The sequence below is a fragment of the Leopardus geoffroyi genome, chromosome C3 (assembly GCF_018350155.1).
Source record: "Leopardus geoffroyi isolate Oge1 chromosome C3, O.geoffroyi_Oge1_pat1.0, whole genome shotgun sequence".
Classification (NCBI taxonomy): domain Eukaryota; kingdom Metazoa; phylum Chordata; class Mammalia; order Carnivora; family Felidae; genus Leopardus; species Leopardus geoffroyi.
Window position 1 is genome coordinate 33,167,856 of NC_059338.1, and position 120,795 is coordinate 33,288,650.

The 120,795-nt window shown below is 35.7% G+C and overlaps 2 protein-coding genes across 5 annotated transcripts; both read left to right on the plus strand.

The window, feature by feature from the left end:
• The first annotated feature begins 2,655 nt into the window (after positions 1–2,655).
• ZBTB41 (zinc finger and BTB domain containing 41) lies at positions 2,656–51,610 on the plus strand. The gene is made up of 11 exons (XM_045456673.1): positions 2,656–2,823; positions 3,463–4,729; positions 12,994–13,201; positions 13,927–13,996; positions 16,062–16,209; positions 19,714–19,843; positions 23,775–23,870; positions 25,468–25,574; positions 27,255–27,360; positions 33,311–33,399; positions 45,306–51,610. The coding sequence occupies exons 2-11, from the start codon at positions 3,607–3,609 to the stop codon at positions 45,959–45,961; spliced, it is 2,733 nt and encodes a 910-aa protein (XP_045312629.1). The 5' UTR covers positions 2,656–2,823; positions 3,463–3,606; the 3' UTR covers positions 45,962–51,610.
• Positions 51,611–54,255: 2,645 nt separating this feature from the next.
• ASPM (assembly factor for spindle microtubules) lies at positions 54,256–107,042 on the plus strand. 4 transcript variants are annotated; one of them, XM_045456674.1, is made up of 28 exons: positions 54,256–54,870; positions 56,639–56,782; positions 56,959–58,441; positions 65,183–65,287; positions 65,941–66,087; positions 67,436–67,681; positions 67,956–68,023; positions 70,513–70,654; positions 71,242–71,372; positions 72,353–72,528; positions 75,009–75,154; positions 75,243–75,328; positions 75,755–75,976; positions 77,284–77,491; positions 77,585–77,730; positions 77,840–77,968; positions 83,208–83,402; positions 85,744–90,498; positions 93,224–93,390; positions 94,649–94,745; positions 95,881–96,090; positions 97,096–97,245; positions 98,110–98,301; positions 98,767–98,959; positions 99,109–99,263; positions 100,752–100,928; positions 102,131–102,300; positions 106,877–107,042. In XM_045456674.1, exons 1-28 carry the CDS (start codon positions 54,577–54,579, stop codon positions 106,977–106,979), a joined length of 10,437 nt encoding a protein of 3,478 aa, XP_045312630.1. In that variant the 5' UTR covers positions 54,256–54,576; the 3' UTR covers positions 106,980–107,042. The 4 variants fall into 4 exon arrangements, with proteins under 4 accessions (XP_045312630.1, XP_045312631.1, XP_045312632.1 ...); XM_045456675.1 differs by having other exon boundaries at positions 77,588–77,730; XM_045456676.1 differs by having other exon boundaries at positions 54,258–54,870; positions 85,744–88,119.
• Positions 107,043–120,795: the final 13,753 nt, after the last annotated feature.

A 120,795-nucleotide genomic window follows, 5' to 3' on the forward strand; every position in this document is an offset into this window, starting at 1 on the left:
CTTTCTTTATACCTTATGTTATTTGTTCCTTCCTTTGTTGTTTATATTCTTGCTGGTGACATATCAATTTCATTTCTGTTAAAATAATTAAGTTTTGGTTTTTGAGTAGTTTGTCCATTTTATATTATTGGATTTATTGGAATAAGATTATCCTATCAACTTTTAACAATTGTAGAATGTGTAATGTCTTCCTTCTTTTTGATATAGGTCTATATTTTTTCTTAGTCATTTTTGCTACAGGCTTATCAATGTTGTTTTTTCCCTGAAAGAGCCAACATTTGGTTTTGCTGATCTGTAAATATGCTTCTTTTCTATTTCATTAATTCCTATCTTACCCTTTTTCTTGCTTTTCTTTATTTTCAATTTACTCTTCTAACTTCTTGAGAACTTAGATGCTCATTCATTTTTAGCTTTTTTTTTTTTGGTATCATGTGAACTTAAAGATATAAACTACCCTTAATACATGTCTTTAGATATATATATCTCACCATTTTGCTATGCTGGATTTTTAATATCATTCAGTTCAAATTATGTGGTAATTTCCATTGTGATTCCTTCTTTGAACCATAGGTTACTTGGAATTTATATTAGTTTCCACCATATGGAAAATTTTAAATTATTATTATTGTTGCTATTCACCGATAGTCTTGTTACATTTCTTTGAAATACGTTGATATTGCTTTATGGTATAATATCTGATCAACTTTTTTAACCTGATCAATTTTTTTTTAACCTGATCAATTTTTATAAGTGCTCCATATGTATACTGTAGCTGTTAGATGCACTATTTCATGTGGGTCATTTATGTCAATTTTTAAAGAAATGGTATACTTCTGAGTAACTATCTTCTGATCTAATCAGCTACTGTAAGTTACTATGTGACTCTAGATTTGTCTTTCTCATTTCAGTTTTGTCAATTTTTAAAGTGCAGGTTTGTATTATTTTGTTAGAAGATTATATCCATCCTTTTAATCACTACAGCATTCAGTTATATTCTCTACATTTCTAAGATTTGACAGTCCATCAGACAGATTTACTTACCGCTCATTCAATTAAGCATGCAGGGAAGACTAGCAAATTCCATTAGAACAACTAAACTGTTTTGTGTATACAGACATTATTAATGGAAATTTTTAAGGTAAATTCTAAAGAACTCATCTGAATGTCACTCTGTTAACAGTAACAGCATATGCATTCAACAGGATTTAGAAAACTTAAGAAAATAAACTCTTGGGTTTATATTTGCATTTTCTCTTTTTCTTGCCAGAAATTTCTCAACTTTTTAAGTTTTCTAATATACAGATTTTTGCTCTATTGTTTCTCTTACATTTCACTTTTCTTTTTCCATTTCTTTGGATATATTCATTTTCTATCTTGTTTTAACCTTTCTTCTGTTTTAATAAAAGAATTCATATCTATACATTTCAATCTATATTCAGGGTACTAAGTACTAATATAATGATAACTTTCATCTCTAAATTACTAATCTGCTTGGGTATTTTTAATAATTTCTTGTTTTTTCATTTTCCTTTCAATTCTTTCATTTAAAAAGTATTTTTAATATATTTATTTTATTTTCTGCTTTTGGGGAATCCCGTATCTTCAGGCTTCGTGCATCCAAAGCCTACAGATACTGTTTTTATAGTTCTTTTACTCTTTTATAGTTTATTCTTTATAGTTCTTTTACTCATTTTAGATGACTGGTTTTTGTGGGATGAGTCACCCGGGTGATAGGAATCCTTATCCATAATTCATGTGTGTTTTTGCTAGGAATTTTCATAAAAAGTTTTGACTATTTTCAAATCACAAGACAATTTGAGTCGGTCGGTTTCCTCACAGTTTCTGTCTTTTCGTAGGAGAAACTCCCCTCCACTTCCCTCAGTTCTTCCACTGACAGCGGTGGCCCTTCTAGGTTCCAGCTACGCTTTGTGGTGGGGTGATAGGTAGAGTGGGGTCACCAATCTGGTTATCCCACTTAGCCTCAGCCTCTGCCTTATTTTCCTTGCGTCTGTAAAATCACATGATCTAGGACTTTGCTACTAAAAATGTGGCCCTCCGACCACAAATATCAGCATCACTCTGTTAGAAATGCAAAATCTTAGGTACTGGTTTCAAAAAGTTAAGTATTTTTCTATCTTGGCTTCGTTGCCTGCCCTAACAGTGTACACTTATATGTACATTTTTCAATGCTTTCTGTGTTCATTAAGAAGTTGCATAATAATTTTAGGATCAACAGCGTTAGCTGTTTAAAGCAGAAAAAAAAAAAAAAAACCCACGAAATCGCAACGTCTGTTCTTTAGTGTGTTTGCTAAGACTAGCTTCTGACCGTTGCTGCGTGAGTGATCGCACACTATTAAAGCTATTAGCGAAGATTTGTGCTATGGTGCCTCTGCCAATTTCTACTAAACTCATCAGTGTCCCCCCACACCCCCTACTCCCCAGCGAGGCTTCCCGCAAAGCTTCGACTGGTTCAATCACAGTAGGCCACCAAACCACCGCGAAAACCCGGAGTAACGGATTTGGGGCGTAGCTAGGGTCCTCCGGCGAGCAAGGAGAATTTACGGAGCCTGCGCAAAGACTGGAGCGCGCACATGCGCAGTGGTCGGTGCTGGGCCGCGCGCCGGTCGCTCCGGGAGGCTTGGAGGCTGCGCGCGCGGTTGACGTGTTCCGTGGCTGCGGAGGCGGCGAGGCTCTGGGAGGGGAAGGAGCGGAGGGAGGGAGGGTGAGGTGGGGGCTGAACCCGGAAGTGGGTAGGCGCTGGAGCGAGCGCGCCGAGAGTGGAGCTCAGCGGCTGGGAGCCAGCGGGGGAGCCCTGGGTTCCCGGTAATGGATCTGTGGGGATTTTGCCCAGGGAAACTGGGGTGGGAAGGGTAGCGGGTTCGCCGTCGGCGAGCGCAGTCCCCTCCTGGGCAGGGCCTGGGAAGGCTCTTCTGTTTCCTTTAGTCGTCCCTCTGGTTGACCCTACTCCTGCTCTGCGCCCCTCCTGGGGCCGTCTCCTGCCGGGTGATTTTGGCCGCGGGACGCTGTCTGTCCCCGAGGAGGTGTGCCTTGCCCGCCCTGGGAAAAGGCATGTTAATGGAGAGATCTGGATTTCGCGGCCGCGACGGCCTTATTGTCACCAACCCAGCGTCCCTAAAACCATGAATGTAGCGCGCCTCAACCTGCACCCTCAGTGTTCTTGGAAGGATCGTTCCCTTTTCGCCCTCCTTGTCTCCACCCTGTTCGTGAATTTAGGCACGAAAGGTGTGCTCTGGCTTCCTCTAAAATTATTCTTTTGTTGGCTGTCTTTTATAACCCGGCCCTCCTTGTTCTCCACCCTAACACCTTAGCCACGAATGAGTGGAAGCTGTGACTTTATCATAATTTAGTTCTGATTTGGAAACGATTAGTAGACGAATGCCTTGAATGATTTGGGATTGCTTTGCCATAGAGTTATTTTACGTGGTTCTTACTCTTTTGCAGACCATGAAACCCTCGGGCACGCCCCTCCAGAAGCTGTTAACCAAGACAATCTAGTTGGTTTTTTTTTTTTGTTTTTTTTTTGTTTTTTTAATAAATCCCTTAAGACACTTATGAAGTTTCTTGTTCTGAAATTGTTGTACTGCAATGAAGAAAAGGAGAAAGGTTACTTCAAATCTTGACGAGAAGATCCACCTAGGCTACCATAAAGATTCTTCAGAAGGAGATGTTGCAGTGGAGTGTGACGAAGTAACCTACACTCATTCCACAGAAAGACCGACTCCTGAAGCTCTTCACTGTTACCAGGAACTTCCTCCCTCGCCAGATCAGAGAAAACTTCTGAGTTCTTTGCAGTATAACAAGAATTTGCTGAAGTATTTAAATGATGACAGGCAGAAGCAACCATCTTTCTGTGACTTACTTATCATAGTAGAAGGAAAAGAATTTAGTGCACATAAAGTTGTTGTTGCTGTTGGCAGTAGTTACTTTCATGCGTGTTTGAGCAAAAATCCAAGCACTGATGTTGTCACCCTGGATCACGTAACACACTCAGTTTTTCAGCATTTGCTTGAATTTCTTTACACATCAGAATTTTTTGTGTACAAATACGAAATACCTCTTGTTTTAGAGGCAGCAAAATTTCTGGACATTATAGATGCAGTTAAATTGCTAAATAATGAAAATGTTGCCACTTTTCAGTCTGAGCTGTCTGAAAAGTCCTCACCAGAAGAAACACTAAGTGAATTAACTGGAAGACTATCAAATAATCATCAGTGTAAATTCTGTAGTAGACATTTTTGTTACAAAAAGTCTTTAGAGAATCATTTGGCTAAAACCCATAGGTCCCTTTTATTAGGGAAAAAACATGGGTTAAAAATGCTGGAGAGAAGTTTTTCCACGAGAAGATCAAAAAGGAATCGGAAGTGTCCTGTTAAGTTTGATGACACCAGTGATGATGAACAAGAAAGTGGCGATGGGTCAGACAATTTGAATCCAGAACATTTTGATAAGGAAAAGTCCGATAGAAATGATTCTGAGGACCCTGGAAGTGAATATAATGCTGAAGAAGATGAGCTAGAGGAGGAAATGTCAGATGAATACTCTGACATTGAAGAACACAGTGAAAAAGATCAGAATGATGCAGAAGAGGAACCTGAGGCTGGTGATTCTGTAGGAAATATTCATGAGGGGTTAACTCCTGTAGTCATTCAGAACAGTAACAAAAAAATACTGCAGTGTCCTAAATGTGATAAGACATTTGACCGCATAGGTAAGAAAACTTTTTTCTGTCTCTAATAACTTACTTTTCTGGATATTTTAAAGGTGATAGTTCAAAATAAACTTTGAAGGTAACTTTTAAAAGGAATGTTTAATGAAGATGGGTATTTGATAGGCATTACATATTTTATCCTGTTTTAAATTTCTTTCGATTCAGGAATTTAAGGTTTTGGGGGTTTTTGTGGGTTTTTTTGAAGGAATTTAAGTCTTTTTAGCCTTTATTTTCTCTTCCTCGTGCCCCACTAAAAGGTGACAGATCATTAGTTCAAGTATTTGGTATGGAAAAACTCCACAGAGTATTAATAATTATGAATGTGGTGCTTTGATTTATATGTTAATTTCATAGCTAAGTGCTGTTTTCAAGTCATAGAAAATTGAATTAGATTATATTAGATTAAATTTAGTAGTTTGTATACTATTTCCCCTTGAACATGGCAATATCTGAATTAGAAATGTAGTCCCTTCTCAGTGTAGGCTTATAGTTAAGAATAAAACTGAACTGGATATAATTTAATTCTGTTGGTAGAGACTTTTGGAAATGTCTTGATTAGTAGTAGTGTTTGGTTATTACAATAACAAATCAACTTTTCCTTTATTAGAAAAGTATATGCAGGAAATGTGATCTCTAACCTTAAGTTAAAAATATGTCCGTGAACATTTAATTTCAAGAGGTCTAATATTTGGAGATATCGTACAGGAACTGTTCAAATGTGAACTTTTAAAGTGCAACAATTATTTCTATATAAATCATAGTTATGAAATTGTGAAATATATTCCACCACATACAATGATAAAAGGAACATTTAAGTTCAGTTTGACCTTGTAAAATTACTTCTACGGTTTAGTATATCCCCATGTATCTTGCAGTTTTGAGTACTTATGTTATTGGGTTAGGCGGAAATTGATTTTATAAGGTATTAGTAATCATTTGCTCTCAAAATATGGGACAGTACACACTGTGGCATAAGTGGTAACCTTTTTTGGCTTTTTATTATGCCATTGAATCTCCAAATCAGAATATTTTTGACAATCCAGTTTAATAATTAGTTATTACTGTTTTTACTGTGTTTGAGGCTCTGTATAAAGGTGGATATAATAACTTTTCTTGGGTAACTCTATTGGAAGAGCATAGGAGTATAAGGAACTTGCTAAACTCAGCCTGGATAAATGTTCCCTTAGGGTTATAAACAAGTGCTATGAGGAGTATAGAGAAGAGAATAATTTTTGATTGGGACACCTAAGAACATGTTACCTTTTCAATGGATTCTACTTCTTGGACTTTGTATTCTTAGTGCATGCCTCCCTCTGTTCTGCCTTAATTTGACCTGATTTGACTTGAGATGAGTAAGCAGGGGTGTTCCCAAATGGCATTGTAGGCCCAATACTTACTTACACCTCAAACACAGCACTGTGAGATTCTTTAAGAGAGAGGAGTTCTATGTTCAAGTAAGATTGAAAAAAACTATATTGTATAATTCATGGTCAGTATTAACTCTGTCAAATTCTCTGGTAAAGAAACTTGGTAATTTTATTTAGCCTGGCATTTCCTCAAATTTTACTGTAAGACACTTTTGTGGTACTTCTTGTAATTTCCAAAAAACAAACAAACAACAAGAAAAAAACCTACAGTTCTTTGCACACGGTTTGGGAAAACACTGCTCAGGATTAAGTTGCTGATGTACTAAGAGGAGGATGTTTTGCAGCTTTTTTTACCAAGGGCAGCCTAGATAACTGTGAGAATCAATAGGTCACATTGTAGACTTACTTGTAGCCTACTTTTCTGAACGTATTGGCCATTATACTCCTCTTTTATCCACGCTTCTCTTTTGCTTAAGCCTCCTTGGGGCTGCTTGCCTTTTCCCAAGATTAAGAGAGAGAGAAAGATTGGGATTGAAATTCTATCATACTAGTTAAAAAAGCAGGAGTTATACGGATGTCAAACTGCCTGCCCTTTTGAGTCCAGGTCTTGGGCAAGTTACTTAACCTGTCTGCATTCTTGTTTCCTCATAGTGGAGTGGGATGGTGCTAATATAATGCAAATAGTACCTTCTCGTGGAGATTATTATGAGGATTAAATGAGATAGTCTTGAATCATTCAGAATACTGTGTGAAATTTAGGTGTTCAAGGAATACTAGCTACTCTTATTGTTCATTAGTTTAATATAGTTATCGAGTATCTCTAATGTGCCTACTACTGCTAGACAGCTATGAAATGATGTACTCTGTGTTCTCAAGAAGGTTAAAGTAATGAATACATGCAAAAACACAGTCATACTGTAGTGAAGATAATCTCATCAGGAAAAATTCAGAAGACTAAAGGAAACAGGGAAGATTTCATAGAGCAGGTGGCATTTGAGCTGAGAACTAGAGAATAGGGAAGGATTTATAGGGCAGAAGGACCAACATATGTGAATACGTTGAGGTATATTGTGTTCTGGAAATTGCTGAAGGGTGGGTGATCTCACAGTGGGTGAGGAGGCATATTGTAAATGACAAGAGATGAAGATTGGCACATAAGCAGAGGTTAAATTTTGCATGGTTTTTATGCTGTAACAGAAGAGTTTAGATTTTATACAGTGAGTGACCGAAACTTGAAAAAACTTTGACAAAGGAAATGAGAGCCTGTTGAAGTTTTAGGAAGGTCTTGCTGGCTTCAGTACAGGGAATGAAATTTGAAAGGACCGGAAGTATATTGTGGGCTTGGACTAGGAAGATGAGTAGCGTTGAGAATGGGCTGTTGGATGAGGGTAGATCAGAGAGTTGCACTGAAAATAGATTAAGTGGACTGGGTGATGGATAGAATTTAATTGTGAATTAGGAGAAGACTTGTGTTTCTTAAATGTCCTCCCTCCATTCTCATGTCCACCAGAAATCCTGTTTATTAAAAACAAAAACAAAAAGAAAAAAACAGTTCAAGGACTGTTGAAGCCTGGTGTCATCCACATTCCTATCATATGATTTAAAGATGTCTACCTCGATTTTTGGTTGTTATTTATTTCTCATGAGATTTGAAGCCTGAAATTTTTGTATCTTTTGGTTATTGCCCTTTCTTGATACCCAGGGTTGTTTCAAATAACAAGTTTTCAGTAAGCTCCTATTTAGCTGAACTAAATTGAAAGGTGAGTGTCTGACTTAACTTTGGACTTGGAGGAAGCCAGTTGGGCTTCTTTATAAGGTTCTGACTTTGCTGTCTTGGAGTGGGTTTTGATAATTAATGAATAAGCTGTGGGACCTGCTGGAACCATTAGCTCCACAATATGTAGTCCACTAATTTCATTCCATTACTTTGGATCTTTTATCCTTTCTGATGCATTTAATAGTTGCTTGGAGTGGGACTTCTGATCCAGTTATATTTTTCCTTAGGCTACCAGCTGTCTTCCTCAGTCTATTCTCATGCAAATAAGAGTCCTTTGACCTTTCCCCCTTAAGGTTAAAGTGGGTGAAAAAACCTAGTGGGTGAAAAGGCAAAAATAGGGAAAAGATGACAGATGGGATGAGAGAGAAAATTTGGATAATTTATCTTTTTTATTGTTCCTAGTGGGAACTAAAATCTTTCCTTGGATTAAATTTACAATCTCTTCTAGAGGTAGAAAATGTTTTATAGCTTTTTAAAAAATGTGACTCTCTAGACCATCCTGACAGAGATTCCAATTTGTTCTTAATAGAGAAGAGTTATAACAGTGACATAATACTTTAAGGTTAAATATCTTAGTTATGCATTCTTTAGAGTACGCCATATGAATAAATTCAAAGAATAATAGAAGATTTAGCAATATCAGATATATAATGAGCTAATTTGGCGATGTTTCTCTTTGTAAAAACTGCTCACAAAACCTGACAAAGGTAATTTTGCATGACCTATATGGGGGAATAATAAATTCTTAAGCACAAGGTCAAGTTTTTCATGTGAAAATTTCTTTAGAAGTGTCTTTTCTTTCAGAAAAAATTCTGTGGATGAAATTTGTTAATGTTATGTGTTTTGGTAATCAAGAATGGTCGACATAGTAGATTATTCTCTGAAGGAATACAATGTTTTATTGAAAATTTATTTGAAATGCACACTTTGATTTATTGTTGAATTTTCCCCACCCCATAAAAAAAGAAGTGGATATAGATGACTATATTTATGCTGAGTGCCTCCCACACTGCTACCAATTTTCTTAAATATGCAATTTAATATCTAATTAAAATTTTTCCCCACTGGCCCCTGGAGATCTACCTGACTCTCATGGGGTCAGTGTTTCCTCAGAAGTTATGTCTTTCTATTGTTCAGAAATGCAAATCCATAGAGATAACTGGCCTTGCAATGCCAATATGCATAAAATTGAATTAATAACTTAACAAAAAAGTTTTTTCACTTCAGATATTCTTAATGTCATAATGAATCATTCAAATTTATATATTTTCATTGGTCTCCTTGGACTCATGAATTTATTTAAATGAATTTTTAAAAATTTTGGCTCTTTTGGTTTAAATTTTTTTTTTCTTGGTTAAATCTTAATTCTGGTCTGTAGAAAAATGGAAGTTTAATTGTTAAAGGTGCTTTTGATTTTTAAGTTAACTGTCATTTTGATGGTTTCAATATTCAACTACATGTAACTTAATCATTAAATTAATCGTTTAAAAATTACACAGTATACTCTTGATTTGTTTACATTTTTCCATAAGTATGTGTCATTTATATAATTTTAAAAAGTAAGTTTAATAAAAATGAAATGTGAAAACTTTCATAGTCAAGGAAAACTTTTTAATTCCATGCAATGACCTCAATCTTTTCAAAATTAAAATTGTGGGATTTTAGTATATATTGATAATGTTTGGATTCTGTACTTTTTATCTAATCGATGTGTAATAAAGGTTAAGGATCTAATCATGCATGCCATATTATGATAGAAAAAGAATAAGATCAACTCAGAAGACATTTTCCCAAAGATATTATAGCAGTAATGGTCTGATTATACCCTGCAAAAAACAATATAAATCTGTGTTTGGGATAGTTCAAGGTCAGAGATACATCTAGTATTATACAATATGCATATTTACACATGTGCTTATACATAAATTGAAGCAAAAAAAATGCACAAAACTAGTATTAGTACACTCTGATATTTTCTACTCTATTCCTTTTTCTCCCCACTGCTAGTCACAACTCAAGTAATTTATTTCATGAACACTAATGAACTTTAGTTTGTAAAACACTGACTTAAACCATAACATAGTTCAACTCTTGTTCTATAAAACCTACTTATCTGTAACATTTATCAAAAGTCATTTCAGATTTCACCTTGTGGCACACAAGAACATTTCCCTCAATAAATTCCAGTATTAAATCTCATCCCTTGAACACAGCAGAAGTATTCGTGGTAGAGTGTGTATATGCATGTGTAAATGGAGAGTACGTCCTAGAGGTGGCAGACAGAGAACAGAGGTGATAGGCCATTTTAACAATGGCAAGGGGAAAAAGTCAAGTTCTTCCAGTGTTCTCAGAGAGCTGAAACCCCAGTTTGATCTGTTATAATGTATATTCATATGTCAGCTCTATCCGTATTTATTTTTGAGGTATAACTACATGTCTGCACTGTGACTAGTAATCCATATAATAATAGTAATAAATGGCTGATTTTTATTAGTGCTCACTATGTGCAGGAATGTTTTAAGCATTGTGTCTATATTAACTCATGTACTTCTCAGAGCCCCATGCAGTTTTAATAAACGCAGGTACAGAGAAGTTAAATATTAGCCTAATTAAGATCACACAGCTAATTTAGCAGATGACCAAACACTAAATTTTCTAACTACGTATATGTAAAAAATGCATCAACCATTATCTATATGGTCTATATATAAATACCTAATGGATTTTTCATCATACTTTTGTTTTTCTTGGCCCATAATTGTCAGCCTTCCCCCTCAACCTTGAGGAAAATACTTTGGTTCCCTTTCCTGGGTATTTTTATGTAAGTGCAATGTAATTAATTTTTAGGTAATATACTATGTGTTTATTAAACTTAATCATACATAAATATATATAATAGATTGGTGAACTCATTTATTTTATTAAGTAGAAAAATAATTATGATTGGGGTGCCTGGGTGGCTCAATCTGTTAAGTCCGCCTTCGGCTCAGGTCATGATCTTGCGGTTCATGAGTTTGAGCCCTGCATCCGGCTCTCTGCTGTCAGCACAGAGCCCACTTCAGCTCCTCTGTCCACCTCTCTCTCTCTGCCCCTCCTCTGCTCTCTCTCTCAAAAATAAATAAACTTAAAAAAATAATAATTATGATTATCTTTTTTCCTCAGTGACATAGAATATTTTGGGTTTTTTCTAATTTCCGTGATCTACATAGAATATTTTTTAAGTATATGACTGAAATACCATACTTTTACATTAGCTTTGGCCTGAAGAAAAATTTACACATTTATTTTGCAGGGCAAAGCAAAGCTAGCTTTTAACTGAAAACTGCTTCTCTTACCAATAGTATTTTTTCTTATTTTTATTGCTTTTTGCTCAAAAGAATCCTTGAAATTTCTATTTTAAGCTACTAGATGTGCACATTCACAACTTCTGTTACAGAATAATAATAGCCAACGTTAATTGATAACTTAGACACCATTAGAAGTGCTTTAATGTGTGTTCATTTATGCCTATGACAGTCCTTTGAGGTAAATACTTTCATTCCATTTTTTTCAGCTGAGCAAGATTTGAGGCATAGAGACGTTATTTGTTCAAGGTCACATAGTCTGCTATTTAAAGAGCCAGCATTCATATCTAGGTACATGTATCCAGGATCTGTGCCCTTACCTGTGATGCTGTTCTGTCTCTGGACTTTAGAAATTTCTGTTCTAAATAACGATGTGAAAAAATTTTAGTCTAAGTAGGAATATAAATAAAAATTAAGCCAAAAAATATCTTTGTATTTCATTTTTTATTGTAACTTTTTCTCCTGGAAAGTCTATGTTAAAATTTCTTGATTTTTTTTTTTTTTTTTTTTTTTTTCCCTGTTGGAGAAACGTATAACATTGTATAGAATTTAGGTGTGTATTCAGATAATACAAATCTCACGTTAGTATGATTCCTGGTATCTGTGCATTGATACCAGTTTATTTTTTCCTTTTCCTGCTTTCCCTGATACTGCCCATATATGTTGGCTTCAGCACTTTAGCGTTACGCATGCATCAAAGTACAGGTGATTTACTTGTTTTCTCATATCTTAGGAGTTGGAGAGATATTATATGAATATGTTGTAGTGAAGTATAGGTTTTGTTGAGAATTCTAGATTTGTCATACCCTTTCCAGATTACCTCCTGTGGGAAGAGAGATAAAACTATCATATATTATAAGATACATAAGCATATTATTTTTCCTTTTTAATATGTTTTTAAAAGGACTATCAAATCTGAAAATTTCAGTTCATGGATATACATAGTAAAAGTAAAATATAAATACTAAGTGTTAAATGAAGATTAGATCTTTGCTGAAGGTCAATTTTAAATGAAAAAAATATGTATATTTTAGGGGCGCCTGGGTGGCTCGGTTGGTTAAGGGTCCGACTCTTGGTTTTGACTCAGTTCATGATCTCACAGTTCACGAGATCGAGACCTGCACTGGGCTCTGCGCTGGCAGTGTGGAGTCTGCTTGGGATTCTCTCTCTCCCTCTCTCTGCCCCTCCCCTGCTCATGCTCACTCTCCCCCTCTTTCAAAATAAATAACATTTAAAATATATCTATATATTTTAAAGTTTTAAGTTCCAACAGTTTGCCTACAGAATGTTCAGCAAATTTACCCAAAGTCTTGTTTTTTAAAATGTGTAAACACGAGGGGGCCTGAGTAGCTCAGTCGGTTGAGCATCCGACTTTGGCTCAGGTCATGATCTCAGGTTCCAGCCCAGCGTCGGGCTCTGTGTTGACAATTCAGAGCCTGGAGCCTGCTTCGGATTCTGTCTCCCTCTCTCTGCCCCTCCCCTGCTCACGCTGTGTGTGTGTCTCTCTCTCTCTCTCTCAAGAATAAATAAGCATTAAAAAAAAAATGTAAACATGAACAATTTTTTCTAATGACCCAAGTTTTCAAGGAAGGCAGTGAGGTCAAAGTAATAAGTCTTGAGGTTTATCAGAGATATATACCGTATTTTAGGTATAAACTTGTGTGTAGGTGTGTGTGTATTAAATGTTACTAGTCATGAGATTTTATTGCACTGTCAAATTTCAGTCACTTTGTACCAAATACAATGAATTTAATTTTAGTTTCTCTCTTTTTATAGGGAAATATGAGAGCCACACACGTGTTCACACAGGTGAGAAGCCCTTTGAGTGTGATATTTGTCACCAGCGCTATTCGACAAAGTCTAATCTAACTGTTCACAGAAAGAAGCACAGTAATGAAACAGAATTTCATAAGAAGGAGCACAAGTGCCCTTATTGTAATAAACTTCATGCAAGCAAGAAGACTTTAGCCAAGCATGTTAAGAGGCAAGTATTATCTTGCTTCCATAATATACTTTATTGTGCCTTCTAATTTAAATATGGAGTAAGCTAAAAACATTTATGGAGTGCTTGTCTCCAATTCTTTCATTGCTTAGTATTTTGCAAACATTTTTGATTGCAAATATATTTGATTACAGATATATTAAGAGCAGCAAATGTTAGTTTATATTTTTTATTAATGCTGTTGAGGTGAAGTTTTTTAATGTTGAAACAAGAACTATAGAAGTTTAAGATAGTATTTTGGTCATCCTGTTTTTTATTTTGGGTTTTGGCAAGTATATTTTCAAAATCTATGTTTTTAGACCTAGGAAACTTACTCCTCATGCTCAACTTTGTCTTTAGTGTATAAAAATTTGTGAGAGAAAGCATGTTTAGTCAGTGTTCCATATTTAACTTTAAGAAAGGAAATTTACTGAAATTTGGACTAAAAAAAATCAAGTGAATTACCTTGAAGATTATCTGTGAATAGCTAGGTTTCTGAATGTATTTAAAATATGATTACATTGTCTTTGACTATTTCTGCATAAATTTAGGCATATACATTCATTTATTAAATGTTAATGATACCTATATTCTTAAGGTGTTTACATGTGTCTGTCTCTTAATGAAAGAAATCAGTGCCTGATTCTTACAGTCACTGTTGACAGATCATATGGAATACTGACTTAACTAATGTAATCTTTTCCTAACAGTCTTTTTTTTCCTTATAGATTTCATCCTGAAAATGCACAAGAATTTATCTCCATTAAGAAGACTAAGAGTGAAAGTTGGAAATGTGATGTAAGACCTTTTAATTTGTAATAAAAAACCAAAATAAATATAATGTTACCTTTGGGGAAAGTAATTAGATGTTAAAAAAATATAAACTTAGCTTATCTCACTTTTAGAATCTTACACAAAGTTATCTTAATATTTATAAGTTAAACCCCATAAGGGTTAGTGTTTAGATGGTGGACCTGATGGAAATCTTAGTTTTTATTTCTTATTTAAAAAAAATTTTTTTTTTCTTATTTATTTTGAGAGAGTGACAGAGGGAGAGAGCAGTGGAGGGACAGAGAGAGCAGGGGAGAGAGAATCCCAAGCAGGCTCTGCACTGTCAGCACGGAGCCCTGTGCAGGGCTCCAACTCATGAACTGTGAGATCATGACCTGAGCCAAAACCAAGAGTCAAACGGCTCAACCGACTGAGCCACCCAGCAGCCCCAGTTTTTTAGTGTAACTACCATACCGTGTACTTATGTTGTGTATATAAACTGACATTATTATACTAACAGGAGTGTAAAGTGTTTAGAATTTTCCCTCCATTTCTAGTTATCTGTCTCAAAACTCAGGGGCCTTTAACAACTGTCTTATTATATCCCACCATTTTGTGGATCAGTCATCTAAATTTGGAGAACAGCTTTGCTAGGTAATTCGGTTCCACATGTTGTCATCTGAAGTCACTCAGTTGTTTTCAGCTGACACAGATGGTCTGGTGTGTTTTGGGGACACTCATGGCTGGAACTTGATGTTGGCTGACAGCAAGGAGCTTAGCAAGGACAGTTGGCTGGGGACCTTGGTTCTTTTCCCCTTTGGTCTTTTCATGAGGCTACTTGATCTTTTTTCTAGCATGGCAGCTAAACTCTAAGAAGCCTAGGTAAAAATGATAGGAATTTTTAAGGCCTAGGCCTCAGAAGTCACTGAGCATCACTTTTAACACATTCTGTTGGTCAAACAAGTCCCTACAGTCAGGTCAGATTTAAGGGGAAGGGAATTCGTTTCTGTTTTTCCAGTAGTAGCAAAGAATTTTTAGATACCTGTTGTACCACATTCACTAACATCTTTTTCATTATTTAGGTAAATATTGTTTAAAGGAGTCACAAGCTGTCATTTGTCTTCCTTATTTTCAGGCTTCAATGTATTTATACAGCAAAATTTTCACTGTCTCTCTGATTTCAGCTTGTAGGAATTGAAGTTAGTTATTAATTATTTGGGTCTACATAAGTTGGTTTCTTCTCCTTAATAAGCTTCATTATACTCAGCTGTAAAATGGTGATAATAATTATATCTACCTCGTAGGATTATTGTGAGAATTAAGTAAAATAAACCATGAATTATTTAGCATGTGCCTGGTATATAGTACATGCTATATTATTATTGTTGTTACTGTTGTCATTGTTAACAGCCCCCGCCTTTTTTTAATAAAAGAAAATTGAGACTTTATTTTTCAGAGCAGTTTAAGTTTTACAATATAATTGAGAGGAAAGTATATTGATTTCCCATACCCCACTGCCCCCACAAATGCCTGTTCTCCCCCATTAACAGCATCCCCCTGAAGTGGTATATCTGTTACAGTGATGAACCTTCATTGACCTCCCCCTTTTTAAATCTTGTGTCTGCCAGATTTCTCTAAAAAGCTGTATCTCTTCCTTTTGACTACTTTAAGAGATAAATTCTAAAATTATTTTTCTGCAGTTTCTTGCTCCTATTCCTAATTAAGTATATGGCAACAATAATAAAACCTATTTATGATATATAAGTGATTTAAAAATATAAATTTAATGGATTTTAGAAATCTTGGCTAGAATTAAGGTATTAAGGTTACTGTGTAATCCTAGAAATTAGCCTATTAGAAATGTAAGGAGTGGAAATTCATCAACCTTTAGTATGAATTTAAAATAATTCCTTACTATAATTCCTCCAAGGCTTTTTTCTGCATAATTAAAATTTGATTCTATTTTGGGTAACTTTTCTGTTGGGAGAAATTTTCCTTTAACTGCTTGAATTCATGAGTTTATTTCTCATCATGAGCTTTGTATTTTATTTTTAATTCAGGTTTCCTTGTGTTTTGCATACATTTCTCTTAGATTTGTAAGAAGTCTTTTACTCGAAGACCACACTTGGAGGAACATATGATTCTGCATTCTCAAGATAAACCTTTTAAGTGTACCTATTGCGAAGAACATTTCAAATCACGATTTGCACGGTTAAAGCATCAAGAAAAGTTCCATCTGGGTAAGCAAATTACTTTTTCTCAAAGCAGTCATAGTAATTATTGATTATCACATCATGCTAGAGGAGCCTGCTGCTGTTGAACCACTTAGGGGAAGGAAGTCAGATAAATTGGGAGGAATACTGGATTTGCTGCTGTTCCTAGAGATGAGTAAATATGTTTATGTTTTGTTTTGGTGGCAGATGTGTCTGTAGTCATAAACAGCATTTATTCATAGTTAATTGGTGGATAGATCTGTGAGTGCTTGAATAAGGCATTTTTGTTGGAAAAAACTCTTTTTTTAAGGGAATAAAATTAACTTAGTCTATGTGGAATTTAGCATTGTATTTGACGAATCCTCTGTCTAATGCTTACGCCCAAGGTGGAAACCTGTGTGCCAGATGGTAGTACAGTTAGGTACATTTATGACGGTCAATACTGCTAGGGAATTGTCGTCATCCATAGTAGAGGCCGTTTGCTGCGCAGCATTGGTGGTGTAGTGGTGAGTATGGCTGCCTTCCAAATTATAGGCGTGTGTAGCTAATACACCAGAAAATAAAGATTAAAAAAAAAAAAATCTTTGTGCTATACAAAAGGTTAAAATAAATGAAGTTAAAAGTAATTGAGAGTAAATACAAAGTCATAAACATGGGAATTATCTGACCTTTGGTCATTGGGGATTACAGAACTATAAAATGGTATAGAATCCAAACTCCTTTATTTATAGATGGGCTTAAAAGCAGAAGCTTTTTAGGCACAATCTGAACAGTAATGTCATATGACTGACAAAAACTACTATAGTTTTAAACTGTATTAATAAAAATCTATTGTTCAGAATCAGGGAGGTAATTATCTCACTGATTTTAAATTCATCTGGAATACTGAATTCATTTCTGGATACTGCATTCAAGATAGATATTGACAAGTACATTCTCAAGAGGTGGGTAATTATGGTGACATAAGGTCTTAAAATTATGTCATGTGAAACACTTTTGAAGGACCTTGAAATTTTGTTTGGGAAAGGTAGAGCACCTATCTTCGAAAACTTTTGAGACTTTATTGTTCAATAAGGAACACTTAAATCTTTATAATTGTATATAAGACTAGTGTATGCTGGAAGATTATTTTTTAGCTTAGTCCTTTTTTGAATTGTCCTTAGTAAGTTGGTCTATCATAGGATTTCATCTTGGCATTTCTAATACCATCATATGAAGCAAGTTTTATAATTATCAGAAATATAGTTGGAGACACGTTCATGATTGCATGTTGCATGTGAGAAGTTTCTTTATACATTAGTTCCAGGAAAAAGAGTTTCTCTTGGGGAATTGGTGGGCTTCTTCCTTTTTGAGGTAAAAATCATAGGCAATCCCTTTTTGTCCCATGTTATAGAAACATCATAGCAAAATATAATAATTTTTATAGTGAACATATTTGTTTCCACTTCCTTTTTCTGTTCCTGATTTTCTATTTCAGCTTTTGTTAAGTATATCATTTAGTAAATAAATAGGCATTCTAAGAACATTGAGTGGAAATCCTAAGGTATAGATTTAGTTTCAATTTAGAAATCTTTTAAAGTATTGGAACTTATACATTGAAGTAAGTTGTCTTGCACAATAGTTATTTTCCTATCAGTAAAAGTATACAAGCAGATTCTTGAACTGATAACAGAGTTGTTAAAGAAAGCATTCTTGAAAAGATGGTTGAATTAGAACCATGTGTGCATATGTTTTATATATGTACATGTATATATTGCATATGTAAATATATATGACATATGTATGTTTTGTATACACACACACACAAGTTCTTTTGCATCCCATCTCTGTTTCTGTTTACTTGAATCACTGTATGTTAGGTTAGTGGTTCAGGTCTGAGGTGTGGCCCAATAATTTGTATTTCTAACAAGTTCCTAGGTGATGCTGATGCTGATGGTCCAGATACCACACACATGAGTATTACTGCTTTAGGCTATTCTGGGTCATATTCACACCGCCTACATTAGGATTATATATTCTGTAAATCAGAGGGAGTGATATCTAAGAAATACAATCTGAACAGTTAGGGCAGAAGACTTTTTTTAATGTTTATTTATTTATTTTCGAGAGAAGATGCAAGCAGGAGAGGGACAGAGAGACAGGGAGGTGGAGAATCCCAAGCAGGCTCTGCCCTGCCAGCACAGAGCACGACATGGAGTTCAGTCTCCGAACTGCCAGATCGTGACCTGAGCCGAAATAAAGAGTCAGAAGCTTAACCGAGTGAGCCACCCAGGTGCCCCAGGGTAGAAGAATTTTTAATGTATCTCCATGTATAAGTGTAAAAGTTACAGTAGGCTTTAAAGTCAAATCTTCTAATTTTATCCTATGTAGAGAGTTGGAATGAAAATCTGCTTTACTAACTTCCCAGCATAGCTTCATAAATAGAAGTTCAAGTAAGTTTAACTGTATGCAAAACTGGATATCTAATAGAGGGGAAAGAATGTAGGTATTTCATTTGAAAAACTCTGATAAGTAACTGAGCATGAAAGAGAAAGCTGCTTTCTTTCTTCCCCCAACTGGAGCCTTCAGTAGCACATAAAGTTATTTCACTCTCTGCCTAACTTACTCTTGCTGTAATCTGCTCATCTTAGCACTTTATTTACTTCATTTCTTTATCTTTGTGTTTATGCTGAATCTTTTTTTCCCACCTTCTTGGAGCCTTTTTTGGTGAAGAGGGATGTAAGAGGAGGCGGAGATTTTCCATAGCACTGCTTTGCTTAACCCAGTGCTAAATACGAATTAAGAATCAATAAATACTTGTTGAATGACTTAATAAATGAATAAAAGACTCAGATCTCATGGAAGATGAAACAAAAATATGTTGAAGATACTTAATACGTTTTGAGGTCGTCTCTCAAAAACGTGTTGAAATTCCCCCCAAAACTACTGTGGCTACTGAACTGTTTTGCTTATAGATGTTTCTGAATTCCAGTGTCCAAATGCCATTTTCTTTCCATTGTTCTGCCATGATTAATTTCTCATTAGAGTTCACAATAGAGTCCACAGTATTTTCAGTCTAGGCAACGTCGTTAAAAATGTGTGGTTTTGAGGAACGACAATATATTTCCAGATTATGAACTCTTTGAAGTCCTTTGTTTATTCTACCAGAGTTTCTCAGTACCCCTTCTCCCCAGAAATCTGGTATATAACATTTTTTACTTTATTCTAGTCTGATTTCAAACTAGGAATTGGCCATTTCAATTTATTAACCCATTACATTATTCAACATTTATTATGTTAGATGCCACACCCTAAACTCAGCTCTAACCATATAGAGGTGATTGTAACTTGCCTTCTAGGAATGAACAGTCCAGAAGAGAAGAGAAAACTATAAATAAATAACTTTATTGTGTTATTTATGTACTTACAGTGGTAGGTATATATAATTGTGTATGTACTTACAGTGGTAGGTATACATTGACAATATGCCCATTAAATTTAACTTAGTATCGATTCTTTAAACTTTAAATGTACACTTTCTTTCCTTTGTAGGTCCTTTTCCATGTGATATATGCGGTCGCCAGTTTAATGACACTGGAAATTTGAAACGCCATATAGAATGTACCCACGGTGGAAAGAGAAAGTGGACTTGCTTTATCTGTGGAAAATCAGTACGAGAAAGGTGAGGAATTATCTACACACCCAGAAAAATCCTGGTACTGTTATATACAAATAATTAACAAATATAGTTTAGAAGGATTAGGGTAATGCCAGATGTGAGATACTTGAATTATGCTTTAATTTGAAATTTAAGGATATGCGAAGAAATTATATAAAATGTTATAGAAGATGATATGAAATCAGGATTTTCAGGTTTAGATAGTGAATTTAACACAGGTAACATTTTATTTCTTTCTGGAACTCTAATAAAACTACATTAAAAGTTATTGATTGACTGATTTAAAAGATAGTAAGCTACAGAGACAGGGAGAACAGAAAGATGACAAGAACAACACAGATTTGGAAACTGGAAAGCAGATGAATCAGTGGCAACTGACTTAGCAGGTCTAAGAAACACAAATCCCAAGGTGGTGATGGAGAAATTGAGAACATAGTTTACATCAGAGAATCCACAGAAGGAATAGGAGTAGGCAGTATCAGATGCCTCTGGAACTAGAGTGAAGGGGAGGCAGAACAAGGAGCACTGGAGTAAAAACTTCTTTAGAAGTTCTATTCTTTGGATTTTCTTCTGACACCCACACAGGTCATTGCTGGTGGGCACCGACCCCTCTCCCAATTCAGCAGATATCTGGACTGGACTATACCATGTTGTCATATGATGAATGCTTTCTGAATTCTGGAAGCAGTGAGCCCCAGGCCTTATCCCTTCTGACCTCTTGGGTTTTAGATTTTATTCCCCCAGCAGTAGTTAGAAAACAATTCTCTGAAAATCTGAACAACCAAAGTGCAAATATATTCCCTAACAAATAGTACACCTAGATCACCTACTGTGAAGTCATTAGGGCCCCCTCATGCTCTTTGACCATCCCATCCACTTTTTAGTCTATCACACTTAATCATGGACAGATAGAAGAATTAAAAAACAGAGAAAGAAAACCTTTAATGTGAAAGCTAGATTCCAACACAATCAGGAAGGGGAAAAAAAAAACTTGAAGGAAACAGATTATCCAGAAAGATGAAAACTTTCAAAAAAAAGAAGATAAACAACTGTTATGGATATTCCATTGAAGATAAAGTTGAAGATAAAGAATCCATTACACAAGAACAGGATGCTATATAAAAGAGTCACATAACAAATCACATTCAAAGTATGATAGACAAAGTAAACAGCCTAATGGAAGGATTGAAGAATGAAGTTGAGGGAATCTCCCAAAAGGTAGAGCAAAAAGATACAGAAATGTAAAATAAGGATTAGAGCATTAGGGAACCAGTCAAGAGGTCTAGAAAGAAAGAACGAACAGCGAAAATAGCAAGGGAAAAAAAATCATCACTGAATAATTCAAAATAATTTCCCAGAACTGAAGCACATGAGTTGCCAGACTGAAATTACTCATCAAATGCTTAGGACATTAGATGAAAATAAACCTACTCCAAGATATATTGCTGTGATATTTCAGAACACTGGGGACAAAGAGAAGCTTCTATATGCTTCTAATTTTCAGGAAAAAAAAGTTACATATGCTGAATTACGAATTAGAAGTACTTGGACATCTCTCTGAACGGCAACACTAGAAATAAGATGATGCAGTTGTACTTTCAAAATTCTGAAAGAAAAGTATTTCCAGCTTAGAATTCAGTTCTTAGTTAAACTAACAATCAGACCTAAAGATCATAAAGACATTTTTCATGATACCAAAAAGGTAGTCTTTGATGTACTCTTTCTCATGAAGCAACTAAAAGGCATGCTTCACCAGAATGAGAAGGTAAACTGATGAAGAGGAAGATGAGGGCTACGGGAAATAGGAATTCTAATACTGGGGGGAGGCAACAGGAATTCATAGGAGGATGGTGAATGAGGTTTCCAAGTTGTCAGTTGTACAACATGTGTGTGCAATGGGTAGTTAGCCCACACTAGTAGTAGTAGTGACCCATGACACGTTGGGGCTTGTCATTGCTGAGATCCCTGCTAGCATGTTTCCTCTTTTAAGAACTGGGAGTCAGAATGCTAGAGCAGGTCCGACCCAAAATATTTTTCTTTTAATTTAATGTGGTAAGAACTTTTAACATGAGATCTACCCTCTTAATAAGTGTTTAAGTGCATGATACAGTATTGTTAACTGTAGGCACGATGTTGTGCAGCAGACCTCTAGAATTTACTCATCTTGCATAACTGAAACTTCATACCTATTGAGTAGCAACTCCCCATTTCCTTCTCCCTGATTCTGATTCAAATTCTTATCTATGCTCTGCCACTGTATGGCACGTGTATGCCAGTGAAGTTCCTATGATTATATTTATGCCTTGCTGCTTTATTTGACTGAGGATATTTGTTTGATTTCACAGAAATGTTTTTTGACCTGTCCCTGGGAATTAGAGATAGTTCATAGTAAGTTTGGAAGCAAAGTGTATACAATAGCCTATTTACTTTGACTGTATGTATTTCTGTCAGACTTTCTCGTACTTGATCCACTCTAGATTGTCAGATGCTCTGATTGTGGTGAACCTTATGTTTTCCGGTATTTATTCATGACTTTACCCACTGACATGCTGGAAAGGGCTTTTGCTAGTGCTCAAGCAAGCTACAGCCAGACTTTGATACAGAGACCCTATTCATTTTATTTCGTGGGCCCTTTAACTAATAGTGGCAATATTACTAGATTTGTACTTGCTACTCAGTGTTTCAAAAATATACAGTATATTGTTTAGTGATATATACTACTGGGTAGTAAAACAAAGAAGAGGGGGAATGGTTGACATACGTGGTTATCCCTGAGAGAACAGAGTAACGTGGAGGCATTCTAAGGTATAGCAATATTCTATGTCTTACTCTGCATGTAAATGTAATACTGTTCTTTAAACACTATTCATATTTTATATCCTTCAGCATATAAAAGTTCCATAATTTAAAAACATTAGAAATGCCACTTTCTTAAAATAACAAACTGATATCATGGTAAAATAGGAAAATCAGTATGCTATATTTATATGAAAACTTATATTTATAGACTGGTAAATTATACTTTATTTTATGCTTTATAAATTATTTTTATCTTAAAGGTCTTTCTATAAAAACAAAAAGCAGACAAACCAAAAACTAAAACAACCTTCCATCTTTTTATTTTTAGTTACTTAATACATAGGGGTGCGAGGATAGTTTTAGGAATGTTTTCCCCAAAGCTGGGTACACCTGCAAGCGCCGGGGTCAAGTGTTGTTGGGCCTTGTAGAAGAGCACCATCTACTGGCATAGATGAGGCATTAACAAATGAGCCAGGTCAAGTTATCCTTGCGAAATAAGCTACATTAGGCTTTGTTTTTATGACTAAACTAGTTTTGTCTGCTCAGGGAATTTTCAAGGCTGGTCTCTGTTTTTTATTTTAACAAACCCATATCGTGTCAGTAGGGCTGGAGGCTTTAGAAATGGCAATAATTGTATTCTTTATATTATTTCCCTTCTTCACATTGGCATCTGGAAGTCACAAACACCTGTAAAGATTTCCTTGGCTTAAAACATTCTTTTAATAGATACTGAGCACAATTTGAAAGGAATAGTACTGATAAACTGGATTCCTTCTATATTATTAAATTCTCTCCACTAAAATTCACATCAGTTTTACTTAATTTAGTAGTGACAGTTGAGCATTTTCCATTCTACTTCTTGAAAGTTGCTAAGCTATATAGTTAAATCTTTGAGCAAACCAATGGCAAAGGAAGGCAAAGTTAATTTTTTTTTTAAAGAAGAGAGACAAAACAAGCATGATTATGTGTTCGTGAGACTAATTCAATAAAAAGCAAAAATACTGTTGGAGAAAGGGAGAATTGCCATAATATCTTTAGCTTGAACACCTTTCTAGTAAGCTTTCTAGAAATATATGTTTAATATAAATATTGGTATTAAAAAAACTTAAGATAAATGTGTATTTTTAAAATACAGGACTACTTTGAAAGAACATTTGAGAATCCATAGTGGAGAAAAACCTCATCTTTGTAGTATTTGTGGACAAAGTTTTCGTCATGGAAGTTCATATAGGTAAGTCAAGCCATTTTTTCTCTGTATTAAGTAAGATAAATTATGTCTCTTTTAATTCTCTATTATCATTGCATTAGTTCATTGGTGAATTAAAACATTTTCTAGTACTCGTGGTAAACAAAATTATGCAAAAAACTCTACTTACAAACTTTTCCCTCTACATTACAGCTTTTAATATTGTTTTCATTCTGTAGTGCAAAATATTAAATAATTTCTTCATCACCAAGTTTGCTAGATGCTTTACTGTCTGAGTCGCTGTCATTTAAATGTTTATTTCATTACTTAATCTTTGAATTAAATTCATTAAAGCTCTGATATTCTAATCCCAATGCATTTTGTCACTCTTGGCTATCAAAGAAATGGTGTGAAATATGGCAAAATTGAAAACTGTAGGATTATTAGTTTAGGAAAGTCTTTTGTGTATTATTTGTAACCTGTGTAATTGTTTTTATAGCTGAATTCCTGACCACATTTGCAGTTTGTGAAAAGTTGGCTTTTTCCTGAATAAATAATAGGTGACTACCTACTGTGAGATATATGTACATTTTAAATTTTTATTAATGCTCCTAAGATTTTTAATCATAAGGCTTTAATTTTTATACTTCCATTTATTATTTACCTCTTTTTCATTTTAAACAGAATGTGCCCCCTTTAGATGTAGTTCAGTCAATTTTGCTGGTTATAGTTATGGAATAAACACCTGTTTTGGCAACTTGAGAGCTTGTTTGGAGGTTCTAGCAGGGGAGCGCAGCTACTTGCATACCCTTGACCGAAGAACGGTCCACCTCTATCGGGGAAGGTCGTCCTCTTCAACCCATCGCGCAGCTTCGGGAGAGACGCACATGGAGCGGTGAGGGAGGAAGGGGACACTCGCCTAGCCAGGCAGATCAGCCAAATCAACCCTGGCAATCAATGGGGTGACAGATGTCGCAGCCAGATCGCCCTCACATCGTGTTTCGGCAACTTGAATGGGAAAGCTATTCATTTCACTAGGGTATATATAGATGGAGGATTATGGGGATACGAATAATTCAAGTTAAATGAATTTGAATAGTTTAAACCTTTATAATCTGTCTTTGGGTGACTATAAAACGAACCGGACTTTGGTTAGTGTGAAGAAAAGTAGCAAATGTAACTGTCAGCAAGTTGATTACTTAATAAAATTTACTTAATTCTCATACATCAATTTAGAAGTGGTATCCATCGTCCAGGATAGGATTCTTAATTATTTGCTGTATCATATGTTTAAGTCACTTACCTTATTTGTCTAATTCCTTCTGACTCATTCCTACTTTGCTATCTCTGAAACTCCACCAGCAGACAGATAACAACCCTAGACATTTAGTACATTCTAAAAAGTCAGGAAGGAATGCCATCCAGACATAGTGTATATGCACACGTTGAAGTGCTTTTGTGAAAGAGGTGAGCAGCAACCCTGGAGTAAGGTAGTGAAAAGAGTGGGAAAGACGGAACGTCATAGATGTAGAGCACATAATGTATGAGGGTGGCTGAGTAAACAGCCCAATTTCCCTTACTTAATCAAGATTTTCCCTTTGGTGGCACCAGTTTTTATGCTCTTCAATTTTTTTCTTTATAGACTTCATTTACGAGTACATCATGATGATAAACGATATGAGTGTGACGAATGTGGGAAAACATTTATTCGTCATGACCACCTTACAAAGCACAAAAAAATACATTCGGGTAAGGTGTATTTCGTAATGATGGTTACAAAATCCTTTAAAAAAGCACCTGAATAGGACATACTACATCACGTTTATGTTGGCTATAATTTTAATAGTTTTAGTAATATATATGCTGGTCACCCCATCAATAATGCTCGTTCTGAAAACTTTCTTTTAAAACATCTGAAAGGGACATAATTTTATGGCATGTTTTTGTTCACTGCAATTTTAATAATCCGGTTGCCTTTTATGCCTACAGACTATATTTTGAAATTTGTTTTAATCAAGTTCTCAAAATTTGCACTATGCATATTATGTGGATATGTGCAATAATTGGTATTGGCATTTCTATAAAGAGAGATGCCAAGATAACATTTTTCATTTTTATTGGATTTGAAAGAAGTTAGCAAAACAGATGTTTGAAGAGAAATGATTATAATTAGGTGTTAACATTAATGTAATAGTGAATTTTTGAAACCCTGTCTTTGGAAAAGAGTACCTTAATAGTCGTGATCAATTTCAGATCTTTATACTATATTTATAATTTTTATATTCTGGGGCTTTCTTTCATATTTTCTTCTCTGATTGATGTTCAGAAAGAGCTAAGAGAGCCAACTCTGTGAGTACAATAATTGGAAAGAGCCATCTCTATAAGCACAGTAGAACAGGTGCTTATTATTATTTTAAACAATCTAAATATGAAGTATGCAACACATGTAATTACTTTCTTAAATGATCCCAATGAAGGGCGCCTGGGTAGCTCGGTCTGTTAAACGTCTGACTTCGGCTCAGGTCATGATCTACTGCTCGTGAGTTCGAGCCCTGCGTCGGGCTCTGTGCTGACAGCTCAGAGCCTGGAGCCTGTTTCAGATTCTGTGTCTCCCTCTGTCTCTGATCCTCCCCCATTCATGCTCTGTCTCTCTCTGTCTCAAAAATAAACGTTAAAAAAAAAAATTAAAAAAACAATCCCAATGAGGTTACAAGTTGCAGTTGTTATCAACTGTTATCAACTTTTAAGAGATGCTAACGGTCTGATGACTTTTTCACTGGAATTATGCATTTTCATTTTTAGGAGGAAGATTCTAACTCCTAATTCTAGAGATCACATGCCTTAATTGCATACTGGATTAAGTTAAGAGTGATTTTTAAAGCGCAAGCCTTTATAACTGATTATTAGAGATGAGAAACGGGACTCATCTAGAATTTTCCTTCATATTTGCGTTTTAGCTCATTGCAAATGTGTGAAATCCCCACAGATGAAAAATATTTTTTTAAAAAAGTACAAAAATCTGAAAATGTTCAGGTCCTTTTTATAAACAGTAAAACAGCCTTATCTTGATTCAGTGTGTTTTCATTTGAAGTGTTTGACATCTAGACTTATATATTCCTAAAAAATTCCTGAGTTTTGAAGTCATTTCATTTATCTTGCTCTGTTACATTGAGAGGTAAGATTTGAAGTCTTCCGCAAAAAGGCTATTCATTCCTTCTCCAGGTCGGGAAAAGGTTCACATCCGTGAAAAAAAGCATAGATTCATTGAAGAAAGGTACTTTAGTAAGGAATATAAAGCAGATAGCCCAGAATAAAGGGTGGCTTTACTTTTCTGGTTGATTTCCTATCATATTATCCTGTTGTTTGATCATCTATTTCTGGGGGGAACACTGAAGTGCATATTATAATCAAACTATTTGGGTCTTTAAGGTGAGAAGGCTCATCAGTGTGAAGAATGTGGAAAATGTTTTGGTCGTAGGGATCATCTCACTGTTCATTACAAAAGTGTACACCTGGGAGAGAAAGTGTGGCAAAAGTAAGTGAAAAAGCAATTTCTCATAATTACTGCATTGGATAAGTGTAGTTTGGGTGAGAGTTACAACTGGTCTCATAGTTTATTTTGTTTAATTGAGGATAGGTTAACTAGCTCTTTTTTTTCTAGCTTCTGTAGCTTCTCTGTTGACCCAAAGAAATTGAAGGAAATATTGTTGTTTACTTGTTTTCAGTTGACTCAAGGCTAGGAGGTAGTAGATAATGAAGTTAATAACTAATACAGTCTTGGCATTCTTTGGGCATTTCATTTATCTTTGGTTGCTGTGGCTCTTAGCAAAAAATATAAATGTGCTGCCTATATACTATACTTAAAAAGAGTTACTGCTGGAAATGTTTCTAGTCAGAATTTAGATTTCTAATCACACTAAGCAGTTAAAATGGTATTTTCTTTGGGGGGGGTGCCTGGGTGGCTCAGTCAGTTGAACTTCTGACTCTAGGTTTTGGCTCAGGTCATGATTTCACGGTTCGTGGGATTGAGCCCCGTGTTGGACTCTGTGCTGGCTGTGTGAAGTCTGCTTGGGATTCTTTCTCTACTTCTCTCTCTACCTGTCCCCCTCCTCTCAAAATAAAGAAATTTTAAAAATAAATAAATTAAATTAAATGGTATTTTATTTGAAGGAGGCATGTGCTGGCCTGAACACCAACTTTTAAAAAAAATTTCAATATACTTAACATACAGTGTTATAGTAGTTTCAGATGTATTCAACAATTCTGTACATTACTCAATGCTCATCACGATAACTGTACTCTTAAATCCCTTCATCTATTTTACCTACCCCCTGCCCACTTCTCTCAGGTAACTTAGTTTATTTCCTAAAAGTCTTTTTTCGCTTGTCTCCTTTTTTCTTTAGAACACCAGCTTTTTAAGCAATTTAGATATTCAGGGTTAACTGAGATTAGTTGTTGAGTGTATTATGTTCAGAGAATCCATGTTCTTGGACTAGGTGTTTGACACAAATGCTAAATAATGCACATGGTCTAAGGTGCCGAGAAACTGTAGCTGTAGTTTAATAGTACTGATCATGATCAACAAAATATATATATAGTACCTTTAAATGTAGTAAGTGACAGAACACTTTGAAGAAAAGTAGGAAGTGTTGATTTCTGTCCATTTTCTTACATTTTCATATACTGGTTTATTGTTTCTTTCACTGATTTTGTTCAGTGATTCACTCACTGAATCAATGTATTCATGGTAGTCATTGAATTCTTGTATTCATTAGATAATAGGAATGCTGCCAAGGGCTGGGATAGAAAGATATACATGATTCTGTATAGAAAAGAAAATAAGAATTTCAACATATTGTTTGAATAGGTAGAAAATAGACTGAACTGCATACTCACTTGCTCCAGAAATTCTGTTAACTTTTTCTCAACCCCTTTATACCCTTAAAAATTATTCAGTATCTCAGGAGCTCTTGTTATAGAAATAATAATATAAAAAATTATTATTGTGTAAGTAAACTCTACAAATCATATTAGAAATTCAGTTGATAAAATGAAGACCTTGTTCATTAATTCACTTGAAAATAGTAATATACCCATCACATGCTCACATAAAAAGCAATTTTGTGAAAAATAGCAACTTTACAAAACAAATTAAAAATATTAAAGGAGGGGCGTGTTTGGCATTTTTGTGTATCTCTCTAATGCTTTAATAGAAGATAGCTGGAGTATTGTATCTGCTGCCATGTGTTATTTTGTTTGAAGTAAATGAAGAAAATCTAGCCTCACTCTACACATCGTTGGTAAAAGGAGGAGTACTGTGATAGCAGTAATCTTAGATAATTGTGGATATTAGTCTTTGCTACTATACCCAAACTAAGCAAGTGGTAGTTTCTTAAAGGTAGTTGCAAGGTGAAATCTGAAACAAAATTAATGAAGTTTTTGTACTCTGTTACACTCAGCCTATTGGTCTTGTACTTGAATGATTTTTTTGTACCTACGCACAAATTGTAATACGATGCATTTGTCCTTTGGAAAACATGGGTTCACTAAATTATGGCAATTTTCTAAATGTAAGCACATTTCACAGTACAGGATCAACAAATCACATGTGTTAATATTGCCTCCAGTCTCTCAGAAAGGAGTATTGGGAAGCTGTCAAGATCACAAGGGCAGGTGCAAGTTTTCCAAAATTTTTATACTAGCTTGAAAGCTCAGACTTTATCATTGCTGACAAATATTGTCATTTTTTCCCTTGATGTGACAGGTTTCCTTCCTTTAATTTTCATGAAAATATCTGGCAAAAACTCAAGTCTGTAACTGTGGTTTGTCTTTCATTCTTTCAAGTAAAATGGTATTTCATGAAGAAAGTGGCTACTTCAGCTCACAACTCAGATTCACAAGTGCTTTGCTTTGAGACAACCATTATGCTTTGGTATGCCGTAGAAGTGCTTCTTGTGTCCTTCCCATTTCATCACAAAAAACATTAAAAAGGCCACACTCGGAAAGGTTGAAAGTTAGTAAAATTATAATTTAGCCCCTTTCCCACTTTTTTTTTTTCCTGTGATCGCGTGGTGGTAAAGAGCACAATGACTGTTAGTACATTTTGGTACCACTCCCTTGTTTGGAACTGAGGTACCAGCACTTTTATCCGCCATTTCTTTTGTATGTGTCATTAGTGTAAATGTCTACATAATGAGAAAGGAACATAAGTGTTAAGGTATTATTTTGAAAATAACTTTGATCTTATAAACCCTATGAAAGAGTTTTGGGATTCCCTCCCTGCCACAAGAGCCTGCGGACCTGTCTGCTGGCCTAGATAATTATGGAACCAGAACCTGTAGGCTCCACTTTCTACGAGGGCTGGCTAATGGTGGATCTAGAATACGGAGCCTTACATATCATTTTATGGAACCAATACTTATTCCTATGTGATAAAAAGCCATTGAAAATTTTAAATGAGGGGCACCTGGGTGGCTCAGTCGATTGTTCGACTTCAACTCAGGTCATGATCTCATGATTCATGGGTTCGAGCCCTACCTCGGGCTCTGTGCTGACAGCCCAGAGCCTGGAGCCTGCTTTGGAGTCTGTGTCTCCCTCTCTCTCTCTCTGACCCTCCACTGCTTGTGCTCTGTTTTTCCCTCTCTCTCTCAAAAATAAATACACATTAAAAAAAAACTTTTTTAAATAAAGGAAAATTTTAAACAAGAAGGTGACACAGTTGGATTTCTTTTGGGGTAAATTACTCTTATTGATGGGTGGAGGCTGGATTTGTGGCGGATAAATTAAGACAAGTAAATCAGCCAGTTAGAAGGCTGTTAGAATTTAGGAAAAAGATGGTGAGGGCCTAAACTAGGGAATAGAATTAGTAATAAACAGTAGCAGATACTTATTTGAAAAATACTTAGTTTTTTTTAATTGAAAGAATGGTAGCAGTCATGGATAATTCCTGTTTTCAAAGAATTCCTGTTTTCAAGTGGGTGGTAGATAAACCAGCCATTGAGATAGAGAATACAGAAGTTGGACTAAATTTACAGAAGGAGACAATGAATTGTTTGGTGTGTATTGGGTTTGAGATGCCTAATAGAAACTCAAACATAAAATGTGACAGGTAAATAGAAGTCTGAATCTCAGAAGTGAAGTCTGAGCGTTTATCAAGATTTATATGTGAATACGTAAAAGCAGATTATCCAAGGAAAAAATGTGGGGAGTGATGAAGGTTAGCACCCCTCCTCCCACCCATTATTTTATAATGTTTCTTCTTCCCTTTTATAGATCTAAATTTCTTAGCCACAACACTATAGGCATTTGGGGCCAGATAATTATCTTTGTTGGGGAGCTGCCCTGTGTAGTGTAGGTTTATTTATCAGTATTCCTGGCTTTTATCCACTAGATGGCAGTAGCACCGACTTACCTCCAGTTGTGAAAAAACGAAAATGTCTTCAGACATTACTAAATGCCCCACGGTGACAAAATTGCCCCAAGTTGGGTACCACTGCTTCTTTCTGTATGTGCCTATGGTGACCCTGTTTATATCTCTATTTGTATTTACCAGGGATATGAATGGAATAGGACAAACCAAGTATGTTGGTTACAGGTCTTTTGCTAAGTTTATCAGTGACACTCCCGTTATCTTTAAAAAAAAAATTTTTTTTTTTTAAACTTTTTGTGTTGTTTTGTTTTTGTTTTTTGGGACACACAGAGAGACAAAGTGCGAGCAGGGGTGGGGGCAGAGAGAGAGGGAGACACAGAATCCAAAGCAGGCTCCAGGCTCTGAGCTGTCAGCACAGAGCCCAGTGCAGGGCTCGAACCCATGAATGCGAGATCGTGACCTGAGCCAAAGTTGGATGTTCAACTGACTGAGCCACCCAGGCACCCCTCCCATTATGTTTCTAAATGTTTGTTTCATCAGGTAGAAGTAAGTTTCTAGAAGACAGGACCTTGCATAGAGTTTTTGTAGCCACTCTTTAAATGTTGAGTTGAATGAATTGAAAAGTGTGAATAGCATTTGAAATATTAGGCATACTATTGCTATTGAATATTGTAACAATATGCTAAATATTCCAGTAAAACCCAGATGTTAAGAGCAAACTGTCTTACAGAACATCATAGTAGCCTCTGTTTGAGTTAATTATTTTGCCATGTGTTCAATTAGATATAATTACTTCCAGGGTGAGATGATAGACTTTTAATAACTATAATTTAAATGCTAATCATTTTACACATATCTTAATCCTCACAATTAAATTGGAGTCTAGGGGGGCGCCTGGGTGGCGCAGTCGGTTAAGCGTCCGACTTCAGCCAGGTCACCATCTCGCGGTCCGTGAGTTCGAGCCCCGCGTCGGGCTCTGGGCGATGGCTCAGAGCCTGGAGCCTGTTTCCAATTCTGTGTCTCCCTCTCTCTCTGCCCCTCCCCCGTTCATGCTCTCTCTCTGTCCCAAAAATAAATAAACGTTGAAAAAAAAATAAATAAATAAATTGGAGTCTAGGATTGTTTAACTCACAAAGCGTATTCTTAGGCATTATACTTTACTGCCTGATAAGTTAGGTTTTGAGTAATTTGCAGCTTTTTATGTCTATTAATTCGTAATAAAAATAAAAGGACTGGTATCTCATTCTTTTTTGATTTAGGTATAAAATTTATTTTTAAGTTCAAGTTTATGATACTTATTATATTTGTTATAAAGTGAACCAGTTTAGAGCAGTGTCACCTTTTTGATGAATGCACATTTTTGAGAGTACTGCAGTTTTTTTTCAGTCAGACTTAGCGTCTATTTTTTAAATTAAGGTATGCTTTACAGACAGAAAAATGTTTTTTTTAGTCTGTAGTTTTGCACATTTTGATAAATGCATGCAGTCATGTAATCATTACCACAGTCAAGATATGGAATAGTTCTGTCACCCCTAAATTACCACTACACCGCTTTGTTCAACTCCTTTTTTCTTCCTTTAGCTCATCATTGATCTGTTTCTGTCCTAGTAATTTTTCCTTTGATATTTTTAATAGCAAATAATAATAATACAGAAGTTCAGTGATTTAAATCTTAAAATAAAGGGGTTTAAAGTTAAAAGTCTAAGGACCTCTTTGTATAGATTCATTCACTGAATATGACTGGAGGAGGTAAGGTTGGTACATTTTTTTTTTAATTTAATTTTAATGTTTACTTATTTTTGAGAAAGAGAAAATGAACGAGTGGGGAGGGGCAGAGAAAGAGGGAGACAGGATCTGAAGCAGGCTCTGCACTGACCGCACGGAGCCCAATGTGGGGCTCAAACTCACGAACCCTGAGATTATGACCTGAGCTGAAGTCAGACGCTTAACCAACTGAGCCACCAGTTTGGTACTTTAAAAGTAATTCCACATTCCTTTGGAGTTCTATGCTTTATTAATGTGAGAATTCTGTGTGTAATTTTTGTACATGATGTAACATATTTTTATTGTGTTATTAAAGTTATATTGAAAACTCAACCCTTTTTATTTTTCTTAGATACAAAGCAACGTTTCATCAATGTGATGTTTGTAAGAAAATTTTTAAAGGCAAATCAAGTCTGGAAATGCATTTTCGGACGCATTCAGGTAAAAGTTAATAGGTACTTTACATATATCTTTGTGTAATTATTCAGGATAAAATATGGACATTTAAATTTTGTTGTTCTTGGTTAAATTTTTTGCCTTTTCCCCGTACGATTTTTATTTATTATGTTAAAGGTGATGTCATGAATGAACAATATTCTGCACTTTGATTCTCTGTAAGCTTCAGTACTTTTGAATATTATTTTGTAGAATTTGGGAAAATTTTTTCCCATAGGGAATTAACTCAACTTCTAGCTCTAATTTTCCCCTTTTCTGGAGGTTTTTGGTTCTTCTATATCTGTGTAACTCTCTGAAGACATTTCTTTTTTTTTTGTCTTTTAAAACAATAAATTAGTATGATTTGATTGTCTTGCTTACCAAGTTACTGTTGTATACTTTCCTTTTCACTTAGTGAGTTGTGATTTATAGGTAGTTCAGTAGAATGATTTGCTTCAGCTGCTTCCCAGAAGATATCATTTCCTAAATCTTTTTTCCCCCTTGGTAATGCTACCATATTTTGAAATACAGACTATGTTGGATTCTTTCTTATACGTTGTCTTACTCCTTGTTTGACTTCCCACATAAATTGACAATTTTTAAAGCTTTCCTTTTTATTTTATTTATTTATTTATTTATTTATTTATTTATTTATTTATTTATTTTGGGACAGAGAGAGACAGAGCATGAACGGGGGAGGGGCAGAGAGAGAGGGAGACACAAAATCGGAAACAGGCTCCAGGCTCTGAGCCATCAGCCCAGAGCCCGACGCGGGGCTCGAACTCACGGACCGCGAGATCGTGACCTGGCTGAAGTCGGACGCTTAACCGACTGCGCCACCCAGGCGCCCCTAAAGCTTACCTTTTTAAAAAAGGAACTTACTTATGCATTTAAGGGTGCTTTGTTTTATATTTATTTGGATTTTGTCAAGCTACTGTTGTAGAAGAGAAAAATAACTGATTTCATAAATATCAGAATAAGAAATAACAATTTGGGCAATTTCAATAGCAAAGAATTGCAGTAAAGTATTTATTACTTATAAAGTGCTGCTGTTAAAAAAATTTACGGCTCCCTACAAAAGAAAAGTCACAATTTAGGGATACATAAGTAGGACAAAATGAGGAAACTATACTAATGATATCTTCCATATTATAAATAACAAACTTAATAAACTCATGATTTAAAAGAAATGATGAGCTTACACAAAGTTATTTCAACCATTGATGATTTAAGAATTGTAAAACAGGAATTATTTTAGAGGAGAAAGTTATATAATAAGGACTGGCTTTATAATTGAATGAAGTTTTTTGAAAACATTCACTTATAGTAATTAGTCGATGACCAATGATAATGTAGAATTTCCATTTCTGAATATCTTGGTTGGAATTTGGGACAAGTTCTCACGTTGAAAACTGAGGACGTGAGGGGCGCCTGGGTGGTTCAGTTGGTTAAGCGTCAACTTCGCCTCAGGTCATGATCTCACAGTTTTGTGAGTTTGAGCCCCGCGTCGGGCTCTGTGCTGACAGCTCAGAGCCTGGAGCCTGTTTCGGAGTCTGTGTCTGCCTCTGTCTCTCTGCCCCTACTCCGCTCGCGCTGTCTCTCTTTCAAAAATAGTATGAAGACTGCTTGGGATTTTCACTTTTTAAATAGAGTATGAGCTCTGTTATAGAATAAGATGAAGATTATGGCAGTTATGAAATGAGAATGAGAAATCACCTAAAGCAGAGGTCAGCAAACTTTTTTGGTAGAGGGCTAGATAATAAATATTTAAGGCTTTGTGGGCCAGACAGTCTCTCTCATAACCACTCAACTGTGCTTTTGTTGCATGGAAGCAACTATAACCATGTAGGTTCAAATTAACATGACCGCATTCCAATAAAATTTTATTTGCAGAAACAGGCAAGAGGCTATGTTTGGCTTTTGGGCTGTAGTTTGCCAGCTCTTAATCTAAAGTGATCAGAAGGCTACCCAGACAGGACTTCACAGTGTGGCTGTTCCATGAACTGGTTGCCATGTTCCCAAGTCCATTCCTGAGATTTATAGGTCCAGAATATCATTTTTACATCTGTACACAAAGATTATAAGTATTCTTAGGAGTTCTTCATAATTACCATTGGAAATAGATTCACCAGAATGTCAGCTTATTATTCACCCTGTAGAAAATGAAGAGTGTACTAGCCAAGGTATCCTTTTTCTCTAATCAAGGAAGTAGGGTTGCTAAATTTGTTGATTAGAAAAACTGCTAAATGTAGTTCTAGACTAAGGTAGTAACTTTATGGAATAGTTTCTAAAGGAAATGGTGAGGGATACTGAGTCATCTTTACCCATGTAAAGATGGGTATCTCTTTTGGGACCAGAATAATTTTGCTCCCCAGATTATTTTTCCCTAGCCGGGATGCCTTTAGTACATTATCTAAATTGCTAAATTCTTATTTTTCAAATCCCCTTAACTAGACTCCATGTAGACATTTTTGTATTAGTATATTCTTTCTCTAGACAAGGTGTAACTAATGGATTGGTTCCAGTTTTCGACAGGTCAGTACACTTAATTGGTTCAAATGAGTAGATATGATTAGTGCCTATTCCCAAACTTGCAAATAGTAGATGCTTAATAAATATTTGTTGAATGAATTAGAGAAATTGGTTGGAATACAGATGTAAGATTTTCTTCTGTAAAGGGCTTATTCTCATCCATTATATGTTTTGTTTGTTGTAATTCTCAGAGTAGTGATAACATCTGTTCTTCAGCAGTAGTCTTGTTGAAATGTAGTGCATTTATTTTAAACAGGCATTAAGGCTGATAAATTTAGGACTTGACTTTAGAGTTGGCAGAATTTTTTTTTTTAATGTTCATTTTTGAGAGAGTGTGAGCATGGGAGGGACAGAGTCCGGTGTGGGGGGGGGGGGATACAGAATCTGAAGCAGCCTCCAGACTCCAGCTGTCAGCACAAAGCCCAACTCAGGGCTTGAGCCAATGAACCGTGAGATCAGGACCTGAGCCAAAGTTGGACGCTTAACCGACTGAGCCACCCAGGTGCCCCTAGACATGGCAGAATTGTTTACGCTGTATGTAAAGTATCCAAAATTTAATGAACAGCTCAATGAATTTTTGTAAATGAATACATCCACGTAACCACCACTCAGATTGGTATATAGGACAGTACCAGAATTGCAGAAGTATCCTCTCTGGCTGCAAGGAGTAACCTCCTTGCAAAATAATCATTGTTGTGACTTATATCACCACTAATTAGTTTTGCCTGTTTGAACTTCCTATGAATGGAATCATATAGTATGTACTCTTTTTTGTCTGGTTTATTTCACTCAGTATGATGTCCATGAGATTCATCCATGGAAGTGGTTTGTTTCTTTTCATTTTCATATCAATATACCACACAATTTATTTATCCCCTGAACTTTAATGGACATTTGGTTTGTATTTACTTGGATCTATTATGAATAAAGCTGCTTTGGAAATTCCTGTTCATGATTTTTCATACACAAATGCATTTATTTCTCTTGTGTATATGCCCGGCCATGGGATTGTTAGCCGATAGGATGTGTATGTTCTACTTAGTAGACACTACCGAACAGTTTTCCAAGGTAATTGTGCCAATTTGCAGTCCTACCAGTAAGTATACGGCTTATGAGAATTCCAGTTGCTCCAGGTTTTCACCAACACTTGATACTGCCTTTTTTTAAAAGTTATTCTGATGAATATGTAGCACTATCTCAATGTGGCTTTAATTTAATTTGCATCTTTGTGGTAAGTAATGATATTGAGCACCTTCCCATATACTTATTGGTCATTTGAATATCCTCTTTCATGGAGCACCTGATTAATTATTTTGCTGATTTTCTTAAACTGGATTGTCTTTTTTTTTTTAATGTTTGTTTGTTTTTGAGAGAGAGACACAGAGAGTGAGCAGGGAAGGAGCAGAGAGAGAGGGAGTTACAGAATCTGAAGCAGGCTCCAGTCTCTGAGCTGTCAGCACAGAGCCCGACACAGGGCTTGAACTCACAAACTGTGAGATCATGACCTGAGACAAAGTCGGACATTTAACTGACTGAGCCATCCAGGCGCTCCTGTCTTTTTCTAATTGATTTATTATAAGAGTTCTAGCTATATTCTGGAGATGAGTCCATTGTTGGATATCTAAATTTCAGATATATTACGCTCTGTGACTTGCCTCTGAGCTCTAGTAATGGTGTCTTTCAGTGACTGAAGTTTCTGAGTTTTATGAAAGTCACATATCAGGTTGTTTTTGTTTTTTGGTTTTTGGGTTTTTTTTTCCTTCTAGTTAGGTTCTTGCTATATCCTCTTTAAGAAACTTTTGCCTATTCCAAGGTCGTTAATATTTCTGTTGCCTTCTATTTTAACTTACATATTTAGATTATGAACCTTCTCTAATTTACTTGTTTCTTCTTAGGTTGTTAGGTAAAGATCAAAATTCTTTTTTCACTTGTTTTCCTTTTATTTATTTTTTTCTTTTTACATGTAGCTTTCTATACCCAAGAACCATTTATTGGAAAGATTATCCATTCTTTATAGCATTTCATTGGCATATTTGTTTTAAATTAAATGAAGCTGTGTGTGTGGTTTGTCTCTGGGCTCTGTTCTTTATACTGCACTGTCTGTATATCCTTGCTCCATTGTTGCTGTACCACTTAAATTGTTATGGCTTTTGATATCTGGTGATGTAACTTACCCAACTTTGTTCTGTTTTGGTGTCTTTGTTATTCTTGTTCCTTTATGTTTTTAGATAGATTTTGAAACAACTTATTAATTTCTAAACATAAAAATCTGGGAATTTTATTGGAATGTCAGTGAATACATAGTCAATTTTTTCCTAATTGGTTATCTCTATTATATTGAATCATCAATCCATGAACAATCCCTACCCTAACTTAAGTCCTTTTACTTTTCTTGATATTGTAGTTTTGGGGGGTACCTGGCTGGCTCAGCCGGTGGAGCATGCAACTCTTGATCTCGGGGTCATGACTTCAAGCCCCGCATTGAGCGTGGAGCCTACTTAAAAAAAAAAAAAAAAAAAAGATGTTACAGTTTTTAGTGCAGATATCTTAAACATCTTCATGAGATTTATATATAGATGTTTGATGTTTTTGTACAAAATTATAAATTGTATTTATTTGTATTTGTTTTTGATGTATAGAAATGCAGTTGAGTTGGTATGTTGACTTTTTATGCAATGACTTTGCTATCGTTTAAGTTCTTTGGATTTTCCAAGGATACAAGCTGGCCATCTGTGAATAGTGACAATTTAATTTCTCCCTTTCTAAATCCTTTTCTCTCCCTCTCTGCCTTATTGCTTTGGTTGACATCATCAGTGGTATATGAATAGAAGTACTGATAGTGGACGTCCTTGTCTTATTCTCAATCTCCAGGGAAAAGCTTTCAGTATTTCATAATTAAATATGATGTTTTCTGTATATTTTGTAGATACTGTTTAACAGGTAAACAAATTACCATCTATCCACAGGCACCAGGGTGGCTCAGTCGGTTGAGGGTCCGACTGGCTCAGGTCATGATCTTGGGGTTCATGAGTTTGAGCCCCACATCGGGCTCACTGCTGGTAGCCTGTCAGTGCAGAGCCCACTTTGGATCCACTGTCCCCTTCTCTGTGCCTCTCCCCTGTGTAGGCTTTCCCCCAAATAAATAAATGTTAAAAAAAGAAATTACCATCTATTCCTGATTTATTTACAGTGTCATGGATAGGTGTTAGATTTTTTTCCTATATTTATTGAGGTGATCAGATCTTTTTCCTTTGTTAATGTGACAAATTACATTGATTTTTTTAATATTAAATCTTACATTCCTGAAATAAACACAGATTGGTCGTGTATTATCCTGTTACTATATAGTTGAATTTAATTTGCTTATATTTTGTTTCTTTTTTTCTTTTTGGCTATGTTGTTTAGACATACTCCTTTTTTTCCCCTCGTAATATCGCTGACAGGTTTCGTTATTATGACTCTGCTGGCATCAAAAAATAATTTGAGAAATAATACATCTTTTTAAATGAAGTGGATGAGTTTATGTAAAGTTGGCATTATTTCCTCATTAGTATTTGGAGGAATTCACTGATAAATCCCTCTGAACTTATTTTCTATGAAGAGATTGAAGTCAGAGATTCTTGGGGTGCGTGGGTGGCTCAGTTGGTTAAGCGTTCGACTCTTGATTTCAGCTCAGATCATGATCTCATGATTCGTGAGATCAAGTCTGCATCGGGCTCCACACTGATCGTATGAAGCCTGCTTCGGATTTTCTCTCTCCCTCTTTCTCTGCCCCTCCCCTGTTCTCACTCTGTCTCTTAAAATAAATAAAACTAAAAAAAAAAAAAAAAAAAGATTCTTTAATAGTTACAGAGCTGTCATTTTTTGTTTTGTTTTTTTTATTTTTAAAGAACTCTATTTAATCTAAAATATGAAATCTATCCACAGAATTCAAGGTATCATATTATGTATCTTTTCAATGACTATAGGATTTTTTGATATTTCCTTTGTTTAGACATGTTTTTTATTTCATTTCTGCTTTTTTTGTTTTTCTATTTTATTTGGGTTAAATTGCTGTCTTTCCCTAGCTTTTTTATATCGATGCCTAACTTAATAAATTTTAGCATTTCTTTTTTTTATTTATGTATTTTAATGTCCTAAGTTGCCTTTCAAACATTGCTTTCAGTCCCACACTTTATGTTTCATATTTCCATTATAAATAAGTTAAAAAATATTTCCTAATGTCTGTTCAGATTAATTCTCTCATTTATGGCTTATTTAGAATTGTATTGCTGAATTCCTAAATATTCGAGGATTTTCTATTTGTATGTTACTCATGTCTAGCTTAATTCTACTTTTGCCAGAGAACATGTTTTATTACTCGAATATTCTACATTCTTACTGATATTTTTTGTGTGTGTTTATTCTATAAGTTACTGAGAGATCTATGTTAAAATCTATTAACCTATTGATTGAAAATTATACTTTTTCATCTTGAGTTCTTTAATTTTTTGCTGTATATATTTTGAGGCTGTGTTATTAGATATGTACGGATTGTCGTATCTTTCTGTCCCGTGGTCAAAATATTCCTCTTTATGTTGGGATAAAGATTTACCAGGTCTCTTTTGGATAATGTTTGTATATGTTTTTTCTGTCTTTTTACTTTCAGTCCTTCCGTGGGCTTGTATTTAAGATGTATGTCTTTGGAGCATCATTTTATCATCTATTATGATAATCTCTTTTAACTGAGATACTTAGTCATTTAAATTTTGCATGATATCTCATTTATTTGGATTTAAATCTATCATCATGCTATTCGTCCCATCTCTTCCTTGATGCTTTCTTTCTCTTGTCTTCAATTCCTTGAAATCACAAAGGATTTTTATTACACATTTTCACCTCGGGTGCTTGTCAGTTGTATGTTCTTTCATTGTTCGTTAGTAATCACCCTAAAGATTGCTATGTGTATCCATAAATTATTAGTCTACTTTGAGTTAATTCTTTATCAATTTCTAGACAACGCAAAAAAACCTTACAACACCCTTACCTCTCACCTTTTATGCATTGTATGTATTTTAATTTTACATATACTTTAAACCACATAAGACATTATTTTTTGGTTTGTTTTAAATAACCCATATTATTTATTTTTAACCATATATGTGCCCTTTACTGTTTACTGCTTCCTGCATTCACATTATTCCTCCTGGAATCATTTTCCTTCCACATGCGGACTCCTTTCGAGCGTATCTGCAGACACCAGGTTCTCTTAGGTTTTGACTGTCTGAAAATGTTTTTATTTTACTTTATGGAGAATATTTTTCCTGACTATATAATTTATATTAGCAGCTAATTTTCTTTCAACATTGTAAATAGGTGATTTTTTTCCTCCTTGAACCTCTTTTGTTGTTGAAAAGTATACTGTTAGTCTTATTGTTGCTCATTTAAATGAAATGTCTCTTTTTAATTGGCTGCTTTTTTCTCTTTAATTTTTAGTAGTTTTATTATGGTGTGCACAGATGTGTGGTTTTTTTTGCTTTGGTTTTTTTGTATTTTGTGAGGTTTGTAGAACTTACTGGGTCTGTGACTTGAGATGTCTTTTCTTTTGTATAGGGTAAATCTTCTTAAACAAAACTCTCCTCTTTCTAGGATTCCAGTTTATTTATGTTAGATATGTTACTTTGTCATATATATATGTGTCTGTGTGTGTGTGTGTGTGTGTGTGTGTATATATATATGTATATACACACACACAAATGAATATCATGCTTTTTGTATATTTTCAATCTATTTCTCTTTGTGCTTCCACATAGATAATTCCTATTAATCTACTTTCCATTGTACTAATTATTTCTTCTGTGGTGTCTAATATGCTATTAAATCAATCTACTGAATTATTCAGTTATCTGTTCCAGAATTTTCTTTTTCCCATAGTTCCAATTCTGTGGTGAAATTCTCTTTTCCTGTGTTTTCTTGAATATATTAATCATATTCATCTTAATATTTCAGTCTTATGTAATTTCTCTTCACCTTTAGGGCTATCTGTTATCTTTTTTCCCCCCATCTCTCAACATTTGGTCATTTGGTTCTCTTTCTTGACATGCCTGATCGTTTTGAAATGAACCTTCGATTTTGTGAATGAAAAATTGTAGAGGTTCTTGAAGTTGTATTCTTTCTCAGATGTATTTAATTTTCTTCTCACAAGCAGATAGAATGAGATGGCATGGGTCACTTCTTATCTATTTCTGATCTACCTTTCTGCTAGTTCATCATTATTGTGGTGAGACTTAAACTCTAATCTTCATCTCCCCAGGACCCTTGGGTTTGCTAAAATATCTTTTCATCCCTTCAGTATCCAGCCTCTGGTTTCTAGCTGTCTTATCCAGCAGATGTTCATCTTGAGAGCTGGCAAATGTCAGTATTTCTGTTCATTTCTCTGTTGTTCTTTCCTTTCCAGGCTCTTGACCCCTTAAATCCTGGGTAGTCCCAAACTCTAGCTTTTATCTTCCCATTCCAGTGGAATGCCATCAGGCCCTCGGTGCCACTTGACCTCTTATTTCCCCTACCCAGGGAATTTATTTTATTTATTTTTCCCCATACCCAGAGAATTTATTTATTTATTAATTGTCACTAAATCTGAAAGTACACTAAGGAAAGAACACATGTCCATACCTTCCTGTGCCTCCAGAATCTTGGCCCCTTATGTCCTGGCTGCCTTGTTTGTGCTTCAGTGCCTCCAAAGAGTAGATTCTTTGAATTTTAAAAAATCTTTTATCTTTTCCTCTTCACTAGCAAGAGACATAGTTGTGATATAAACTACTCCATCAAATTTGAATGCCAAGTTCTCGTTATATTTTCATATACTAATTTTTAATATCTAAACATAACTCATCTATTGGAAGACATTTTTTAATTCTAAAGACTCATAGGTTACTATGATTTTAGCTGAGAAAGAGATTACATTTCTTTAAGCATTGTTTTATCTATTTCCACTCTTAAAAAATAGACTCCTTTCTGTGCATCTTGCAGGAGACCTTTCCTTTGTTTCCTTAGGTCTCTGATTTGTGATCCTGAGATTCACCCAACTTGAGTTCATTGTTATCAAATAGATAATTTTGCTACAGAAAGCCTTGCCTTGCTGTAGAATGTTTCTTCAATAAGTATTCCTCTTTTTATTAAGTCCACAGTATTGACCTTTCTCACTGTGTATCTATAAGCACTCCATATTTACTTTTTAAATATAATAATATCAACATTTCCTTTGTGGATCTTTGTCTTATAAACATAAATTGATTTTTTTCTGTGGAAAAATGAAATTTGTTTAAAATGATCATAGAAACTTCTCAAAGAAATATGCCTGAGTCCCAGCTTCCTAACAGTATTTGTGGGACACTGGAACTGATTGACTATGACTTTACATCATCTATAAAAGCTTTTAAGAATGTGCTTAAGAAACTATCATGGCTAATACTGTGCCAAAGGAGAATACTTAAAACCAATACTTTTATCTTTAAAACTAAATTCTGTGCTTGTTGGTGGTGTTCGTAATGCTATGCTAGAGTTTCTATTTCTTTTTTTTTAATTATAGAACACTCCTGTCATGACTGGTTTTAATGCCAGGAATTATAGAAAGTTCTTGCATTTTAGAAGTGTAATTTTTTTTCAGAACATTCTTTTATAACCTTTTTCATATTGTCCCTGATTGTAGGCATTTCAGGTGAAATCAAATGTTGGATACAGTGTGTTCTACACACAGTTGCAAATACTATCTTTTCAAGAATTTTAACCCTTTATAAATGTTTTACTTCATGTTTTACTTCCTCTTTAGTGACATCAGTCATGATACTAGTTCAAAAACAAGTAGAAATGTCATAGTCCAGGAACCAGCATCCCAGCCTGTATACGTTTTCTGTACTGGGATTTGAAAGTTCCTGTGGGCCACAAAATAACAATTAATAATATTTAATGAATAATTGTTTGGTATTAGTGGCTCAACTTGAGGGTGCAATTCTCTTAATTTTCTAGGAGAACTGGCTTTCTTTTAAATGGAAAGATAAAACAGTGATATCAACAAACCCGTGTAACAATTAATATAAAATCTTTCCATTTAGTTTTAAAATATATGCCTTGTGTTTGTTGTGCAATTGTATGTCTAGGTTTGTTTTCTCTTGCTGCTGTAGTAAATTACCATAACCTTAGTGGCTTAAGTAATACAATTGTGTATGATCTTAGATCTCTGTTCGTGAGAAATCTGACATGGGCTAAAATCTAGATGTTGGTAGGGCTGCGTTTCTTTCTGGAGGTTCTAGAGAAGAATCTCTTTCCTGCTCAGTTGGGTTATGATAAAACCGTCTTTGAGCTGTAGGACCAGGACCCAGGTTCTAGTTTTATTACTTGTGGTAAGCTGAGAGCCTTTCCCAGCTTCTAGAGGCCACCACATTTCTTGGGTCCTGGCCCCTTTTCCCATTTTCAAAGCCAACAGTGAAGGGGTTGAGTTCTCCTCTTGTTGCATCTCTCTGATGCATTCTTCTTCCGTTATCTTCTGCTTTTGAAGACTCCTGTGTTTAAATTGGGCCATGCTGGATAATCCAGCTAGTCTCCCCATTTCTAGATCTTTAATCTGCAAAGTCCCTGTTGCTACGGAAAGTAACATATTTACAGCTTCCTAGACTTCCTCTTTGGGAGGTCATTATTCTGCCTACCACACTGGCTAACCTAGGAATTTACAATGCTTCATATTAAAAACAAAAAGGAAAACAACAAAACTACAGTGTAGAAACCTGACTCAGGAGGGACTGAAAACTAGTTCGGTTTCCTTGTTCTTTATCCTGATCAACTCTCCTTACGTTGACCTCAGGCCAGACATTAAATATCACTACTTCTTAGTTTGATTCTAAGAACTCAGTTCATCAGAGTTGCTGTTTTAATTTTAATCCTTCTTGGGTGGGAGGAAATCGGATGTTCCTGTTTTATACCTTTTTTAGGGGCTATAGTGGGAATAAAAGCAAGCAATAATAATAGTCTGTGAGTCCATCATGTACTTATCTTATGCCAGCTACAGTTCTCAGCACTATTTGTTTTCTTGTTCAATCCATTCACCATCTCTGAGGTAGGCACTATTATTGTTGCATATTACTGGTGAAGAAACTATGCTTAGAAGTTGGGTATCTTGCTCAAGGTTTGGCTGGTAAGTGGTACAGCTAGAATTCAAACCTGGATCTTTTTAATGTTTGAGCCCATTGTCTTTACTGGCTTACTGTACTGTCTCCATTTTGTGATAGCATATAATATCACTGCTTTTGTTAAGTTCTTGTAAGTATTCATATGGAAAATTTGCTACTTTAAATCATTGTCTTCCCAACTGAATGCATTTTACCTTAATTTCATTTTTGTTCATACAGGTGAAAAACCATACAAGTGTCAAATTTGCAATCAATCTTTTAGAATTAAGAAAACTTTAACAAAACACCTGGTTATCCATTCTGATGCCCGACCTTTCAACTGTCAGCACTGTAATGCAACATTTAAGCGGAAAGACAAGCTGAAATACCACATTGACCATGTTCATGGCATAAAATCTCCAGACGATCCTCTAAGTACTTCTGAGGAAAAACTTGTATCCTTGCCAGTAGAGTACTCATCTGATGATAAAATCTTTCAAACAGAAACAAAACAATATATGGACCAGCCCAAAGTTTATCAGTCAGAAGCCAAGACCATGTTACAGAATGTGTCTGCCGAAGTGTGTGTTCCAGTAACATTGGTTCCAGTTCAGATGCCTGACACTCAGAGTGATCTGGTGCGTCATACAACCACGCTTCCACCATCTTCTCATGAGATCTTGTCACCACAGGCACAATCAACTGATTATCCCCGAGCAGCTGATTTAGCTTTTCTGGAAAAATATACTCTTACTCCTCAACCTGCAAATATAGTTCATCCAGTACGACCTGAACAAATGCTAGACCCTAGAGAACAGTCTTATCTTGGAACACTACTAGGCCTTGATAATGCTACTGCTGTACAAAGTATTTCTAATAATGAGCATCATTCATGAGTAAATCTAAACATTCCACAGACTTTCTTGATTGTTATGTGCTAATGGTAGCCTAGACTGATGGCTTTTAAATTAGTAAGGCTGCTATTTTTTTCATTTTCTCTAGTTTCTCAAGTCCTCAGAACCATTTCAAATCAAGAAAAATATGTATTTCTGTTTACTGAACATACGAATATTTGGACACATTTTGAGGTATAATATTTGAAATGAACATTTTTGTGATTTTTAAAGATAACTTAGTGCTTAATTTTTAATGGTTCCTCAAACTTTTCAATATTACTAGCGGTTGACTTTATGGTTTTGTTTTTGTTTTTGTTTTTAATCATCAGTGGACGTTTTTATTCTTCTTTAGTTTCAATCCTCTTTTCTCCCTTCCACATCTTCCAGAGAAGCTTAAGGACCATGTAGCCTTTCAGAAAGACTATAAGAATACACTGATAATTGCAACTCTTCTTATCCTAACTTAAGATTCATTATCATTTCTTCTGCATTTTTAAAATTTGAAGGTAGATCTAAATTTGTAGGGAAATCTTGGATATTTTTGTGTTGTTTTTTTATCTGGCCATAATGTCAGGTTATTATTAATCCTTTGGTCTTTTGATAAACTCAAAGCCAGAAAGCTAACTTAATGTAAGATTAGCTTATTAAATGAAACGCAGAATTGAAATAATTATTCAAAGGATTGGTTTTTGCCAGTGCTTTAGTTACCATGAATACAAAATGCAAACATATGTGCAGGTGTTAAATTATACAAAGTTGAAAAGGTATTGAAAGCAAATTATGACCGTTTTAACTAGATAACTTTCAAGGTAAGTTCACCTTTTATATTTTGTCATTTATTTAGAAACAATAACAGCACATAATAGCATATATCTTCATTTCACTAAAGGAGGGGCAATTCTAACTAATCAGTGAAATTTAATTTATAAGCTACTTTTGGTCTCATTTACTTTGGCTAAGTGAAATTCTGGGAAACAGAACCTACGTATTACGTATATAACTGTTAGGAAAGGTGCCAAATTATAAAATTTATGTCCAACTAAACTCCATGTTTACTTTAATTAAAGGGAACCACTACTTGTATACAGATTTACATGTAATCTAGATCTTTATTTTGATTTTCAATAAGCCTAAGGCCTGTAATTATCCTTAATTTTTATTTTTGTAGGAGACAAAAGTTGAGGACTTGGTGAGAGGAAATAGCAGTTAGAGCAAAAACCTCACTGATAAAAATTGAGGAAAAAGTCAAAATTACAAAATACCTTTCAAGATGTGCACTTTCCATATTTTCAAGTCCATTTAAATTTAAACTAGGATGATACTTCCTAGGAGCTGCTTGAAGGATTAGAATAGGCAGGGTTGATTTATTATTAGCATGTCATTTGTATGTAAACTACTGGAAAATAGCAATTTTAAGATTTTTCTATTTCAGTTTTGTTTACACTCCTAATTGCTTTAAGCACTTTTTTTGTGTAAACTGTAAAGTCTGGCCCAGCCCTTGTGAAAAAAATCACAAATAAAATAATGAAGTTTTAATGAATAAAATTTAACCACTTACTAATGGGGAAACTTGTTTGCTGAAGCACTTAAGAAATGAAGGTACTTTACAGGAACATTCACATCATATTAGTGGAAATAAAAGAAAAAAATGTTGAGATTGAGGCAGTTAACCAAAGTAGCTCATATAAGTAACAAAACCAACCCGAGTTTTGCCTCAGTTATCAAGGTTTGGTTGTAATTAGTCTAGGACCAGTAGATATAATTAATGTGTTCTTTTCAAAACACTTTTACTTTTGTGTGAAAATGTTATATCTGGGGTACTTATGTGATAAAACTTGACTGTATGAGGTACTATTAGTCTGTTAGTCTTTCAAATTGACTTTTAAAAATATGTCTTTATGTTTTTTGATTCCTCTCATGAAAACAAGACCTTCAACTCAAAAACTTACTATAATGAAATGAAGTAATACCTAAAAGTATACCCTGCCTTACATATAAACCATTGTAGAAAAGTTTGGACTTCTAAAAAGGCAATGGTATATATGTGTCTGTGTATGGTATATTATATGCTTGGTAGCAAGAAAGAAATAGGGTGTTGCATTTTCACATTGAAAAGAATACTTTGCTTTTTTGAAGGTATTTAGGATTCTTTTAATAATAATTTCCTAATTCTATAAGTACATAATTTGATCATAGGAGTTGGTTTACAGAACGAAACTTTTCTGGAATACATCTCTTACATAAAGTGAAATAGAACTATATTTAGTTATTATTGTAGATAAACTTGAATACTGGTTTACTCTTTTATAAAATGCTTTCACAGTTCTCTCGTTTAACCTCATAACCAAATCTGAAAGAGAAAAGACATGCTGTATTCCCATTTTAGAGATAAAGAATCCGAGGTTAAGATAAAGGACTCACTTAAGCTCTCAGCATTAAAAATGGCAGAGCTACTAATAGGGAAAGAAAGCTAGCATTAATAAATGCTTACTGTGTGCCAGGCACTACATTTTCTCATGTAATTTTAAACAGTCTGAGAAGTAGATAGTATAATTCTTGTGAAGAAATTATCTCAGTGGGTGGACAAACAAATCTGCTGCCTCTAATTTCCAAAATTAGAATATAGAACATTTTAAATTGTGAAAACCTCATGGATTTGGGCAAACTGAATGTATATAAGTTGTTGAAGTTGGCACAAAAAATATGAAATGAGGCCTACTCTTTTCAGTTAAACTTTTGTAATATTTAATTTGGAGTATTTGGACAAGTGTTCCATTAACTCTAAAATCCATTAATTTTGTAACTGTACTGAAATTTTTGAATCTTGCAACTAAGTTTAGCCTCATTCAGAATTTTTTATTTTATGAGCATAATTTATTGTTTTAAATTAATTTTTTAGCTGATAGCAGTTAGCACTTAATATGTAAATTGAATAATTTATCAAGTGTAGAAATGTGTTAACCTAATCAGTTTTTCCTTAAATGCACCAAAGATTTTTAGTAGGTATTAAAATAGTTTAAAAGAATTAAAATTCTTTGTTGTTTGAATAAATATTTGTCCAAAGAAGCACAGTTGAAGTCCTAGGATTATGGATTTAAAAAGAAAAATCATTAGTTTGAATACTAAGATTAAGTGTTTGTGTTTATATGTATAAAAATAAAAACAGAAGAAAATACTCTGGGAATAGTCATACTGACAAACCAATTACAAGTAAGAATACTCAGTTTTCCTCAGTTCAGTTAATTGAATGTTATCTTTTAAGTGGACACTATTAAATGCTAAATAATAAGCTTATTTTTTACACTACACTATTAAAATAATTTTGCCTTAGAATTTTTTTTTAAGACAAGTTGAAGTTATTTTTATAAGAAACTCCACCTATTTTTTGCAGCCTAAAATACCATTTAAGGTTAGGGTTTGTTCTTCATGCCAGCAAGATTTAACCAACAAACTGTAAAGGTAATGATCTTTGCATACTTTTAAGTAATTTAGTCGTTTTGCTGGGAGAAAGGAGTAGCAAAAATAGGGTTTTAAACTGGTGCTTTATTAAGTGACTTCCTTTTAAGTGATTGTAGGTCATGATATAGGTACACTAATTTCTGTCAACTTTAAAAGTGTCAAACATCTTTGCAGAGTGACTGTAAACTGTTAAGGGCTAATAAGTAATTAAATATCATTCATTGCTTTTCAGTCTTTAATCGCAAACAAAAACACAGTTAAACTGGTATGTTTATAAGTTTGAGTTCTCTTCCTACCAGATCATTCTAACATATCGTTGATGAAAAGTCAGATTTAAAGCTTAGCTCTTCGACAGTGTCCTTTTTATACCCAATCTTTTCTGAATTGAATACTTTGTGCCTTTTCAATGTGTTGTAGTTGCTTAAAATTGATTCTGCTGGCTAGATTGTACTGGTTAATAAATGATTTTGATTTTGTTGTTGTTGTTGTTGTTGTTGTTATGGGTTTTATGTTTGTGCTGCCTGCTGGTCAGGCAATACTTTTTTTAGATTACTTTATGATTAGGAAAATGGCACTAAGTAATAGTGTGAACATTTATTTTTGTTTTTTGTTTTGTTTTGTTTTTTTAACTCTTTTGTGGCCTTTATAGTTACTGTGAAGCCACTCCAGGGCCTGTCTCTAGATGCTTATTAGAGGAATCTGACAAATAAAATAAAATGAGTAGTGTGTCTGCCTCTCTGTCTTCTCCGCACCCCCCCCCCACCTTCCTTTTTAAAAATAATCAGTTCCCCATATCCACACAGCTCTACTTTGAATGGCTTCTCATTTCAGTTTGCCTAAAACTGAACTAGAGGTGATGGTTTGAGATGAGTTTCTCATTAGGAGCAGCAACATCCCAACCAACATATAATTTGAGTTGATGAACTCAGGAAAACTTAGGACTTTTAAAGTCATACTTGTATAATTCTAAGATTCAGTGTCAAATTTAAAATGACTAAAAATACATTTTTTAATAAGGAACAGGTAACATTTCTAAAACTTTAAATAGTGTTATGGTAAATGTTACTTGCGATTAGGGTGAATAATGGATAATGTGAGAACAATTTTCTAAATAATTTCTAGGAACTATAGGCACTTCTTCCTTAGATTTCCGCCCTCCCTTTCTTTCTCACATTCCTCTCTTCATAAGGTCTGTAGTGTTCTTTTGGGGGGATCACCCCTTTGTTTCCTCTAATGTTATTTCAACTTAAAGATACTTTTATCTAGAATATTAGCATGCTTTCTGCTCTTCTCTTTGGGAGTAGCATTAATAAGATAGAAGAAATAGGATTAGGTTGTGTGGAAGATGAGAGAAAGAAGGTCTTGGTAGAGAGAGTGACTATGTTTTGTTTCCTCTTCATGTTTCATTCAACTTGCTATGTATTGATCTTAAATCTATGACTATTAAAAAATCCCAAGAGAGTTTAAATTTAGTCTCTGCAGCCATTTATATAAAAAGAAATTAAGAATTATATCAGAATAGAGGTTCTACAAAGACGGACATATCTTTTTTTAATTCTTAAGTACAAAAGTAATTTAGTGCTTGCATTGTTGGAGATTCTAAAACATTTCTTGAATGAAGAGCATGTACACTTTTCATTGTTATTTCGCCTCTTTGCTTGGTATTCCTGCTTGCGTTAAAGTTGGACAGTGTACTGTGGTGTAATACAGAATTTTTTGTTTCTTCCAACAATTGGACTTTTCTTATCCCTATAGACACAACTGTATTACAATTGATGAGTGTGGCTGCCAAAAATAAAAATAATAATGAGTACAGAGGTGGGCATTTAGCTGCTCCATGTTGTGTAGTAAATATTCTGATTAAGGGGATTTATGATGTACATTAAAGTGGAAATGCTTTTGAACTTAGTCTTCAGTCTCAAATCATAAGTTTTGTTTTTAATCATTAAAGGACACTTAAAAGCAGTTACAAAGAAAAATCTAAAATATCAAAATTCATTATTTTGTCAACTGTGTGTGAAGTATCTTGTGAGTTACATATTTTAGCTGTCTCATGTTTCATAAATACAAATGTCTTTATAGAAAAAATTCAGTTCTCTGTGAAGACTAGGAAGTGTATTGTATATTGAACTAGTTTGTTGTGTTATTTTGATATTTAAAATAAATATAAAGTTCTTTGGTCCTACCTAATACAGCATATCTAGGTTTTATTGAACATATTTTAACAGCATGGGAATGCAGAACATATTCTGCATGTCTCCTTAAAAAATTGAATGCAAAGACCATAGACAAATAGAACAAATAGAACATCTGGCTTACCATACAGTTCCAACCATAACCAGGCTTTTTCTTCCTATATGAAACGGTCACAAGGAAATTTGCAATTTTCCCAAGTTGTAGATTGAGACAGAGTCTGCAAAAGACAGTTGACCCTTGAACAATGTGGGTGTTGGGGGAACTGACCCCTGGCGCAGTTGAAAGTCTGTATAACTTTTTGACTCCCCAAAGGCTTACTACTAATAGCCTATTGACTAGAAGTCTTACCAGTAACATAAACATTAACATTTTCTCATGTAATTTTAAACAGTCTGAGAAGTAGATAGTATAATTCTTGTGAAGAAATTATCTCAGTGGGTGGACAAGCAAATTTGCTGCCTCTAATTTCCAAAATTAGAATATAGGACATTTTAAATTGTGAAAACCTCAGGAACACATTTTAGCTGTCTCATGTTTCATTTGCATGTTATATGTATTATATGCTGTATTCCTAACAATATAGTAAACTAGAGAAAATGTTACAAAGAAAATCATAAGAGGAAAATACACTTACAGTACTGTAACAAGTCCTGTAAGTGAACCAGTGCAGTTCAAACCTATGTTGTTCTAGGGTCAGCTGTATTTGCAAAGATGAATGTAGGGTAACAAGCAGTAATGCAATACTCTGGAACTGTTAACAACTGTGATACTCCCACCCCCAGATCTAAAGGGATGAGGGGAGATCACCCATGTTGAGAGGCCACCTGTTCAACTACGAGTTGCTTTTAGTGTTGAGATGTAGTGAGTCCAAGGCAGGAGAGGAGTGGAGGAAGTAAGTACCTTTAGTGACCTCCCTCTTTGAAGCAAAACAGAAGCCATGGAGTAAGAAAAACTATTAATGTAGCATATATAGAATGCAGATCAGAATCCCACAGCAAAGAGCAGCCTGGAAAATAGTGGACAGTGGAAATGGAGAGGCAAATAAAAAACATCCAGTACAGTTCATTCTGCTTTTTTTTTTTTAATTTTTTTTTTCAACGTTTATTTATTTTTGGGACAGAGAGAGACAGAGCATGAATGGGGGAGGGGCAGAGAGAGAGGGAGACACAGAATCGGAAACAGGCTCCAGGCTCTGAGCCATCAGCCCAGCGCCTGACGCGGGGCTCGAACTCACGGACCGCGAGACCGTGACCTGGCTGAAGTCGGACGCCCAACCGACTGCGCCACCCAGGCGCCCCTTTTTCTTTTTTTTTTTTTTTAATTTTTTTTTTCAACGTTTATTTATTTTTGGGACAGAGAGAGACAGAGCATGATCATTCTGCTTTTTTAACAAAATTGTGAGTTAACAGCATTTATGAAAAACCGTGAAGGAAGAACACATATAAACAAAATGTGCTATCAACATGTTAAAAAAAGGTGAATCAAACCTTTCAGTGACTTACGCTTTAGAGGGCTTGTATGTTCAATGTTAATTTGATGAATAACATTCACAATATGAAATAAGTGCAATTGAAAATAATTGCAATTCATATTAACATTTTTTTGCTTAAAAAAACTAGTAGTGTTCTCATTGTGCATCAGTCCTAAAGGATTCCACAAACAAACAAACAAACAAACAAACAATATTCTTTAAAAATTGTTAACAGGATTCAACTTTAGGTCCTGTTGAGTGTCAGTGAATATAATTTAGTATAAACCTCACCTTTTTCCTTTTGTTTTCTACTCAGAGACTTTGCTTTGTGTCCCCATACACACATCCCCATACACACATCCATATATTATTTTTTAATTTCTTACTATCTTTAGAGGCAGTATGGTATAGCGGGTAAGAGCAAGAATATGGACCAACTGCCTGTGTACATATCCTAGCTTTGCAAGCTTGCTGTCTTGTATAGTCTATTGCTCATCTGTAAAATACAAATAGTAGCTATCTCACAGGGTTGAAGTAAAAGTTGAGATAAACGTGTAAAGGACTTTAAACAAGCCCTGGCATATAGTGACAGTAATATGCAAGCCATAATCATTATTATGAGATACCTACAATTAAGATAAAAACCAAGAAGTTATTTGTCAAGGGCACTGCCTGTCAAAACCATTACTTATAAATTATTGGGAACCTCGGTTCTCTTTTGTTTATCTAGTTTTGCTACCAGTATCCCGGGGTAAGAACCAGCACGTAACAGAATTACTGAGCACCTGTTATAGTCAGTGACTGAAATGAGCACGTTGATACAATTATAAATTTAATTTTCTTCATTTTTCTCCCTTTCGTCCCCAGGAAACCGCAAAAGAAGGCTAATGAATATAGTGCTGGGTGGGGCATATTAGATGACTGATTTAAACTAATTTTTTGCCTACCTAACGGTTTTACAAAGGTGGACCTCTGGGCACCCGCAATGATTGCTACATTTAATGTGGAAATGCTGTTACTCTCTTCCCTTTAACCCAACCTGTTTTCAAATAAAAAGGCGAATTTCAATTCTAACCCATACTTTCAGGGTGTGCCCAAGACTCCGCCACGGTTTTCGCCCCCTCCTAGGAGACACGTTGCGGCCGAGATGATTATTTAAATAAGGCGCTGCCGTCTCATTGGCTAGGGGCTGCTGCTCATTGATTGGCCTTGTGAGGAGGTGGGCGGTCTCCGGGCGCGCCCATTGGTGGAGGCGAGAAGTTTAAACCGAGGCTGGGGCCGCAGTTGTTGCTCCTTTTTGGAGTTTGCGAATTTGTGGCGTTTGTTTCTTTTTTTTTCTGGCGTGTCGGCTACTGGAAACGAAAGGGGGGGGGCGGATTCGCTCTCACGACCTCCACAGCCGCCTCCGAGGGGACGCGGTCGGGGTCCCGCTCCGGAGCAGCCCTGTGGACAAGGCGCCAGAATTTCCGGACGGCGTCTCGAAGCTGCCATGGCGACCCGGCGTGCGGGGCGAAGCTGGGAGGTGAGCCCCACGGAACGGAGGCCGTCGGCCAGGCCGCGGAACTCCGCGGCCGAGGAGGCGGCAGCTTCCCCGCCGGTCCTGTCTCTCAGCCACTTCTGCAGGTCGCCTTTCCTGTGCTTCGGAGATGTGCGGCTGGGAGCCTCGCGGACGCTGCCCCTGGCCCTGGACAACCCTAACGAGGAGGTGGCTGAAGTGAAGATCGCCCACTTCCCAGCCGCCGAGCAGGGCTTCAGCATCTCGCCGCGATCTTTTGAGCTACAGGTAGGTGGTGGGCTGGGCGTGCCCCGGCCCGCGCCCCCTCGGCGGGCTTTCACGCACCCTCCCTAGGAGGGGCGCGGCTTGGAAAAGAAACCCACAAATGAAAGACCCGTAGATCCTTTTCGCTGACTCTGGGCTGGTCCTTGTCCCACCGGCTCTATGGAAGGCTTGGGTGGGCGGTAACTTGGGCGGTGACCGCATACCACCGCGCGTGCACGGAGCATCCTTAGAAAAGTTCTAATAGACCTCTATTAAAATAGCTTTTTAGTAGACCTTTAATAGACCTTTTTAGTAGGCCAAAGACTTGAAGTTCTAAAAAAAAAAAAAAAAAAGACTTGAAGTTCTAGAGTTAATACTCTTATCTATCCATCTGTTTTTAAGATTGCCAGAAAGAGCAGCTTTTAAAAATGTTTTGCTTCCTATCAGTCATCTTCGCATGCATTTTAGTGTCCATATGTATCAGGGAAACTGACTCCAAATAGAGTCAGGGTAACTATGCAGGTGCAATAGTGGGCTTTGTTTTGGCTGAAGGTGTCTACAGCAAAAAAAATGAAAGCACCTGTTCAGGGTTTGTTTGTGCTTTTTTGTGATTGTTTTTTTTTTTTTTTTTTGTATGCACGCTTTAATATTTTAATCCTTTTTCCCCTTTGCTGTAGTGTACTTTTAATGGGGAATCCAATTTAATTTTATGACTTGTTTCAAGAACAACCTGGGTACCTTTAATGCATTGCGTTGACCATGATAATGTTCCCATCCCTCTTACCAACTAGAAAATTTATGTTCTTATGTTGATTGCTGTGGCCTTTGCATTGAGTAGAACCTCTGAAAGTGTGAAAATAAGCCCCACTTTAAATGTGGAGTGGCTGATGCGGAGTCTGACCAGTTGTCTAAGCAACTGCTTCATAAGGTAGTGGAAAGAGGTTCTCATCTGAGGTCCATAGAGGTGTGTGTAAGCAGTGGTTCATTTACACTTAAGAACCTTTGTCTCTCCTCTTTTCTGTGGACAGATAGATTTTTTTTTTCCCGTCTATGTAATACTTTTTTATTTCTTTTTGTTATGTGGACTAAAGTTGTTTTATGGTTTTTAATTTTGTATTGTTAGAATATGCCATCTTAACAGAGTAAAAGTTCACTTTTTTTAAGTTACATTTTTATTTCATTTTCTTAATGATTATTGATTTATTTTTGAGAAAGGAGAGGAAGAGAGCAGAGGAGGGGCAGAGAAAGAATCCCAAGCAGGCTCCACACTGTCAGCTCAGAGCCTGTTGCAGGGCTTGAATTCAGGAACCATGAGATCATTACCTGAGCCCAAATGAAGAGTCTGCCGCTTAACCGACTGAACTACCCAGGCGCCCCTCACTTTTTTAAAGTGTTATAATTTAAAACTAGCTGTTTATGATATTTTATGATTTCTACCCTAAAACAAAACTTGTCTTTTCTCCTCTGAAAAACAACGGACACAATTTGTTTTGTCATTGTCGGGGTATTGCATTCGACAAATTCCTACCGGGCTATGGGCTATAGATGCAATTAAGATTTTATTATAATTTTATTTTCTTGTTGAATCTTGTTATTATTAGTGGCTTTTTTCCTTATCATGACGTGAGATAGGGTAGGAAGATATATTTGACCTGTTAGATGTTATTATGGTGTAGAGTATTGGTGACCAATAATTATTAATCCTCTACTATGTCTAAATTGTACATAATATGTTTTGGTTATTATACATCACTACTTCTATAGTCATTCAAAATGTGTTCTTTGATTACAGCCTAAAGAAAAAATTATTATTTCTGTTAACTGGACACCATTAAAAGAAGGCCGAGTAAGAGAGATTGTGACATTTCTGGTAAATGATATTCTGAAACACCAAGCTATATTACTAGGACATGCAGAAGAAAAGAAAAAGAAAAAGGTAATAAGTTTTAATCATTCTGTGATTTACTCTAAGAAAATAATAACATATAAGAATCATTTTATATTTATATTTATATTTTGATAAGTCTAAAAGTAACATGTCTGATATTGCTAATTTAAAGGTAATTTTCGGTAGCTGTCAACCTAATCTGTATGTTTTGCTTATTTTTGCAGAGGAGTCTTTGGGATACAATTAATAAGAAGAAAATGTCAACTTCTTCAAGTGATAAGAGGAATTCCTCTATTCAAAATGTTAACACAACATTTTGTGTTTCCCAAAAAGCTGACAGAGTTCGGAGCCCACTACAAGCCTGTGAAAATTTGGCTATGAAAGAAGGCTGTTTCCTAACAGAAAACAATTCTTTAAGCCTCGAAGAAAATAAAATACCAATATCACCTATTAGTCCCGTTTTCAAAGAATGCCATGGTGAGACGTCCTTGCCTCTTTCTGTACGTCGATCTACTACATACACATCTCTTCACGCATGTGAAAACGGGGAACTGTTGAAAGTAGAAGGTGCCGGTGGCTCGGAAGATTTTAATTTTAATGAGAAAGTGACAAGTGAAACTTCCTTTAGCTCCATACATAATATGAGTGGCCAAATTGAAGAGAATAGTAAGCTTATTCTTACCCCCACCTGTTGTTCAACTTTGAACATTACACAAAGCCAAGGAAATTTTCTAAGTCCAGATTCCTTTGTAAATAACAGCCATGCAGCTAATAATGAACCAGAGGTAGCTACATGTCTTTCATCAGATACATTTAGGAAAGATAATTCAAGTCCTGTGCATTTGGAATTAAAAACTGTACATAAAACTTACCGGACAATTTTAAGTCCAGATTCTTTCATAAATGACAATTATGGACTAAACCAGGATCTAGAACCAGAGTCAATTAACCCAATTCTGTCCCCAAATCAATTTGTAAAAGATAATATGGCATATATATATATGTCTCAGCAAACATGTAAATTATCATCATCAAATAAAAATTCTCAGGTCTCACAGTCTCCTCAAGATCAGAGAACAAATGGAGTTTTACCTTGTTTTCGTGAATGTCAGGGTTCACAATCTCCTGAAGGAATTTTTGAAGAATCCAAAACTTTAGAAATGAAGTCAGATTGCTACAGTTTTACAAAAAATCAGCCTAAATTTTCTGAAATTCAGAATATTTCTAGTTACAGCCATGATAAACGTACAAGACGCCCAATACTTTCTGCCACTGTTACTAAAAGCAAATCCATTTATAGCAGAGAAAACCAAACTGAGGCTAATAAACCAAAGGCAAAAAGATGTCTCAACAGTGTTGCAGGTGAATTTGAAAAACCAAGAGATACTCAAAAAGAGAAAAGTGGTTTTCAGTCTTGTCTTCCAGTTATAGATCCAGTGTTCAGTAAATCTAAGAGTTATAAAAATGCAGTAATTCCTTCCTCAAAGACTGCTTTAGTTGCTCGCAAAAGAAAGAGTGAGGGAAACAAGGAAGATGCAAATGTGAGAGTTACGGTTACAGAACATACAGAAGTACGAGAAATCAAAAGAATCCATTTTTCTCCCGTGGAATCTAAAATGGCAACTGTTAAAAAAACAAAAAAGATGATAACACCCATCTCAAAACATATTAGCTACAGAGAGAAATCAAACCTGAGGAAGAAAACGGGTGAGTCTTGTTTGTAAAATCTTTAATGAAAGCATACGTATAAGGAGCATATTTTCTGTTTCTTTTGGTTTAGTAAATGTCCTGTTGATAAGCTTGCATTAAGTTGTACTTTTCGTTTACCAGTCTGCTTCGTACAAGATGGAAAAGGGTGGGGCTGAATTCTAAAATCCTTTTAATTTTGTTCTTACTTAAACTTTGATATTTTGTTCATTATGATGTTTTTGCCTTAATTTTAATGTAAAAAAAAAATACTGCATTAAAATATTTACCTTGATTACCCCAGTTACTTGGTACCCACCTCAAGTTTTACACCCAGGGGAAAGTACTTCGCTTGCCTCACCTTAGTCCAGGCCCTGACTGGAAGAGCTAGTGGTGTCCCTGGATCCCATATTACCATCTGAGAAAATGCAGAAGTTGTCTTTACATACTCTGTGTACCTCATGACATTATTCTCCCTCAGCCTTCACTTAGCCATTAATTAGCAACATAGATAGAGCCCCAGAGCTCTACATTCCTTTGGGAAAAATGTCATTGTTCCTTCCCCAGTACAACTGGACCACCAAGACTACCTCAAAAACAGGACTAATTCCGTCATGCCCTTTTATCCCAAATTACCTCATGGTAGTTAAGGTCCAGGAAGGGAAACAAACCACTCTACTTATTTAACAGATAATTTAAAAGAATCCTAGAGCTCCTAGGAAGTATCACACATCTGTATTATCTCATTTCTCTTTGAACGTCCCTTCCTTAATTTGAACCGTTTTCTCTATCTCTCCAGCTCTTTCAAGTGTCTGTGCCCTCTGGACTTACTCTCTTTCATTAGCATTATCTTTTCTAAACATTCCCTCAGTTTCTTACCTTGCTGAAACCTGGCTCTCCCCTGAAAGCACTGTTTTCATTGCCACCTTCTCAAGTTATGTCTGTTTTCTTTCGTATTCCTCTGACCTTGGGCCTCTTAATGGAATAGTGGACCACCTTCCTTCTCACATCTACTATTGTTTCTCCTTTCTTCCTTGAAAAACAAACAAAAAACAAACAGCAACAAAACAGCTTGAAGCTCATTTTTCATTCTCTTCCACCCATGTTCTTCCTTGTTACAGTAAAAGATTACTCTCAAGATTTTTACATTTGGCTTCTCCAAAACTACCGTCATTATCCTTTATGATTTCAAAATCCTTGTAGTGTATCCTTTCAATATTCTGGCCTTTTGATTCCAACGGACCTAGGCCACACTCTCCTAAAAGTCTCCAAACTCCAATCTCCAGTCACCATCTCTGTGATTTTAGCATTTTCTCTTGAAACCCAGCTCCAACATTTTTTCTCCTCTTCATACACACACAATCCTTTAATCTGTCATGGTTTCCACAGTCCTCACTCTGACATGTCCTTTCTTTCCTACTTATACAGCTTGGATTCCATAACTCAGCATCATCATTTAATTCATCGCTCTTCTCCCTCGTTGTATTTGCCTAGGAAATTCCATCCCAATCCAACCCTCTCTGCTCTGTGCTTGAACCTGGCTGGTTGGTCTTTAATGACCACTAATTTCAAGCAAGCCCTTAACTCTTTTTGGCTACATCTTTTTGGATTTATTGGCTTATATCGATTTACTGTAGACTATCTTATCCCTCCGTTCTTTTCTCCTGAAACTTCTAACACCTCTCATTCCTCCTCTCTCATCGTTGATAATAGGAGGTAATATTTACTGAGCACGTGTTCTGTCAGACCCAGTTGTAAGTGCTTACTACTACCTCATTTAATACTCATAACAATTACACCAAATAATTATAATCAATACAGTATTTTTTAATGTTTATTTTTGAGAGAGTGGAGGGAAGGGGCAGAGAAAGAGAGGGACAGAATCCCAAGCAGGCCCTGTGCTGACACAGATCCTGTGCACACAGCAGATTCTGTGCCCTTCTACCCAAGGACGTTGCTTTAGCAATTGTCTTCTCTGTCTCATATCTTAATTTTTTACTCTCTAATGGGTCATTTCTGATACAAATATGCTGTTATTACTTCCATCTCTTAAAACAAAAACAAAAACACCTCTTATTGATACCACTTATCCCTCCTGCAGCCCCTGCTCCATTCTTCTGCTTTCCTTTGAGCAAAACTCCTTGCAAGTACCTAAGTATTCACTTTGTGATAGTTCGCTGAGATATGGACACTTTTTTTGTGTAAACATGAATTAAAAGGTGCTTTTTAATGCAAAAAAGTCACTTAGAAAGTTGCTTGTATTAGCTGTTTCCAATTCCTCTCCTATTTTTTGAACCCACTTCAATGAGCTTTTGACGACTTCACTGAAACCTTTCTTATCAAGGTCCTCGATACCTCCCTACTGTTAAATCCAGTAGATATTTCTCAATCTTCATCTTGAACTCTTAGCAAACTCTTGGATGCTTTGAGCCTCTGCCTTCTTGGAACGCTTTATTCTGCCATCCCCGCTCTCTCCTGGTTCTCTTCCTATTTCGCTGGCTGCTTCTTGGTTTTCCTTGTTCAGTGCTCTTTATCATCCCGGCCTCTAAATCCTGGAGTAAGTGAAGGCTTAGTCATTGAACCTTTTTCATACTTTTACTCATTCTGTTAATGATCTCATTCCATCTCCTAGCTTTCAGTGCTGTCCATACATGGCAGCCTCCCAATTTTGTATCTTTAGGATGGACTTCTAATCTGTAGACTCATTTATCCAACATGTAACGTTTTTGCTTCACTGTCTAGTGAGCATCTTTAGTTTGTCCAAAGCCAAACCTTTACTGTCCCCACTTCCATGATACACATACCTGGCATGTTGCTTCCATCACAACACTTGCTACTGTGACCTCTCATCTCAGGCCCAAACCTTGTAAATGTCCTTAAGTGTCTTTCTCTCCAAGCTTTTCTTTATAAATTCAGACAGTCTGTCTGATTCCAAATTCAGTCCATCAACATTTTCTTTTTTTTTAAGTTCATTTATCGGGGCTCCTGCATGGCTCATTCGGTTAAGCAGCCTACTTTGGTTCAAGTCACGATCTCATGGTTCATGAATTCGAGCCTGTCATTGGTCCTGTGCTGACAGCTCAAAACCTGGAGCTGCTTCAGATTCTGTGTGTCTCTCTCTCTGCCCCTCCCCTGCTCGCTCGCTCTCTCTCTCTGTCTCTCAAAAAATATGAATAAATGTTAAAAAAAACTTTAAGTTTATTTATTTTGAGAGAGAGACAGCCAGAGGGGTAGAGAGAGAGAGAATCCCAGGTAGCGCAGAGCCCGATGTGGAGCTAGAACTCCGGAACCGTGAGATCATGACCTGAGCCGAAACCAAGAGGCTGATGCTTAACCAACTGAGCCACCCAGGTACTCCGAACAACAAATTGTATCTTCTCTTTCTTCCAAATACGGAATTTGATCACTTCTCACCATTTCCAGTGGCGCCTGATTTAGTCTGTGTCATTGCAGAGCCTACCAACAGACATTGTTTTCACCTTTGGCTTCTCTATAGTCTTATTTTCCAGTAGCAACGAGGGCAGTACTTTGAAATCTTGGAGTGTTGTGCCTTCTGCTTTGTTCTTCTTTCTCAAGCTTGCTTTAGCTATTTCAGGGCTTTTGTGGTTCCATGGAAATTTTAAGATTGTTCTATTCTCGTGAAAAATGCCTTTGGAATTTTGGTAGGAATTTCATTGAGTCCCTAGATTACTGTGGATAATATGGACATTCTAACAATGTTGATTCTTTAAATCCATGAGCCTGGAATGTCTTTCTGTTTAGTTTTGTCTTCAGTTTCTTTCATCAGTGTCTTACAGTTTTCAGTGTACAGGATTTCACCTCCTTGGTTAAATTTATTCTTAGACATTTTATTCTTTTGATGCAATAGTAAATGGAATTGTTTCTTAATTTCTCTTTCTGATTGTTGTTAGTATATAGAAATGCAACAGATTTTCATATATCGATTTTGTATCCTGCATCTTTCCTGTGTTCGTTTATTCCAACAGTTTTATGTTGGAGTCTTTAGGGTTTTCTGTTTTTAATATTTCATCTGCAAATAGTGACAGTTTTACCTCTCTCTTTCTAAATTGAATAACTGTTATTTCTTTTTCTTGCCCAATTATACCATGTTGAATAAAAGTGGCAAGAGTGGGCATCCTTGTCTTGTTTCTGACCACGTGTCTTCTTCCATTCTTACCTGTTTTTTTCCTCAGTAATTCAAATCTTTCATTTATTTCAAGTACTATAATCAACTTTTATTAACTCTACTCCCTGATGAATTTGCCGCTAGGTACCTTCCCTAAGCAAATTTGAATTCAGCGTATATGACATCTTGTATGTACCTGTAAACTCTGTTTCTTTGCCTGTGTTGTTTTCTTGTTTCCTATAGATATTATCTGACCAGGTAACAAATTCCTTGAGAATAAGGAACGTACATATATACCTTTTTTATTTTCTACAAGGTGTACAGTAAGTGATGAATGAATGACTTACTAAATAAGCCACTGAAGTGTTGACATTTGAACCTATAGTTTCTTTAAGGTGGCCACCTAGTTGAGCCTCTTTGCAGGGTTTAGAAAGAATTAGACACGCTGAGTATCTGATTTATGAGCCTATATGAGAGCATGGTAAGTCACTAAGAATGACTGACTCATCTTTCTATTCTGATGAACCTAGGAGAGCAGAGAAAGAAGACGGTTTTCCTAGATGCATTTATTCAGTATTTATAAGGTGCCCGCTGTGTGCTATGCATTGTTCTAGGCTTTATGGATATGAGGGAGAAAAGGGAGAGTTTCTGTGTTCAAGTTGTCTCAGTCCTCTGACTGAGCTATGCACAGGGAATCACGAAAGCACAGAAATGGAGGCACTTTACTTGGCTTTTGTGAATGGCGAGGAGCTGTGAGATGGTTCCAGGAAAGGCTGCTCACAGGATAAAATGACTCCAGGCAGAGGGACTAGCTTCCGCAATGTTTCAGAATGAGGATTTTTTTCCTCTTAATGTTTGAAAGGTTCAAACACAAAGAAACTCAGAACCTAATAACTATCATGTCACAATTGACTGTGTTCCTTATTTTCACAATTGGCGAAGATTTGCAATCCTTCTAAATCAAAACTAAGCAAACTTTTCCTCTAAAGATCCAGATAATAAAAATTTAGGTTTTGCAGGCCAAATGACCTCTATCGCAACTACCAGACCTCCACTATTGTAGGAGAAAGAGTCATAGACAATGTGTAAGTGAAGAAGTGCAGCTGTGTTCCAATAAAATTTTGTTTATGTACACTGAAATTTGCATTTCATGTAATTTTCAAGTGTCGTGAAATACAGTCATTTTGATTTTTTCTCAACTTTTTACAAATGTAAAAACTATTCTTGGATTGTCGACTGTGCAGAAGTGGCTGGATTTTGCCTGTGGGGCATAGTTTGCCCTCTGCTGTTTTTTATTAGCTCTTCATATTTAGCAGGTGTATAATCTGATGAAACTTGCTTTTGAGGAAGTGAACTGCTATCCTGATATAACCTATATCAACCTAGAAACGATATCACTCTGCCACTGTGACTCTTATTATACTTTTCTTTGTAGGTACCACCTACTGTCTCCCTCAGTCCCCTGGGTTAGATAACCTGGACATCATCTGCAGTTCTCATTCTTCTATCACCTGCCTAGCCAGTGGTTGTTAAGGCTTGTAGGTCCTATTAGAATAACTCTTTCTAATTTGTCTCTACTGCTTCTGTTTTAATTTAAATTCTCATAATAGCTAACTTGCGCTACTATAATAGCTTCCTCTTAGCTTTCTATCTCTAGTCTTGATCCCTTTTATTCCGTTGGCCACTGTTTCCTAAAATGTAAATGGTGGCGTCACCTCCTAGATTTGAGTCTTTCATTGGCATACCAGGTACTTCCAGCTGACTAATAGTGCAGGCTCTGGGACTACAGTGCCCAGCTCTGCCACTTACTAGCTTGTGTGACTTTGACCAACTTGCTTAATTGTTCTAAGCTCCAGTATCCTAATTATATAAAACCAAAACCTATTTTTATAGAAAACCTATAATAACAATAATACACTTCTTATAGGTTTTCTGGGATAATTGCATGAGGTATTCTATATTAAAAGACTATGCTAGTGCCTGCAGCAAAGCGTTCAAACATTAGCTGCCACTATTATTTTTACTATGATTGAAGTCTTTTCTACTTCTTTCAACCTCTTCTTGTATTGTTTTTCTGATATGTATTTTTTATTCAGGCACATTGCAGTTCTGTCAACAGGCCACATGCCTCATGCCTAGCTTCCACTTTAAGAGTCCGCTCAAGTGTATTCCCATTTAGGAAGGCTGTCCTGCCCTTTTAAGTGAAGTTAGCTGTCCCTTCTCCTTGTTCTCATTGCTGCTTAAATCTTGTATTTTTCCTCTATGTATTGTATTGTAATTCCTTTTAAACTTCTGTACTAGACTGAGAACTTCCTAAGGGGTGGGGCCATATCTCAATTCTGCATTCTCAGTACCTAGCATAGAATCTGCAATACATACATAAAATAAATTGTGATTGAATGTGACTCCTAGCTTCTATAGGCACTCAAGATATTAAGTGTAACTTCTGATGTAGAACTTCCAGATGTAGGTTTTATTGACCACCAAGTTCATAGCATAGTACGGGGTACATAGTAGCTATTCAGTATTTGCTAAATGGATGTGATACTGAAGAACTAAATTTAACTTTAAGACAGTTCATTCATGGAACTTATTTCATTTTTAATGCTATTATTCTACTTTCTAACTTATTTTAGATTCATTAGTATATAGAACTCCTCATTCTAAAACAAACAAAAGGACAAAACCCGTTGTTGCTGTGGCACAGTCTACTCTGACCTTCATAAAACCATTAAAAACAGGTAAGTGTTTACTATCTTTAAAGTCACTGAAAAACTGCCATGGAATGAAGCATGAATGGCATTTGAAATGGAAATGAATTGATACTTTTTTGTTGCATTAAAGCCTCGAGGCATTTTAAAATGTGTATTCAGATAACAATTAGGATATTTTCTCAGACTTCGGTGAAAGTGACTCAGGTAATTTAGGATTTTTAAATAACCAGGAGATGGGGCGCCTGGGTGGCTCAGTCGGTTAAGCGGCCGACTTCGGCTCAGGTCATCATCTCGCGTTCCGTGAGTTCGAGCCCTGCGTCGGGCTCTGTGCTGACAGCTCAAAGCCTGGAACCTGTTTCAGATTCTGTGTCTCCCTCTCTCTGACCCTCCCCTGTTCATGCTCTGTCTCTCTCTGTCTCAAAAATAAATAAACGTTAAAAAAAATTTTTTTTAATAAATAAATAAATAAATAACCAGGAGGTACAGCTCTACTTTTTCCCTTTAAACTTTGATTATATTTTGTACCTAAAACGCTTTCAACTGTTTGCACTAAATAGTGGAAAAGCGAATATTGTTCAGTGTTTTAAAGGTGGTTTTGCTAGGAAAAATGGTCTTTTGCTATATATTGCATAATAATGTAAAAGAGAACTTCTCATGCAATAAACCAATTGTATTCGTAGATATTCCTAGACACCCAATGCCGTTTGCTGCAAAGAACATGTTTTATGATGAACGCTGGAAGGAAAAGCAGGAGCAGGGCTTCACTTGGTGGCTAAATTTTATATTAACTCCTGATGACTTCACTGTAAAAACAAATATTTCTGAAGGTAAACATTAAATTAATGTTTAAGTTAAATAATACTGTTTTAACAGATAGTTTTTAACATGAATTTTCATTTTTTTAATTATACATATATATTATAGTTAATGGCATAGCTCACTAATTCATTGACATGAATGCTAAAGATTCATATAAGTGAGAATTTTTAGGGAATTCTGTACTAAAAGTACTAAACTTTTTTTTTTCTTTTTGCTTACCATTCTTGTTCATCAGCCAATTCAATTCCAGCCTTTCAGGGGAATGAGTTTTATTTTAATGCAAGTTCAGTCTGAATTAACAGTGAAACATGACTACTAAGAAATCCAATTCAATCTTAACCACATTAATAAAGTGTAATGTCCTGGTGAATAAATCTAATAGCCTTACATGACCTGATCCTTTCAGGCATATTGTCTTCCCTTTTTTTTTTCTTTTTTTGTCTCTACTTTCACATACCTTAGTTTGAGATGTGTGTAGGAAGACTACAGAATTTTGAGGAATCTTAAAACCAGTTGATATGGAGAAACATCTCAGTGTTTGTTCTGGAAAAGGGAAAACTCAGATGTAGAGCAAGATGGAAACATGCTGTCCTTCAAACATTTGAAGGCTTTTTTCCTGAGAGGAAGGGAAACTTAGCTTGTGCTACTCTTGCATAGAAATGATAGGGATCAGTTCAACTCAAGGTAAGGAAGAATCTTTGTAAACATTTAAATTGCCAAACCATCGCATATGCTGTCTTTAAGATGATGGTTTCTCCACTGTTACAGTGTTCAGGGAGAGGCCAGTCTATATTTGTTAAAGAACAATATATAGGATTTTCCCATTAAAAGCCCTTTGACTAGATGATCTCTAAGGCTGCTTTTCTTTTTCTCCAGAAGTAAACACAGCCTGATACTTAGTTCTCTTGGGAGAAAATGTGTTTTATAAAATTTCAAATTGCATTTCAAAATTTAATTGAGTTTTTTAAAGTCATGTTCTTTAAGAGACTTTTTTTTGCTTTTAATTTATGCAGAGGATGGAAACAGAGAAACCAGTTAGGAGACTATTTTAGTCTAGGTTAGAGTTGATTGATAGTGTTTGAACTTGGATAATAGTGGTGAGTAGCGCTAGAAGTAACTCTCACGTTAGACTTGGGATCCATTTTGCAGGTAGAGCTCCAGGTTGCGATGATAGAATGGCCCACGATATTGAGTGAAGAGTGACACTCCTATTTTGAGATAGGAAAGAGAAGAGCAAGCTTGTAAGGAGCAGAGAAGAAATCCTATTTTGGCCATCTTAAATTGCATGTATTGCTGGATTTAAGGATATGGATCTATAGTTTCACCGGAAACATTCTTCCTTTTGTTTTTACCCAGTAAATGCTGCTACTCTTCTTTTGGGAGTGGAGAGTCAACATAAAATCAGTGTTGCTAGAGCTCCTACAAAAGATGAAATGTCTCTCAGAGCTTACACTGCTCGGTGCCGGCTGAATCGATTACGTCGGGCAGCATGTCGTTTATTTACTTCTGAAAACATGGTCAAAGCTATTAAGAAGCTTGAAATTGAAATTGAAGCTAGGCGGTTGATTGTTCGGAAAGATAGACACCTCTGGAAAGATGTGGGTAAGAAGATATAGAAATCTTGAGATTAGTTCGTTGAAAACACTTGAGATTTTGTATTTTAGAGTCAGATTTGTACATGATTTCGCTTTGCTGCCCACCATCTTATACACTTTAATATGATCAATATACATTTAAGAATGGATATATATTTAAATTAATTGATTTCATGTATGTGATTATCTCCTTTTTCCACTGATTTCTCTCCATAAAATTTTATTTATTGTCTCTATTTGATTAGTGGTCTGAGCTTACTTGCTTTTCACATGCATTTCAGGAGAACGGCAGAAAGTCCTGAATTGGCTATTATCATATAATCCTTTGTGGCTACGTATCGGCCTAGAGGTGAGTATATACACTTCAGTTTCTGAAATGATATACTTTAAAAAAAGTATACTGTAAATTTTTTTAATTATTTTTAAAACTTTTTATTATATACTTTTATTGTATACTTTTTTATTATATATTCCTTTAGTAGACTTTTTATTATATATTTTTAAATTTTTTTTTTTCAACGTTTATTCATTTTTGGGACAGAGAGAGACAGAGCATGAACGGGGGAGGGGCAGAGAGAGAGGGAGACACAGAATCGGAAACAGGCTCCAGGCTCTGAGCCATCAGCCCAGAGTCTGACGTGGGGCTCGAACTCACGGACCGCGAGATCGTGACCTGGCTGAAGTCGGACGCCCAACCGACTGCGCCACCCAGGCGCCCCTATTATATATTTTTAATAGATTCTTTAATAAAATATAGTTTCATTTATAAAGTCATTTGGTTAGTTTAATTGATCTTTGAGTATAAAATTTAAGGTCCTTTAATAAATACTCATTAGGTAATTAGATCATGCCATTATGTATTATTGCCATGTCATCACAAAAGAACTTTCCTGGTAGTTTTCTTAAATATCAATAGTTTGGTACTTGATATAATAACAGGTATAGTAAACTCTTTTTTGAGCTTTTACAAATGATCATACTGGGCCATTTTAAATATATTTCAAATAATTGAAGCCTCTTTGAAACCCAGTGAGGTGTGTATTACTATTTCCATTTCACTGACAAAACTGAACCTTAGATTTTAAGTAACATGCCAGATGCCAACTAGTAGTCAGGATTTGAGACTATGCCAGTCTGATGCCAGAGTCCAAACTTGTAGCCATGTTGATGTAACTCTTCCCATAAAAACGTTGAATTTGAGTTTTTCACTTGGTGCATAGCTCAATAATACTTAGGATTTTAAAACTGAATGGAAAGGACCTTAGCGGTTGTAAATTAAAAATATGATTTTATTTAAAACATCCTCTCTGTGTTTATAGATTTCTTTCGTCTTTTACTGGTACACTTTTACATTTTCTTTAGGCTTTTTGCCATTGTCATGTGAGATATTCTGTTCTTCGGCTTATTCCAGGTGTTGGAATAGAATGATCTTTGGGACTGAAAGGAATTGTTAGCAATAATTTGGCTCTTATTTATCAAGAAGCTGTGGCACAAAGAGAACAAATGATAAGCTTACTGTGGTCATACAGCTGGATAGTGTCATTGCTAAGATTTCTTATTTCAGTTTAGTATACTTCGTTAATTGGAAAATTACGTATCAACCAGCTCTGCTTCACAAGTCAAATAATTCTAGAACCTTAACTGGAGTATAATCCCTCTATTTGGGACACAGCATTTTGTGCCAAAGGTAAAAAGCATGAGGTTTAGGTGGAAACTTAATGCCTTTTAAAACTTCTGCTTGGATAAAATGCGCATATTCCACCGGCCAGAGCACATTATTTGGCCAAACACAAATGAACTAGGACAGCAAGTCCATGGCAGTTGGTGGAGATGTACAATCCTTTTAGAGGGAAGCGAGGGATGAGTCCTTGTGAACACAATATTTTACCTCACCGCCACACCTTCAGGTTCTGGTAGTGGGCATAACCTTTGAGGATTTTAAGAAAACATCAAAGGCAAAAAACATAAGTAAATAAAAATACAGTTTTTCTATTTTGGCATATACTTGCTATGCTTTTATCTCTATATTTTGTTAACGTAAGGTTATAGGGTATAATTTGATATGTTTTTAGTTTTTTCTGATCACTTTAAAAATCATTAAACTAGACATGTTGATGTTAAACTAATTTCGTATTTAAATCATTAATTATAAATGGATCTGAACTTCCCAAATTGTTATCTTAGATTATTTGCAGATGGGTTTCCACGTGTTGACTATTAGAAAATTTTGAATATTTTCTTTTCTGTTGTATCTTCATGATATACTTAGCGCGACAATTCTAATTGAATTTGAACAATATGCCTACGTTTGGTAGTTTTTGTTTTTTTTTTAATGTTTGTTTCTTTTTGAGAGAGAGAGAGAGAGCGTGAACAGGAGAGGGGCAAGAGAGAGACAGGGAGACATAATACGAAGCAGGCTCCAGGGTCTGAGCTGTCAGCCCAGAGCCCAATGCAAGGCTTGAACTCATAAACTATGAGATCATGACCTGAGCTGAAATCAGTCACTTAATCAACTGAGCCACCCAGGCACCCCATACATTTGATAGTTCTTTAAAGGAAAACATTAAAATGTAAATATCACTTGTCAGATACTTAAGAATTTATCTTAGCCTTGAGCTTTTGCCTTTTTTCATCATACACCATATGCACTAAAAACTGCACAAAACATATACACAGTTTAAAGAAGTTATTTGGCAAATATCCATGTTATTTACATACTATTTAGAAAATAGAACATTAGAAGATCCTTAGAAGATCATAGTCTGCTCTCCCCCTCTTGTATCCCTTTGCTTCTTAAAGGTAACATAGTCTTGACTTTAGCTTTTAATTTCTTTTCAGACAATTTATGGAGAACTGATATCTTTGGAAGATAACAGTGATGTCACAGGGTTGGCTGTGTTTATTCTGAATCGCTTACTTTGGAATCCTGATATAGCCGCTGAGTATAGACACCCCAGTGTTCCTCATCTCTATAGAGATGGTAAGTAGTTCTGCCACCACCGCGTCCTCTCCACACTCTGCATAAATGTTGTCTTCTTATTCTTCCTGTCTCTGTTTAAATTTTACCTTCTTAGAGCTGCCAATATGAATAGTCAGTCCCTCTCTCTACTCTCCTCCCTTTCTTTACCCTCATCATTCCCCATCATTTCCTCCATCACTATAATTATTTTTACCTTTTTATTGTCTCTACTCACCCTGTCCCCAGAACTAGGCAGTAAGGCCTGCGGAGATCATAGTAGTTTTAGTTTGCTACCACATATGGCACCCAGGATGCTACCTGCATAGTAGGTGCTCATTAAATATTTGTTGCATGAGATAGACTAAATCAGTTGATATCTCTGTGCCTCTGTTTCCTCCTCTATGAACTGGAAATATTGAATGATACCCGCCTCATAGAGTTACTATGAGTAGTACATGAATTCATATATATAAAACACTGAGAAAAGCACATAGGGTTCTATTTATGCTTACTATTACTTTTCTTTATTAGCACATTGTTATCATATTTTCAGGTGAAACTTGTCTTTCACAGATTAACTTGCTGTGCTTTTTTGTACTTCATTGAAGGTCATGAAGAAGCTTTGTCTAAGTTTACATTGAAAAAGTTGTTGTTGTTGGTTTGTTTCCTTGATTATGCCAAAATCTCCAGACTTATTGATCATGATCCTTGTCTCTTCTGTAAAGACGCTGAATTCAAGGTATAGCTTTCATTTCTTTTATATTTCACATTTAAGACTTTTGCTTGTTTCTGTTGTATATTTTCTCCTTAGAAACTTTGAAGTTTCCCAAAGAACAGTAGTCTGGAGTGGAATAGTGTGTAGTCCGTCTTACTAGTAGTTCTAACCCCACCTAACCTAATGGTTGACCTTTCACCGGCACTCCCTATTAACTTTGATTTGAGAATCAATGAAACTATACTTCTGAGGAATTAACTTCGGGTTGGGGAGAGATTTCATTCCTAATTTAGCATATTATCAAATTAATACAGGGGCGCCTGGGTGGCTCAGTCGGTTGAGTGTCTGACTTCAGCTCAGGTCATGATCTCACGGTCTGTGAGTTCGAGCCCCGCGTCGGGCTCTGTGCTGACAGCTCCGAGCCTGGAGCCTGCTTCAGATTCTGTGTCTCCCTCTCTCTCTGATCCTCCCCCGTTCATGCTCTGTCTCTCTCTGTCTCAAAAATAAATAAACATTAAAAAAAAATTAATACTAATTTTTTGGAGTCTATTATTATGAGTAATTTTTTCCAAGGCCTTAAATTGGAAATAGATGTTCATTATTACTGTATGATATAAAACCGACATTTTTTTTCTTTAAATGTTTATTTGTTTATTTTGGGAGAGAGAGAGAGAGAACACATGCAGAAATAGTGGAAGAACAGAGAGAGACAGAGAGAGAGAGAGAGAGAGAGAGAGAGAGAGAGAGAATCCCAAGCAGGCCCCGCACTGTCATCACAGAGCCCGATGTGGGGCTCAATCTCATGAACTCTGAGATCATGACCTGAACTGAAGCCAAGAGTCAGACGCTTAACCAACTAAGCCACCCAGGCACGCCCTGACATTTTTTTTATACTACCATTAATTTTACTTTATTTCTATATGCTCAGAAATTTAAGAATTTGTTATTATTGTAAACAAAATTATAATCTTGGAATATAATACCTGCAACTTGTTTCTCCATAGACTAGTAAAGAAATTCTTCTGGCTTTTTCACGAGACTTCCTAAGTGGTGAAGGTGACCTTTCCCGTCACCTTAGCTTTTTGGGATTACCTGTTAACCATGTGCAGACACCATTTGATGAATTTGATTTTGCTGTTACAAATCTTGCTGTAGACTTGCAATGTGGAGTGCGTCTTGTGTAAGTAAGAAATAGAATTATTTTCCTTAATGGAATAGACTAAAATTTTCTAGAAAACACTTTTCTGTATTTACACAGTCTTTCCTGCTCTTTCATATAATGCAATAAATTTCAGGATTAAAAAACTTGGGGTAAGTATCTCCAACACTTTGGTAAAATGTGTCAATTTTAAACCATGTCTCCTGTCCACATTTTTTTTCCATGCTGGCAGTGACTAGGGTCACTGTGAGTAGGAACTATTGATGCCCCAGAATAGGAGTTGGGACAAGCATGGAACTAATTAAAATATCAAACATTTAAGTATCACGTGTATCATCAATGATTTCATGAGTACTCCATCACTTGGGACCAATTGTAGCAGTATTAATAACCTTGTTTTACATATGAGGAAAAGTAAGATGAAGTGACAGGCCTTGCCCAAGTTTTATATCATGATATTGAGACATAAACTCAGGATGTCTAGCTTCAAAGCACACAGCATCTGTCAGTAACAAACTAGAATCTTCGAAATGGGCTGTTATGTGAATTCAGTGTGCTGTTCCTGCTTTGGAAGGAGTGGTCATGAGCATGGTACTATAGTTGACCACTTTAAGACGTACGCATTGGAGACATTTGTCTTATTTCTAGGAAACTCTCCAAATTTATGTTACATTTGACATTTGTGAGGAAGGGATCTCTGGAAAAATCCCCACTTCTTCAAAAGCAACATACATGTCACATGCTTCCTTCTAAATTAAATTTCCATGAACATTCTTTTCTGATCATATGTTCTCACAGCAAGGTAATAGCTTTTGAACTTTATTGTAGCTTTCTCTTACTTGAGCAGTTTCCATAGAGGCTAGCGCATTGGCTGAAAATGTTTCACATGTTATTTTTGTATTTCATTTGTTCATTTCATAAATCCAAGCCGCCACATCTGTTTTCTGGACAATAAGAATTCACATTTTTAGACTTTTTCCACTTTCCAGGAGGGGCAGTGATTGGTTTCATGTTTAGTGCTATTTTCCACAATGACAGACATTTTTTATGTTTTTACAAGAGTTACTGAGGACTTAGCAGTATTGAACATTGATGCTTTTTATTTGATCAGAACCTCTCACTAGTTAAGAGACTTGACCATGCATACCAGATTTCTACTTTCTTCAGCGTCAGCAAAATGATCATAGATCTTTGAAGTTATTTGACAATGCTTGAGAATGGTTGATGTACTAATGCCATAAGTGATGAGGTGGTCTACTATTGCAGAAATGCTTCATATGTTGATTGGGCAGTTGACCTGGAATGATCTTAAGTTGCTTTCTAACCTTTAGAAATTATGGTTCTATAAACAATTCTGCCAAATTTTAGCTATATATAATAATCCATTGAAGCTTGCTTTTTCTATGGAAACACTGATTATTGTCTAGTAGATAAAATTCTAGTGACCTAGATGATATTAGGGGTTTGAATTTAAATTGGAGTATATGTGTCTTTTTGAGATAGGTGTTCATGTTTTTACAATAATCTGGTGTATATACCAGGATGGCTTTGGAATTTGATAAAACTGAGTTTGAGTTCTGATCTCAGTTCTGTCATTATTAGCTATGTGACCACAAGCAATTTACTTAATTTGTCTGGGCTTTGGTTCCTTCATCTGCAAAAAAGTGGGATAATAATGCCTGATTGTGGGATTTGCTATGAGGACTAAGAAAAGACAGCACGTCCTTGATTTGTAGAATACAGTAGCCCCTCCATAAATACACTTTCTCCTTTCCTTTCCCTGTAGAACTCTGTTATTTTGTTCATGTGTTCATTTATGTGTGTCTCATCTTTTTTTTTTTTTTTTTTTTTTTTTTTTTTAACATTCTGTTCATAGACCTCAAACCCCAGGCTTAAAATGAGAATGACTCTTATTTGCTAACTATGAAGCAACAGTTTTCAGATAGTTTTTTGGGATCTTTCTAACCTAAGATTCTTTAAATGTTGGAAATTTATGTGGGTGATAACTGTATTTAAATAAATTTCATCTTACGTATATATTTTATTTCGTTTTGTTTTTGTTTTTATATGTGTGTGTGTGGGGGGTTAAGTTTATTTGTATTTATTTTGAGAGAGAGAGGGAGAGAGAGAGAGAGAGCACAAGCCAGGGAGGGGCACAGAAAGAGGGAGAGAGAAAATCCCAAGCAGATCCCATGCTGTTAGCATGGAGTCCGACACGGGGCTCAATCTCACAAACTGTGAGAATATGACTAGAACTTCACCAACTGAGCCACCCAAGCACCCCTGTTTTTTTTTGTTTTTTAAAGCAAAGTTAAGTTTTTTTTTTCCTGTGATAAGGACAATCATACACTGACAGATTCTTAGCATCTCAGTGTGGGGAAGGTAAGGACAGGGTATTTATGACATTTTGGGATATGGTTTGAGCCCCATCTTTTGATGCAGGGGGCTTTTCCTATATATTTTTATATGACACTCTCATCTGAAAATTCCTTTATTGTTAGGCGAATCATGGAACTTCTCACACGGGACTGGAATCTCTCAAAGAAACTCAGGATCCCTGCAATAAGTCGTCTTCAGAAGATGCACAATGTCGACATTGTTCTTCAAATTCTTAGATCACGAGGAATTCAATTAAATGATGAACATGGTAAAAATTGAGTAAAGATAAAAATTTTTCTTCTCACCAAAAATTGATATATACATAGATTGTGCTAACAAACTGATTTCATTTACAGGAAATGCAATCCTATCTAAGGATATTGTGGATAGGCACAGAGAAAAAACTCTGGCGTTACTTTGGAAAATAGCATTTGCTTTTCAGGTATTGTACATTTTGTAAATTTTGCACTTTTTGTCAATTTTCAGTACTGATTTATAGAAGCATTTTGCATCAGGTAAGGACTAGCAAAATTACTAGGGTTTATTCTGTCCCAGGAACTGTGGTAATTGCTTTATATATATTCCAATTTAATCTTCACAACACCTGTGTAAGGTAGGTGTTGTCATTACCTCATAGGTAAGAAAACCAAAGCTAAAAGTTACCTTATTGATAGGAAGCAGAGACGAGACTAGAACCCAGGATCGTGTGGTCCCAAATCTTCTGTGTGATTCACATGACACACATTAACCACTATGCATTCCACTGCTTCATAAACTATGTTTACCGTAAGGAAAAAGACTAACTTTTGTGGGTTACAAATGACACACGAAAAACATAAAGAGACTTAGCTTTTTTTGTGTGTTTCAGGTGGATATTTCCCTTAATTTAGACCAGTTGAAAGAAGAAATTGACTTTTTAAAACACACACAGAGTCTGAAGAAAACAACGTCTGCACTGTCATGCCATTCTGATGCTATTATCAATAAGGAAAAAGACAAAAGGAATAGTGGTTCCTTTGAACGATATAGTGAGAGCATAAAGCTGTTGATGGATTGGGTAAATGCTGTTTGTGCTTTCTATAATAAAAAGGTAAGTTTCTTTGTTTTGTTTTGTTTTACTTCAGTGTCTTTAAATACATTTTGGTTAAAGTCAGACTTCAATTCCTAAAATATTTCATTGCATTTCTTAAATAATTTAGTTTATATATGAGCAAACTTGTCCTCAAATGAGTGAGGATATTTTCACTTACTGTATTTAATCTGTCACCAATTGTGTAATGCACAATTACTAAGAAAAATTGTTCTAGTCAGAAGTTTTAATAGGAGACACTTGTATAAAACTGGGACACCTAAGGATCACACCCTTTTTATAAAGGTAAATTCAAATAAACCCATCATGTAGGAAGGATCAGTAGAGAACCGGACCGCTGGGTACAAGGAGGAGGAAAAAATCTAAGTTGAGTGTTTTATTAGACTGATACTATATTTCTGTGTGAACTATACCTTTAATTGTAAATATGTAAAAATGAATAAAATATCTGGTAGGGAATATGAAGCCAGAAAAATGATACAGAATACATGTAACTAAATATTGTAAAGTATTATACCTTGAACAACTCTGGTTATAGAAAAAAAGTCAGATAGATGGATCATCTTCTACGTTTTAACTAAATATTAGAGAGCCACTAAAGATTAGCAGAGAGTGTGTTCCAAACCTTTCTCTTAACTTCTGGTGTTGCTGGCAATCCTTGGCATTCCTTCACTTACAGATACATTATTCCAATCTCCACCTCTGTTCTCACATAGCATCTTCCTGTGTCTGCCTCTGTGTGTCTCTCCATATAAGGATACCAGACATACTGATACTGAGAACCCACACTACTGCAGTATGACCTCATCTCAACAAATTAAATCTGCAGTGAGTCTATATCTGAATAATGTGACATTCTCAGGTCCTAGGAAGGACGCGGATTTTTTAGGGATCCTATTTCTCCCAGCACAATAATCAAAAAATTTTTTTCATGTTTATTTATTTTTGAGAGAGAGACAGAGCATGAACAGGGGAGGGGAAGAGAGAGGGAGGGAGACCCAGACACGAAGCAGGCTTCAGGCTCTGAGCTGTCAGCACAGAGCCCAACTCAGGGCTCGAACTGATGAAATCTGGAGATCGTGACCTGAGCCGAAGTTGGACACTCAACCAACCGAGCCACTCAAATTTTGTTTTTGAAATAGAATTTTATAATTGAGAATTTGGCTATAAATATAATATTCTTCTAGGTCCTATTAACACCTAATGTGATATTCTCAGCTATTAAAAGGAAATACGGACCATAAAACCACTAATAACCTATATTACTATATAATCCCAGTTAATTATGTTTCTGGTATTTCCATCAGGTGGAGAATTTTACAGTGTCTTTCTCAGATGGGCGTGTGTTGTGTTACCTGATCCATCACTACCATCCTTACTATGTGCCTTTTGATGCTATATGTCAGCGCACTACTCAGACCGTAGAATGCACCCAGACTGGTTCAGTGGTGTTAAATTCATCCTCTGAATCCGATGGAAGTTCTCTGGATTTGTCTCTTAAAGCACTTGATCATGGTTAGTCCCTTTTGGCTGATGAACGTTTCAATTTTTTCTTTGCCGTGTGAGATTTTTGACTGGACCTGTCTAATCTCTTTTTTATTTGCATAGTAGAAAACACTTCAGAACTATACAAAGAACTGCTAGAAAATGAGAAGAAAAATTTTCAGTTGGTTAGGTCTGCAGTTAGAGACCTTGGTGGAATACCTGCTATGATTCATCATTCAGATATGTCCAATACGATTCCTGACGAAAAGGTAAGCAAAAGAAGAGTTTCTAACTAAGAATAAGAGTCTCAGAAGGTGACAGTAAAAGTTGCACAATCTCTGTTAAACATCTGCTTTCATCCCTTCTGTTGTCTCTTAGGTGGTTATTACCTATTTGTCATTTCTTTGTGCAAGACTTTTGGATCTTTGTAAAGAAACAAGAGCTGCTCGACTTATACAGACAACTTGGAGAAAATACAAACAAAAAACAGACCTAAAACGTCATCAGGTACTACTAAAAAATGAAAACACTGTAATGTGAATTGTACTTCACAAAATGCCAGTTGGTTGATTCCTGATAGGATTTTTACGTTTTATTGATGTGTGGAACTGTGGACATAATTTTAGTAATTGTGTGTGTTTTGAGTTAGGGATGGATATTTCTCCCTAACTCCTGATGTTTGCTTCAGTGGATGTGTCTTCCAGCCGCTTTCCCCAAGTTTGCTCCGGGGGAAGTAGAATAACTTACTTCCTTTGTAAATTTGTAAAAGTAAACTCAGGAGACCTGACTCAGCATTTGCTTCTTCTTGGACACTAATGTATCTCCAGGGAACAGGACCTTTCCATGAGGTTTTCATGCTGTGTTCGGGGAGGCTTGGTGCTGGAGTGCCCCTTGGGTCTAGGCGTCTAGTGTCTGGTTTTGCAGTTCAGTTAGCCAGTTCATTCTGTCTGTCATGAAACTGTTTTCCAGTGTTTTCTTTATTAGTTTATTTTTTTTTTAATGTTTATTTATTTTTGAGAGAGAGAGTGGGGGAGAGAGAGAGAGAGAGACATGGAGCACGAGTGGGGGAAGGGTAGACAGGGAGACACAGAATCTGAAACAGGCTCTCGGCTCTGAGCTGTCAGCACAGAGCCCGATGCGGGGCTTGAACCCACGAACTGTGAGATCATGACCTGAGTCCAAGTCAGATGCTTAACTGACTGAGCCACCCAGTCTCCCCTCTTTATTAGTTTAAAAGTGGTACTTTGGTTTCTGTTGTTTTATTTCTCAAGATATTTAGGACCTGGGCATAGGGATAGGAATGTTACTTATTATTTCCCTTTGTGACCCTAATACTATACAACTTTGTATTAACATAAGTGATTTTTTGAGTTTCAAGAAAAATGTGATTTTTAACCATCTGTTAAGTGGTGTTGATCAAGTTGAACAAACTATTTTAGTCCTTTTTTCTACCTACTCCTTCCACTAATAATCCTATATTCACTTGTTTGGAAAATCAAACAAAATAAAATGAGCAACCATGCTTGATACATTTATTAGGTATTTCAGAAATACATTCCACCCGGTACTGCTCCTCAATTTTGAGTTACTGTGCATTTAGGATAGAGTCCTTAATAACTCTATAAAAACAGTTACATTTTGGCAACTCTTACACATACCATGTATTTTGTCATAGTTTATCAGACTCAGAAATAACATTAATTGAAATTTGCTTTCACCCTACTCAAACTCTTGGTAGTAACTTTTGGGAGCTAGGCAGTGGCTTATACTCACAAATGGTCTTTTCTGCTGTCATATCTTCTTTGTGCCTTCTTTTGCCCTCCATCTTCTCAGTATCTGCCTCCTTGCCCACATATCCCTTCAAGGATAACTTTTGTACTTTTGGAAGCTTGTAGGAGAATTGCTTTAGGAGAGTTTTCAGTGAAGACTCTTTCCTGGCTAGTTCTCAAATTATTTCATTAATTCTGTTTATATGATATTAAATAAGATACTTAAAATCCCAAGAAACAGATATTTATCAGAATTTGTGGGGGGTCGGTGAGTGGCAAATGAAATCTTCATTTTCCTGCTCAAGATGATCTTGTTTTAAGAAGCTATAAACTGCAAAGATTTCTTAGCTCTTTGCTGGTGAGATCTCTTTTCCTGATTTATTTCTTTGATATAAGTAGTAGAAATTTCCCTATTTTTTAGAGACCACTGCTTTTCTCCTTTCTCAAGTGACCATGTTCCCTCTCTCATACAATTATGCTAACATCCAATTATATCTTTTCATTTGCTATTTGGAACATTAAGCAGTAGGTTCCCTGTATATTCTCATAGAAATATTATAAGCTAATAAACCTATAAATACCAACTTGAGATAGCTGATTTTTCAGGTGTTAAATTTACTTTCATGTCACTGTTGTAATTCGTATAAACTATCCATTGAGAATAGAATGGCTCAAGTTCTTGCAGAGACAAGTGAAAATTGACTAATGGCCCAATTACCTAATGAATGAAGCAGGATTGTCCAAGGGTCTCCTGACCTGTTCTACCGTTTAGTTCTTCCCGTCAAAGTGTCGGCACAAACTGCAAAGCAAAGTAAATCCCTGTGTTTGGCTCATATGCAAGATAAAATAAAACAAGCCTGTAACAGGTTGGCTGTTGGCTGTCCAACAGCATAGGATTTAAAATGATGACGGTGGTCTAATTTAGAAAACAGTCAGTGACTGCCAGCATTGGAACTTTCACCATCAGTTTGTATAAGTTTTCAAAGTTGCTAATTTCATCACATGCTCACCTCCTTGAATTTGTCTACTTTCCATCTGTAGCTTCCCTAATGTCACATAAAATCGTTCCATTTACTTTGCTTGAGATTGAGATAGCCTTCAAACAGGAAAGTGTTAACTTACCTTAGCCTACTGTATCTAAGAATGCCCCTTGCTCTTAGAACTCTTGACTCAAATGCAACTTTTGACTCCATTTTTTTAAGCTAATAGGGAATGCTTTTTTAAACCCAGTTTTTAAAAATTGTGGTGAAGAACACATATCATAAAACTTACCGTCTTAACTTTTTTTCAGCGTACAGTTCAATAGTGTTAAGCGTGTTTACATTGCTATGAAACAGAGCTCTAGAATTTGTTTAACTTGCACAACTGAAATTGTGCTCATGAAATAACTCCCGTTTCCCTCTCCCCCAGCCCTGGAAATCATCATGCTACTTTCTATTTCTATGAAGGGTGACTATTTTAGATGCCTCATATATGTGAAGTCATGCGATATTTGCCCTTTTGTCAGTGGATCATTTCACCTAGTGTATGTCCTCAAGGTTCATCCATGTTGTAGCTTGTGGAAGAATTTCCTTCATTTTAAAGGCTGCATAGTATTCCATTGTGTGTATATTACCACATTTGGTTTATACATTCATCTTTCACTGGGCATTTGGGTTATTCCCACCTGTGGGTTCTTGTGACTAATACCTCTGAACATGGGTGTGTCTCTTTGAAAGACTGTACCTTCAGTTTTTTGGAATATGTACCCAGAAGTGGGATTGCTAGACATATGGTAGTTTCAGTTTTAAACTTTTTTTGAAGAACTGCCATACTATTTCATTGCATTTTACAATCCCACCAATAGTGCATGAGGATTCCAACTTCTCCACATCCCTGCCAATACTCATTAATAGTACAGAGATATCTCATTGTGGTTTTGATTTGCGTTTCTCTGATAATTGGTGTTGTTGAGCATCTTTTCATTTGTGTGTTAGCCATTCGTATGTCAGGCTATCGGATATTTCTGTTGTTGAGTTATAGGAATTCTTTATATATTCTAGGTACAAGTACCTTATTACATATATGATTTGCAAATATTTTTTTTCTCATTCTGTAGATGGTTTTTCTCTCTGTTGATTGTGTCCTTCGCAGAAAATAATTTTTTTGTTTGATGTAACCCCATTTGTCTACTCTTTGTTTTTGTTGCTTGTGCTTTTGGTGTCATCCTATAAATCATTGCTAAATCCAATGTTAATCAAATTTTTCTCTATGTTTTCTATAAGTAGTTTTATAGTTTTAGCTCCTACATTTAGGACTTTAGTCCATTGGGAGTTAATTTATATGGCATAAGAAAAGGGTCTAACTTCTTTCTTTTGTATATGGATATCTAGTTTTTCCAGCATCATTTACTAAAGAGACTATTCTTTTCCCATAGATCATTCTTGGTACCCTTGTCAAGGATCATTTATCCACATATATGAGGGTGTATTTGTGGGCTCTCTATTCTGTGCCATTGGTCTATATGCCTGTCTTTCTGCTAGGACCACACTGTTTGATTATTGTAGCTCTGAAATATGTTTTGAAATTGTGGCAGGGGGGGATGCTTTTAATTTGGCTATTTGTAGCCTTAAAGTCCATATGCTTCACATGGGACTTACTGACAGTGATATTAGATGGCTTACTGAGTTTGTTGGACATAATTCCGCAGCCCAGTTTTAGAATTGTCTAGTCTTTTCTCACTCAGAAGTGATCTAATATATGACTCTCACCATTTGTTAGTATTTGTTTCAATCCATTAACTACATTTTTCCTTTCTTAGAGTGGCAGTTTGATCCCTTCCGTAAGTGAATGTGTTCCCATACTGTGCAGTTTTCACTCAACAACTGATTAGGATTAATTAATAACTAGAATCTATAGCTAATATCTGTATAGAGCCCATCCTTGGATGGTGAGCTGTCCCATTTAGCTACAAAGAGGTTGTCACACGTGCTATAAATTGTTCTTGTCATAAGAGGGAATGACTTATATTCTAATTTCCAGTTCAGGTAACTGAAATGATAAATCTAGCCTTGAAGAGTTTGGCAAAGTGATTGCCTAGTTCAAACCCTGGTTATCTTACCAGTGGACTGACAATCTACTTGACTGCTCTGTCTCAGTTTCCTCATAGTCATAAAATTAGTATCTGTTCATCTGCTCTTACAGTTGTGTGAGATTTAGATGAACCATTCATGAAGTGTTTAGAATGGTGCCTAGTGCCTAGTGCCTAGTAAGTATTTAACCTATGTTGTTTTTCTTAGTAATGCATTATTAGGAGTCACAGATCTAGAGACATGTAGGGTACTAGCCTATAGTGCTCCCAGGGTAGGTGGCTCCTCTTTGAGCACCTATGCTGTCGGGCATAGGTCCTGATACCACGTCTCATAATCCAATATTCTTATCTTTTGAGTGTCTATGCTGTAAAACCGTTGTAGCCTGTGCTAAAAGTGGTATTTTGCTGCTTCTCTCTTTTTGTTAATTCTTTTGTTCAAGTTGTAACAAAACAATACTATATTCTATTGCAAGGCATTTTGTTTATTTTAGGGTCTCTTCCCCAACACCCCCCCATAGTCCCCTCTTTTTAAAAAATCAAGCATGAATCTGGGCCATAATCTGATAAACATACCATATTTAAATTGCCTTTACATTTATTATTGACAATCTGTGGTATGTCAAACATGTGTATGATCTTTATCTTAGACTTACATTTACTAGGAATTTTTGTTTCATCCTATAAATATATATGCAAATCCACCTATCGGACCATTCATCATTCCCAGAATTATCTTTACTCCAAAGATGAGCCTATCTTAAGTCTGAGGAATGTTTTATTTTCAGGATCAATTTGATTAATATTTAACAAATTATTTTCTTACAAATAATGGTTTAGGGTCTTAAGTAATTAAGTTTTTGATTCATATTTGCTTGTTTTTGTTTTTTGTCTTTTTTTTTTTTTTTAGGAGAGAGACAAAGCTGCAAGAATCATTCAATCAGCTGTAATCAGTTTTCTATCTAAACAACGATTGAAAAAGGAGATTAATGCAGCATTGGCCATTCAGAAACATTGGCGAAGACTCTTAGCACAAAGAAAGTTATTAATGTTAAAAAAGGAAAAACTAGAAAAAGTTCAAAATAAATCAGCATCAGTTATTCAGGTATAGCATCCTGGTATTTTGAATTTAAAAAGTTTTAATGACATTTTTAAGAAAGAAAGTAAAATATAAAGTTTTAAAGTATCTCTTAGGCTTTCGTGTTTTTCTCGTACTTTAACAAATATTTAATACTTTCCTACTACCTACTACTATGATCAGCATAAGGCTCAAACAAATCAAAATGCTTCCTTTGCTTTGAAGGAGCGAATAGTCTTAATTCTTTACCCCTTCTGTCTTTTTTTTTTTTTTTTTTTTTTTTTTTTTAACGTTTATTTATTTTTGAGACAGAGAGAGACAGACCATGAACGGGGGAGGGTCAGAGAGAGAGGGAGACACAGAATCCGAAACAGGCTCCAGGCTCTGAGCTGTCAGCACAGAGCCCGACACGGGGCTCGAACTCACGGACCGCGAGATCATGGCCTGAGCTGAAGTCGGACGCTTAACCAACTGAGCCACCCAGGCGCCCCTGTCTTTGTTTTATATTAGAGGTTTGCAGTCTTCTCCATGGGACATGCTGAGCCACTGTACCATTTTACTTTGTATGTCCACAAACTCTACCACGCTCTTTTTTTTAATCTTTACTATGAGTCCTGGAAACTTCTTTTGGGATAAATGTGTGCGTTTTCCTCTGTAGCCCACTTAGTTGGTATATAATGAAATATTACTTATAATCTATGTATAGAATGCCTATGTTAATTTCCTGCTTAGAAAAAATTTTTAACATATCTACTTTACATAATAGACATATTCCATTCCACATATCTTCGTGTGAGATTTTGATATTAGATTCTATTTTGATAACATCGGAAAGGTGTACTATTTAAATTTGCCCTATGTAAATGTCATTGAAGCTTCACCCCATAATTTTATATTTTATAAATTCGGAAATTTTTGTGTCTGGCTACTACTGTTGATGAGTGAAGGATTCTGATTTAACAAATTATCTTTTTTGAACCATTTTTAAATGTGAAATATTACTCATAGAAAATTGCACAAAACACAAATGTAGAGCCTGATGGTTTTTCACAAAGTGAATACCCATGTAACCACCTCCTAGGTCAAGAAATAGAATATTGTCAGCTTCTCAGAAGCCATTTCTCAGTCCATTAGCTTCCTCACCCCAGCCCAAAGTAACCATTATTCTAATATATGCTAATCATGGCTTTTTTCTACACATCTTTAAACACTATCATTTTGTCTTGCCTGTTTTTTTTTTTTTTTTTAATTTTATCTAGATGGGTCCAAACAAGGTAAATTCTTTTATTCTACATTATTAAATTTGTGATATTCATTAGTGTTGAGTTTAACTGTGGTTTAACTTTCAGTCTCTGATATTCTGTAATTTACTTATAATGTTTTAATTATTTATGCATCTCTTTATAGTAAGAGAAATAATGTGCTGTACACATTATTTCTCATCAGACTGAAGAGTAGAAACAGAACCACAATTGACACATAGTAAAGGAATAAGGCAATATCTGTTGAAAAATCTTAGAGGGTCCCTAACTCTCCTCACCCATGGGTGGGTGTGCTTGGACCAAGCACAGGTGCATAACAATGGGCAGTGCTAATGGAGACAGAGGTACCTCAACCCTAAAATGTTTTCCTTATGTGTAAGGAAAATTCATCTGCAGTAGGGAATTCTTCCCCAACCCTCACCCTGACGAAGGAATTAGGGACTGTGGGTGGTATGAGAAGGAAGCAACCTTGGCTATTCAAGAGATAAACAGTTTGTCATTTCTCAGATCTTTTCAGAATACTACTTTTTGACCGTGAGTCTATAATTCCAAAATTTGGGAAGAAGTAATTTTATTTTTAATGAGAAAAATGAGAGTGATCTGGCTCACTTGTTTCTCAAATTCCTGTGTTTAAACTATTAGACCTGAACAGGGTCCATCACGTAAACAGTTTCCAATGATTACCAGATAGCTTAGCAGTCTTGATATTAAGGAGAAAATACAAAATCTAAAGGTATATTTATAGGAAATTACTTAGAATCAATAGATAGCAGAATGTCACTATAATTTTATTTTGACTGTTTCTTATATGTTATTCTAATAGAACATAAACTTGCTTATATTTCTTATGTTTCTGAAATACAGATGCAATATAAATACCATTAAGATTGAGATCATGATTTCTGAATTGGCTACAGCTGTGTCAATATAGAAACTACATAACTACAAACATAAACAAAAACAAGAGACAAGTAATTTCCAAAAATATATTGTTTTTTTAATTTAACTTGTTTATTTTTAAGCAAAATGTTAGGAAAAATACTTGCAGAGGTGTTAAGTATAGAAAGTTATGTCTGTTTTACTTTGTGTCCTTTCTTACATTTCAGAGGTATTGGAGAAGATATTCCACTAGAAAACAATTTCTGAAATTGAAGTATTATTCAGTCATCCTGCAATCTAGGATAAGAATGATAATAGCAGTTGCTTCTTACAAACGATATCTTTGGGCTACAGTTACAATTCAGAGACATTGGCTTGCTTATTTAAGAAGGAAACATGATCAACAGAGATATGAGTTGCTAAAATCATCATCTCTTATAATCCAGTCTGTGTTCAGAAGATGGAAGCAACATAAAATGCAATTACAAATAAAAGCTACAATAATATTGCAAAGAGCTTTTAGAGAATGGCATGTCAGGAAACGAGCTAAAGAAGAAAAATCTGCTGTTGTCATACAGTCATGGTATAGAATGCACAAAGAATTACGGAAATATATTCACCTTAGATCTTGTGTTGTTATCATTCAGACAAGGTTTCGGTGCCTTCAAGCCCAAAAGTCATATAAAAGAAGAAAAGAGGCTATACTGACTATCCAAAAGTTCTACAGAGCACATCTGAAAGGAAAGACTGAGCGCGCCAACTATTTGCAGAAACGGGCTGCAGCCATTCAACTACAGGCTGCTTTCAGAGGGATGAAAGCTCGCAATTTACACAGACAAATTAGAGCTGCTTGTGTTTTTCAGTCATACTGGAGAATGAGACGAGACAAATTTCGATTTCTAAACCTTAAGAAAATTACTATCAAATTGCAGGCACAAGTAAGAATGCATCAGCAATTACAGAAATATAAGAAGATAAAGAAAGCTGCCCTTATAATTCAGATTCATCTTCGAGCTTCTATTTTAGCCAAGAGAGCTCTAGCATCTTACCAGAAAACCCATTCTGCTGTCATTGTTCTACAGTCTGCATATAGAGGGATGCAAGCCAGGAGAAAGTTTATTCACATCCTCACATCCATTATAAAAATTCAATCATATTATAGAGCTTATATTTCCAGAAAAAAATTTCTGAGACTGAAACATGCTACAGTAAAGTTACAGTCAATTGTCAAGATGAAACAGACTCGTAAACAGTATTTACATCTGAGAGCAGCCACACTATTTATCCAGCAATGGTACCGGTCCATAAAAGTGGCTGCACTAAAGAGAGAAGAATACGTCCAGATGCGGGAATCTTGTATCAAACTGCAAGCTTTTGTTAGAGGTCACCTGGTTCGAAAGCAGATGAGGTCACAGAGAAAAGCTGCTGTTTCACTACAATCTTATTTCAGAATGAGAAAGATACGGCAGCACTACCTGGAAATGTATAAAGCAGCTGTTGTCATTCAGAATTACTATCGCGCTTACAAAGCACAGGTCAGTCAGAGGAAGAACTTCCTGCAAGTTAAAAGAGCAGTTACTTGTGTGCAGGCAGCTTACAGAGGTTATAAAGTACGCCAGCTAATCAAACAGCAATCTATAGCTGCTCTTAAAATTCAAACTGCTTTTAGAGGCTATAGTAAAAGGAAGAAATATCAGTATGTGCTTCAGTCTATTATCAAGATTCAGAGATGGTACAGGACATACAGGACTGTTCGTGATGTAAGAATGCAATTTTTAAAGACAAAGGCAGCTGTGATTTCTCTCCAATCTGCTTATCGTGGCTGGAAAGTTCGAACGCAGATCAGAAGGGAACTTCAAGCTGCAGTGAGGATTCAGTCTGCTTTTAGAATGGCCCAAACCCAGAAACAGTTCAGATTGTTCAAAACAGCAGCACTAGTCATCCAGCAACATCTGAGAGCATGGAGCGCGGGAAAGAAGCAACGTATGGAATACACTGAACTCCGTGACGCAGCACTGATGCTTCAGTCTACATGGAAGGGAAAAATAGTGAGAAGGCAGATTCGAAAGCAGCACAAATGTGCTGTCATCATACAGTCATACTACAGAATGCATGTGCAGCAAAAGAAGTGGGACATCATGAAAAAAGCTGCTCGTCTGATTCAAATGTATTATAGGGCGTACAGGATTGGAAGGAGACAGCGTCAGTTGTATCTGAAAACCAAAGCGGCCATAGTCATCATACAGTCTGCTTACCGAAGTATGAGAGTAAGAAAGAAAATAAAGGAGTACAACAAAGCGGCAGTCGCTATACAGTCTACTTATAGAGCTTACAAAGCCAAAAAAAACTATGCAACCTACAGAGCTTCTGCTGTTCTAATTCAGAGATGGTATCGAAATATCAAAATTGCAAACCGTCAACGTAAGGAATATCTTAATTTAAAGAAGACAGCAGTTAAAATTCAAGCTGTTTTTAGAGGTATTAGAGCGAGAAGACGTATTCAACACATGCACACGGCAGCCACTTTCATTAAAGCCATGTTTAAAATGCATCAAGCAAAAGTAAGATACCACAAAATGAGAACAGCAGCTGTCCTCATTCAGGTAAGATACAGAGCATATTGTCAAGGTAAAATTCAGCGTGCCAAGTACCTGACAATTTTGAAAGCTGTTACTGTTCTTCAGGCAAGTTTTAGAGGAGTAAGAGTTAGACAGACTCTCAGGAAGATGCAGAATGCAGCAATACGCATTCAGTCCTGTTACAGAAGATACAGACAGCAAACGTATTTTAATAAGTTAAAGAAGGTAACACAAACAGTACAGCAGAGGTACCGGGCAGTGAAGGAGAGAAATGTACAATTTCAAAGGTATAACAAATTAAGGCATTCCGCCATATGCATTCAGGCTGGTTTTAGGGGGATGAAAGCTAGAAGACATTTAAGAATGATGCATTTAGCTGCAACTCTGATTCAGAGGAGATTTAGAACTCTGAAGATGAGAAGAAGATTTCTGTCTCTCAGGAAAACCGCTCTTTGGGTTCAGAGAAAATACCGTGCAACTGTTTGTGCAAAGCATCACTTACAACAATTCCTGCGGTTACAAAAGACGGTCATTACACTCCAGTCATCATACAGAGGATGGGTGGTAAGGAAAAAGATGCAAGAGATGCACAGGGCTGCCACTGTCATCCAGGCAGCTTTCAGAATGCACAGAGCACACGTGAGGTACCAGGCCGTGAGACAAGCCTCCGTTGTAATCCAGCAGCGACACCAAGCGAACAGGGCTGCCAAACTGCAGAGACAATGTTATCTCCAACAAAGACATTCTGCCCTGATCCTTCAGGCTGCATTTAGGGGTATGAAAGCGAGAAGGCATTTGAAAATGATGCATTCCTCTGCCGTGCTTATTCAGAGCAGGTTTAGGGGTTTAGTGGTAAGGAAAAGATTTGTTTCCCTCAAAAAAGCTGCTGTTTTTGTGCAGAGGAGATATCGGGCCACCACGTGTGCCAGGCGTCACTTGCATCAATTCTTGACAGTACAAAAGGCGGTCATTACAATCCAGTCATCTTACCGAAGACTGATGGCAAAGAAGAAGGTTCAGGCGATGCACAGGGCTGCAGCTCTCATCCAGGCCACTTACAGAATGCACAGGACGTATGTTACCTTTCAGGCTTGGAAATATGCCTCAATTCTAATTCAGCAACATTACCGGATATACAGAGCTGCAAAACTGCAAAGAGAAAATTATGTCCGACAAAGACATTCTGCTTTGGTCATTCAGGCTGCATATAAGGGAATGAAAGCAAGACAGCTGTTAAGAGAAAAACACAGAGCTGCTATCATAATACAAAGCACATATCGAATGTATAGACAGTATCTTTTTTACCGAAAGATTCAGTGGGCCACAAAAGTAATCCAAAAAATATATAGAGCAAAGAAGAGGAAAGCACTTCAACACGATGCACTCAGGAAAGTAGCGGCCTGTGTTCAGGCAGATTTCCAGGACATGATCATAAGGAAACAGATTCAGGAGCAGCATCAGGCTGCCACTGTTCTTCAGAAGCATCTTAAGGCCTCCAAAGTAAGGAAGCATTATCTGCACTTCAGAGCAAAAGTAGTCTTTGTTCAGAGGAGATACAGAGCACTAACTGCAGTGCGTACCCAAGCGGTCATTTGTATACAGTCTTCCTACAGAGGCTTTAAGGTCCGAAAGGATATCCAGCGTATGCACCTGGCTGCCACCCTCATTCAGTCACTCTACCGAATGCATAGGGCCAAACTTGATTATCGGGCAAAGAAAACTGCCGTTGTTCTTATACAGTATTATTATAGGTCATACGTCAGGGTAAAAATGGAAAGAAAAAATTTCTTAGCACTCCAGAAATCTGTACGAATTATTCAGGCTGCTTTTAGAGGCATGAAAGTTAGACAGAAATTGAAAAACCTATCTGAGGCAAAGATGGCAGCCTTTGAGAAGCGATCTGCATTCTGCCACCACAGAACTGAAACTCCGTATGAAGCTGTGCAAAGCTCAGCACTTAGGATTCAGAAGTGGCATAGAGCTTCTCTAGTTGCTTGTTCACAGGAGGCAGAGTGTCATTCCCAGGGCAGGGCTGCAGTAACGATTCAAAAAGCTTTTTGTAAAACGACCACAGAAATACTGGAAACACAGAAGCATGCTGCCCTACGAATTCAGTCCTTCCTTCAGATGGCTGTGTGTCGGAGAAGATTTGTCCAGCAGAAAAGAGCTGCTGTAACCCTACAGCAGTATTTCAGGACATGGCAAGCAAGAAAGCAGTTTTTATTGTATAGGAAAGCAGCATCGGTTTTACAAAATCACCACAGAGGCTTTTTGTCTGCAAAACCTCAAAGAGCAGCATATTTACACGTTAGGAGCAGTGTTATCATTATTCAAGCTAGAACAAGAGGATTTATACAGAAACGAAAGTTTCAGAAAATTAAGGATAGCACCATAAAAATCCAGGTACTTGTACATTTAAATGTAACGCTTGCATTCTTAACCAATATTTGTTAGATTTATAAAATGAGTTTAAGCAGATCATAAAACATAATACTTAGTTTACATGACCATTTCACTTTTCTTCCAAAATGGAACGTTTTTGAGAGTGGGAAAAGGGAACTAATAATTCAGCTAAGACAGTGCAGAACTAGAATTCCTCTGGACATGATCACTCTACGCTTGTTGCATTTCAGTGGGTGTTAATTTTGAGAATATAGTTTGATTATAGTTTTACTCTTTTGAGTAAAATTATTTTTTAAGTGAGAAATTTAAGCTAAGGTAAAGTGATATTTGGCCAAGTTTAGGCCAAATGGTATAATTTTATTCCTCTAACAATCTGCTAATAAGACCTACTTAAGCTAGATAGGCCTGTGTAGTTTATTCAGAGCATTTAGCACTTCTGGTTTCCAAAGCAATTTTATATTATTTTTTTCATTCTATTATTATTATTATTATTACATATAACATATATATACACATTATATTAATATGTATATGTATAATATTTATATACACATATTAACATGCATATGTATGGTATATTAAATTATACATATATTAAGTTGAGATGTTATGCTCAAGAATGAATTGGAAAGAGCCCACTAAAATATATCCAAGGAACATTCTAGTTGTAGGAGATAACAGGGAGTTCAAAACCTAGAGCGAGAGTGTGTGTAGTACTGTGAAAAGAGTGATTGGACACCAGGATGGCAATAGAGGGAGTGAGATTGTGGATAGCTTTGTAAGACATAGAAAGGTAGTCATTTTCCATCAGATTAAAAGAAGTTCTAGAAGAGTTTAAAAAGAAGACCAGAATCATATTTTTATTTTGAAAATAATTGCTCTGGCAATAATGTGGAAGAGGGACTGGAAGGGGAACAAGACTAGAAGCAGAGAGACCAGCCAGGAGGCTGTTGGCAGTAGGTCAGGTGAAAGATAGTTTAGTGGTGGCAGTGGGATTGCAAGGATTCGTTTGAGTGGAGGGCGTAGTACTTGCATCACATAGAGCCTAAACGAGTTTTCAATCCACGTGCGCGACTTAAGTAACAGCAGATGCTACCATTTGCTGACAGAGGCAGCAGAGAGGAGCAGACTGGAAGATTGACGAGGCGTGCAGTTTGGGGTACATGATGAAGTTGAAGTATCTAGCAAGGCAGCTGGCTGTGTTTGGAGAGTAGTACAGATTTCGGAATTTGACTTCTACATTATTGGCATACATAGCATCGTTGAAGTCATGGAGTGATGGGATCACGTAGGAGTAATGTGGAAAATGGGTAAAAGGAGAGAGCCTGCTGGGGACTCCAACACTGAAGAACGTCAACATGTGAGAACATTGAGAGGAGAAGCCAACACATGGTAGTAAGAGGGAACAAGAAAACTGAAAGATTTATAGTATCAAGAAACCAAGGATTGAGGGAAGAAGAAACGAATGCTCAAATTCCAAATGCTGCCAAGAAGTTAAGGGTTGAAATGTGTTAACTAGATGTGTTAGTTAGGGTTATATTCAGTTGAAATGACAGAAAAGCCACAGTAACAATCTTAGGAAATTTTGACTATTTTTCTCATACATGATTACGTTTAAAAATTATACTTTACACGTCTGGTTTTTAACATATCCTTCATGGTCTCAAACTTTAGTGCACATTGAAATCACTTAGAATTTTTAGAAATACTGATGCCTGGCTCCTACTGTGAATACCAATATGTTGGTGTTCAGGTTTGTTTACATAAAAGCCATATATAATATGCTCTGAGTAAGTTAAGGACATCACAAGAGTAATTCTTGCTTGTCAGCTGAATTTGGAGCTTGATCCCCATGTAGATTGTGACTGCAGTATTTGTTTGGAGTCAAGACTTGGGTTCAGATCTTGACTCTGTTGCTTACTGGCCTTGTGGTGTAACAAGTCTCTTCTTCGTCAACGTTGATTTCTGTTTTGTCAAATAGAGATCTTAATAATCATCTCACAAGATATTTGTAAAGAATAAAGGTACTTCTTCCACTTATTACCTGCACATCAACAAGTTACTCAATTTCTTTGGGCCTTGTTTACTCGTCTCTAGATTAAATATTATCTACCTATGTTATTATAAGGTTTTAATAGTGCTTAGTGCGAAGGGCTTAATAGGTTATAGCTGTCACTTACACATGTAGTCAGCTGCAAGGTTGCAGAAATTGGAAAAACTGATAGTCCTCAGACAGTTGCTCTCAGGATTTTGCTGCAGCCTGGACACAAAATCCGGGATACATGTGAGGGAGGTGGGTGGGAGGTAGGAGAGATTCCTGTTCCTTCCCAATAAGTAGTCAGTGTGTTCCTTTGCTTTCTGTTCTTCCAAACGGATTGAGATAGTAAGGACAATGCACGCATCTGGCTTTTCAGACATTATACATATATTAAAATTTAGGAATATTTGTTAAGGTTATATTACGCTTAGCTGTCAGCCAGCCAGGGTACGTGTGATAAAGCATATAATAGGTGTTCACTGTGGTAAGCCGCACTGTTTCAGGGGGCTCATCTATGTCAGGAATGAATGAGCCTAATAGAAGAGTCATCATATGACTATATTTCTGCAATTGATTTTTGTCTACTTAGCATTACATTAGCTATCTTTAATACTGATTTTTTTTTCAATTAACAACAATAAAAAAATACATCTCCTTGCATATTTTTTATATTTATGTATTTAATAGGCTGCGTGGAGGAGCTATAAAGCCAGGAAGTATTTATGTAAAGTGAAAGCTGCTTGCAAGATTCAAGCCTGGTATAGGTCTTGGAAAGCACGTAAAGAATATCTAGCTATACTAAAAGCTGTTAAAGTCATTCAAGGTTGTTTCTATACCAAACTGGAGAGAACACGGTAATGTATCATAGCTGTGTTAGGGGAGTATGAGGGTCTGTGTGTGTGGTAGCTAAGTCTTTGTATAAAATAATACTGCTTATTTCTTTGTCTTTTAAATATTTGCTACGCCTAGCTTGTATGGTTTCTTTTGTTAGTGTTATCTCCACTGATGAAACAAAATAAGACTCTTATTTTTTGAGATAGAGCCTTGATACAATCATTTTTCTTTTTTCTTTTTCTTTTTCTCTTTTTACTTTATATTAGCCCCCCTATTTTGCTTTAATGAAGACCTAATTACCAACTTATTTTTGTTCATTATATTTTCCTGTTCCTAGTTCATTTCTTTGAAACACATTTTCTGAAGCTCTTATCAGATTATCTATATTATTTTTTTATTTCACAGTGTAAGAATTTTCCCCCAGTTACCAGAATTGATGAATTATTATATCAGTGATAGTTTTAAAGATTGTTTTAGGAGAGACTCTAATGTTAGAAGAGTTTCTTGATAAATTCCACGTGTGGAAGCTCAGTGCTTACCATATAAAGATATAGTTGCTGCTATCAGCTGTTAAGGACCAGTAGTACCTAAGTTTCCTGTACCAAAATCTTGAATTTTTCTCATTGGTGCTCAGCTTTATTTTCTAAGAAATGTGGCAACATGATGTAAGTTAAATCCATTCTCAATTTTTATGTGTTACTGCTATGTTGGCCCCTAACGTTTAATCTCTGGCCCTTAGTTTTTAAGTTTTTCTCTAGTTCTCCTTACAGAACATTTCTTTTCAGATATTTGTACGATACCTGGCTTCCCTTTCAAACAAGTTTCCATTTCTCATTTGCCTGATGCTGTTCTAATCTCCCAAGTTCTTTTTGTGACCCGCTCCTATCTGCTCAAAGACTCGCTTGCAATATGGACCCAGATTTTAGACTCTGCCGTTACTTCTGTCAGCATCCCCTTTATCTAGGCTTTGTGTAGGTCTGGATAATTGTACTTTCTTTTCATCCTGGTTGGAGTTCTTTCTCATTCTAGAAATTCATATTTCTTGCTACGAACATTGCCAATTGCAAAACTTCTTTTTCATTGTGTCAGTTCGTGTGTGTGTGTGTGTAGAATTCTGATTGCTAGAATTAAAGTATAAATTGTTCTTTTCCACTTTCTTTTTTTCTTTCATTGCCTTTCTTATTTTTTCTTTCTCTAGTATTAAGTAGTTGGGGGGGGGCAATAAATACTGAGTAAATTAAAGAAATTTGTAATTGCTTTCCAATACCTACTTTTTAGGTTTTTGAATATGAGAGCATCAACAATTATCATTCAGAGAAAATGGAGAGCTATGCTTTCTGGAAGAATAGCTCATGAGCACTTCTTAATGATAAAAGTAGGTAAAGAAAGGGGAAAAAAAAAAGCTCATTTGCAAAGAGCCATTTTAGGAAAGAAGACAAAAGGAATTGGTTTTTTTTGTTAGCTATACCTTTATTTTAAACACATCATTGCAGTCAATTAAAAATTATATTCACCCTTAAAAATGCATTTTATGAATATATTAATTTGTATATTTATATTTAAAAACTATTCTGAAACCCAAGTTTGAAGTAAATTTTAGAGTAAATAATTTATTTGGAGAGAGTCATAATAGATGTAGCATATTTTGTCTACTATAAGTCAAACAATAAAAATTTTTTAAACTACAATTGGTGGCCTATTCAAAATATTTAACATCAAAGTTTTAGAATAGCTGCAGTACCTATAGTCTTTTATTAAAGAAAGCAAAATTAAAATTTTATTTGTAAATTTCAATGTAATATTCACTATTATTATATAGCTATTATTATTATGCCTACTAGTGTATATTTACTAATTTGATCCTCATAAAAACCCTCTGGTGTAGTGATTATTAATTGAAGTCGTTAGTATTCTTATTTTACAAATGAGGAAACTGAGGTCTAGAGAGGTAAAGTGACTTGCCCAACGTCATCTGGCTAGTTGGTGGGGAATCTATGTTGTAAAACAGAATGAGTGCCCATTTTAATTTATATACTTCTTTAGGTTTCTTAGAATTGGTTGTCGAGATGTTATATAATTGAGGAGTCAAAAAGATGTGCTGGTTCTGAGATGTAGTCTTTGGTTCTCAAAGCAACAGACAGCTTCCCTGGTAGTTATTTATAATGCCCATTCTGTTCTCTATATTGCTAGCACTTTTATTAAATGTACTTGTCCTTTGGTAATATTAGTCCTTTTCTCCCTCACAATGAGAAGTATCAGGAAGATGAGAGGGAAAGAACACCAGATATCTATTGACCTTGGCTTGCACCTTCATAAAAACCTAATTTTTAGCTGTGGAAATTACATACAGTCACCTTATATATGAAATATGACATTCTTAAGCTAAAAATGTAAAAAAAAAAAAAATCGTAATTACACCATCTCATTTTTCATTGAGAAATTCAAAAGCCTCCAGTGGGTTGAAATTATTATTCCTTTCTGTTAAGTCACTCACAAATTTTTCCTTGTAGAGACATCAAGCTGCTTGTTTGATTCAAGCGAATTTTAGAAGATACAAAGGAAGGCAGGTCTTTCTTCGGCAGAAGTCTGCTGCTTTGACCATACAGAGATATATACGAGCCAGGAAGGCCGGGAAGTGTGAAAGGATAAAATATGTTGAATTAAAAAAATCTACAGTTGTTCTACAAGCACTAGTGCGCGGTTGGTTAGTAAGGAAAAGGGTAAGTATTTTTAAGTAGAATACCTCAGTCTTAAGAAATGAAGGTATGTGGTGTTAAATTGTGTTAAGAAATTTTAGATTTTGGAGAATAATTTCAGAACTAATAATATAACCAATATAACCTCTCAGCTTCTGCAGAGGCCTATAACAAGATCACTGGTTGCTATAGATTTTTGTTTTGTGAGCCTGTTTCTCATAGATGCTCACCAAAAATGCAAACTAATTTTTTTCTTGTAATGAATCTTAACAAAGGAACTGAAAGAAGGATGAGGGAGGAGCTCCAAATGTGAAGGAGGTTGTCATTCAAGTAGCCTTTTGCTACCACCCAGCAACTCTGAGGTGTTGTTAGCTACTGTTCCTGTGATAACTTCCACATCTTCAGCAAGAAAGAATCCTTCCCGGGGAGGTCACAACGTTTTTGGCATCAATATGCAAAACGCTGTCAAAGACAAAATACTTAAATTTGAAATTAAAAAGGAGAAATCTCTTCTACTGTGTTCATTAAATACAAATTAGAGGTCTAAAGGCCACTATAGAGAGGTTTTGCTGCAAAGGGTCTTGTGCTAGATTTGTGCTAGACTGTCTAATAACTGGAGAAATCCACTCAGATAATTTTGTCTGACTTACTATCACCGTCTCCCAACAGTTCTCCCAACATTTTTGTGAGTATTGTATTCATAGACTTCTCATATTATAGTTAGTACATTGAAAGCTTTATTTACTGTTATTGTGTAGTCCAGTTAAATTAAATTGCTGTTCTTTAGTAAAGTGCCCAAAATATAATTTTGCTTTTTTATACTCTGAGTTAGGGGGTACACATTTGGAAATATTGTATAGTAAAAGATTATAATCACTTTGAGTTCCATCAATGTAAATAATTTCAGTAATTAAAAGTTAATTTATTATTGCTAATTTATATAATTCAGTATGGAGGATATACAAAAATAAACACTGATCGATTGTCTTAAGAGTCAAATGTGTGGTTAATTTTTTATTTCTCTTTTAGATTTCAGAACAGAGAACCAAAATTAGGCTTCTTCACTTCACAGCAGCTGCATATTGTCACCTGTCTGCTCTTAGAATTCAAAGAGCATATAAACTTCACATGGTTATGAAGAATGCTAAGGAGCAGGTTAATTCAGTCATCTGTGTTCAGGTTGGCTTTTTCTTTGCAGTAAAACTATGTGGTAAAATTTTTGTTATGAATTTTTTATTTTAATAAATAATTTCAAAATACCTTATGCTAAGATCATATAATATTTAGCCTTTTGCTTTAGGATGACATATTTAGGATGGCTTGATGGGCTAGAAATAGGTTGATGTTTTATGATACAGGAATAAAGCTATGAATTATTTTCTGAAATAATTGTACTCGTTTATACTTGTAGCAAAGTCTGAGAGTACCAGTTTTTCTACATTCTTGCCAACACACAGCATTAAAAGACTCTGGGTTTTGCTGTTTTGATGAATGGCAAATTGTATCTCATTTTTGCTTTGGATTTCCTTTGATTGCAAGCAGTTCTAAAAAATCTTTCGTGTGTTGACTATTCAAATTATTATCTGTGTATTGTGTGCTTTTTCTTAATGTACGTATATATGGGTTGTTTTTTCCATATACTTTGCCCATTTCTCTTTTGCATCTTCTTTTTTCTTATGATTTATAGGTTTTTATGTATTCTGGGTAAGAAATCTGTATACATTAACATATACTTACATATAAAATACTGAGAAAACAAATTGCAGAAGAACACATACAGCTTGATAGAATTTATATAAATTATGAAATGAAGGCCATGTTGTACAGGGTTAAATTCACACCCTCCCCCCGCTCAGTGAGTGCTAGAGGATTTGTACCAGATGGAGTGGAGAAGTAATGCCACTGGGGAGGATTGAAAGATATCAATCTAATGTTCTATTTGTTTCATTTATGTATGCATGTGTATGTATGTATTTATTTATTTTAAAAACCTGAAGTAAAAAAAAAACAAACATATGAAACAAAATCTCATGTTTTAAACAGAGATGGTTTCGAACAAGATTACAGCAAAAGAGGTTTGCTCAGAAATGTCATAGTGTCATAAAAAGTCAGCGTGAACTTCAAGAACATATGAGCCAGCAAAATAGAGCTGCATCAGTAATACAGAAAGCAGTACGCCGTTTTCTCCTCCGTAAAAAAAAAGAAAAAATTAATAATGGAATCACTAAAATTCAGGTAACTGAAAACATTACGATTGTTAGTTCCAGACTGGTTTATAATTCACCTACGTGAGACATCTAACGTGTTAAAAACACAGCCACATATATTTTAAAAAGCTGAGGTTCACCAATAAAATAACTCATAAATGCTATGTCATTGCTAAGCCCTTTATTTTCAGATTTCCCTAGAGACATTTATGATGAAGACATGAAAAAATACCTTAACATTTAAAATAGACTTAGATACCTTTGGTCAGTGAATGATGCTTCAGGTTATATACAGGAATATGATATATATTTTTCTTTCCAGAAAAATTGATTCTGCTGTTTATTAGAACCTGACTTGAGATTTTATTTGCAAAGTGTCTGATTACATCATATGAATTTACTGAAAATACTTGTTTTGTAGAAATAGTTATAAATATAAATTCAAAACATCATGGATTGTAATCTTACAATCACTGTGTTTTGTCTCTTTAAGGCATTATGGAGAGGATACTCTTGGAGGAAGAAAAATGATGGTACAAAAATTAAAGCTATACGACTAAGTCTTCAACTTGTTAATAGGGAGATTCGAGAAGAAAACAAACTCTACAAAAGAACTGCTCTTGCACTTCATTATCTTTTGACATATAAGCACCTTTCTGCTATTCTTGAGGCTCTAAAGCACCTAGGTTAGTTTGTTTTAACAATATCTTGTATGAGGTTAGAAATGCATTTTTACCGTTGAGTGTGCAAAGAGTGTTATAATACAATATTAGCTAAAATTTCATGTTGTTGCTGTGAATTTATTTCTCTCTCTTTTTTTTTCTCCTCCTTTCAGAGGTAGTTACTAGATTGTCTCCACTTTGCTGTGAGAACATGGCCCAGAGTGGAGCAGTTTCTAAAATATTTGTTTTGATCCGAAGTTGCAATCGTAGTGTTCCTTGTATGGAAGTCATCAGATACTCTGTGCAAGTCTTGCTTAATGTCGCTAAGGTAGTAACGTTTTCATAATGAGTTGTTCATTGGTCAAGAAATCTGATCCAGCAAATTAAGTTCATGCTTGCTCACCACTGGAATTTAGATCGCCAAGTTAGAATTAATTTGTGTGCAAGAGTCTTAGGTGGGGGAAATGTTTAATGCATTAACATAATTATACATAGAAACACTGATTTTTTATGATTTTATTTCTTGTCTTTATGATATTAATAACAATGATTACTAACATTTATTGAGTACTTACGATGCACTAGCGTTTTTCATGCATCATTTAATTTAGTTCTTAACAATATCCTCTGAGGCAGTTCATGTTATTCTTGTTTAATAGAGAAGGAATAGTAATCCTTATAGAAATTAAGCCTCCTGCCTCAGCACTTGAATGTGATAAGTGGTAGGGCTGAATTTGGATCCATTTTTTGTCCACCTCTAGAACTGGTGTTCTTATTCACTGCATTGTATCAAAGCAGTAGAACCTCTTACAATCATGTCTGGCAAAACATGATTAAGATATTGCTTCAACTTAGTTACCCTGTATGTCATACTCTGTATAGGTATTAGAATTTACGTTTTTGGCGTTGGACTAGTGGCAGATATCTGTACTAAACTATAAATGCATGTAATCAAAAGTATTGAGATGACAAATTTATTTTCCCCAACCAACCCTTCAGCCACAACTTAGAGCACTTTATCCAGTATTTTCTTTCTGAGAAGGAGTGGTTAAGAACACCAGTGTTCAGACCATAGCTCTGCAGCCTACTTTAGGTTACTTAGCCTCTTTGTGCTTCACGTTCTTTAACTGTAAAATGGATAAAGTAATAGTATCTACCTCATAATGTTATTGTGAGGATAAAGTGAGTCAATATATATAATGTGCTTCATACATAGACGTGCCAAATAAATGTTAACTGCTAATATTGTTTTGTTGTTATTTTTGTCTTAGTATCCTTCACATGATTTGTTCCCAGGCAAATTTCAATATGAATCTAGTGATACAAGGAGATAATTGAGGCAGGAAAAATATCTCCTAAATTTACTAGTTTCAAATTTATTTTATTTTAAAGCAAGTGCATCTTCCTCTCAAAAAGCATGCAGTAGGGTAACTAATTAAATCTTAGCCTTTATCAGTATTTTACCCTATGATTAACTATCACAGATAAGTTCTGTTTTTCCTGAGAGATTCTCACTAAAATTGCCCTGTTTTTGAGTTTGTTTTTATTTACTTCAAGGTGTTCATGTTCAGGGATTCTAGATTTGATTCACATTTTACGGCACTTTAAAGTAGGTGGGAAGAGAAAAATTACAATGCAGATATGCATATAAAATGGATTCAGAAATGATAGTAATATCAAAAATTCATTTCATGAAGTCCCTTGCACTGGCTGTAGATAGTCCAAAAAGTTGGTCCTAAGCTTTCTTTCCGCTTGGGCTCTTTCTAAGAGCATATGCATTTATTATAACTTTTGCTTTCTTTCTGTTCTCTTCAAGTATGAGAAAACCACTGCAGCAGTTTACCATGTAGAAAACTGCATAGACACACTACTGGACCTTTTACAAATGTACCGAGAAAAGCCCGGTGACAAAGTTGCAGACAAGGGTGGAAGCATTTTTACAAAAACTTGTTGTTTGTTAGCTATTTTATTGAAGACAACAAATCGAGCCTCTGTAAGTATTAATTATCTTTCTTTCAGGTATCTTTCTAGGTTTTCAGGTCTAAGACTTTTACACTTTTCCTTCAGTAATTATCACAATTTTTTAATTAAGTTCATTTATTTATTTTGAGAGGGAGAGAGAAATAGAGAGCAAGTGGGGGAGGGGCAGAGAGAGAGAGAATCCCAGGCAGACTCTGCACCATCGGTACAGAACCCAACACGGGGCTTGAGCTCACGAACTATGAGATCATGACCTGAGCCGAAGTCAGATACTTAACTGACTGAGCCACCCAGACACCCCAGTAATTATCACAATTTAAATAGGGTTTTGTATATGTTCAAACCTGCCTTTTTTGTTGATATAAGAGGTGTTTCTAACATATTAAAGAAACTGAATTTCAAAAATAAAATGTACTATGGCTATAGAAATAGCCATTTCCCTTTTACTTGAGGAAAGAAACAAATGATCCTATCCAGGTAGAAAACCACATATATATGGCTCCACATCCTCTTGTTGTAACCGTAAGTACATTTCAAGTTTTTCCATGGTGAGACCTCTCTAGGTGTTACAGTCGGCAGAGAGTTGACCGTAGGCTGTAATAGGATTCTGGCCTTCACTGTGAGAACAAAACCACTGAAGGATTTACGTAAGAGAGTATGCTCCAGTTTGGGTTCTAACATGACTTCGGCTACTGATTGAAGAATAGATTTGGGAAAGTGTGGATGTATGAAGACCGTTCAGTGTGGATGTAGGGAAACCAGGAAGGAGGGAAATATAGAGATAGAGATAGAGATAGAGAGATTTATAGATATAAATATTAATATAAATATAGATACAGTGGTCTGGGTAAGAAATTGTACTTGACCTAGGGTTGTATTATAAGAGATAAGTGGATAACGTTGGAAACTAGGAAGAGAGAAAATTCACAGTCTTTGGTAACTCCATATAATACATATATTGACTATAATATTTACCTTATTATTCAGTATGGAGTTAAGTGTATAATTTTTAAATATTTGCCTTTTTTATAATTGTCTTATAAATTAGTTTATATAATGTTAACCCATCTAACTGCTAAATTTGGGAAGAATGGCTTTTGATTTTGTTAAGAGCTCATAAGTTTACACTATAGTGGTTCTTATTGTTGCTTTTACTAGCATAGAAGGGCTACAAAATTGTTACTCGTTTTAATAAATGTACATTTTCTTTTTTAGGATGTTCGAAGTAGGTCCAAAGTTGTTGACCGTATTTATAGTCTCTACAAACTTACAGCTCGTAAACATAAAATGAATACTGAAAGAATACTTTATACCCAAAAGAAGAATTCTTCTATAAGTATTCCATTTATTCCAGAAACACCCATAAGAACCAGAATAGTTTCAAGGTAAGCAGTAAATGTACTCTATAGTTTTGTGCCACTATTCATTCATTCATTCATTCATTCATTCAGCAAACATTACTGAGTATGTACTATAAAGCAAGGTACTGTGCTGGACAGTGGAGAAACAACATATGAGTAAGAATAGAATCCTTGGTAACTCTAAAGTAGACCATCTCAGTAAATAATGAAGCAATACCACTGTGGCTTTGGGTATTTAATAGTCATTCAATAAATTCATTGTATTAAATAGTTAAGTGCTAAGTCTGAAAATTAGCTTTTTATAAGCTTTGGCGTATAAACTTTTTTTTCCTGCATGTAGGACAAACTATACTGCTTGGAAGCTGCCAAAAATCCCTCGTGGCCAAAATATCAACTTCCAACTCCTCCCATAATCCTCCTGGTACTTGAAATTTCTCCTTCTAGAGAAGTTCTTTATGAGACCTTGCATGAGTTTCCTAGAACTGCTGTAAAAAATAACCACAGACTCATTTATTCTCTGAACATTCTTGAAACCAGAAGTTCAAAACCAGGGTGTCAGTAAGGCCTCATTCTCTCTGAGGGTTCTGTGGCAGACTCTGCCTTTGACTTGCAGTTTCTGTGACTCTAGGTGTTTTTTTGCTTATTGCTGTATAACTCCATTCTCTGCCTCTGTCTTCACATGGGCCTCTCCTCCTTCTCCCTCCTCTGTGTCGCTTAAAAGGACATATGTTGGATTTAGGGCCAGTTCCAATAACACAGGATGATCTTATTGTAAGATCCTTTAGTTATGTTTATCTGTGGAGACCCCCTTTCAGAATAAGGTAAAATTAACAGATGCTAAAGATTTGGGTGTGGATGTATCGTTTTGGTGTGGGGGCCACCATTCAGCCAACAGCCAACCTATAGAGATAATAGTAGCTTAACTAGTTTAAGACATGTAACTTTAGAAGTTTAAAAAAAAAAAAAGGTGTTAGCTTACCTGGTTAACCAAGTAGATACCTCCATCAGTGTCAGAGAGTAAGAATGGTATAGAGCTGAACCCTGTGCTTTAAGGTGCTGGACTTGTGATTATTGTACAGCATGGAATTACATAGTTCAGGAGAATGACCATAAATAAGCAAATAAAGTAACAAAGATTGTGGTTGCTATTAGGATAGAGTATCACTCAGAGGGCCTGCTAAAATTGCTGTGACTAGGAAATTGTCTCTGGGATATAATTACAAGAAGTAAAAGTAAGGAAGGAAAAGATAGAGTGGGAAGGGACGTTGAAGCGTGGGTTTTGTTTTGGGTAAGTCTGAGGTGCCTATGAGAAATTAGGGGAAAAGACAAACAAGCCATTAGAAAATCAGGGCTGTGGTTCCGGCCAGAAGAATCAGTCTAGAGGTTTAAATTAGGTAATCATTAGATTCAGGAATCATTAGGTAGCATTCAAGACCATCGCAATGAACGTGATCACCTCAGGGGAAGAGAATACCTACAAAGAAAGCCCCAAACGGAACCTCAGAGTAACCCCAATTTCTCCAGAATTGAGACGAGAGAAAGAACCAGCCAACAGCTCTGGACAGGAATTGCTGACTGGATAGACGCTGTTCCAGACTGGCGGCACATCAGCCCTTCAGCTTGCTGCTAAGAGGCTGTTAGATGAGGTGTGAAACTTGCCCCTTGGACTCAACAAGATGGAAGCCAGTGGTGAGGCAGTGACACAGAGGCATGAGGACTGCAAACAAGTGCAACACATCAGATGAAAAATTGATGAGTCTATAATGATACTAAAGAAAAAACTCATTGCTTACCCTTGAAGGATGCTAGAGAAACCACTCATGATACTTACTACGGGTAAAAGGAAGGAGTCAAGTCTTTCCCATTTTTTTTAATACATACTATATCTTAGGTAACCAAATGGTTGTTGTAGAAAAGTTTTCTATACAAAAATCTGTTTAATAAATGCAGAAGGTATATGAAACTATTATTATTTTGTAGCCCCTCATGAAATAATAGGTGTGCTCTGGGCCATGAACATGCATGTTTGATAAAAGCTTTAGATGAATTAAATCGATGTTTGTGGCAGTAGTCAAATCCATTGATGAATCTCAACATCACAAAAAGATAAGACCACCCAATATTGTGTCTCCTGGTACACAAGACCATCCAAATATGATTCTTGTCACTAAAGCAAACCTGAATCACCTCACACCTTTTTGTGCTACTCTAATAAGTGTGACCCCCAGACCAGTGCCAGGCTGCAAAGTCTGTTACTGCTCTGTGTTGCTAAAAGTTCAGGAGCATAGAATCAGCATTTAGAAACTTAGGTAGTAATTTAACCATGCTACTACATAGTTTGTAAAGTCAGGTTTATTGGGATATAGTTTACATACAGTAAAATTCATCCTTTTTAAGTGTAATATTTGTTGAGTTTTTTATGACAAAATTCGGTCTTCTGTTATGGAGAACTGTAGGAACATTCTTCTGTTAGAAGGTCTAAATTGGAATTATAATACTGATTTAAGGGACAAGTTTGTTATTATTTATGAATTTATTTATGACCCAGTATTTATAACATTAGAACTTCAGCTATGACTTTTACATTTTATTGAAGCAACATTAAAATTTTATTTTAAAATAATCAAGTTAGCATTTTCTGAGTTTACCTTATTAATAAAAGATTTAATTGGTTTTGATGAACTAAATTAACTCATGATGTTTTATTTCCTTCCTTCCTTCCTTCCTTCCTTCCTTCCTTCCTTCCTTCCTTCCTTCCTTCCTTCCCTCCTTCCTTCCTTTTCTGCCTGTCTCCATTTCTGTGACTCAGCACTTCTCTGCCAGGCATAAATCCTACAGTGTTGACAATGCACTATTTTTTGACCTGGGTTAACATTAGCAGTTTGCTTTATAATTACTCATTATAACAAACTGTGTAATAGTTGCAAATTGGAATTTTGATTGCATATTTCACAATATAACATAAAAATAGTACTTGCTTGAAACTTATTAATGAGGACCATTTCTATATACGATTTCTACTTAAGGAATTGGTAAATTTTAATACTAATTATGTTTTTAAAACTATAATTAACATGAATGAATAACTAGCTTCCCCTTTTTTTCAATATAGTCACTTTTTTTAGGTAGAATTTACCAGCAGTGTATACATGCACCCTTTATATATGTATGCAATTCAGTGACTTTTGACAAACGTGTACAGTTGTGAAACCACTACCAACTGAGATAAAATATTTCCATCACACCAAAGTTACCTTTTGCCTCTTTGTAATCAGTTGTCTCCTTTTAGCCCCTAGATTCAGGCGGCAACTAATCTTATTTGAGTACTTTTAGTTTTGCCTTTTTTCTATGGTTACACAGATGGAATCATACAGTATATAGCTTTTTGTGACTGGATTCTTTTTTTAGCTTACTGTTTTTGAGGTTTACTTATGTTGATGCATAAATTAAAATTTCATTTCCTTTTATCACAGAGTACTATTCCATTGTATGGCTATACCACACTTTGACCACTTAACAATTGATAGATATTTGGATTTTTAACAGGAAAGAATAAGAAGATGGAAATGCATATCATAGTAGGGATTTATGTGAGAAAGATGTATGAGCTCCCCTCTGATGAATGCTATTTTCTTAATGAAGTATGAGATTATAAACATTAGCTCAAAAGCGGACCAGGGAGGGTATGTATGGAAGGGACATTTGAAAAGAAGAAAGGAATAAAATGGTTATCTTGGAGAAAGAGGAAGCATACTCAGCAATTTCAAGCACCCATTTAACTTTGTAATTATTGACATAAAATCAGTCAGCCTGCAATTTTTCTTTTCTTCTTATTCAGCTGTACAGGAATGGAGAAGGCAGATATTTGAAATCAATTTGGAATCCAAATAGAACCTTCCATTTGAATTTAATAGAGAACAATAGCGTTAATGAAATTTGCTAAGGGGATTATATTGATGGCCCTAAGCTAGACAAGGAGGGAAGTGAGATCAGCATTCGGATGGATGGATGGATGGATGGATGGATGGATGGATGGATGGATGATGGGTACATGTTGAGGTCAGTGAATCAGAGAGCTTAGGGTGGAAGAATATGTGCAGTGAACGTATTAAATCAAAAGACATGGATAGATCAGAAGTGGTGGGAGAATGGCAGCCTCAAATTGAGATGTCAGTGGTGGGGTACTTTCTGGGGATGACAAAGGCTCTTATGTGATCTCGTGGAAAAGGGTTGGTTAATGTAGAACAGAAGGAAAGGGGGCAAAAACTGACAGAAGAGGTTGTTGGCTTTTGGGCTGCATGAATGTTGAAGTTACTAAGAATGGTGGCAAAAGTTGAGAGAAGATCAAGAACCAGGTTTACAAAGAACAAAACACCAGAGGTTGACAGATGACCCAGAGGCAGTGGTGAGCTAAACGGCATAAACTTCAAAGGAAGAAGGATGACAAGAAATGCCTGAAAATAATATGAAGCCCTCTCACCTGTTAAAAGGGAAGCAATGTGCTCAGGAGTAGCCACGTTTTAGTTCAGACAAAACAGTGAAGGTAACCCCTTGAAGAGAAGAACTTTGTTAATTAATGCAAGATTTCTATTCTTTTCAGACTTAAACCAGATTGGGTTTTGAGAAGAGATAACATGGAAGAAATCACAAATCCCCTACAAGCTATTCAAATGGTGATGGACACGCTTGGCATTCCTTACTAGTAACTGTAAACATTTTCAGTATGTACAGTAAAAAGAACTATTAAAGCTAATCATGCATGTGTAGAGTGTTTTTGGCTTTCTTTTGTACAACTTCTAAAATCCAATTTTGTATTAAAATTAAACTGTTGTTTCTTTTGTTATTTTATGGCTTTCTGATTGTGAGAAACCACTATCTCATGAAATGATTATGACACTTATTTGTGTCTGTTACCTTAAAATATTATATTAGTCTGAATATAATCATATTCCAGAAGGGAAAAGAATAGCTTTATTACTCTCATTTTATAGATTAATTGAAGCATTTTTCTAAAACAAGTTTTGAAAATACGAGATTCTGCCAACACACTTAGAAGTGACAAGGGGATAAAATAATCTCACAAATGCCCCCAGACAACATCTCCATTTGTTTCCTTGACTGACTGGACCATCCAGACAGGCAGGGGAGCTCCTCTAGGGAAATTAAACTCCACCTGCCCTTGTATATACTAAAAACCCTTACCTTTGAACTGATTGGAGTTCTAATTTGACCTGGAAAGAGTATGATGTTGCTTACAAGAGAAACTTGTCACCTAGTCATATACATAGACCTGATAATGATTAGGTGTTAAAACCTAATTTGGCATTTTCAACAGTTTTGGGTCACTATTACCAATACTAACCCAGTGTGGTTTCAGGGCCACCAAAGCCTAATTCCAGTGGCTGTTTGAAATCTGATAGTGTCCCAAAATGTGTCCATATATGGAAGCCATAAAAGTTTTTAACTTTAAAATGAATCAGTAGTAGCTAAAAATGCAGAGACCACTTAACTACTTAGTTTTCTAATTTGTTAGAATAAGGATTACACCTAATTAATCTGAAATTGGCTGAGATTTGGTTAGGATAGCTCTGAAGACCGTTGTGGTATATCAAAGAATATGTTGAAGTTAACTCTAGAATTTGTGATATTTCTTTGCTATTTTTTTTCTCCCAATAAAGTGTTCTAGGAATTCTTAGTACTCAGTGTTTTTCAAACATGATTTTTGTTGACTCTCCCAAATGCTCTGGGTTTTTTTCTTTCATTTAAAGGGATTGTAGTATAAGAAATCTATTTTTTTTTTTAATGTTTTTACTTATTTTTGAGACAGAGAGAGACAGAGCATGAGCAGGAGAGGGGCAGAGAGAGAGAGGGAGACACAGAATCTGCATCAGGCTCCAGGCTCTGAGCTGTCAGCACAAAGTCCAATGCGGGGCTCAATTCACAGACTGAGATCATGACCCCAGCTGAAGTCAGACGCTCAACAAACTGAGCCACCCAGGCACCCCAGAAATCTATTTACCTTAGTAAATTAGGCTAGGATACAATGTTTATTGGTATTAATTTCCTTTAAGATGGTTTTAACCAAAAAGTATTTGCACCAGAAATATTTCTATGAAGTTAATACATGTAAGATGACTTCCACGTGTTAAAAATTTTTCCGTTGTTGAAATTCAAACTAATCTTTTAAAATTTTATGTAATATCCTATATTTATATTAAGAGCATTTCTCCCAAATTTATGTGATAAATCCATATCATGATTCTAAGACCTAAAAGCTAAAAGGCTTGCATGTCTGTGTTGTATGTCATTGTATACTGGTTGGGAGGACTGGTTGAGAAGAAATGAAGCCTATTACTTCAGAAGTAGCTCTTTTCTACAGAGCTAGTACATTATATTAAAGAAGGAAAATAAATGTATTCACTGCAATCTAATTTTAGTTCACATGAGTTTATTATTAATGGTGAAGTTAGGTGAATTTCAAATTAACCTTCCTGTTAACCGTGATTAACCCAAATGTCCAGTAGATGTCATTATAACCATACTCTGTCATTTTTTAAATTTAGTTTTAAATGATAGATAAATATATTGTTACATAGCTATGATTTTTACAAATAAAATCCATGATTTAGATCCTTGGAAATTTTATCTACATATTCCTAGCACAGCTTGTTATTCCTATTATACTTCGGCTTCATGCTTAAGAGGAAGAAATTCACAGTATGCATTCTGTATTCAGAATTGTTGAATTTTTCTCAATAGGTGACTTTTTTCCACATTTATTATCTTTAGAGCTTCTAATTTTTGCTTATAGCAATGAAAGCCTAGTACGTTTAAAAATCTTTACTGATTAAGAAAATACTATCTTTTGGATTGCTTGTTGCTAGTAGCTACATTTTGCTAATAGTCTTGCTTGCTTATTTATTAAAAAAAATTTTTTTAATGTTTATTTACCGTTGAGAAAGAGAGAGAGAGAGCACCTGGGAGGGGCAGAGAGAGAGAGGGAGACACAGAATCTGAAACAGGCTCCAAACTCTGAGATGTCAGCACAGAGCCCGATGAGGGGCTGGAACTAACTAACTGTGAGATCATGACCGGTGCCGAAGTTGGACGCTTAACCAATTGAGCTATTCAGGCATCCCCTATTTATTTTTTTAAGTAAACTCTACCCTCAACATGGGTAGAGGGGCCTAAACTCACGACTCCAAGATCAAGAGTGGTATGCTCTACCAACTGAGTCAGCCAAGTGCCCATCTAATAGGCTTGGTTTTTAATTTGTGTATTGTTCAAATAGCCATCGATTCTTGGTGTAAAGAAAGAGTGATAATCTGTTTTTCTGTTTTCAATAAAGAGGGAGAATTCCAATGAAAAAACTTTGCTTATAACTTACCAGAATTAAAAATAGTGGAGAGAAATATTTATTTCCAACTAATATTTGAGAGCATGTTTGTTTTTGAGTGTGTGTACAAACTTCCAACCCATGTAAAGGAAGAAGGAAATATTCTAAAAACTTGCTTATTTTACGAAATGTTTATGGAGGATCACTTAAAGTAGCTTCTGAAGCTTATATAAATTAAGGACTTTTTTACCTAAAAAAATTATAGATGCCTATTTCAGAAACAGGTTTTAGGCCATAGTTTTAGTCTATGAATAATATTCTATTATTACTGCAGATAACTTGTTTGTTTGTGAAAGTGGTATTTTTTTTTAATTATGATCTAAATGAGTACAAAATGAAATTTGATCTAAACTTTGCCCTTGCTTTGCCACAGCATCATTGTTTCATACCTGCTGAACATTTTTTGAATATTTAGAATAAATTCTTCTTGCTGTCAATCTTCGCAATTGATCTTTATCAAGGTGCATTAAAAGAGTAATCCAATAACATATTTACTTCCACGGTGTTACTGACGAATTGTTCACAGTGCTGTTCAGTGTCTTCCTTCTATTGGTACCTTCTCTTCGAGGCTATCTAAATTCCAGGGATGCCTGGTGGTTCATTCTGTTAAGTGTCCAACTCTTGATTTTGGCTCAGGTCATGATCTCACAGTTCATGAGTTCAAGTCCCACGTGGCTCTGTGCTAACAGAACAGAGCCTGCTTGGGATTCTCTCTCTTTGCCTTTCTCTGCTCCGCCTTTGCTTGTTATCTCTCTCTTTCTCTCAAAAATAAACATTTAAAAATAAATAAATTCCATTGCCATTTTCATAAAAGGACTTTTCATTACATTTGTGTTCACATTTGCTCTAAGATAAGTGCTGAGTTAATGGTAAGTTGTAGCAATCTGCTCCCCATCGTACCCAGGCAGCTTTCTCAGGGAAAACTCATCTTGATTCATAGTCTCACTATGAACACGCAGATGTTTGCTCTTTAACAACTTCCAGATTGTGCAAGTTGGGGATACTCTTAACTTCAGGTTACCTGAAAACCAATCAAGGAAATTTGACCACAAATGGTGAGCCAAAAGGTGGCTCCAGACAGATACTGGTATTCAAATCACTGAGAGTATTGCATCGCATCGCTAGTTTACCCAAGTGGAGACTGGGCAGACTCCTAAATCAGTTTGAGTCCAGTTTTTCCTCTCTGGGAAAAGAGTCAAGTGTATTCTAGCCTTAGCCATTAGCACTGGAGCTGAGAGAGACAGCTAAGAGTATTATTTTCAGGTCAAACCCTCTATTTGCCGTATCTCCTGTTTCTTTTATTGCAGACTGTTTAACCCATTCCTTCCTCCCCTGGCTCAGCTTTATTAATTACTCCTAAAGCAAACAGTAACATCAGTCTTACCATGGCCTACCCTTTGCCCCATTCCCAGGGATGTGTGTTAGATTTGACAAAGAATTATAGGACTGTCCTTGCTGCTTAGTAATGGGACTGCATATACCCCTCATTTGGCCACATAAAGCTGTGATGGCGCTGACATTCCCTTAGGAGCAAGTACTGTCAAAATTAATGGTATGAATGTTGTGTCTCGTGCACTGATGTTGTGCTGTATTGGTACACAGCAGTACAGGGCAGTCTTGAGGCAACTGGGTCAGTCAAGATAGAAGAAAATTTTGTGAGGAGCAAAAAACAAAAAGTGGTGTAACTCCATCCATTACTTTTCGTTCTCATTTTCACCTCCTGGTCATAGAGGCCTTTCCAGTAGAGTCTTCTCTTTGCTCTTTATATCATATTGAATGTGTGAACAAGTTCACTTAGTTGACTTAGCCAGCCTTTCAAATCTTTTCCCTTCCTGGTTTATTTGTCCATTATAAGTTTCAATGAGACCCCTGCTCTAAGAGTGTGAATCAATACGGTGTGTCTACCCAATATGTTTCTTTGCATATTTATACGTTGGTAACATCCTCAAGAATGCTTGTTATGGTCAAACATAATCTTAAAATTTCTGTATAGATGAGTAGTGTTATATCATTGTGTTTACATTTCTCTAATACTAATGATGTTAAACATCTTTTCAAGTGTTCTTTTCCCATCCATATGTCTGATGACAAGGCTGTTCAAGTCTTTGTCAATTTTTAAAAACTGGGTTGTTTTCTTAGTAAGTTTTGAGAATTCTTTAAATATTCTGGATAGTAGTCCTTTATCAGATAAGTGACTTGCAAATATTTTCTCCTTGTCTGTTACTTGTCTTTTCATTCTCATAACCGTGCCTTTTGAAAAGCAGAACTTCTTATTTGATGAAACCTAACTTACCAATTTTTTTCTTTCATTCATTATACTCACGGTATTGCATCTAAAAACTCATTACTCAACCCAAGGTTACAAAGATTTTCTATTATGCTTCTCTTCTAGAACTTGTGTCATTTTAGTTTGTTGTATATTTTTTGAGCCATTTCAAATTAATTTGTATATGTTACAAAGTATGGATCAAAGCTTATTTTTTTGCATATGGACAACCAGTTGTTCCAGGCTGACTTCTAGAAAAGACTATGCTTTCTCCACGGAATTGCTTTTGCACATTTGTCAAAAATCAGTTGACCATATAAGTATTGGTCTCTTTCTGAAATCTCTTGTTTTCCACCAGTCTGTTAAATTTTTATGCCAGTATCATGCTGTGTTGATTACTGTAGCTTTATAATAAAGCTTGAAATCAAGCAGTGTAAGTCCTCCAACTTTGTTCTTTTTCAAAGTTGATTTCACTATTCTAGGTTCTTCCCATCTTCATATGAAATTTAGATCATTTATTAATTCATCTCTTCTGTTTACTTGGAATTTCATTTGGTCTTCATTTTCTAATTCTCAAAGTATATGCTAAGTCGTTTTGAAATCCTTTTTTTTCTAATAGGTAGGCATTGCTATAGATTTACCTCTAAGTATTGCTTTAGCTGCATCCCACAAGTTTTGATATATTTTCATTTTCATTTAGTTCAAAATGCTTTCTCTTTTGATCTCTTGTTTGACCCATGGATTATTTACATGTGTGTTTAGACAGCAAATTCTTGCAGATTTTCTAGATGTCATTGTAACTTAATCCAACTCTAGTATTTTTTATGATTTGGCTTCCATTAGGTTGATTGAGACTTGTTTTATGGCCCAGAATATGGTCTGTTTCACAAATATTTCATGTTCACGTGAATAAATGTCCTGCTATCATGTAGAGTGTGCTACAAATATCAGGTAAGTCAAATTAGGTGATAGCGTTGTTCAAGGATTTTGTATACTTACTGTTTTTCTGTCTACTTGTGTCAGTTATTGCGAGTTGGCTATTAAAACCTTGGACTTTAAATGTGGATTTTTCTATTTCCCCTTGAACCAAAAACCAAAACTGATTAAATTACATGTATTTTCAAGCTCTTTATTAATTGAGGAGATCTTTAGGATTATGTTGTCTTGATAAATTGATCACTATAATTGTAGAATGAACTTCTTTATTCTCAGTAATATTCTTTGTTCTAAAATCCATTTTATTTGACTTAATACAGCAATTCCTGTTCTCTTTCTCTCTCTCTCTTTTACATGTTACAAATATTTAATTATGGTAAAATACACATAAAATTTACCATTTTAACCATTTTAACCATTTTAAATTTATTGGCATTAATTATTTTTACATTGTTCCATACTCCAGTTCTCTTTTGATCGTTGTTAACATGTGTATCGATTTCATAATTCTGTAACAATTCACACAAACTTGTTGAATTAAAACAACAACAATGTATTCTTTCACAGTTTGGGAGACCATTGATTTGAAACCAAGGTGTTGGCAAGACTGTGCTCTCTCTTGAGGGTTCTGGGAGAAAATCTGTTCCTTGCTTCTTCCACTTTCTGTTGGCCCCAGATATTCCTTGGCTTCTGACCCCATCACTGTAATCTCTGCCTTTGTGGTTACATGGCCTTCTCTTCTCTGTGATTTCCCTCTACCTCACTCTTATAAGGACACTTGTCCTTGGATTTAGGGCCTCTGTGATGATCCAGAATGATCTCAAGACTTCAATTTAATTACATCTGCAGAGACCCTTTTTGGAAAAAAAGACTCCAGAGATTAAAATATAGACACATCTTTTCCGGGCCACCATAAACCCTCTACATTTGGTATATCTATCCATATTTTACTCTTTAACCTATTTGTATATTTGTGTAGGATGGGTTTCTTGTTGAGTTCATATAGTTGGGTCATTGTATTTTAACCTAATCTGCCAATCTCTACCTTTTACTTGAGATGTTTAGACTTTTTACAGTTAATGTGATTATCGATATGGCTGAGTTTAAATCTATCCTCTTCCTGTTTATTCATCCTATCTGCTTTCCCCACTAAAACCTTTTTTCTTATTTTCTGACCTGTTTTGGATTAAATACTTGCTTTTTTGTTTTTTATGTTTTGTTTTGTTTTTTATGATTCCAACTTATCTACCTTGTTGGCTATTACTTATAACTCTTTGTTATGTTACTTTCAGGTTTCTAGTAAATATCTTTAACATCACAGTCCATTTGTAAGTGGTATTATAACACTTCACATATAGTATAAAGAAAGATCTTCTAATATATTATATTTCTGCCTTCCCAACCTTTGTGCTATTGTCAATATTTTACTCTTAGCATGTTATAAACCCATAATAAAGTATAATTTTCATCACTTTTGCTTTAAACCATCATATATCTCTTAAAAGATTTAGGTAATCTAAAAATCTTTAAAGTTACTCACATAGGTGCTATTTTGAAGTGCTCTTCAGTCTTTATGTAGACTGAATACCACATTTCCATCTGGTATCATTTTATTTAATCTGAAGGAATTCCTTTAATATGGTTCATAGTACAGGTCTGTTAGTGAAAATTTCAGCTAATATATATATATCTGAAAAAGTATTTTTGGCTCTCATTTTTAAAAAGTATTTTACTACGTATAGAGTTCTAGGATGCAGGGTTTCTTTCTTCTAATTTTTGTATAACTTTAAAAATGTTGCTTCCATTGTTTTCTGGCTTGCAATGTTCCTGACAAAAAGTCTGCTCTCTTCTTGTTTTTGTTCCTCTGGGGTGTTTTTTCTTTTCTGAGCGCTTTAAAATTTTTCTATCACTAGGTTTAAGCAATTTCATTATATTGTGCCTTACTGTGATTTTATTTATGTTTATTGTTCTTAGTGTTTGACTATCTTTGATCTATGATCTTATAGTTTCCACCAAATTTGGAAGATGTTCAGCTATTATTACTTCAAATAGTGTTTTCTTTCCTCCCCATCCTCTCCTTTGGGGACATTGTGAATTTTACCTATTTTGCATGCTGGATAATTCTGTACTCCTATAAATACTTTTGAGCTTGTTCTGGAATTCAGTTACTTTACTTGAAAACTGATCCTTTCTGGTCTTGCTATAAGCTTTGTTAGACAGGAACAGTTTTTCTCTACTACTGAGGTAAAAACCCGAGAACACTATGAATGCCATGTAAATCATGAAGTGTTCCACTCTGACTCATGAGAGCAGGAATTATCCCCAACCCCCAAGTGGATTCCAGGAATTCCTCCCTTTAATCTTCTCAGGTGGTACCTTCCTTGGCCTCTCATGTTTTTCTCTCAGATGTTCTAGTCAGTACTCAGCTAAAAACCTAAAGTGGACCCTCTGCAGATCTCTGTCTATGCAGCTCTCTTCTCTCCTGTACTTTGCACTCTGACCCCCTACCTGCTTCGGTTTCATAACTCACAATTCCATCTCCTCACCTTGGGAAGACCACCATACTCTACAGTGTGGCAAGAAACTCTCAGGCTGTGGGGTGTTTTTTGGGTTCATCTCATTGCCTAATCTCTAATGTCTTAAAAACTATCGTTTCTTAAATTTTATCTTCTTTTTTTTTTAAGTTGTTTCAGGTGGAGGGTGTATCCAGTTCCTGTTGCTCCATCGTGGCCATAAGCCGAAATCTGACCAACCAATTTTTGTTCCTTCCTTTTTACTTCCTTGTCTTTATTTATGACAATCATGTGTAACTTTTTGTGATTACTTTACCCCTTTAATTTATTAGTTGCACATTTTTAAAACATCATTCTTTGGGGCGCCTGGGTGGCTCAGTCAGTTGAGTGTCCGACTTCAGCTCAGGTCGTGATCTCACAGTTTGTGGGTTCGAGCCCCGCATTGGGATCTGTGCTGACAGCTCAGAGCCTGGAGCCTGCTTCGGATTCTGTGTCTCCCTCTTTCTCTGTTCCTCCCCCACTCCTGCTCTGTCTCTCAAAATAAACAAAAACATTTAAAAAATTTATTTTTAACCATTATTCTTTAACCTAGAATTTAAAAAAAAATTGTTTAATGTTTATTTATTTTTGAGAGAGAAAGAGAGAGAGAGAGAGATAGCTCAAGTTGGGGAGGGGCAGAAAGAGAGGGAGACACAGAATCCAAAACAGGCTTCTGGTGTCAAGTTGTCAGCACAGAGGCCAACACCGGGCTTGAACTCCTGAACTGCCAGATCATGACCTGAGCCGAAGTTGGACACTTAGCCGACTGAGCCATCCAGGCACCCCCAACCTTGAAATTTTAATCCTGAACCTTGACTAATGATAATTAAGTAGGCATATTACTTCTGCAACTTTCTTGAAAGTCCTAAAAACATACAACACGCCTGGAGTTCATTTCTTCACTCCTGGCTTTGCATTATGGATGCCATGCATTTGAATTCATGTTTCATTTTCCTTTAGTCTACAGCACTCCGTTTAGCAGTTCTTTGGTAGAGTTCTACTGCTGACTTACTCTTTACGTTTTAATTTACTTCAATACTTCTTTTATTTTTAAAAATATTTTTAGTAGTTAGAGCATTCTAGGTTGGCAGTTATTTTCTTTTCTTTTTCTTTTTAATGTTTATTTATTTTTTGAGAGGGAGAGAGAGTGTGAGTGGGGGAGGGGCAGAGAGAAGAGAGGGAGACACAGAATCCGAAGCAGGCTTCAGGCTCTGAGCTGTCAGCACAGAGCCCGATGCGGGGCTCGAACCCACAAGCCATGAGACCATGACCTGAGCCGAAGTCAGACGCTTTGACTGAGCCACCCAGCCGCCCCAGTTATTTTCCTTTATGGCAGTTATTTTCATTTAACGTATTAAAGATTGTTATTCTGCTTTCTCCTTGTTTTTTCATTTCAACAGTCCTATTATTGCTTGTTTGGAAGTAACGTGGTTTTTTTTTGTTTTTTTTTCTTTTAATGAAATTTTCCCCTTTCCTTTAATTTCCATCAGTTTTATGCTGAAACTCCAATTAGAAGTATGATAGACTTTTTGATGATGTCAATATGCTCCTACTACTCCTAGTAGCACACAACAAAACTGGCCTGGGCATGTGCTGTTTTGGTCATGATCTTGAAGTTGAATCAGGAAGACACCAGCACAATGCTGAGGTCAGGACCATACCACATTTATGGTCATTGCTGTCAGCAGTAAATACTCCATAACCTGTCCCTTGACATTATGAAGTTAGAAACAAGAGTTTCTGATTCTTCTGCAGCAGTTTAGTAAAGCTTGTGCTTCCAGGATTGTTCAAACCAGGCAAAATGGCAGAATCAACATAAATGTGGCTTCTGCTTTATGATATTCACTGTTCACATCTATTTTTTTCTGAGCATGTATCTACTGGGTAAAATCTAGGTCGGCACAAGAGCCATAGTGTCCTAAAGTTTTGGAAGTGTACTTTGGCATGCATTAAACAAACTTTACAGGAGATACAAACAAGAGAAGTGAGCCAAACTTTTCATTGTTTATCCCTAAAGTGCCAACTTTGAAAAAATGTTGAGTGGAAATGATATTTTGTCAAGCAAGTATATAGCCCATAGAATATACTCAGTTATATAATTAAAAAGGAACTGTTGTTATATTCAAAACCTATAGGAAGTAGACTTTAGATTTTTATTATTGACAGATAAGGTTTAGAGATAAGGAAGAAAGAAGGAAAAAGAATTAGAATGACATATTTATAATTTCATCTTTTATTATCTTTTGACATTTCCACTAAAGGCATTATTACCCTTTTTTCTCCCCCAGAATTGGGATATACTTATTGGACTGTATTTATGAAATTTGACTTAGGATTTTGTTTTTTTCTTTTTAATTTTTTTTAATGTTTATTTTTGAGAAAGAGAGAGACAGAGTGTGAGGGACAGGGAGAGAGGGAGACAGAGAATCCAAAGCAAGCTCCAGGCTCGAAGCTGTCAGCCCAGAGCCTGACGTGGGTTCGAATCCACAAACCTTGAGATCATGACCTGAGCCAAAGTTGGTCGCTTAACTGACTGAGCCACCCAGGCATCCCAAGATTTTGTTTCTAAGACAATGTTTAATGCAACTTTTTTAGGATCAGCAAACTGTGGAGTACTAAATTATTCTCAGCAGAATTTCCACAACATGCTTGGGATAGCTATTATTTTTACCACTATTTTAGAAATGTAGAAATGTAGGGGTGAATGAGTTCTCATTTTCCAAAGCCACAATCTGGATATTGAAATTATAAATCAGAGCTGAGTGACTGCAAAGTCTTCACTCCAAACCTGTAGTACATCAACAGTAGATAAGCAAGCAAAACTAGACAGGAAATTTCTGAAAAGGGAAACTTCAGTGTGAGGCCTACATTAATTATTAAACGTTCACATATATTTTATAGCTAGGGTAGTTAATGGAATAGGACTAAAAAACGTGGCTAGTTTAAATGCCGAAACATGTAAGATTATTTAGCATATGAGAAAGGTGGAAATGCAGATCGGAGGCAAAATACATGAATTATTTGATAAATAATTGGATAGCATGGCAACTATCTGGGAAAAAATAAGGTTGACATATTCATGAAGATTTATTTTATATTCATTGATTAAAAATTAAACAAGGGAGGGCACCTGGGTGGCTGAGTAGGTTAAGCTTCTGATTCTTGATTTTGGCTCAGGTCATGTTCTCACAGTTCATGAGATCAAGCCTCGCACCAGGCTCTGCTCTGAAAGCACAGAGCCTGCTTGGGATTCTCTCTCTCCCTCTCTCTCTCTCTCTCTACCCCTCCCCCATTCTCTCTCTCTCACTCTCAAAATGAATACATAAACATTAAAAAGAAGTTAGCCAAAGGAGTATTGTAAGATACTATAGCAATAATAAAAAAAAAGTTGTAGTAATTCTAACAATAACACAAATCCTGTAATCTTCAAGGAAAAGATTTGCAAAATCCACTGTAACAATTTAAAAGATAAATAGCACATCAAAGAGAAAAATGTATAACTCAAAATCACAGACTAAATCCGTTTTTTCAAATATATAAAAAGTGCATACAAGTCCACAGCAAAAAGACCAACACTTCAATAGAAAAATGAGCCAAGCTGGGGACATGTGACACGTGTAGTACTAAACATTGCAGAAACTCTAGCAATGATGAAACATGGTGGACAACTTCATTATCCAATAATAATTTGATTTATACATCCATATACTAGAAAACTGATCTAAAAACAAATAAGGAAGTCACTTGGGCATTGCTATGGAGTGATCTCCAATATATACTAAATGAAAAAGTAATGAGCTAGAAGGTATATATTTGCTTGTTTACACTGAAGATAACTCCAGAAAAATGCAAAAGGTATTGAGGGCATTATTTACCTTCTACAGAGGAGAAGTGGGTGACTGAGGAACACGTGTTGGATGGAGAGTTTTCACTTTGTACCCTTTGAAGTTAGCACCATGTAAATATATTATTTCAGAACATAAGACCTTTAAAATTATGTTGTTTAGCTTTGTTCTTCCTTGGGATGAAAGAGATTCTTCCAGACTTTTAATTTTTGAAACACTAAATATACTCCCTCATTTAGTTTAATTTTTAGATGTAATACACTTACTACATTTACTGAAATTAGTAGATGCTGGCAACTTTTAATTGATTAGAAATTTAGATACTTAATTTCGATAACATATATTTTACTTTTTTAAAAAGAACTTCGAAGCCTGGAATTATCACTAGCTTTGTGGTCTTTGACAAACCAACTTCAATACTTTCTATGAAAGTATTCTTTTATGAAATTGAGCCATAAAAAAGGATGAAATGCTGGTACCCACAACCACATGGATAAATGCCAAACATTATGCTGAATGAAAGAAGCCTTACAGAAAAAGAGTCCTTGTGTTTTCCATGGATATGAGGTTCTAGAACAGACAAGTAATACGATTGGTGGAAAGATCAGAACAGTGGTTACCTATAACAGGAGTGGAGGTGAGGACTACCTGGAAAGGAGTCTGAGGGAATTTTCTGGGTGATGGTGATTGACAGTGGTCTGAGGTATACAGGTGAATGCAATGTTCAAGACCCACAGGGGTTACTTTTAACAGTTGCAGATTTCTTTATAAATTTCATATGAAAAGAATAATCTGTAAAAAATACTGAGCTTGAGTTAATATATTTGCTTAAGTAGAGGGGCATGCACAGACATCTGCAATTTGCTTTGAAATGAATTAAAAAATGGATGAATAGGTGAATAAATATGTGATTTTGGAAGTGTAATATAATGTTAATGGTAGATCCAGGTGAGAATGTTTGAAAATTTTCAAATTAAAAAAAAAGAAAAAACTTTGAAAATAAGCAGAGGTATATCCCTAAACTAAAAGTCACTCAAAATGCCCATGAACAGTAGAATGGATAGATAATTTGTGGCAAATTAACAGAATGGAATACTATACAGAGAAGGAACTATCTACAGCACAAGATGAATCTCATAAGCAAAATATTAAACAAAAGAAGCTAGACATTAAAAAAAAAAACACTCCATGATTCCATTTATGTAGTGTAAAACCAGGCAAAACTGATCTACACTGGTAAAAGTCAAAATAGTGTTTCAAATAGTTACAAAAAGAGAGGGAGGGAGGCAAACCATAAGAGACTGTTAAGTACAGAGAACAATCTGAGGGTTGATAGGGGGGTGGCGGAGAAGGGAAAATGGGTGATGGGCATTGAGGAGGGCACTTGTTGGGAGCACTGGGTGTTGTATATAAGCGAAGAACCACGGGTATCTACCCCCAAAACCAAGAGCACGCTTTACGCACTGTATGTTAGCCAATTTGACAATAAATTATATTAAATAAATAAACAATGTGATTTCTTAA

What these genes read in the sequence shown, in the direction of transcription:
- ZBTB41 (XM_045456673.1), top strand. Translation starts at nt 3,607, where the DNA reads ATGAAGAAAAGGAGAAAGGTTACTTCAAATCTTGACGAGAAGATCCAC. An exon ending in TAAGACATTTGACCGCATAG is followed by an intron (nt 4,730 to 12,993) that starts GTAAGAAAACTT and finishes CTCTTTTTATAG; the next exon opens with GGAAATATGAGAGCCACACA. An exon ending in GTGAAAGTTGGAAATGTGAT is followed by an intron (nt 13,997 to 16,061) that starts GTAAGACCTTTT and finishes CATTTCTCTTAG; the next exon opens with ATTTGTAAGAAGTCTTTTAC.
- ASPM (XM_045456674.1), top strand. Translation starts at nt 54,577, where the DNA reads ATGGCGACCCGGCGTGCGGGGCGAAGCTGGGAGGTGAGCCCCACGGAA. An exon ending in ACACCTCTGGAAAGATGTGG is followed by an intron (nt 67,682 to 67,955) that starts GTAAGAAGATAT and finishes CATGCATTTCAG; the next exon opens with GAGAACGGCAGAAAGTCCTG. An exon ending in ATAGCACCATAAAAATCCAG is followed by an intron (nt 90,499 to 93,223) that starts GTACTTGTACAT and finishes TGTATTTAATAG; the next exon opens with GCTGCGTGGAGGAGCTATAA.